This window comes from Dasypus novemcinctus, chromosome 3 (genome assembly GCF_030445035.2).
Source record: "Dasypus novemcinctus isolate mDasNov1 chromosome 3, mDasNov1.1.hap2, whole genome shotgun sequence".
In the NCBI taxonomy this organism is placed as follows: Eukaryota; Metazoa; Chordata; class Mammalia; order Cingulata; family Dasypodidae; genus Dasypus; species Dasypus novemcinctus.
Window position 1 is genome coordinate 38,039,477 of NC_080675.1, and position 144,179 is coordinate 38,183,655.

Consider the following 144,179-nt stretch of genomic DNA (forward strand, 5'->3'; position numbering starts at 1 on the left):
GGGCAAGGGCCCCAGGTAAGTGAGGGAGGGGAATGGGGGGCAGAGAGGAGGGAAACCAGAGATATACATGGAAACAACTTCAGCTCACGAGATACACAAAGCTCTCAGCATGTGCATGTAGGACTGTGGGGAGGACAGGAGAGGGGAGAGGGGTCACTAGAGTAAGTAATTGGAGTGGCAGGACGCAAATATGTGGGCTGTGGGCTATTAACAGACACTAGAACATGTATTTACAGTCAGTGGCTTAAATTAAAGAGAAGAACAGCCACACCTAGCCAAATCTAAGCCCTGAACAAAAGAGTTCAAGGCAATTGCTCTGAGCCTAGCTCACCCAGGTCAGCAAGCAGGCAGCCTTGGGTAGTTGTTACAAGAGCTTTGATACTTGCTCAAGCTGGATGTTGCAATTCTGCCCCCGAGACCCATGCAATAGAGCATGGTGGACTATGGGATGGGATGGGGATGGGATGGGATGAGATGGGATGGAATGGAATGGAATAAAAGAAAGAAGGAGAGAAGGAATGATTAAGAGAGAAACACCAGGTTGCTCACATCAAAACTAGGTATTGTTCAACCCCCTCTGAGGTGTTCTATTCTCACACTACCAGCCTCATGTCTGAATGGGGAAATTGTATATTCCATTTACTATGAAAGAGAAACTCTACTCATTTCATCCTAGAGGTTCAGAAGTGGAGCATGGAAATCTAAATGTCAAGAGATAATAAAAGCAGACTTCCAACCTTGACCCAGGAGGGTGGAGGAGATTGAGTGCCTGTCAGGAATGGTGACGTGAGAGTAGGAATTGAGCCCAAAGCTCAGACTTCTTCAACACTCTCCTTGGATACAAACAGTTGCCCTCAGTCCATCCTCCACGTCTAGAGAGACCAGTCTGGACTAGAAAATCTCTGAGGTGGAAGCTTAGCTGAGTCTGAAGTGGAGAGTTTCACCCTGGAACCCAGCTTGGAGGGCTGAGGCACCCTGCCCAACCTCTGATTTTAGGGTAACAGGGAAGGGGCAGGTTGTGGGATGGGCGGGCTGCCCCCACAGTAACTGGCAGGCTCTGGCTTGGCTGGGGAAGTTTATGAAAAGGTATGAGGCAAGCCACTTCCCCTCTGTGCCGTATTGAGTCCTGAATGAGCCTCTGGAGCTTGCTGAGTTTTGCACAAAGATAAACTGTTTTGGGTAACAGAGATAGCTGAGGTAGGATTCTGACTCCAACACGGACAGCACCTGCTACTGAATGTCTTGGTGCCCTTGTTTTACATGAAGGGTATTTTGTTGTTGTTGTTGAAAATAAAACTTATTATTTTATGTTATTTGTTTTTTGTTTTTATTAAAGTAAATAATCACAAAGAAAGTGACATTTAAAAACATAAGAGGTTCCCATATAACCCACTCCCCCCCTCCACCTCCATCATTTTTGTAAATTGTATTTTTTTGAAGATATATACATCACAAAAAATGTTACTTAAAAAACATGAGGTTCCCGTATACCCCCCACCTCCCCATCCCACTCCTTCCAGACCAACAACCTCCCCCATCATTGTGGCAAACTCATCACACTCAGTGAACACATTTTGGAGCACTGCTGCACCACATGAATAATAGTTTGCCCTGTAGTTCACACTCTCCCCCAGTACATTCAGTGGGTTATGGCAGGATAAATAAAGTCCAGTATCTGACCCTGCAATATCATTTAGGACAACTTCAAGTCCCCAAAATGCCTCCATATCACATCGCTTCTTCCCTTTCCCTGCCCTCAGCAACTACTGTGGCCACTTTCTCCACCTCAGCACTACAATTTCTTCTATTACTAGTGACAATTGTTTTACAGTAGAATATCAGTAAATCCACTCTAATCCATATTTTATTCCTCCATTCTGTGGACCCTGGGATAGTGATGTCCTCTCCACATCTAGATCAAGAGGGGGCTTAGATTCCACATGGATGATGGATGCAATTCTTCTGCTTACAGTTGTAGGCACTCCTGATTCTCTGGTGGTTGACCATCTTCACCTCCCTGTTAGTTGACCTGGGTAAGTCCAAAGAAATAGAGAGTAGGAGTTGCAACTCTGCTGAGGCTCAGGGCCCAGCTGGCACATGGGCATTTCAGAGATTCAAGTCCCCTGAGTATACACCATCCCTAGCGCCAACCACAGGTTCAGTAAAAGTGACAGAAGAGGCATGTGTAGAAAGGTCATATCTGAGTCCAGCTCCATCACACTCAGGAGCACAAATTCCAAAATAAGTCCCTCTGACATGGTGCAGAACTCCAAATCCATCTGCCATGGCCATATACTCTGTGGGTCTCTGTAACATTCAGGAGAACCAGCACCTAGGGTTGTACCTACTTTGGCTTTTTCTGGGGTCCTGTTGAGGTATGCATAAGCACGGCCCCTCTGATGACCTCCCAACTCTTTTTTGAAAACTCTTAGCCATATAAACTCATTTGTCTTTGCCATTTCCCCCTTTTATTCAAGGTCAAAAAGCAGTTTTTAACACACAATCCTATGTGTAGGCTGAGATATTCTGCTGGTCTGAGTTGACCCTTTTATTCAAGGTCTCTTTCTAGTTGCATCACCAGCTAGTGATTGGTAGTAATCCCTCGGCACCAGGAGGCTCATCCCCGGGAGTCATGTCCCATGCTGGCGGGGAGGTAATGCATTTACATGCTGAGTTTGGCTTAGAGAGTGACTACATTTGAGCAACATGGAGGCTCTCAGGAGTTAACTCTTAGGCACCCTGCAGCTCTAGGCCTAGTTCATATTTCAGGCACACAGGCTCATAAGCATAGTTATCAGTATCAAGGGCTCATTGTTGGATCATCCTTCCTTGTTGGTCTTTGCCATTGCACTTGAGTGATTATTGCTGTTCCATTGGGGAATGTGACAGAGCTCCCCTGGGTAGGAACTCAGCACTCCCTCAGTTGACATTTGTAATTGTAACTACTATGAAAATACCCAACATATATCAGAACATTTTCACATCCCCTATATGCATGCACTAGAGAACCCCCTCCCACACATGTGCCCCCCATCAATAACACCCCACACCAGTGTTCCTCCCCTGCCATAGTTGAATCTCTCTGTGGTCTAAAACTTCTTCAACAATGAAGCCTAATATAGTGCCAAATTCAATTAATACAAAATTGAAATATAATGATGGGTTTAAAGTTTAGAAATAGAATATATACTAATTTAGAAATACTAAAATAAAGTAAAAATAAATTGGTGTATTAAAAAAATGAAAAATAGGCAGCAGACTTGGCCCAGTGGTTAGGGTGCCCGTCTACCACATGGGAGATCCGTGGTTCAAACCCCGGGCCTCCTTGACCCATGTGGAGCTGGCCCATGGCAGTGCTGATGCACGCAAGGAGTGCTGTGCCACGCAGGGGTGTCCCCCACATAGGGGAGTCCCACACACAAGGAGTGTGCCCCAGAAGGAGAGCCACCCAGTGCGAAAGAAAGTGCAGCCTGCCCAGGAATGGCCCCACACACACGGAGAGCTGACACAACAAGATGATGCAACAAAAAGAAAAACAGATTCCTGTGCCGCTGACAACAACAGAAGCGGACAAAGAAGACACAGCAAATAGACACAGAGAACAGACAACTGGGGCGGGGAGGGAAGGGGAGAGAAATAAATAAATAAATAAATAAATAAATAAATAAATAAATAAATAAATGGATGAATGAATGAAAGTACAGGCTGTAGCAAGACAAAAAAAATGAAAAATATTATAAAACTTTGTTTTTAATGTTTTGTCTTTCGTCACTGTAATAGGTATTGCCCTGTATATACAGTGGCAAGGCACTTTCTTTCATTTCTCCCTCAGTGTCTACATCTTATCCTTTTTTTCTTTCTTTCTAATTTTTAGTTTTATTCATGAAGGGTATTGAAAGTACATAGTACATAGGATTTGGGTGAAGATTAAGAGGCAAAGCATGTGAAGTGTTTGACATAGGCCTGACACACTGATGTGCCTAAGAAACATTAGTTATTTTTACTCTTATTGCCACCAATTCCTAGTGTGTCCTTTCATAAAGACGAAGCCAGAGGACAGCAGGAGACTTGGTTAGAAAGTTTGGTTTGTTTAACAGAACCATGCTGTGTGAGTTGAACTGTATCCTCCCAAAAGACGCGATGAAGTCCTAATCCCTGGGTTCCAGGAATGTGACTTTATTGGGAAATAGGGTCTCTGAAGATGTGATTAGTTAAGATGAGGCCAGACTGGATTAGGATGGGCCCTAATGCAACATGACTGGTATCATTATAAGAGGAAATTTGGACAGATAGCAGATGCAGGAGAGAAGACAGCCACAAGAAGAGAGGCAGAGGCTGAAATGATGCTGCCACGAGCCAAGGAATGCCAAAGATTGCTACCACTGTCAGAAGCCAGGGGAGAGGCCTGGAATAGGTTCTCTGTAGATCCTTCAAAAGGTGCATGGCCCTGCTGACACTTTGATTTCAGGCTTCTTTGGTGGTCCTTATCTGCTCCACTTTGTTTATTCTTGGGAGGGGATGGGCTGCTTCCTGTTCCCCCATAGACAGCTTACTCAAAGGATTAGAACGAAGTCACAACCTTATGACCTGTTAATTATTGCAAACCTTGTAAGGGGGAAACTCTAACAATACTTATATATGTTTTCACAATTTAAAAAAGAGATTAAAGAGACTGTGGCAATTAAATGCACTACATGATACTGGACTGGATTTAATAATGGAGGACTGTAGCAGTTTTTGTTTATGAATTCCAAAAATAGGTATTGGATTATGTTTGTGAACTGATCTATCCCTCTGGGCATATTAGATTATACTGGATTCAGAGCTTTCACTTTTACTTGATTAAATTATGATTAAGGCTTTGATTGGGCCACTGTCAGTAGGTCATTGGTGGGTGGGGATTCACAGAGAAAACCACATAGCAGAACAGAGATTGGAGTTTTTTGATACTGGAGACCAGGAAGAGAGATAAACCATTTTCCTGATAGTCTACAGCTGACCTTGTGGAGAGACCCAAGAAGCTGAACCCAAAGAGGAATGAGCCCCGGGAGAAAGATGAGACTTATCCCAGCCTACAGCTGATATTGGAAGAAGCTGGGACCATGGAGCCTCATAAAAGGAAGAGGAAGGCTGAACCCTTGCAGACATTGGCAGCTATCTTGTTCCAACATGAGGCAACAGACTTTGGTGAGGGACGTAACTTACCCTTTACGGCCTTGGGGTTGTAAGCTTCTACCCCAAATAAATACCCTTTATAAATGCCAACAGATTTCTGGTATTTTGCATCAGCACCCGTTTGGCTGACTAATACAACGAGAAAATACCCAAAAGGACATTATTGGGACAACTGGAAAAAAATAGAAAAACAGAATATAAACTGAATGCTTTATATCAATTATAAATTTCTTGAACTTGATAACTGTACTTAATGAGGTTATATAAGTGACTATCCTTGTTCGTACATATACATGGAAGTCTTAAGTATTCAAGGAGCATGATGTATGCAACCAACTGTCAAACGTTTAGAAAACTGACAAATAGCTAGGTATATAGAATGGTATACCAAATGCAGCAAAATATTAAAAGTTGTTAAGTCTGGGTATCTGGGTAGTGGATATACTGGAGTTCTGTGTATTGGTTTTGTATTACTTTTACAACTGTCCTGTATGTTTGAAATTAGTTAAAAATAAAAGGTTTTTAAAAAAGAATGTTAGCTACAGGTTTTTCTGAGATGCCTTTATCAGGTTGATGAAGTTCCCTTCAAATTCTAGTTTGCTGACTGCTTTTATAAGAAATGGGTGTTAAATTTAAAAAACAATGACGATGATGACTACCTACCTCCAGAACTTTTTTTGAGGTCCCAAAGAAAGCATATAACCACTCTTGAGACACACTATGTTCCAGGTATTGTTCTTAGTGCTTTCATAAGTTTACAACTTCTGTCATAAAAAATATATTTAAAAAATAATAGGGTGGGTTGGGGGCAAAACACACCAAATGTAAGATAAGGACTATGATTAGTAGTAAGATTTTGAGTGTTCTTTCATAGTTTGTAACAAACGTCTCATGACAATGCAAGGTGTTGGTGGAGGGTTGATATATGGGACCCCTGTATGTTGTTATGAATGTTTGCTTTGTAAGTTCACAACTTTTACTATACACTTAATTGTTCAGGTATGTCCATATATAAATGATATAAAGATAATCATAATCAGATTGGTTAGGGGAAAAGTACTTTGTTTAGTAGTAATTTTTTGACAGTGCTCTTTAATCATTAGTTAAGAAGGTTTAAAAACAATCTAAGTCATTGGTGGTAGGGTGAGATGTCATTGTCATATATGTTTGTTTGATGTTATATATGTTTGTTTTGTAAGTTCACAACTATTATACATTTGTTGTTTATGTATGTTTATGTATGAGTGATATATTTCAATAAATTAAAAAAGAGAAAATTCCTTATTAGGCTGTTTTCAGTTGTGTGACCAGAAAGACCTCTAGGCAGAGGGTCTGAAAATTGGGGTTCAAGCCCCAGCTGAAGTTCAAGCCCTGTGTCTGGGTCTTAGTTTCCACAACAATAAACTGAAAGGGCTCCATCCAGTGACCACTAAAGTTACTTTCAGTACTTAAAATGTAAATCTAGGAAAATAGGTAATTAAAAAAGAAATAAAGTGTCTGCCATATCCCTCATGACCACAGGGTGGCAGCATTGTCCACCATAGTGGGGAAGAGGGTCTCACTGCGCTAAGTCCTTCACTAAGCTGCTTGATCATTGGCTACTGTGAATAGTTTTTACAGACAACTGTGAGAGTAGTTTGTTTTCCAGATCTTATTCGTTTGTTTAAATAACAAAAAACAAAAATCTTTAAATTGATATTGTTTCAGATAAGGAGGCATAAATTTCAAAACCTAAACAGCCAATGAGCTCAAGTTTCAGCTAAATCATACCACTATGATTTAAAGACCTAGGTTTGAAAGGCTGAGGAGTCACACAATAAAAGATGTCTTTGCCAGTGTTAGGTGAGTGAGGCCACAGGTATGCTAAATTCTAAGTTAATTTTAAAAATAAGTAATCACATATCTGTCTGCCTAGAACCAAATTGAGGGATTATTTCTTCCCTCCATGAGTAGAAAGGATAGGAAATGACTGGATTATTTGAATTTCAGGACCTTTTTATTTTCTTGGAAAAGCTGTCGAAGCCTCTGATAAATGAAACAATATTGTAAACAGTGCCTGGGGCACAATAAGCCTTCAATTAATAGTAGTCATCATTATTTTACTAATATTATTACTGTAATTCTTGGGTCCTATTTTCTCCCCCCCACCCCCATCATCTCCCTAACTAACAATAATATTGTCAACTTGAAGTTTATTTCATTATTACAAAAATACAAATGATTTTGTTGTTCTTTATTCCAATTATGAGATATAAAAATATCACGTGCTTATTTTAGCTATATGGAAAATGAAAGGAAGGCAATAAAAATAACCTATACTTCACCCCTCGGCTCAGAAAAAACCTGTTAAGATTTTGATAACCCCCGCATTTGTGATCATATTGTATAAAGGACTTTTAAAACTATTTATTCATCGTGCACATTTCCATGTCATTAATGATAGAAAATACTGAATAGTATAGGACAAAGAAAAAAAAAACACTCTTAGACTGGAGATAATTACTGTTCACATTTTTATATACTTCCTCAATAATATTAATGTATTATAAAGAAGAGATAAAATGGGGGCAAAGGGTTGCCTTTGGGTGGGGCTTTGCGGGTTTGAGGGGGGCTGGGGATGGGCGGAGGGGTAATATTGCCCAAAAAATTGGGGGGAGGGAGGGGCAACATACGAACATAGGAGAGTGTCAGGTATTGGTTGAGAGTAAAATGCTGAGAAAACCGTATCAAAATATAATTAGGAGGGTTACCTGTTTAGGATGCTCAGAGGGGATGGTCTGACGTGGGACGGGCTCCTGGGGAATGTCTGAATGCTCATTTTGCCAGGGTGGGTTGTACCATTGGGTAGAGACCCAAGTAGTGAGAGTGGGGGTGGACCCACATCCTGGGGAGGACTAATGCTATCAAATAGAGGGAACTGTATCTCTTGAGAGAAAGGGTGGCTCCCAGGGTATTAGGGCAGTTGAGCAAGTCAGGCCCTGAACACTGTTGCAAGTATCTCTGGACGTGGCTCCTCGGGAAATGGAGATTGGCTGTCGCTGTGGGCCCCAAGGGGAGGGGAAAATGGATGTTAAATGGATGGAACCAAGGTAAATGTGGGGGCAAGAGAGGAGTTTCGTGAGAGTACACAAGGATGGATATAAAACATGTAATATTACACCAAAAACATATAGGGGACGACAGACTATAATGTAAACCATAATGTAAAACATAGGATAACTAAAAAATTTAGAAAATCGTATATCCTAAAGTATGGACCACAATGTAAGCACAGATGTCACCTTGTTTGAAAGCTATTGTCTTGGAGTCTGTACATCAGTTTCAGTAAATATGATATGAATAAGTTAAAAGATTATCGCTGTGGAAGGGAAAAGGTTTTATGGTGGATGTGTGGGAGTACTGTATATTGTATATATGAATTACTGTGATCTAGGGCTCTTGTGGAGAGAAGCTCAATAATTAGGAAAAAAGAAAAAAAAAAAGATAGGATGTAGAATTTTTCCAAATCAATATGTATTCTATATCTAACCTTTAAACTCATCGCTATATTCCATTTTACTAGTAAGGGAACCTGACATTATATCGGGCTTCACTTTTCAGGAAGTTTTGGATCACAAAGTGGTTCAAAAATGGCAGCGGAGGACTACTGGTATGGGATGTTATTGACAGGTGATATATGGTTGACAGGGAGCTATACAGGGCATATGTCCAGGGTGCATGGAAATGTTTGGATATACTCATAGTGGAAACAATTAAAAACAACAGCTGGGGGGGGTAGGGGGTACTGGGTTACTGGCCGGGGGGTGCTCTGTCGTGGTTCCTAGGGGAACAGCAGCAGTCCCCCAGGTGCAATGGTAAGGACCAGGAAGGAATGAGGGTCCAACAGTGAGCCCCTGATACTAATGACTATGCTTGTGAGCCTATACACCTGAAATAAGAACAAGGCCTAGAGCAGCACTGTGCCTAGGAGTTCCCTCCTGACAGCCTCCATGTTACTCAAATGTGGCCAGTCTTGAAGCCAAACTCAGCATGTAAATGCAATGCCTTCCCCCCAGCGTGGGACATGACACCCGGGGATGAGCCTCCCTGGCACCGAGGGATCACTACCAAGTACCAGCTGATGATGCAACTAGAAAATGACCTTGAATTAAAGGTTCAACGTGTAATATTTTTACAAAATCAATAAAAAAATAAATAAATAAAAATAAAAAAAATAAAGGTTCAACGTGGACCAGCAGAATATCCCTGCCTACATATAATAACAGGAGTTAAAAATGCTGTTTGACCTAAAGTAAGGGGGAAATGGAAAGGACAAATGAGTTTATATGGCTATGAGTCTCTAAAAAAGAGTCTGGAGGTTGTCAGAAGGATTGCCCTTATGCACACCTGAGCAGAGTCTCAGAGACAGATAAAGTAGAAACAACCCCATGTATTGGTTCTTTTGAGAGCTAAAGAGACCCACAGGTTCTATGGTCATGGCAGATGGAGTTCATTGCCATGTCAGTTGGCCCTTCTTTGGAGCTGGTGTTTCTGTGTGATGGAGCTGGACTCAGATGTGACCTTTTTTCACAAGCCTTTCATGCTACTTTACTGGAATTGTAGTTGGTGCTGGGGCTTAAGATATATCTAGGGGATTTGAATCTCTGGACTGACAATATGATAGCCAGGCCCTGACCTCAACAGACTTCAGCTCCTATACTCTGATTTATTGGACTATTCCACTCAGCTAACATGGAGTTGAAGAAGGTCAAACACCACATCAGGGAGCCTAGAGTGCCTACAACTGAAAGCAGGAGGATTGCATCCAATATCCATGTGGAATCTAAACCCCCTCTTGACATAGATGTGGAATGGACACAACCAAGCCAAGGTCCACAGGAAGGAGGAATACAGTAAGGATCAGAGTGGACTTAATGATATTCTATTCATGAACTATTTTGGTTAATAATCGAGAAAATGTGGCATTGGTGTGGAAAAAGTGGCCATGGTGGCTGCTGGGTGCGGGGAAGGGGAGGAAAAGAAGAGATGTGGAGGCATTCTCAGGACTTGGAATTGTCCTGGGTGGTGCCCCAGGGACAATTGCCAGATGTTGTATGTCCTCCCATGGCCCACTGGATGGAACATGGGAAAGTGTGGGCTATGGTGTGGAACACGGGACATGGGGTGCAGCGATGCCTGGAGATGTACTCACCAGACGCAATGGATGTGACATGATGATGCGGGAGAGTGTTATTGGGGGGGAGTGGTGGGGTGGGGGCGGTGGGGGCGAATGGGGACCTCATATTTTTTTAATGTAATATCTTTTAAAGAAATGAATAAATTGAGTAGAATTTGAAAGAAAAAAAGGAAAAAAATATTAATGTATTATATTTCCACAAAAGTAGGAATACATCACATATGTAATTCTTTCTCTTGATTTATCAAATTTATTTTAAAATTATTTAAAAATTATAACAGGTCGTTTTTCTTTACTTTATCACTTGATGTGATCATTTTTTCCAGTCATTACATGTTCTTCTAAAACCTCAATTATAGAGCTAATTTTCTCTTTAATGGAATCTCTTTTCTTTTGATTGGACCTATTTGGAGTCCTTTCATGAAAAGTTTAACGAAGCCCTTGCAGACCCATCTCGCTCTGCCACCAGGCTGGATGATGGGATTATGCAGAAATTGTTTGACCTTTTGTCCTGGATTAAAGGCACTGGTCACCGTTAAAATATGACTTGCTCTCCACAGAGGTGTGATATTCTTAACAGTTGCCACAGCTAGTCCTTTTCTGAACCGAGATTTTCATAAGAGATAGAAAGAGAAAGGAAGGAGGGAAGATTTATCATTTTGATGATAAATCAAGTCCCATCCAGCACTAGCTCAGAAGCTTGGAATTAAAGTAGTATTAATTGTAACAATAACATTTACAATTTATTGAGCACCTGTCACATAGTAGGTACTGCCAGGTGCTTTTTACTTCATTTAATCCTCATAACAACCCCTCAAGTGTGGTGGTACTGATCTCTTTTTTTGAATACAATGGAGGCTCAGAGGGGAAAAGTGCCTCTTCGAAAGTCATGGCTATTGGTCAGGGATTTGAATCCCAGTCTGTCTGGTTCCAAAACTGTTCCCTCAGCGCACCACACACCTTCCGAAAACATTTGCCGAAAAGCATATTTAATGCAAACAGAGTTTATGAATCAGGAATGAGGGCTTCTTTCCTGAAATGGTTTAAGGTGAGGGGTGAGAGAGGGAGGCTGATTCTTAGAAAGACTCAGCGTCTGCTAGTGATATTTTAGCATCAAAGTACTGCTTAAAATATTTCCTGAAAGGCTGGAAGACAGGATGATGTTAATTCACTGAAACTTCTAGGCTGAAATAATTTTAAGAAAAAGAATAAAAATAACTATTGCAAGCTAGACAATGCTTGGCATGTATCATACATAATGTAATTTAACCATTCCAGGAGCCCAATGAGATGGTATTATCCCCATTTTCCAGATGAGTGATCTGGGACACAGAGAGGTTAACTCCCTTGACTAACGGCTTACAGCTTTTAAGTATGGTTTGCACAGAATCAGTCAGAATCCAAGTCCCTGTGCTCTTAAACATGAGTCTATGCTGCCAGGTGCCCTCCCCTCCCCTCCCTCCATCCCTCCCTTCCTTCTTTCCCTGTCTTTTTTTTCTTTTAACTAAAAAAAAAATTTATGAGAAAAGTAGTATATTTATAGAAACATCGTGCAGAAAAGACAGATTTCCCATATACCATTATTAACAGCGTGCAATAGGGTCTACATTTGCTATAATTGGTGGAGGAATATTATTATAATTGTATCACTAGCTATAGTCCATGTTTTATATTAGGATTATCTTTTGGGCTGTACAGTGCCTATGGCTGTTATTTTTAAAATTTTTATTTCACTCAGCATGTTTTCGAGGTTCATCCCAAATGTATCTAAGTTTTTTTTTTAAGATTTTTTATTCTTATTTATTCCCCCCCATTTCCCCTGTTGTCTGCTCTTTATGTCCATTTGCTGTGTGCTCTTCTCTGTCTGCTTTGTATTCTCACTAGGTGGCTCCGGGAACAGATACTGGGAACTTCCGGAGTGGGAGAGAGGCGATGACTCTCTTGTGCCACCTCAACTCCCTGTTCTGCTGCATCTTATTTCTCTCCTCTGTGTCTCTTGTTGTGGCATCTTGTTGTGTCAGCCGGCACTCCTGTGCCGGGTGGCTTTCCCGTGCTGAGTGGCTTTCCCCACGCTGGGCGGCATTCCCAAGCAGGGCAGCACTCCTGCGTGGGGAGGCACTCCCACGTGGGCACTCCACACGGGCCAGCTTGCCCTCACCAGGGGACCCTGGGCATTGAACCCTGGGCCTCCTATACGGAAGATGGGAGCCCAGTTAGTTGAGCCACATCCATTTCCCAGTCTTTCTTTCTTAAAGAGAGAAACCCTAGGTTCAACTTCCAGTTAAGAGGACTTTGCAGTTTTCTTGAGAACAATTAGAGGGTTTTTCTGAGGGTAATGGGCAGAAGAAGGAAATATATATTTGTGTGTGTGTGTGTGTGTGTGTGTGTGTATTTACTGGGTGCCAAGCAGCATGCTAAGAGATTTTTCATGTCTTGTTGCATTTAATCCTGTAAACATCCATAAAAAGCAGATTCTATTATTACCCGTATTTAAAAACTGAAGTTTAGGGAAACGGACGTGGCCCAGTGGTTAGGGCGTCCGTCTACCACATGGGAGGTCCGCGGTTCAAGCCCCGGGCCTCCTTGATCCGTGTGCAGCTGGCCCACGCGCAGTGCTGATGCAAGCAGGGAGTGCAGCCCCACGCAGGGGTGTCCCCCGCGTAGGGGAGCCCCACCCACGCGCAAGGAGTGCGCCCCGTAAGGAGAGCCGCCCAGCACGAAAGAAAGTGCAGCCTGCCCAGGAATGGCGCGGCCCACACTTCCCGTGCCACTGACGACAACAGAAGCGGACAAAGAAACAAGACGCAGCAAAATAGACACCAAGAACAGACAACCAGGGGAGGGGGGGAAATTAAATAAATCTTTAAAAAAAAAAAAAAAAACTGAAGTTTAAACAGGTATGTACCTTGCCTGAATACACACAATTTTAAAAGAACAGAGCCAGGATAAACTATGATCTGACTTGCGTCTAGTGCCAACTTGCATCACTGACTGACAATTTTATTCTTGACTTCTGCTATACCTTTCAGTGTGGCAGATTAAATGATTCTTTCTGGGCTGACATTTGTCAAGCCCCTGCTCAAACTAATAGTGGTAAATCCGCAGTAATTCCATCTGACTGTCAATGTCTTTCACAATCTGCCCTTCTTTTATTTAGTCAATTTAATTTCCCATCATCCCCTTTGGGCACTCTCTCCTCTTCTCTGACCAGTACTATTATTGCTACCCATTACATTAATTTCCATTTCCACATCTTCCATGTTCTCCTAACCAAGTTGTATATATCCTTTGAGGCCCACTTTAAGAAACTTCTTGTCCATGAGGCATCCTCTGACTCTTCTAGTCCTCAGTGACGGCAACATTTGATGACTCAGAGCCCTGCTCAAAAACCTTAAGGGATAACCTTTCATCTGCTAAACAAAACTCAGGCTTCTTAGCCTGGTATTCCTGTCAGCCACCCAGTCACAGAACCGCACTGAGAGCCTAGTATGTGCTACTCACGCTTAAGTGCTGGGAGCGCTTTGGAGCACAAAACAGACTGGGTCCCTGCCCCTGTGATGCACACAGTGGACATTAAATAAACGATTACAAATAATCAATTAAATAATTACTAGTGTGAGTCAAGTAATTACAAGGCACTCATCTGGTCTCAACTTATCTTCCCAGGGTTCTTTCTTATCCTTTTATTTCCCACATGGGCCTACTCATGCTTTCCTACCTCCATCGCTGGGCTCACATCCTCCTTCATTTCTTGAACGTGGGCTCTTGCCTGATCCACCCCTACCCTCCCAGGACCAGCTCTGGTTCTTCCTCTTCCCTGAAGCCCTTCCAGACAATGTTAGCTTGAAGGATCTTCTCTCATTTGAATTCCTAACACTCATCCATTCAACACTTAACAGAATGACTTGTTGAAATGTTTGTTGAATGACTCTTCATGAGTCCTAAACACCTGCGATGGTTTTAAAGATTTAAATCACACAGGGAATTAGAGATCCCTTCTGAGAAGGATCAAGATTTTTTCCAAAATTAAAGATAAGCAAAATGACAATAAAAAATAGCCAATTAAAAAAAAAAAAAAGGGGAAACGGACTTTGGCCCAGTGGTTAGGGCGTCCGTCTCCCACATGGGAGGCCCGCGGTTCAAACCCCGGGCCTCCTTGACCTGTGTGGAGCTGGCCCATGCGCAGTGCTGATGCGCGCAAGGAGTGTCATGCCACACAGGGGTGTCCCCCGCGTAGGGGAGCCCCACGCGCAAGGAGTGCACCCATAAGGAGAGCCGCCCAGCGCGAAGGAGGGAGCAGCCTGCCCAGGAATGGCGCCACCCACACTTCCCGTGCCACTGACGACAACAGAAGCGGACAAAGAAACAAGACGCAGCAAAAAGACACAGAAAACAGACAACCGGGGGAGGGGAGGGGAATTAAATAAATAAAAATAAATCTTTAAAAAAAAAAAAAAGCCATATTACTTATAATCCTACTACACAGAGAGATCCACTACCGAAAAGTTTCTATATATCTGCCTCGTGCTTTTTCTTCTGTTTGTGTGGGTGTGTACCTATATTCTGGTTGTAAAATTCCTTTCTCCCCTAAATTAAAATTATATCAAGAAAAATATTTTTTCTTAAGGTCTTTTCAAAACACAAAGCACCTCCACCCCTGCTCTCAGGCTGTCATCTGCTTAAATGAAACCTAGAGGATTTACTCCAAGACTCATCTCTATGTTTTCCAGTTTACTGGTCCTATATACAATAAGAACTTGAACATTATCTTAGGGCATTTACTTCAGAAATAATTTCTCAAGAATTACTTTTGACAGTCTTTGGAACAGCACTGTGCCACATCCTTCTTCATGACTCAAATGTATGGGATGCCTAGGAATAACAGGGTAGCTATATTTGAGTGCAAATCACAGAATACCAGGGCTACAAGGACATAAGACATCTTCCAGGGTACTCCACCCAAACTTTAAGGGCCAGCAGACAGCAGTACAGTGCATTCCAAAATGCCAGGGAGATGCCAGCCTTGCTCATCTTTCTCATTTGCCCAACTGTCTCCAATTTGTCTAATAATAGACCCCAAACAACAATTACACAAAAAGAATACCAGTGAAGCACTAACTCTTGCTAAATAAATGGTGTCTATTCCAACCACTGAAGGAAAGAGGTAATGCAGTTCAGATGACAGAGAGTCAGACCTTTCAGCCCTGTGTTTTGAACTATTAGAGAGCCTTTCCTATTGGAAATCTCCATAAAAATGATAGGATTAAAGCACGGAAGAAATATTAGGGGCTGCTTATCATCTAGGAAAAGGTCAGGGCCTAGCTCATGAGCCAGGGCGTGGACTTTGCACGTATAATCTGCTCGGCGGTTTCTTAATCTGATCACTACAGGGATAGTCATGATTTGAGATGCAGCTCCCCCAGGTGAAAGAAACCCCGGCATGGAGGAAAGATAGATCCTTTCCAGAGAAACCAAGCTTGCTTCAATCTGCAATAGCTTTCTCCGCCTGGCTTGCATCTCTATTAGGGTGGTCTTTCACTTTTCTGACTTCTAAAAACCGACAGTATTGGAATCTCTTCTTAGAGGAGCCCAAGAAAGGGGCGAACTGGGTTCTGTCTTGATAAAGGCGAGAGCGGTAGTTTTAAGACTTCTAAGGAATATACTCCAAAGGAACCTAAGGGAGTTGAATTAGAGACGAAGGGCTACGGGGCTGAGGGTGCGTGGGCAGTGAAGTCCACCCTGGAGAGCGGAAGCTGATGCATCAGAAGGGACTAGAGCAGAGGCAGACCCAAGAGAGGGGAGAATAAACACTAAAAGGGGGCTGGAGAAGAAAGGGCTCTCCCCGGGGTGCAATCCGGCTCGCGTTTTCCCTGCTCACTTTCAAAATCCCCTTTAAGACAAAGAACGCCGGTGCTGCCCAACTGTGCCCCTGCTCCTCAATGGCAAACAAAGGGACCCGCCTATTCGCCTGTCTTTTTGGTCTAAATCAGGGGTTCTTAACCTTTTTTTTGTTCCACAACCCCTTTACCAGTCAACCACGAACCCCTTAGTAAGTTCACACTATACTGTGTATTATTTAATAAATATATCACAGCTACACCAACACGTCCCCACAAGAACAATGTTTTCCTGAGTTTAAATTCAAGCTCAAGACCCCTTATTAAGAACCCCTGGTATAAATGAGGGCCCCGCAATACCTTTTAAGATCTACCGTTTCCTCCTCCCGCACCCAAAGAGGCCCGAGCCTCCGCTGCCGGGAGGTGTGGAAAGCTCCGGGTAAATGGACAGGTGTCATGGACCAATGGTTGCACCTGCGACGGGCCAATGGGAACGAGATCTGGGTCGACCTGGGGTTTGAGAATGAGCGAGCCTGGAAAAAGGGGCGGGAGGGGGGGAGCTGTCGAAGACGCAGAGGGTGGAGAGAAGCGCCGGGCGGCTGGCGAGGCTGTCCCAACCGCAGAGAAAGGAACCTGCGGACCGGTCCGCCGGGCCAATGGGAAGGCGGGCTGGCGCGGGGGGCGGCCCGGGCGCTGGGCAGCCCTGCCCTCTCGGATCCGCAGGGCTGGGGCGGAGCCAGGCCCGCGTCAGGTGGTCCCGGGCGTGCGGGCCGCGCTGGGGGCGGGGCGCGGCGCGGAGACGGGAGCTGCGGGCGGCGGGCGGCGTTGGACACCCGCCGCGCGAGAAGGTACCGGCGACCGAGGTGGCCGAGCCGCCCCTGGGCGCCGGAGCGGGCAAGCGGGGGCTGCGGCCCGCCGCGCCCCGATGCTGCCGTGAGCTCTGCCGCTCGGCGCACCTCGAGCGCCAGCGCGGGCCCGCCGGTGCACCCCGCCCCGCCAGCCGGGCCCTACCTGCGGCCGCCGCCGCCGGGGGAGGGGGTCCCCCCAGCTCTGCCGAGCCGCATGAACAATAGGCAGCGGCGGCTCTTGCGGGCGGCGGCAGCCCCGCACCCTATGGATCGGCCGCTTCATGGAGCCCTCCAGAGCGCTTCTCGGCTGCCTGGCGAGCGCCGCCGGTGTCGCCCCGCCGGGGGAGGATGGAGCGGGGACCGGCGCCGAGGAGGAGGAGGAAGAGGAAGAGGAAGCGGCCACGACGACAGATCCCGGGGAGCTGATCTCCGACGCCCCGCTGCCCTACTGGACCGCGGTGTTCGAGTACGAGGCGGCGGGCGAGGACGAGCTGACCCTGCGGCTGGGCGACGTGGTGGAGGTGCTGTCCAAGGACTCGCAGGTGTCCGGCGACGAGGGCTGGTGGACCGGGCAGCTGAACCAGCGGGTGGGCATCTTCCCCAGCAACTACGTGACCCCGCGCAGCGCTTTCTCCAGCCGGTGTCAGCCTGGCGTCGAGGCCCCCAGTTGCTACCCGCCCATTCAGTGTAAGGCGAAGGAGGGGCGCGCGGGGGGGTTGGGGGGGCGATGATGCAGGCCCGGCTGGTGGTGAGGGGGTCTGTCGGGGAGGCGAGGGAGCTATTCCTGGGGTTAGTTTGGAGGTGGGGGTGGGGTGACTGACCTGGGTGTGGGTGTGTGCGCGCGCCGGTGCTGCAGGGACCATACTGGTGCGCTGGACAAGCTAGAGATTTCGCAGGCCCCGCCTGGGACCTCTGGCGTTTGGGCTTGTTAACCTTCAACTGACCACTTCAGCAGCGGCTTCCGATTTCTCCCCTTCCTGAAGTCCCTGCCTGAGCATCTCCCCCATTTCACCCTCAGTTCCCTGCCCACTCCAGTCTGGAAGGAGTTCAGGCAAGCCAGTGATTTCTGTCATTTCCGTAGCCCCCGAATCAGGGACCTTTGTCGACCACTTCTTCCGTCAGTTCTCCGCCCCCCCCCCCCTTTAAATGCATTTGCTTTGAAGGAGATGGGGGGTGTCTCCCGCTGGGCTGGGCCTTCAAGTCCCGGAAGCCTGCACCAACTCAAGGCCGAAGTGTCTTTGAAATGTCATATTGATTTCTTGGATCCTACTCTTGTATCCCAAAAGTTGTGACTTTAGGAATCTCACTGTTTGAATAATATGCTAGGAAGATAGTGGTAGGTGGAGAACTGATTAGAGAAGGAAGAGTATGCCATTCCTCCTTGAGAGAGCTGGAGTTCAAAGCGCCTCAATTCCAGTCCCTTGACACCCAGGCTGTTCAGACAATACATTTTTTCCCTTTCTCTGCACACTAGATCCTTGCCTATTTTTGGAGCTGGCCAAGTCTCAGGTGAACTGTGCTCAGGGGTCATTTACAAGGCCTTTCCCCCACTGTCCTGGTTTTCATGTTTCTCAGGGTCCCCTGGCCTATCATACCCTGTATATGAAATTTTCTTTGATTTTTCAGAGGAGTTAAATTACCTTTCGAATTACTAAATCAGTTCGTTGGTGTTTTTTGTTTTGTTTTTAGAAGGATGTAACTATCTCTTAGTGCAATTTAGACTATTTTGTGTTGAAGATTTTCATAATTGCTTGCCTATTAAAAAGGTATTGTTAATCATATTTATTAGTTTATTCCATATTTTGTATGCTTTACATCGTAGTTAATTTAAAAAAAAAATCATTACCAAAGACCAACCTTAAACACTGAGTTTTTAAATTTCATTTGTTACAGTTATCTGTTTGAGCCTAACACTGTAACTTACTTTCACCAAACAATTGTGTCACTTTTTCTTTAGAGATTTTTTTTAAACACTAGCACTTCAGATCAGAATTCTAATGGCTTTTTTCTGCTTCTCTTTTTTATTGGGGTTTTGACTGTCAAATTGTTGTTGAAATCTTTAGGTCCTTTATTTCTCTTTCTGTTTTCCTATTTCTGCATGTTGATCTTTGTAATGCCTGGACGTAGCAAAATACTTTAAATTGCTGCCAGGTGCTACATCTTTTTTGGTGATGGTACTGGGAATAAATTCCTCAAGGTGAAGGCTAAGGGTCCTGGCCTTCTGAAATAGAGATGAAGATAAACTTGGTCATATATTGGAAGAACTATGAATGGCCTGGCATGTTAGAAAACACTGGTGTATTTTTAAGCCATCGAGTTTGGAGCTATTTGTTACAGCAGCCCTGGGAAACAAATAGAACAGATATTATTACTAGCATCCCCATTTACAGAGGGGGAAAGCCGAGAAACTAGAGCAAAGTCCAGAGTCAGCACATTTAGCCAGTGAGCTACCTGATCCACTGAAAAGCACAGGGTATTTTAAAAAGTAAGTCAGGTTTCGAGCTGTTTTGTGGGTGAAGCTTTGTCATTTTTCAGGGACAGCTAAAGTCAGAGTAGAAGAGCAATGTGAGAATCATGAACAGAAACTCAATTTCCTTAGTATCTTGGGCTTGGCTCTCAGAGCGGTGAGGTGTGACTGTGACTTTGGCCAGAAGGACGCGTCCATGGCATTTGAAGGTCCTGACAGGTTTTTTAATTTGGTCTCATCAAGAGCTCTAATCTTGACTGGAATTAATTCTTCATAGTTCAGAAAATTTAGTTTCAATCAAAAATGATTTATTGAGTACCTAGTGAGTGATAGATACTATGTTAGGTACTAGGGATAAAGAGATGATAAGATAAGAATATACTCATATATCATATGAGGGAGATTGATGATGTAAGTATATAATTTCAGTGCAATGCTCTGATAAAAATGAACATTGCTGACATATGTGCCTCGGATCTATATGCATTGTCCACCAGTGTAGTTAGTGCCACTCAGAAAGTAAAGGTAACTGGCAGCCTTGTCTCCAAAGACTTCTAATAAAAGCAAGTCACTAACAACTCTTCCTAGAATAATCCTTTTGAACTTCCCATCTGGGGCAGGTGAATAGAGGACACTGAGCCAAGCAATAATACTCAGTTTTAGTTTTCAATATTGATTTTCAAAGGGAAAATTTTTGTTTTCAAGCTTTATTTCAAGTAGAAGACAAAGAAAAAATACAGTAGTGTTATTATAAACCACCTTACATTTATACAGGGCTTTTATACCCTCCATTGTAGACACTAGAGTTTAGCTCTCCATGGAGCTGACAAATATAAATAGCCAGGAGCTTGCTCATCTTCTTTATTTTAGTGAAAGATGAAAAATGTACAGTCCCAAATTTATCATCTCAGGAGATGCAATCCCAGGGATTAAAGAGAAAACAGTTTCCCTTTAAACTGTCTTCAAGCAGGGCACAATTTATTGGTGATTACTAATTGATATTTTTTCTCCCTACATCCACTAGTATATAAGGATGCATTTTCAGATACACTTAAGATTTTTAAATGAGTGAGGTATGTACATACATTTGACCATACCTACCAGAATGTGTCTATATATAGTTTTCAGATAAGAGGGAATACCATCGTGATTCCAAAAAATGAAAGAAAGAAGATTTTGTTCCTGATATTCCTGGAAACCCTTCCACAGAAACTGAAAAATGTACTGCCTGTGACTTGACCTGATTCTTATTTAAAACCAGTTCTTGATGGGAGTGGGGACGGGAAGGAGAGCCCCACATACTCAGCTACAACTGACGATCTTGTTCCGACCCAAAGGGACTTAGCAAGGAAGGAAATAATCTTTTTTTTTTCTTCTTTCTATCCTGGTTCTGTCTTCTGTCTGAAAAGTATATTCTAGACTACTCAATGATTGGTCTATATTTTCTTAATGAAATAGCAAGCTTTTATGTTCTACTGTTGAGAGGGCTTGTTGCTTTGTCTTCCCCACGTAAGTTTTCTGTCACTGTGAAATGCCATCTGAGGAGCTGTCTTTTCAGCACCCTAATCAGAATTCTGTCTTAAATCCTCATGCATTTAAGTAAATGTTTAATACTTAGTCTATGTTCAAAACTATGCTTTGAACTAGAGGAAAGAAAGAAGAGTACAAGAGGAAATAAGACAGTTAATTCCCTTAAGGAGAATTCAATTCTGTTAAGAAAATAAGATGCATAAATATGAATTTGTTAAATAAACATAGATGTTTTCATCAGTGTAAAAGCTAGTTTTAAAAAAAAAGAGACTGCTCTTTCCTCCATGAGCAGGGAGATTCTTAATGTAACTTATGTATTTCTCCAAGAGGTTTCTACTTTCTCTTGAACAAAGGCATATTTTTCTCATTCATAAAGATGAGATCAAGCAAGAATCGGTAATCAGTCACGATTCATTTTAAAATCCAGAAATACCCAACCTATTTTAAGCAGACAGGGATTTAGCATAGGAAATTAGGTGCTTCCGGAAGTGTTGGGAGAGCTGGAAAAAGATGCTCCCAGCTGGACCTCTGGAAATGACTCCCAGAACAACATTGCAGAACTGGCCCACCGGGGAGTTGCTACTTCTGTAACTGGGAAGGTACAGAATCAGGATCTGCCACTGAAGCTTTTGACTTCGGGAAGACACTTTTGTAGCTGCAGTCGAAAGGCTAAGCCACCTTCCTCTCCACATCTATTGAGCTGCTGATTGGGCACTGACATGCTGTTGTGGGAGAACCCCACTTCTCCGCAGCCATGCTTGCCTGGAGAAGCAGCAGGAAAGATAGTTCGCATCTTACATCTGCCTTCCAGATTGTGTGCATCTAATTGGCAGAATCTAATATGTATCTAGAACCCTAACTGTGAAGGTGTCTGGGAAATATAGTTTTTAGCTCTCTAGCCTTATTCTACCAAAGGCATGCTAGAGAAATTTTGGAATGGATGCTAATTGTTAGTCTATCATACCTGCCACTCCATTTATTCTTTAGAAAGACTGTTGGAGGAGGTGATAAACTTTTGAACAGTTGGAACGTTTGCGTCAAGACGAGCTATACTCTTTGTATACCGAAAGCCAGTCCACCTAGTTTTTCCTATGAGTTTCTTTTGTGCAGATTGCCAGTTGTGTTGCAATATAAAAATGACCTGTTAGCTCTAGATAGGATACAAGAACTATAATTAAGCAAAAGCAGATTTTTGAACACTACCACTATCTGAGTGGAGAGTGAAGGAGTCATGGGGCTGGCTGAGGGAGGAAGGGAACAGCCAGCAGTGGGCAGTTCTCTTTTGGTTTTGCCAAAAGTTCCCAAATATATCTTTGCTATCTTATTGTTTTAACAAAGGGTGACGGCTTTCTGTATTTGCTTTACAAAATCCAATAAAATTTTCTTTTGCAGACCCAAGTTTGGTTTATTTTCTATTGTCATAGATTTCTCTTTCTTTTTTTCTCTCCTTTTACTTCAGCTGCCTGTTGCTAATCTACTGAATGTTTGGTGTGATGAGTATGGTGGTGAATAAGGCAGGCACAGTCTCTACCCTTGTAGATTTTGTAATCTAGCAAGTATGTCAGGCCATTGAGCAAGAATTATAACCTGAATGAGCCTTGCAAAATAGAGAATGTTTCGGAAGTGTTTGATGGGGGCCTGACCTCATTTAGTCTGGGGATTAGGAAAAGTTTCTCTATGGAAACAGTATTTAACCTGAGACCTGAGGGATGAGTGTGAGTCAGCCAGGTAAAGACAAGAGAGACTGGAAAGAGAGAGAACAGAGATTCAGGAGAGAAAAATAAAATAGCACTCTACTTATATAGCACTTAGCACCATATGGAGCCCAAGATTTGTAATCACCTGGTAGCTATTATTATCCAGGCATGAAATTCTTTTCAAACAGAGCTAAAGTTATAATCAAGTGCTTCAGGGGGCTGCGCTTCAAGAAAGATGCCCCTAGGCGTTTCCTTCTCTGTATTGTGGTCACTAGGTCCTGGTAGAACCAAGTTTAGAACCCCAGATTTACGCTGGGCTTACGGTCTTCACTGCTGCTGAGGTACAGAGCCCCGAGCTTTCAGGCCTGGCATACCGCAGAGGCCTCTTTGTGGCTCCTTTCACTGCAGGTTCTCTGTCCTCCATGATACTTTCATATGGCAGCCAGAGTTGGTTTCGTTTCTGAATCACAGTCTTCTTGAGTACACAAGACTCTTTAACATGGACAGTATGAGGTGCAAGCCCCACATAATGGCCTTAAAAATATTTCACGACGAGGCTGCCACCAACAAGGCTTTTGAGCCTCATCCTCTACCCTAATGCCTATGACCCAGCCACACAAGACTCCCTGAAGTTTCTAATATACTCAGATTCTCTTGCCGCATGATCTTGCTCATGCCCTTCCCTCTGCCTGAATTGTCCTTCTCTGCCCTGATGGCCTACATTGCTTGATGAGAGCCCTCCCACATATTCTTTTTTTTTTTTTTTAAGGTATCAGGGAGGGGCCAGGGATTGAACCCAGGACATTTTATGTGGGAAGCTGGCACTCAATCACTGAGCCACATTGACTTCCCTGTGTTGGTTTTTCCATTAATTTCCTGGTTGTTCATTTTTGTTTTTTTTTCAGGAGGCACCAGGGACCGAATGGGACCTCCCATGTGGGAGGTGGGGGCTCAACTGATTGAGCCACATCTGCTCCCCCTCCCACTCATTCTTTATGGCTCATTCCATATGTTGCCTTCCCTGAAACTCCTTTCCCCATTCACCCCTGTTCCACTGTGGAAGTCGGTGATTTTCCTAATACTCTGATCAAACCTCTATGAAAGCTCGTCTCATACTATGGTTTGGTTGTTGTGTGTCTGCCTTAGCACCAGATTGTGTGCCTCTCACCACCCAATATATAGTAAAAATTGGGTAAGTCCTATAAAAATGATCTCCTTCAATGTTTCCTTTAGATAAAGTGGTTGGTTGTGGTGTTGTGGAAGTTGAGAGAGGTTCAGTTATTTGCATATAAAAAAGCCAGGACTCAGGAATGATTTTGAGAAGGAAAAATGATGTACTGATGGCCGGCCGGGCTCCGGAGCTTTCTGTGTCAAACCTGGGCCCTGAACAAGAACTTTGAATTCCTTTTATATGGAGAGGAAGGGTCAAATTGTTCTTTGTTTCAGTCCTCAGTAGGCTTGAATTAGCATGTATCGTCCACATCCTGGGAAGCTTTTAGCATGGATCTTATACATTCTAGGTAAGCCTTTAGCACATTTGGTTTGCATTTTTCCTGAATATTTAAAGTTTATAGAGTTTGCATTTGCTAAACTGTTTCCTGGGACTGGAGTCATTGCCATGGTCACCAAGGGCAGAACTGCAGCCTCTTACCGTCCCACACCCACAAGTCACAGACAGCTTAGGTTATCTACAAAGAGGTGAAGAGCCTCCCACCCATAGCCCACATCAGTGGTGCAGGGTTCTGCATGATGTTCCAAGTGGAATTTATTTAATGAATACTTATTGAGTGCCTACTATGGGATAGTCAGTAAAGACAATAAAGTAATCACAGTTCCTGAACTTATGGGTTTACCTTGTAATGGGGGGCGGGTGAGCCAAGTGAACAGACAAATTGCTGTGTTTACCCATCTAGGATGGTTAAATGGTGTTTCCAGAATGTTTTTGACTTCTGTTTTCCTTCTCTTTCTCAGTGTTAGAGATTGATTTTGCGGAGCTAACCCTGGAAGAGATTATCGGCATCGGGGGCTTTGGGAAGGTCTATCGTGCTTTCTGGATAGGGGATGAGGTTGCTGTGAAAGCAGCTCGCCACGACCCTGATGAGGACATCAGCCAGACCATAGAGAATGTTCGCCAAGAGGCCAAGCTCTTCACTATGCTGAAGCATCCCAACATCATTGCCCTTAGAGGAGTGTGTCTGAAGGAACCCAACCTCTGCTTGGTCATGGAGTTTGCTCGTGGAGGGCCTTTGAATAGAGTGTTATCGGGGAAGAGGATTCCCCCAGACATCCTGGTGAACTGGGCTGTGCAGATTGCCAGAGGCATGAACTACTTACATGATGAAGCAATTGTCCCCATCATCCACCGTGACCTTAAGTCCAGCAACAGTGAGTATAAACAGCTGGGGCTGGAGGGGTTAAGAGCAGTTTCAGACTTAGCCTGTGGTTGTAGTTGGAGGCGATTTCAAATGGAATCCTAGTGAATTGTGAAACTCCTTGCTTGAAAGCATTCCATCTTTGAGTTGAGATGTGGGGGTAGAAAGGGTGCCAGGAAAAGCTGGTTTAGGAAGAGAGTAATGAGGCACCTGAGGAGAGGGGAGAATTCTAAGCTCATATTAACAGTCAGATTTGGGAATGTGTAATTCTGATGTATTATGCAGGAAAACATACAGACTTATTTTTCCACTGAGAGAAGCACTTCTGTAATCATGAAAGGGATTTCCCTCTGGGGTGGAATAACAGGTAAAACAACCCTACACCACCTATGAACACCTCAAATTGAGGTACCAATCAGAGAAGAGACTATAAGAAGAGATGTATTTTTTAATTTGTGAAGCAGGCTTAGCTAATGATGTCAATTTGGAGAGCACAACCTGGTTGGGGGTATTACAGACATCCAGGCAGCCTGGGGGTGGGATGACTTAATTGCCGTAACTGCTGGGTGTCTAATAGCAGGGAATTGAGGAGTAACTGTCTATCAAACACCCAGAATTCATAAACTGGTTTGTAAAACAAGTTTTAGACATAATTAAGTGGTGAAGTTGGAGAAACTTCAGTTTCTCACCTTGGCTGAATCAGAAGGGTCTGGGAATGCTTCTTTTGTGTGGTAATTTGTGCTCTTTTCCCTAAACTGAGCAATAGAAAGGATACTGTTGCTTATGGTATATGCCTAACATCACTTTGAGCAACCTTTCCCAGAGAAGGGGACATTTGAGTTGAAGGACTTTGGTGGTGGCCTGGGCCTCAGGGACTTTGCTCTCTCTGGATCCTTTGCTTTGAGCTAAGGAATCCTTCAGACTTGGTTTCATTCTGAGCTATTTCTCTTGACAGTATTGCCAATATATACTTATTTTTTTAAAAGTATTTTTCATTAGAGAAGTTGTAGGTTTACAGAAAATCACTAGAGCTTTCCCTATTAACACTTTGCATTAGTGTTGAAATTTCACTGCAATTGATGGAACATTATTATTGTTATAATTATGCTATTAACTATAGCCCATAGTTTACATTAGGGTTCAGTGCATTGTGCAGTTCTTTTTTTAAAAAAATTTATTTTAGAAATAGATACACACCATAAAATTTCCACTTTTAACCACATTCAAGTATATAATCCAGTAGTGTTAATTGCATTGACTATCTTGTGCTACCATTACCACCATCTATTACCAGAAATTTTCTGTCATTCCAAATGAAAACTCTTATTTCATTTATCTACCCCCCAATCTTTGTTAATTTCTTCCTTAAGCTTGCTTTGGATTTAGTTTGCTTGTCTTTTTATAGATTCTTCTGTTGTGAGGTTAAGTCTCAGATTTGAGACCTTTCTTCTTTTTTAATGTAAGTGGTTAGAGATGTAAATTTCCATCTCAGCACACTGCCTTTGCTGCATCCCACAACTTTTGGTGTGTTGGTTGTGTTTGCATTTTCAATTGCCTCAAGGTATTTCCTAATTTCCCTTATGATTTCTTCTTTGACTTATTGGTTGTTAAAGAGTGCATTGTTGAATTTCCACATATATGTGGATTTTCCGGTGCTCTCTCTCTTATTGACTTGTAGCTTTATTCCATTGTGTTCAGAGATGATACATTGTATGATTTCGATATTTTTTATTTTATTGAGACCTATTTATTGATATAATTTATTGAATTTTTGTGACCTAACATATGATCAGTCCTAGAGAATGATTCATGTGCATTCAAGAAGAATGTGTATTCTGCTTCTGTTGGGTGAAGTGTTCGTTCTATTCATGTCTGTTAGGTCTAATTGTTTTATAGTAGTGTTCAGGTTTCTGTTTCCTTACTGATTTTCTGTCTAGATATTCTCATTATTGAAAATGGTGTATTGAAGTCTCTTACTATGAATATAAAACTATTTCTCCCTTCAAATCTGTCAATCTTTGTTTCATATATTTTGGGGCTCTGCTGTTAAGTGCTTATATAATTATAATTGTTATGTTTTCTTGTTCAGTTGACCCCTTTATCACTATATGTGACCTTTGTCCCTTGTAATAGTTTTTTACTTAAAGTCTATTTAATCTGCTATTAATATAACTACCCCAGCTCTATTTTGGTTACTATTTGCATGGTATATATTTTTTTCCATCCTTTCACTTGCAACCTACTTGAGTCTTTGAATTTAAGGTGAGTTTCTTTTAAACAGTCTGTAGTTGCATCATGCTTTTTATTCATCTGCCAATTTCTGCCCTTTGATGGGAGAGCTCAATCAATTTGCATTTAAACTAACTGTTGATAATGGAGTACTTTCTTATGCTATTTTGCAATTTGGTCTTTATATGTCTTTTACCTTTTTTATTCTTCAATTTCTGTTAATGCCTACTTTCATATGTATTTGGTTTTTGTATTGTATCATTTTGAGCACCATCTCATTTCTGTCTGCATATATTTTTCATGTATTTTCTTTGTGGTTACCATGGAGCTTAAATTTAACATCCGAAATGTATAACAGTCACATTTAATTTGATACCAGCTTAACTTCAGTAGCATGCACATCTACTGTTCATTTACCCCTCTGCCCAACCACCATTTTATTGTGCTTGTTAAAAAATGTATCTTTATATATTGTATGTCCAAAACCATAGACTTATCATTGCTTTTAATGCATTTGCATTTTTGAACTTAAAAGAAGTAAAGGGGAGTTACGTATCAAAAAATACAATATGGTAGTACTGGCATTTATAATGACCCATGTTTACTTTTACTGGTCATCTTTCCCACTTTGATCCACTGCATAGCATCTTTTACTTTCATTTGAAGAACTCCCTTTAGCATTGCTTGTAAGGCTAGTCTAGTGGTAATGGAATCCCTTAGCTTTTGTTTATCTGGAAATGTCTTATTATTTCCCTTGTTTTTTAAAGAAAATCATGTTGGATATAAAATTCATCATTGGCAATTGTTTTCTTGCAACCGTGCCTTCTTGACTCCATGGTTTTGATGAGAAATTGGCACTCAATCTTATTGGTACTCTCTTGTGCAAAACTCATTGGTTTACTCTTACAGCTTTCAAGAGCTCACCCTGTCCTTGGCATTCAACTTGTTTGACTGCTATGTGTCTTCGAGTTTATACTGTTTAGGGTTTGTTGGGCTTCGTGAATATGCATGTTCATGTCTTTTGTTAAATTTGGGAAGTTTTCTGTCATTATTTCTTTGAATATTCCTCTGACCCTTCCTCTCTCTCTCTTCTTCTGGATCTCCCATAATGCCTATGTTGGTATGCTTGATGATGGTCCACAGGTTTCTTAGGTTCTGTGCACTTTTTAAATATCCTTTTTCTTTCTGCTCCTCAAGCTGAGTCATTGAAATTGTCTTGTCTTTGAGATTCTTCTATTCTTTATTCTGCCAGCACTAATCTGCTGTTGAAATACTCTAGGTTATTTTTCATTCAAGTTATTGTGGTCTTCAACTCCAGTATGTCTGTTTGATACTTTTCAAAATGTCTAGCTCTTTATTGAGCAGCTTGTGTATTTCATTCATTGTTTTCCTGATATCCTTCGATTCTTTCTCTTTGTTTTCCATTATTTCCCTGAGAATATTGGGGAATTTTTAGAATGTATTTTAATTAATTAATTTTTAAAAATGTAATCTTTTTTTTCCCTCAAGATTTATTTATTTATTTATTTCTCCCGCCCCCGCCCCAGTTGTCTGTTCTCTGCGTCGTCTTTGTCCGCTTCTGTTGTTGTCAGCAGTGTGGGAATCTGTGTTTCTTTTTGTTGCGTCATTTGTTGTGTCAGCTCTCCGTGTGTGTGACGCCATTCCTGGGCAGGCTGCACTTTCTTTCACACTGGGCGGCTCTCCTTACGGGGCACACTCCTTGTGTGTGGGGCTCCCCTACGTGGGGGACACCCCATGTGGCATTGCACTCCTTGCGTGCATCAGCACTGCGCATGGGCCAACTCCACACAGGTCAAGGAGGCCCGGGGTTTGATCTGCGGACCTCTCATGTGGTAGACGGACACCCTAACCACTGGGCCAAGTCTGTCTCCAGTTACTCAACCCTTTAACTGTTTTCTAGAGTTTTTAGGAAGATGGCTCTGCTGCTTTTTGATAGTTGTTCTAAGGTTCTGTGGGAGAGCAGAAACCTGGAGCATCTTACATCACCATCTTGGCTGACTGTTACACCCAAAATTTTGTTGTTAAATTATGTAAGTAGTGTGTGTTTAGTGTAGAAAAATGAGAAAGTGTAGATAAAATGAAGAGAAAGAGAGCCCATGCTGTTATCTTTTAGAGTGAACAACTATTATATTTAGTATATTCTTCCAGATATTTTTAACTACATAAATTTTATATATATGTATATGTAAATACATATCTAAATAAACTTGCTTTCCAGTGTACTTTTATTTTTTATTTTTAAAAATTTATTCTCCCTCCCTCATTGTTTGCAGTCGCTATCCGCTCTCTGTGTCCATTTGCTGTGTGATCTCTGTGTGTGCTTGTCTTCTCTTTAGAAGGCCCAGGGAACCAAATCTGGAACCTGCCATGTGGGAGAGAGGTGCTCAATCGCTCGAGCCAGGTCAGCTCCCTGGTTTGTTGTGTCTGTCATTGTCTTTCCTCTTTGCGTTTCTTTGTTGCATCATTTGTTGCATCAGCTCTCCGTGCCTGCCCATCACGCCAGTTTGCCTTCTCCAGGAGGCACCAGGAACTGAACCTGGGACTTCCCATGTAGTAGGCGGGAGCCCAATCACTTGAGCCACATCTGCTTCCCTAATGTACTTTTAAATAACCCTTATAGCCCTTATCTCTTCTACTGTACCCTCAATCTTAATTATATAAATATTTATCCTTGCAGGAGTATGGGACATTGCATAGGGACACTGCATACATATTTTTCATGTAATACATATAAAGGATTTAAGTTACCTAAAATACAAACCTGGTTTCTCTTTTCCTTTGCCATGGTCCTGTATCTTTACCCTATCACTATACCCATCCCTGCTACAAAATTATATATTTTAAATGTATTAAATAAATTAAAACTTTTGTTGACCTCTTTTCAAAGTAACAGCTACCTAGAGACTGCTAACGGGGTAAGAAGAAGTAAATGTGTTTTACTATATATATAAGCAAATTGAATTTTGCTATGTATATGAGGTTTTGCCTTTTATGAGATTTGTGTTTTGGAGTCTGGGCTGATGGAAAACTACTTTTCCATGGTTCTGCTATTTGCAGGAGATGGCCAGCACCTGAATGTCATTCTTTTGTCTAGGGCAAAGCCCTGGTTCTTTTTTTGTCAGCAAGTGTATTAGGAATGTCAGTGGGGAGCCTTTTGATACAGTGTATTGTGGCAGGTGTTGGACTTGTATGAGGTGTAAGGAATTATCAAAAGTCCAGTCAGTAACTGCAAAAACTGCAGTAACTAATTTTCTTTCAATTCTGACTCTTAACTCCCTGAAGTTATGCTAGACCCCATAGATTAAGGGCAATCCTCTACAAGGTTGCCCTTATTTCAGAGGCCTAGGCTACTCACACTTCTGACCAGCTGGCTACAAATTCGGGGGTTCCCATCACCTCCTCTTCCGTTTGATAATTTGTTGAATAACTCATAAAACTCACTGAAAGTGGCTATACTTACATAGCTTTTTTTAGAGTAAAAGGATATAAATAAGAAGAAGCCAAAAGGAAAGAGGCATAGGGTAAGTCTGGGAGGTTGTCTCAAAAGCTAACTTTTGTGTCCTCTCTATGTGGAGTCTAGACATGTCACTCTCCTGGTACAGAGATGTATCTTCTCCGTCTTGGAAGCTCATCGAAGCTTTAAGTGTTTATATGGGGTTTTGTGTTTATGTAAGTTCTCCTTACTTAGGCATTTTTGGGGAATCAATGGCCATGTGGTTGAACTCACTCTGCAGCACCCCTCCCTTTCCACAGATTGTGGAGGTGGGCTGACATGATGTGCCTCAGGGCTCCAATTCCCCTAAACATATGGTTGGTCTTTCTGGTGTGTCCAGGCCCCACCCTAAGACTATAGGCATGACTGGTCCATCCTTGCCTACTCTTTAGCATATGAACTCTCAGGTGTGGTCCTGGGTCACCATGAATAACAAAAGATACTCCTACCATAGAAAATTGCATCAATTCAAAAGTTGCCTCCCTAGACATAACTGGGGACAAAGACCAGCCAAGTTTCCATTTTGTACAATAGAGCAATATTTTAAATGTCCCCATCAAGATGATTGATGTCCAGAAAAGTGCATGGTCCATTGAATTGCATGGTTGGTGCTGATGATGAGATGATACCTGCTGTAAAACTCCACAGTGACTTGTGGTGGCCCCAGACATTGGTCTGTGAATAGGTGTTTGACTGGGACAGTATATATTCAAGATGAGCCTTGAAGACACCATCATTCTTATTTCACTGTGGTGTGTGTGTTACTTGAGAATCATTTTAGAAATGTTGGGACACTTTTTGCACGTTGTCTCCAGTTTGGGAGTCTTAACTTTCTTTGTAGTTTGTAGATTGGGAGCACTGACCTTTCCCTTGGTCTTTCAAGACACTTTGAGTTTTGGTCAGTCTTTTGAGAACCTAATACTGGGAATTATATCCGATATTTGACTTTGAACCAGTATAGAAAAGAGTTTGTATATATGGTTTCATCTTATGTCTACCTTCCAAATCATGTGCATCTAATTGGCAGAACCTAATTTGTATTCAGAACCCTTATTTGTATGGGAGTCTGAGAAATGTAGGTTTTAGATTTCTGGTCTTTGTTCTTCCAAAAGGCATGCTAGAAGGATTTTATAATGGATGCTTAATACTTGTTTAAAACCTGTGGCTATAAACATTGATTTATGTGTGTCTGTTCCCATCAAATTGGGGAAAATCAGTTACTTGATTGATAGCCAAGGAGCTAGTGAAAGATGGTCCCTTAGTGGAAAGATTGCCCTTTTGGGTCTAGGCAGATGGATTTGAGGATTTTCTGTTGTAGGTAGCTTGGCTTGAAGGCTTATAGCAGGGAAGGGGACTTGGCCCAGTGGTTAAGGCATCGGTCTACCACATGGGAGGTCCGCGGATCAGACCCCGGGCCTCCTTGACCCGTGTGCAGCTGGCCCATGCGCAGTGCTGATATGCGCAAGGAGTGCCCTGCCATGCAGGGTGTCCCCCGCGTAGGGGAGCCCCACGCACAAGGAGTGCGCCCTGTAAGGAGAGCTGTCCAGTGTGAAAGAAAGTTCAGCCTGCTCAGGAATGGTGCCACACACACGGAGAGTTGACACAACAAATGTCGCAACAAAAAGAAACACAGATTCCCGTGCCGCTGACAACCACAGAAGCAGACGAAGAACAAGCAGCAAATAGACACAGAGAACAGACAACTGGGGAGGGGGAAGGGGAGAGAAATAAATAAATCTTAAAAAAAAAAGGCTTATAGCAGAGCAGCAGTAAGTAGTGGCCATAAAAAGTTAAATTAGTATAAAAATGAGATAATATAAAAAAAGCTTTGGAAAATGAAAAGCGTTACCCGAAGTGAATGTAATGTTTACATTTTAATTTTAATACTGTTAAGTAACTTCTTTCTTTCTCATAGAAAACACAGAAAATCATACAGGAGAAAACAGTTTCTCTCTTTTCATATTTTTCTGTGCTTTTGCACAGAGGAAAGAGCTGACCACTGTTCATAGGTGCTTCCTTTCCCCATTGCTGCCAGGCCTGGCAGGTGGCCTTGCTGCGGGAAGGTGCTCTGGTCATATGAATCATGATGGGCATTCGCAGTCAACCAAGGGCCGCCTTGGAGCTGAGCAAGGGGAGTTGGGGTGTCTCAGTGCCTTGCAGCTGCTTTGATTTACAGGACTTCGCTTGTTCCCGCCCACTTCTCTGAATCGGCCTAGGGCTTTGTCAGAGCTGGCTCAGGATCCGGCCTAAGCAGGTCTATTTGTGTGCCTCTGTGTCCCTACACCAACAGGATCACAGGCAGGCATGTGGTTAACCCCTCAGAGCTCCAGGAATCTCATCTGTACAATGTAGACAAAATAGAAAAGAGCAGCATTGTTTTAAGATGGTATAAAATTCTATGTGAAAATTAGCACTGCATTCAATAAATATGTGTTTAGCATCTTTTCCTGTTTCCAAGGAGTAGCTGGGGAGCAGCTTCTTTCCATTCCTTGTTATTTTAGTATTTAGTTGGTTTCCCATTTTAAAATGGCATGAGTATTCTAGGCAGAACTGAGCTGTCCCTCCCATGGAAATGTGCATATTTATTTCAGCTGAATCTGTGGAAAGGAATCAGAACCCACCAGCCCTTTCTAACTATACATGGGACTCTTGTGCGAATGGCTAATGCCTCTCTGTTCTCTCTGAATCGAACCTTAACTTGGAGTGTTTTCTCCAGAGAAGTACCGCTTTGTCTTGTCTGTTATGGCCTTTGGCCTGATTGCATGGGACAGCTGGCCAGTTTTATGACTCTGCTGGATTCCAGCTGATAATTAAAATGCTTTTGTTCCAGGAGGAAGGCAATAATTACTCTCCCTCATTTCTCCACTTTATCAGTCAGCTGCAGAGGTCAAAGGGAATGTCTTTTTTCACATCCTCCTCTTGACTTCCCCAAAACAACTTAGCATTCTTGTTGCAGTCTTTTTTTTTTTTTAAGATTTTATTTATTTATTTCTCTCCCCTTCCCAACTCCCCCAGCTGTCTGCTGTGTCCATTCGCTGTGGGTTCTTCTGTGACCGTTTCTATCCTTATCAGCGGCACCAGGAATCTGTGTTTCTTTTTGTTGCGTCATCTTGTTGTATCAGCTCTCTGTGAGTGTGCGGTGCCATACCTGGGCAGGCTGCACTTTCTTTCGTTCTGGGTGGCTCTCCTCATGGGGTGCACTCCTTGCGCATGGGGCTTCCCTGCGCGGGGGACACCTTTGTGTGGCACGGCACTCCTTGCGCGCATCAGCACTGCGCATGGGCCAGCTCCACACGGGTCAAGGAGGCCCGGGGTTTGAACCATGGACCTCCCAGGTGGTAGATGGACGCCCTATCCACTGGGCCAAGTTTGCTTCCCTTTTCCTTATCTTTTGATTCATGGTGATAGCGATAAATGTCCCTTCAATTTTCCCCCCAGTATTCATTCTTAGAGATGGGATGAAGAATAATCAGGTTTTATATTTGACTGATGCTTTAGAATTTTGAGTGCTTGTTTTAGACATAATTTTATTTGAAATAGTATCTATGTGAGGTACTGAAGGCAGAGGTGGTGGTATCCCCATCTGATAGTAGAAGAAACTGAGGCTCCGAGAAGTTTAATGCCTTACCCAAGAACATATAGCTAGAGAATGGTAGAGTCTGAACTCAAATTGTGGGCTCTTGAGCATTTGTGTGGTGATCTCTTTGTTCTGCTTTTTGGGAAGGGATTGCAGTTGGAGACCCATCCTTAGCAGTGTTCTGCCAGACAGATGTTGTACCTCTCCAGAGTCTGGGTGTGATGGGCTAGACCTTGACATCAAACCTGGTCTCAGAGACCTTTATGGGGCAGATCATCCCACATCTGGAATTACAGGGAAGGGCTCTGTATTAGTTTGCCAGAGGCTGCCAATGCAACATACCAGAAGTGGGTTGGCTTTTAAGTTTATTAAGGAAAAAACTTACTGTTCTGAGGGTACGAAAATATCCACATCAAGGCATCAGCAGAGTTGCTTTCTCACCAAAATCAGCTACTGGGTGATCCTGGTATCCTGCCATGTGGCAAGGCAACATGGTGGCTCTTCCAGTTTTTCCTGGAGCTCAGGGTGGGAGATCAGGCATCTCTCCCTGAGCCTCATCTCCTTGAGCCTCTCAGGGACTTACCTTTCTGCAGCTATAGGCAAACCTAGAGTCTTCTTTTTCACAGGGCCAGGTCAAAATGGCAGCTTCCTTTCTATGTATGTCTCTCTCTGCATCTTTGTTTATATAAGGCTCCATTAAGAGGGTGGAGACCCAACCTGCCTCACTGACAGTTCAATCAAAAGCGATCTAATCAAATGATCTCATCACAGTCCCTTAACCAAATCTAATTCAATCAAAGGAAGTCACCTCAACAATCTTTTTCTGGAATTCATCAAATTCACAATGCCACAGGCTTCTTTGCCATTCCAACCCAGGGACTCGGGCATCTCCAGAGTTGATGTCCTAAAATACACTAGAGCAAAGAATCAGTTTCTCATTTATCCTTTTCCCATGGTCCCTTTGGAGGCACGATTTGAACCTCAACCGTCATTCTGTAGCCTCAGTTTAGCTCCTTGTTATTGTTTGTCCTGAGCCTAAATTCTTCTGAAGATCTCCAAAAGTGACGCATGGGACTCTTATTTTTGCTTGTGTTTGGGTTTTGGCTTTGATTTTATTTAAACAAGGGAAATAGCTATAAGTTTTAGATAAATCCACAGATGATTATTTCTCGAATTTTTTTTTTAATCCCCAAAAGGAACATAAATGTTAAAAAAGGGTTTGGACACATTATCTGCAGAACCCTGCGTCGCCATTTGATGCCCTGGCTTTCGATGCGGTGTCATCCTAGAGGCATTGCCCTCCTGGGGCATTGCCTTTGCAGCTAAGTTTGTAATTAGATCAGTGTAGCAACTCTAATTCCCCATGGAGGAGAGCATGTTTCGTGGTGCCCACTTATATTTTTAGGTTAATATCATGGAAGACACATTTGACTTTTCTCTGTTCATTCTTGAATTCTCCTATTTGGATTGATTACTGGTGGAACAGCACCCAAATGTTAATGAGTGAAACTTTCCAGCCTTTTCTTTTTCCTGCCTCAGGAAGAGGATGTTCACTTTGCTGCTACTGGCACTTTTGAGATTTTGTGATGTGAGCACTTTCTGGTAGAACTACTTTTTTAAAATGGAATTTTGAACTGAGAAGATGGGAGCCTCTTTGTTTAATGACAATGGGTGGGAGAAGAAAGTAGTATTTGAAAAAGTGTTGCAGTTGACCATTATAAGCCCTCTCGATGCTTGAGAAAAGTAAATAAAGAATCCGACTGATTTTTTATTTACTTTAGGTTGCAGTCTTAAAAAAATTTTTTTTGTTCCCAATTTGACACAGCACTGCCCAGTGTTCTAACATGTGAATTTATGCACATGACTCTAGGTTGCATGAGCTCTGAATTTGGCCATTTTTAGGTTCCTCAAAGCTTTTGGGTGCTTGATTTGATATTTATAAACTGGAGGAGAGGCTGGAGCTGGGAAGGTCACTGATAATGACCTTCCAGGAAGAGTAGGGATGTCCCTGCTCAGGGAAAAAGGATATATTCTAAGACTTTTCTTACATGGAGGATCCCTTGGAGGGCAGGAACTAATGTAGTAAACATTTCCCAGCAAGCTGTGGCTTTGCGCATTATATCTCCCTTTCCAGACAGGAGGGAAGGAAGGAATAGAGGTATGCCAGAAACTGAGGTATGCCTCTTGAGAATTTGTGTGTGGTTTGAATTTGCCTGCCCATAGTGAGATCCTTAACTCTGTTTAATGGGGAATAGGATTTGTAGAGGAGTCTTTGGAAGGAGACTGGGAAGGTGGAGGCACAGGTCTCATCTTAACTATTTCACTGGGCACAGAGGTGGGGGGAGGGAACTAGAAGAGACATCCATGGCATGGGCAGAAAGACACTGAGTCGGAACAAAGTTTGTCTTTGCTTGAGGAGGTGGTTGGGGTTGGTTCCTCTTTGCTCTCCGATGGAGAGATTGAGCAGTGATTCATAGGACACTTTAACCTCTGTTTCCTAGCTTTCTGGGGCTATCAAGGACTTGCGGTTCAACATGGCAACTCCAAGTGTTTGTGTCTTGTGTTTGGGACTTTCTTGTCTTGCAAGGTGATAGAATGAGAGTAGTTTCCATGGTGGGTTGTGCTGCTTCTTCCCCTATCCTCAAATCTTTTCTCCTCTGTGATGCCCTGGGCAAAGTACAGGTCAGTAGAGCCTAGAACATTTGCGTTGTCTGTGGGTTATGCTTCACCAATTTAATCATCCAGCAGGTATTAGTGGGAAATTGATGTGCCCCTTATTGTGTTAATGTTATAGGAAATGAGAAAATATTCTTTCCATGCTCGAGAGCCATGCTATTTAAACACATCACAAACAATCAGAATCATATGACACAATATGAAATAGTGTGCTAAGAGGTACATGAGATGGGCTCTGGAGAAGACTTTGATGGAGAAGTTAGGCTTTAAAGAATGGGTGGGATTCAGAAGGGGCTAGCAGTATGTGGGTAGGCCATAGCAATGACCTTCTAGGAAAAGGGGCCTGCTGTAACTTAGAGCCAAGTGTCTTTTTTTTTTTTTTTAAAGATTTATTTTTATTTTATTTAATTCCCCTCCCCTCCCCGGGTTGTCTGTTTTCTGTGTCTTTTTGCTGCGTCTTGTTTCTTTGTCCGCTTCTTTTGTCGTCAGCGGCACGGGAAGTGTGGGCGGCGCCATTCCTCGGCAGGCTGCTCCCTCCTTTGCGCTGGGCTGCTCTCCTTATGGATGCACTCCTTGCGCGTGGGGCTCCCCTACGCGGGGGACACCCCTGTGTGGCAGGGCACTCCTTGCGTGCATCAGCACTGCGCATGGGCCAGCTCCACACGGGTCAAGGAGGCCCGGGGCTTGAACCGCGGGCCTCCCATGTGGTAGAGGGACGCCCTAACCACTGGGCCAAAGTCCGTTTCCCGAGCCAAGTGTCTTTTTTTTTTTTTTTTTTTCAGACTCAGTATGTTTTGTTTTTTTTTTTTTAATTTTTTTATTTTTTATTGACTTTGTAATAATATTACATTAAAAATATATATGTGAGGTCCCATTCAACCCCACCCCCCCACCCCCCCTCTCCCCCCCCCAACAACACTCGTTCCCATCATCATGACACATCCATTGGATTTGGTAAGTACATCTTTAGGCACCTCTGCACCTCATATACATTGGTTCACATCATGGCCCATACTCTCCTCTATTCCATCAAGTGGGCCCTGTGAGGATTTACAATGTCCGGTGATTACCTCTGAAGCACCATCCAGGGCAGCTCCATGTCCCGAAGACGCCAAGTGTCTTTTGATACTGGGCCTCTGTCCCCTGGGTTTAGAATATTGAACAGGAAGCCATGTTCCAAGGTAATTGAGTCTCCCACATAGCAACCTCTCTTAAGAGACTAGAGAACATGCTATAGTACAGTGTTGCAAGCTCTGAGCCAGGCAGATATGGTTTTGAGCAAGGTCTCAACCTCTGAGCTCATTTCCTTTCCTGTAAAATGGGGTTAATCCTAGTATTTATCCATAACATTGTAATGAGGATTAAATGGAATTATGCATGTAAGGTCTTAGCATAATGCCTGGCACAAAGTAAGTGCCCAGTAAAAGGCAGCTTTTTCTTTTTCAAAAATATTTCTGAGAGCAGATACTGCCCTGGTAGCAGCAGATATGAGGACAGACTCCCAAGTGTGTCACCTGCTGTTTCCATTACAGATGATTTGGAATAAGCTACCTTAAATGAGCCGTTTTATTATGCTCGTGGAGTCTTTGGGTCAGAAATTTGGAAAGGACATTGTAGGAATTGCTTGTCTCTGTTTCTTAATGTCTGAAGCCTCAGCTGGGAAGACTTGAAAGCTGAGGGTGACTCCGCAGATGGAGGAGCAGTCAATGAAGGCTTGGTCATGGGCATGGCTGGTACCTGGGTTAGGATACCTTGAAGATTAGGACTGCTGATGGAGGTGCCACAGGTAGCCCCGCTGTCACTTGGCTGCCTCACAGCTTGGCTTTCTCAGGGCTGTTGGTCTTCTTACATAGTGACTCAAGGCTTCAAGGCACGTGTTCCAGTGAGCAAGGGGAAACCTGTATCAGCTTTTCTGATCTAGCTTAGAAGTCATGTTGTGTCAAGATTCAAGGGGAGGGGCCACAGACCTACCTTTCAATGGGCAGAGTATCACCGTCACATGGGAGAAAAGTGTATAAGATGGGAGATGTTGGGCCCTTTCGGAAAATACAATCTGCTGTGCCTACTCAGAGAACACGGGTGGGAGCTCAAGGATCCAAGGATTTGGGATGTCTTTGCAGCAGTATCACCCCATGCCCACCCGTCAGAAAAGAAGTAAAGATGGTTTTGTTGACAAAACCATCAAGGGTCTGATGTGCTCCCTTTTTTTAAAAATTATTTTCATCTGGTTTGTGGCTAGGGTTCTTAGAGATATGACAGGAATCTGGCAGCTCTGCATAGTCCATTTGAACTTGAAGGGGGAAAAATTCAGGACAGGGTATGTTTGAAAGGCTGTTCTTTAATAAGGAAAGTAGCTGCACAAAAACTGCACTTTTGGTTTTCTGTTTCCTGCTGATGACATCTGTGTCTGGATAAGCTCAGGGCTGGCACCCCGACTGTGTTATCTGGGTTTAATTTGCACAAGATGGCAATGGCTGTAGGCGTCCAAGTTGACCTCTTTTTGAAGTAGTCATATTTTAGGATGTTTGAGGGAGTGCGGTGCCCTGAAAACACATGCTGGAGGTCTGGCCTGGGAGATGGCACTTATTTTCCAGTTTTAATCACAAGAAGGTTGGCCGTCAGAAAACCTTTACTCAGCAGCATGGGAAGGGGTACAACATCCAAGGAAGAGATGAAAGTGAAGTTCTCATGGAAAGCTGGGGATGGTTAAAGGAGTCATTTTCAAGGCAGATGAATGTGCTATGACTACTTGAGTTCAGTCATTTTTGGTCTAAAATATATAAGTTCCTTGTCATGTCCCCTTCTACCCTCCAAACCAACAAAGCAGGAGAAATCCACACCTCACACTGTTGAATCATATGGCAAATGCAGGGACATGTGATGAAGAAAGCTGGTGCTTTGGATTGTTTTTGAAGTACTGTTTTACATGTATACATTATATTTCCCTTATTCCCGTGACATGTGTCATAAGGTAGCCAGCCAGAACTGAGAGTGGCCTGGACCCCTGGACACCCTCAGTGTTTGAACCAAGGCACTAGTATCACAGTCTTGGGAACTAACCAGCCTGTCAGAACCCTGTGCTTACGGTCCAGGTGTCTGTCTGGGGAATGCCTCTCTAGAGCAAGACGTTAGCCAGCCCTGGGAAGCTTATCTTTCCTCCCTGTCTCCTTTGACCTCATTCCCTGAGCTCCTTGCTGCATGTCCTTGGCTGACATCGTGACGTGCAGTGCACTAATATCTAGGACTTGCAGTTTGGTCCCAGATGAATGTAGGACGGAGGTGCGTTAGCAAAGAGTGTCTGGTCTGAGCATGCTGGAATTATGGGGCTGCACTGCGTTCAGACAGTGCCGTGTCAGCTGGTGGGTACAACTGGTGGGAAATGATGGAGCCATGTTCCTAGGTGGTTGTGAGAAGGCTGGAGAGGTTTGGGAAGCTCCAGTCTCCGTTGGAAGAGACGAGTGGATAGATGGTTATTGGCCCAGAGTGCTACCACAAAAAGCCCCTGCCCTCACTAAATGCTCATTCCTTTTCCTAGGATTGATGACATAAGGTACCCAGCTGGAGTGATGACAGAGTGATATCCCAGAAAGTGTTGACTACTTCTCCCTATATGTGTAATAATTATGCCACCTACTTGTCCCATCGTCCCCATCTCCAGTACCTTAGTTCATCTGGACAATTGTAATAGGTTATTTATTATAATAAGTAAAAGTCCTCTATTACTTTTTCAGTGAGTTTGTCACATTGCAACCATGGTTGTTTTTGCTAAAACACAGATCTGATCATACTGCATCATAGTATATTTTAGAGGCTTTAGCTGGGGGCTGGGACTTAGCAAACCTCCAACCCCTTTCCACCCATGGTGGTGATACCTTTTTCTTAGAGAACAGTGTGGATGATGCAGTTAGTCAGGGTGGGCCCTCGTGGTCCTGATCATATCTCTCCATGGGCAAGCCCTGCATCTGAGGGAGAGGCTTGCTGGGGAATGTGACCTTCTGGAAAGGGGCTGATCCCTGTGCTTCAGAATTCTACCCTGCATCCTGACCACTTTTAATAACACCAAGCTTGTCTTGTAGGGGAGACTTTCTGACCCCTTGGCTATGAAGGGAGCAAGGGGAATCTTTCTCTGTGATGTAAGCTTTGCCTCCAATTTGGAGTGGGAAGAATGGTCCTGCCTGGGGCGAATTACCAGTGAGCGGTGTTTCTTCTTTGATTAACTGTGGCTGTTGGTGAACAGTGTAGCTGAGGTCCAGTGGTCTTGCAGTTGACTCTCTTTCGTTTCTGATATATGAGCTTCTCTCTTTCTTCCACCTTTCTGGAGGCTCTTTCTTTTGGGCTGTTCAATAGCTGGGCAGAACACACATTTTAGAAAAGGAAAAAGACAAGTGATGTGAATGGTTGGGGAGAGAAACTGGAGATTCCCTTTTGAAAAGGGTAGTTAGGTCAGTATAAAATTAGAGATGGGTCAAGGAGCAGGGCCTAGAGATGAGTAGAAAATTAAAAATGGGTCAGTCAAGGGTATTTCTATTTTTTTTTCTTTATTTTTTTTAATGTTACATTAAAAAAATATGAGGTCCCCATATACCCCCCACTCTCCTCACCCCCCTCCTCCACCCATAACAACAACCTCCTCCATCATCATGAGGCATTCATTGCATTTGGTGAATACATCTCTGAGCACTGCTGCACCTCATGGTCAATGGTCCACACCATAGCCCACGCTCTCCCACAGTCCACCTAGTGGGCCATGGGAGGACATACAATGTCTGGTAACTGTCCCTGCAGCACCACCCAGGACTTCTCCAACCCTGAAAATGCCCCCACATCACATCTCTTCCTCCACGGCCACTTTCTCCACACCAATGCCACATTTTTTTTCGATTACTAATCACAATAGTTCATGAATAGAATATCAGTAAGTCCACTCTAATCCATTCTTTATTCCTCCATCCTGTGGACCCTAGAATGGCCGTGACCACTCCACATCTATATCAAGAGGGAGCTTAGATTCCACATGGATGCTGGATGCAATTCTTCTGCTTTCAGTTGTAGGCACTCTTGGCTCCCTGGTGTGGTGGTTGACCTTCTTCACCTCCATGTTAGCTGAGTGGGGTAAGTCCAATAAACCCTGCAAGTCTGTTGAGGCTCAGGGCCTGGCTATCACATGGTCAGTCCAGAGATTCGGGTCCCCTGGGTATACATTAAACTCCAGTACCAACTACAGTTCCGGTAAAAGTAACAGGAGAGGCTTGTGGACAAAGATCACATCTGAGTCCAACTCATCACACAGAAACACAAACTCCAAAGTAGGGCCAACTGACATGGCACTGAACTCCATCTGCCATCATCATAGAACCTGTGGGTCTCTGCAGCCCTCAGAAGAACCAATACCTGGAGTTGCATCTATTTTTATCTGTCTCTGGGACTCTGCTCAGGTGTGCATAAGGGCAACCCCTCTGATAACCTCCCGGCTCTTTTTGGAGACTCATAGCTATATAAGTTCATTTGTCCTTTTCATTTCCCCCTTTTATTCAGGTCAAAAAGCATTTTTAACTCCTGGTATTATATGTAGACAGAGATATTCTGCTGGTTCGTGTTGACCCTTTTATTCAAGGTCATTTTCTAGTTACATCATCAGCTGGTACTAGTCGAGGGTATTTCATTGTTCTTATGGCCTACTGTCCAAAGGGCTGAAGAGAATATGAAGTGGAGATCCTGGATTGAGAACCTTTTGTTTTGGGCCCCACTGAACCACTATATTGGTCCTATCTGCTGCTGCTCAACACCAAATACATACATATTTTGAAGGTGAAGATCTAATGGAAATTACAGGACCTCAGGACCCTAAAGTTTCCCTCTGGATTTTAGGTTCTCATTCTCACACTTTCCCTTCTGATTCTCCCCCTGACCTTACCGATGGCAAAGAATCCAGATCCTCCATGTAGAGGGATGTGGCTTAAGGAAGATTAGCGGTATTGAGTTTTCAGAGTGCAGCCTGTACAACTTAAAGCCAAACTCGGAACTTCTAAAATGGTTTTGGGCTTTCAGACCTTCCTTCCCTCCCCGCACCCCTTATTACCCCCCACCGCCAGCTAGCATTGTCTCAGCTATGATGCTTTTAGCACATGTTTATCCTAAATAATGCCAAGGGAGATGCTGCTTGTCAGCAAACTTTCGTTGCTGCACCTTACCAGAGTACTGTGGTTTGATCCTAAGTATCAGGAAGCTTCCAAAGTATTTACAGTCTTAACTTCTAAAGCACTCTCATTTAAATAAAAAGGTTGCCCCTTTCTTAGAAGGATATAGACCAAAATTCAGGTAGACCCAGCTGAGTTGTAGTGGAAAGGACAGTAGACTCAGAAGTAGAATTAACTTTGACTTCTAGTTTCGGTGGCTCTTCTGCCAGTTCTCTTCTGTTTTAACCACAGATTTCCTTCCTTGTCTCTGCCAATGAGAAGTAACCGTGAACTTGGCATAGAAAACTACTGAAGGGAATATACCAACCAAAATGCTAATAATGGTTATATCTGGGTAGTAGGATATGAGTGACAAGTTTTTCTTTATACTCATCTTTATTTTCAAAATAATAAACATGCAGTTTTTTTCATCAGTGGTATGGATGCTTGCTTATACAGGATATAAGCGTAAGTAAAGTTCTTACTCAATTTAGGATATGAGACTGTCCCAAGACAAATAAAATGAAGGTTTAGTGCTCATACACGGTGGCATATGAGAGACCAGCAGACCACAAGACATCTTGGGGTATTGTAGACATATAACTATTCAACATTTGACACCAAAGTTGAGGGAGCAGCTTGGTGTAGTGGATGGAGCATGGGCTTAGAGACCAGAGTAGAATTCAAATCCTGGCTCCTTCTTCTCTTCTTAGACATAGAAATGATAATTAATCTCTGAGCTCCAGTTTTCTCGTCTGTAAAATGAGCATGCAAAGCTGTCATGGGGACTGAATGAGGCAACATTTGAGAAGTTCCTAGTGTAATGCCTAGGATATAGTTGGCATGCTAAAATGGTACCTCCTGCTGCTGCTGCAGTTATCATCATCATTATTATATAACTTAATTTTTTATATTAAAAAAATACAAGTGGTATTGCTGGGTCATATCATAATTCTATGTTTAACTTTTTGAGGAATACCAAATTGTTTTCCACAGTGGTTGCACCATTTATTTTTCATTCCCACCAATAATGCATAAGGTTTCCTATTTCTCTGCGTCCTTGTCAACACTTATTATTTTTCAGTTTTTAGATAATAGCCATAATGGTGGGTGTAAAGTGATATCTCATTGTAGTTTTAATATTTTAAAAATTTCTCCGATGGCTAATGGTATCAAGCATCTTTTCATGTGCTTATTGGCCATTTGTATATCTTCGCTGGAGAAATGTCTATTCAAGGCCTTTGCCCTTTTTTTTTTGGTCATTTTGTTGCTGCTACTCTATCCTTTCTGACCGCTGAATCTTCTTCCTGGCTAGATAGTGATCTGGTGAGGGGGAAGGTATTGGCTTCATTTATATTTGAATACTCAGTGGTTAGCATAGTGCCTTATATATATGGATCTTCTGTATATGTGGGTTTTTCCTTTTTGAGATCTGTCAACAATTATTATGGAACATGACAGCCACTTTACAAAATACACAGCTGAAACATTTTTCAGGTTGATTAGTTTTACAGCAGTTGAGAGAGGCCATTGAAACCTTTGCCTGGATTGTACTGAGATTTTATCGACTGGAATGTTTCTTTAGGTTTAGATTTACAATTATTTAAATTTAATTTGATGTTAATTTTATTTTATGGAAGCACTGGGGACTGAACCCAGGACCTCGTACATGGGAAGCATGCAGTACACCTGCTCCCCTGGATTTACAATTTTGACTCAGTGAATTTCTATTTTGGTGTAAAGAGATTCCTGTAGTAGTGGAATTGCATCTCCTATTAGTTGGATTAAGTTAGCAATGAGAAATAAACACCCAGGATAACAGTGGCTGAAATCATAGAGAAGTTTGTTTCTCTTTTGCATAGAAGTCAGGAGACAGTCCGTGCCTGATATGGTGTCTCTGTACCATGGCCGTCAGAGATCCAGGCTCCTTGTTCACAGCTGAGCCAGCTCATGATCGAGAGGGTAGCTGGACCACCAGCCCTCACATTCATGTTTCAGGCATCACAATGTAGGAAGGGATGAAGAAGGGCCAAAGGCCCTGAGCCCTTTAGGAACTTTAGAAATAGCAGCAGATGACACTTCTTAGTCACTTGGCTACTGCTTGCTGCAAGGGAGACTGGGAAATGTAGTTAATGTTATGAATGGCCAGGTGCCAGTCTTGAAATGGAGATTCTATTCCTATGGGAGGAGGGAAAATAACCCTTGAAGGGCGACTAGCAGTCTGGGTCACAGATTTTAGGCTCTTTTCCTGTTACTAATCCCTGATAGGCCTTCCATGATAGGCTGCCAGGATTGCTAATGTAGCAATTCTTTTCTGCTGTGTTTTCAATTTGTTTTCTTTTTCTCATGAATGTTGCTGACTTTGTCCTTCAGTTTTAACCCTTACTTGGAGATTTCTCTCCCTTTCCCTCTTCTGGAGTTGGAGGTTTGCAGATACCTGCTTGGACGTATGAAGATAGCACATGTGTAGATCCTTTCCTCAGGGGCCATAACCTGCTTCCTTTCTGCATAATGTGCTTCTGGCTGTGGTAATTGAAATCACTGGTTCCCAATGGTGGGCTGCAGACCCCTGTGAAGGGTGCTATTGCAAGGTGTCTTTGAAAGTGCAAATGATTATACTTCTGTTTTTCGGATGCTGTTGTGTTGATGAAATACAAATTCATTTAAAAACTTTGTCTTAGTGGGTACTTAATATGTTATGTTGGTCTAGAGCCCTGATTCTGATTTCATTCATACTTGCCCTGCCTCTTACCACCTGTGGACCAGCTTTTTTGAATTTGTCTTCACATCTGAAAGTGGGTATACTAATGGTACTTATCTTTCAGAATTGTTGAGAAGATTAAATGAAATAGTGGGTATAAATCACTTAGTCCAGTAGATGGCACACACTAATATTTTATTAATATTAATATTCCTAATATTTGATTCATTCAGTTGCTATTGTAAATGGAATTTTTTTCTTGATATCTTTTTCTGATTGTTCATTAGTTGGGTCATGCTTTTTTATCCTATCTGCCAATCTCTGCCTTTGACTGGTGAATTTAATCTATTTACATTTAAAGTCATCACTGATAATGTTGTACATTTTCTTCTGCCATTGTGCTATTTTGTCTGTGTCATACCTTTTTTGACTCTACTTTCTTCCTTTAATGCCTACTTTCATATATATTTGACTTCTTGTGTTGTACCATTTTGAGTCCCTTTCTTTCTGAATATATTTTTTCACATATTTTCTTTGTTGTTACCATGGAGTTAAAATTTAACATCTTCAATCTATAACTATTGTATTTGTACCAACTTATCTTCAATGGCACCTATATACACTGTTCCTCTACTCCTCTGTCCCCCCACATTAATTTGAACTTATTACAAATTATATCTTTGAACATTGTATATCCAAAAACATAGATATGTCATTACTTTTTAATGTGTTCGCATTTTTGCACCTGTAAGAAATGGAGTTAACATACCAAAAAATGCAATTCAGTAGTGCTGGCAACTATAATTGCCATATGGATACTTTTACTAATGTTCTTTATTTCTGTATGATACTTTTCTACTATCTAGTGTCCTTCCCTTTCAGTCTGAAGAACTTACTCCCTTTAGCATTGTTTGTAGGGTAGCTCTAGTGGTAATGGAGTGCCTCAGCTTTTGTTTATCTGGGAATGTCTTAATATCTCTGTCATTTTTTAAAGAAAATCTTGCTGAATATAAAACTTGTCATTGGCAGTTGTTTTCTTTCAGTACTTTAAATATTTTGTCCCACTGCCTTCTTGCTTCCATGGTTTCTGATGATAAATTGACACCTAATTTTATTGCAATATTCTTTTGTACATAACTCATTCTTTTCTCTTGCAGCTTACAGAATGTTCTCTTTATCCCTGGACAATTTGATTACTTTATGTCTTTGGGCATGGTTTTCTTTGAGATTATTCTGTTTGGAGTTTGTTGGCTTCTTGAATATATATGTCCATGTCTTTTGTTAAGTTTTGGAAATTTTCTACCATTATTTTTTTGAATATTCCTTCTGCCATTTCTCTCTCTCTTCTCTCGGGACTCCCATAGTATGTATTTTGGCATGCTTGATATTGTTCCAAAGGTCTCAAATTCTGTTTATTATTATTATTTTCTTTCTGTTCTTCAGCCAGAATAATTTCAGTTGTCTTATTTTTGAGTTTACTTATTCTTCTGCCAGCTCCAGTCTACTCTTGAAACCCTCCAGGGCACTTTTCATTTCATTTGTGTTCTTCAACTCCCATATTTGTGTTTGGTTCCTATGGAGAATCCCAAAGAGAATCCCATATTGTTCATTCATTGTTTTCTTCATAAGCCTTAGTTTTTCCTCCAAGTTTTCCTTTATATCCCTGAGTATAATGAGTGTTATTTTTTTAAAAAAATCTTTGTCCGGTAAGGCTAAAGTGTGGTCTTCTTCATTGATAGTTTCTGGATTTTTATCTTGTTCCTTTGGATGGACCATCATTTCCTGTTTATTTGTTTGTCTTGCAATCTTTTTTTTTCAAGATTTATTTATTCTTCCCCCCAACTCCCACCATTGTCTGCTCTTTGTCCATTTGCTGTGTATTCTTCTGTGTTTGCTTATATTCTCATTAGGCGGCTCCGGGAACCAATCCTGGGACCTTCCAGAGTGGGAGAGAGGCGATCACTCTCTTGTGCCACCTCAGTTTCCGTGTTCTGCTATGTCTTCTTATTTTCTCTCCTCTGTGTCTTTTGTGTCATCTTGCTGTGCCAGCTCTCTGCTTAGGCTGGCCTTCCTGCATGGGCAGCTTTCTCGCGTGAGGCGGCATTCCCACGCAGGGCGGCACTTCTGCACAGGACTGCGCTCCTGCATGGGCCGGCACTCCGCATGGGCCAGCTTGCCCTCATCAGGAGGCCTTGGGCATCGAACCCTGGACCTCCTATATGGTAGTCGGGAGCCTGATTGGTTGAGCTACATCTACTTCCCACAGTCTTTTTTTACACACTGTACATTTTAATATTTTAAAGTGTCAACTCTTTGGTCCCTGAGCTGTTTGCGCCTTAAATTTGTATCCAGCTAGTAATATGGCAGAGATTTTCTTGAATGCCAGGAGCTACTCAAAACAAGCAAATCAAAGCAAAAAGCACCGTTCACAGTCTTTGCGAATTGTCTCTGCTTTGGCTGGTGGTTTCTTTCAAAGTTTAGCCTCCCTGTGAAGAAGAGCATCCTGAGGCACATGCAAAGTGCATGTCCTGTCTGTCTTTTCTGAGCCTGGGTACTATGTAGAATCTGCAAGGTGTGGCAGAGGAAGATCTTTTCCTGGGCCTGTGCTTGCTAGGGGGCTTAGGAATTCCCTTGTTATAGTTTATAGGAGTTTGAGTGAATGCCTCCTCTTTTCCCTTTGAAATAGACTCACCAACTCCTGGGTGCTCTCCTGAGTGACTTAATGCAGGTAGTCCTTTGCCCTGGGCTGCTTCAACTTAATTGATTCTCACACTGTCCCAGCTGTCTGCAAGCAGCTTCTCTGCCTACAGGGCAAACTCTGGGAACCTGGCAGGTTTCCTGATGTAATTGCTTAGACTTCCATCTCATAGACCGGCACTGATATACATGCACCCCAGTATGCGTAGGGGGCCACTCTGCTCCCTTTGGAAAAAGGCCAGGGACCCACAATGGAAGCACAAGCTGGCCCACCCTACATTGTGGAGGGAGTGGGTGAGGGGTCAGCAAAGGTGCCAGGAGTTTCTTTTATGGCTTTTGAAGCTGCCTTTTCTTGATTCAGCACTTGCCCAGTTAATAGAACCCTTTTAACTGATTTCCATAGTTTTGAGGACGGCTGTCTTTAAGATTCCTCTGCCGCCTCTTCCGGAGGAGGGTTGGAACAATAATCACTCTCAGAGCCTGCCCCCAATGATCTGAAATCGTTGATCCAAAGCAGTGATCATGCAGCGACTAGGGAGGCGCACACTCAGGGTCCTGATTGAGAGGGGGAGAGGGAGGAAGACACATCGTGCAGAGCGGAAATGGCTGCTGAAAACAAGCCTGCAGAACGTTTCCCAAAGCGAATTCTGCAGAACTAGCACCTACTATCTTCTCAACACTGTGCCACCTACAGAAGATGATCATGGGAACAGCAAAAGTAGTCATGTCAAAATCATTTTACCAAAAAGGCTGCTTGAATGTCTACTGCAGTGTTCAAGTTTCCCAAAATAGAGGCACACTAATGAGAGATTCTGATGCAGATGACCTTTGGATTTCTTTTTAATAATATATGACCCTTCACCTTTGATCCTCTGACCTTCATTCACTTGGTACCCGTTTCACTTTTAAATTTTGGTATATAAGCTGTAACATTTCGTCTCTCAAAGTGTAACGTGCTGGTTTCCTCAAATAAAGATACCCCCTTTGAGCAATCAATTTGAAAAATGCTGTCTTCATTTTCTGTATTAAAATTCATTTTTTAAAAAGTATGATCTGTGTTTTCATCTTTTAAAAATAAAATGGCAGTGATGAGCAATCAGACCACACAGCTGGAGTTTGGAGGGCTAGGTCTTTATGTCCCACTCTGGCAACAAGGACCACTAGGACCACTAGCTCCAGACCCCACGGCCGCCCATCATGAGGCTGGGGAGAGAAGATGTTAGCTGCTGCAGGGAGGGTGAAACTTACTTATGTTTATCTCAATTTACCAGCCTCTTCCTCCCACTCCACCTTGGATGTTACACAGTGTTCAACTAGACTCTGGAGTTTCAAAATAGTTGATTCAGACAGTTCCTGCCAGTTCAATAATTGTTTTGATAGAGGGACTGATTCCTGGAGCTTTCTACTCTGCCAACTTCCCACATTCCTCTCCTGCAAGGACAGATTTTTAAAGGTTTGGAATCATTGCTGTAACATCTTAGGTGATTCAAATGTAGCCAGCCCTTGAACAAGTATTTTGGGGACCACCGCCTAAACTGATTTAATCAGAAACCTTTGAGGGATGGTTTGCATTCATTCGTTCATTAAAGACCTGTTTACTTACTGAGCACCTATTATGCCTCTTTAGGTATATATAGACATTGAAAGGAAGACCATTGTAGTTTCAGCCATTGCTCTAGCTCTGGCACATAGAAAAAGGTCACGGTACTGAATGTTCTGGCTTTGCCAGGAGTGCATCGGACACTTCCATTCATTTTGGTTTCTTCTTCTGTACCATGAGTGGGAATATCCTAAATCCCCAAGGACCCATTTCTCTCCACTTTCCATAAATTTTCCATCAGGACTTCCCAGCTGCCTTTGCCCACATGGTTGTCGGAAGCATGTCTTTGCTGGTAGTACCAGTGGACTTAGTGAGCTCTGCTGAAAATGCTGAGCTTGGCCAGGGCCTTAGCTGCTGCTGGCGTCTCCCCGCCATCTCCCAGCAGTACCACACCTTTGCTGAGGTGGGGAGTCAAGGAGTCTGGGTGGTGAATTATTTGCCTCATAAGCAAATCTGGCCTCTCTCGGCCTTGCCTAGAGAGATAGAGTGTGCCGAGGGCCAGGGGCCAGGAGAGGCTAGGGCACTGCACGCTGGCAGTGCTCCTGCTGCATGGCAGTGATCCAGGACTCAGGCTCTCTCGTGCAGCTCTTGCTGAGATGGCACAACTGGGAGCTTGCTCTGTGTTAGCAGCTGGCCTGTTGGCACTCTGGGCCCTGGGGTGGAATGGGATCTGTGACCATCTTCCTTCCTCTACTGGAGACAACCTGAAGGAAGCAAATGTCTCAAGTACTGACTCAGGCACCCTAAGGTCCTGGCTCTCTGTCTGGTGAATGTGGATTTTCTTTGGGTTAGATTCATTCTGCCTAAACCATTTTTGCCCCTGGGTTTAGCTGTTCTTCAGCTCAGATGGTGGGTGGAGCTTTCAGGGAATTACTGACTGAGAATGTTGGAGGTGGAGAAACGGGGGCCTGGTGAAGATCGCCCAGGCATGGAGCCAGAGCTCAGACATTCTGGGACTCATCCATTGCATTTTTGTTCTGCCCTGCTGCAGCTCAGAGAATGTTCTTGCTAAGGTAGGAAAGCACCGCACACATGTGCATAGTGGTGGAACTCTGGGCTTTGGCAGGAAAAGGCAGGAGTGTGTGCGTGTGTTTCTGTTGTACCCCCCTAGGACCGTTTTTGCTTATTGGAAGAGATGGAATAAGCAATCGAGGAAAGCTGGACACTTTGTAGTTACTTTTGGATATAGACTATACTAGTTTCCTTCTCCCTAATACAAACAAACAAACAAACAAACAGAAGACAGAATACCAGGCTAAATTGGCAGATTGAACACATACAAGTACTATATTTACCTTTGATTCCTTGGGAACCCAGCTAAAACTGCAATAAACCCACAAGGCTGGCAGAAGAGGAGACGAGCAGTAAAGTTTTGGAAGCTGGAAAATAGCTACCTTTAGGAGATTTGAGAAAGGTAATTCTAAGTTGACAGTTGGGAAAGCAGAAAACCAGTCAATGCGTACAACAGAATTCTAAAAAGCATAGGAACTGCCAGCACCAGGTACCTCTGGAACTGGGGTTAAGGAGAGTGCTAAAATAAAAAGGATTGGGTAAACTTTATGAAATACAGTGGGTCCCATGGATCACTTCATCTTTTATGCCATGCAGCCACATATAGGCCTTCCTTCTGGAAAGGATAAAACAGAGGCTTTCTTGACTGGGGAATACCAAGTTCAGTGGAGGGTATGGGTACTCTTAAAAACTAGAGAGATTAAGTAGCAGTTTATATACTGAAACCTGCCTGGTGAGGCCTCCCCAGCCTTTGTCCTGACTTGATTCCCAGCACACTGCCAGCCAGAACTTTCTTTTCCTAGCAGGAGTTTGGAAGGGCCCCACTGTTTGGGAGCTGATCAACCATAGAGGAATGGCCTCAGATTCTTGTATCTAGGCTTACCAGGATCTCCCTACAGTCAAGCTCAAAGTTGACAAATTCCTCCTACATGCTTTAAGGTTCTAGCCTAATTAACTTACTGATCCCAAACTCTTTTTTTCCCCCAACTTGTAATTATGGAAAACATACATACAAGTAAGGGTGCTTATCACCCAGTTTCAACACTTATCAACTCATGGTCAGTCAGTCATGTTTCTTCTATCACCCTACTCATTCCCCCACCTTTGACTATTCTGAAGCAAATCTCCAACATCAAGTCATTTTATTTATAAATGTTTTAGTGTATTTCTCTAAACATAACCATAGTTTGGTTCTTAATCATCAACAGACAACCAAGATTTCCATACTTTTGAGCAAAAGTACATTAGAGACTAAAGCCTCAATTGTAAAAACAACGGAGAAAACAAAGAAAAACAAAGAACCATTAGTAATACTCTGAGGTAAATGAGAGAAGACATAAAACCCTTATTATAAAGACAGCTGTTAACAGCTACATTTGTGCTTACCACTCAGCTAAAAAATACATATGTATATTCAGAGAACAAAAAAGAGCTTTTAGGGATTAAAACCACGATGGGAAAATGAAAGCCCATTAGAAAGGTTAGGAGATAAGTGAAGATGTCTCCCAGAAAGAAGAACAAAATGAGAAAGGATGGAAAACAGAGGAGAAAAGATAAGAAAATTGAAGAACTAGTCTGGAAAGTCTAATATCTGAAAACCTGGAGTTTCAGAGAGAACAGAAAAAGGAGGAAATTAACAATAAAACAAAACAAAACAAAAACCCTGCAACTAAAGGACAAGAGTGTTTTGATTTGGAAGTCATCACTGAATTCTCAGCAAGGCATGTACCTCTGAGATTTTAGAATACTGGGGATTAATAGAAGAAACTAAAAAATTCTAGAGACATAAAGACATGTCACAATCGGAGGATCAGGAAGCAAAATGGCTCAGGGCTTCTTAACAGCAATGCTGGAAGCAAGAAAATAATGCATGGATGCCTTTAAAATTATGAAGCAAAGTCTCCAGTCACGTTTACCAGCAAGTATGGAGATAGAATATAAATATTTCCTGACATTCCAGGTCTCAAAAAATGCACCTTCCATGCATTTCTTCTAAAGAGATACTTTGGTGGTGCAACACCAAAGCAAGAGAAGAAACCAGTAGAGAGAGTGGGGTACAGGAAGTAGGAAGTTACCACAGCAGAGAGATGAAGGGAAACCTCTAAGGATCACAGAGGGAGACCCCAGGAGAATGGGTACGTTCCAGACATAGAGCGTGGGCGGTTTAGATCCGAGCAGTGTGACTCAGTGTTGTTATCACCAACTTACCTGCTGCCTGTTCCATCTGTTTAATCTGAGGACTGACTACTTGGGGTGACTTGGTCCAGATTCTTATCGCAGCTCTTGGCTGTCTTGATCATGTGCTGAAGTGGCTTCTGCTTGTTTCTTCTTGCCCTGCTGACCCTGTCAGCTTCAGACACTCATTTTACTCCCACAGAAGTTTCACTGAGAACTAGAGGTAGACCAAAGTGAATTTAGAAACAGAAAATACAGAATAGCCCCTTCCCCCAACCATATTCCTGACAGATGTCGAGTACCTGCCCCCTACCCCCCCACCAGATGCCCTTCCTGTGGTCACCCACCTTGTTTTGCAAGACACATTCATGAACTTGCCCACTGAATTTCCCACAAAGGGCTCTCTGGGGTCATGACCGGAGACTGTTAACTTATCCCCTCCTTGGAGGCTACATCTAGCAAAGGCAGTATTTTTCCTGCAGCACACATTTGTGCTTGTCCCTCAGTTTTTCAAAACTAAACAATGTCTTATTGAGGGATATGTATATAAATAGTAAAATCTTAAAGAGAAGTGAAGGAATGAGTAGTAAAGACGTCAAGATTGTGAAATATTTGGGGAGGGACAAATGGAACTTCTACATGACTGGATGGCATTATATGGGTTTTCATTGTATGTTATTTAAGCCATACATATGTGGTTTATGCACTCTTTGATGTGTGTAATGCGTTTGAAGATAAAATTTATTTTTTTAAAGATTTATTTTTTATTTATTTCTCTCCCATTCCCCTCCCCACCCCCACCCCCCAGTTGTTTGCTCTCTGTGTCCATTTGCTGTGTGTTCTTCTGTGACCACTTCTATCCTTATCAGCGGCACCGGGAATCTGTGTTTCTTTTTGTTGCGTCATCCTGTTGTGTCAGTTCTCCGTGTGTGCGGCGCCATTCTTGGGCAGGCTGCACTTTCTTTTGTGCTGGGCGGCTCTCCTTACGGGGCACACTCCTTGCACGTGGGGCTCCCCTACATGGGGGACACCCCTGTGTGGCAGGGCACTCCTTGTGTGCATCAGCACTGCACCTGGGCCAGCTCCACACGGGTCAAGGAGGTCCTGGGTTTGAACCGCGGACCTCCCATTTGGTAGACAGATGCCCTATCCATTGGGCCAAGTCCGCGTCCCATAAACTTTAATTTTTAAAGACCAGACCAAACCAAACTAAACAACCTTCAAAACAGAGTTAGACCAGTTGCTTAATCTAAGAGAGATGGTGCTGAATCATCTGAACCAAAGGAAGGCCTGGGACAGGACCCTTTGTGCCAAGGTGAGCATTTAGCAAATTGGAACCCCTTGAGCTAATGGAGGTAAATAATACATAAGAAATTTTGAAATGATAAATCATTAACCAAAGCTAAATTACCATTAGGATGTAATGGGAAAGTCTCCTTACTTACGCCAAGTTTTGAGAGCCAGGGCTCCTGCCAAAATGACATTAGGTCAGACTCACCGAGCTCTCTGCGGACATCTCCACCCCACTTATCTCTCTAGGAGGTGATGGCCTTGGGGCCGTTTTAAATGGTTGGCAGACATAGCATTAAATAACATGGAATCCCATAGAAAGTCACTCCCTTTTCAATATGTTTCAACCTCTATATATGAGGATCAAGATTCATTTTGGTGCTAGCTTGCCTTTGAAAAAAATTTTTTTTTAACTAGAGAAGTTGTGGCTTTATAGAACAATCATGCATAAAATACAAGATTCCCATACACCCTTCAACTGGAACATTGTTAAAATGGATGATAACACTTTTTTTAAAAACAGTAGTTACCTTTGTTTTAATTGATGAAAGATGATTGAAATAGTGCTATTAACCTTAGTTTACAATAGGTTATTTTTCCCCATATACCACCCTATTATTAACACCTCATATTATTAGTATCTTACATTTGTTATAATAACTATTACTTTCTAACACTTCTCAATCTTTTGTGTCTAGTAGAGAAAGTAAGTCTTAGGTTCAGAAATTTGACCAATAGCAGGATCTACTGAAATTAAATAACATTTATTTTTGTTTCATTTTTAATTGTAGCTACCTAATGTTAGTAGAATATTTGGTTTTTCCATTTACTATAATGAAAAAAATTTTCCCTGTAAGTAATTTTTAAAAAGTCAATTTAGGGACAACCAGTAAGATGGCAGCAGAGTAAGGAACTCCTAGAGGTAGCCCCTGCTACAGAGCAGTTAGTAAACATACAGAGCTATCTGAAGCATCTGTTTGGGGGCTCCAAGAGACCAGAAGAGCATCCTGTAGCATTCTTGAAGGATTGGAAGGAGGAGACTGCCCATCTGCAGAGAAGACTCAGAAGTAGATCTCTCCACACCACGGAGGCCAGTGCCCATCCTCCCCTGGAGGCACAAGCCACCTTGGGAGCTATTCTGCAGCTGGAACTGAAAGCTCCACTTCCTAAAAACAGGGGAGGAAGAGACTATTGGGCACCAACTTTAGCTACTGATGAGTAAATTCGGTGGGCTGAAGTATAATTGTGAGAACAGCTAAAGTTTGAACCTGTCCAAGTTAGAAAGAGGCCAGTAGCCGCCATTTTAACTGCACCTGGCACAAGGGGAAGTGGATGGGACTGAAAATCAGTGCTGATAGGGATTGGCTTCTTTCCATCCAGGCCAGATTGCAGCTATAGCCTAAGCCCCAACTTCACCTCCAGCAGGGAGGAAGCTGGGAGGAACTGCGCCAGCCTCTCTGGGAAACTACTGGCCAAGCTGTGGAGGCTGATGATTATCCTACTCTGGCAGCACAAGCTGCCTCAGGAGCTATTCTGTGGCTGGAATTTGTAGCTCCATTTCCCAAAAAACGGGAGGAAGAGATAATGGGCTACCTATTTTAGCTACTGATTAGTAAATTTGGCTGGATAAAATATAACCTGAAGAAGAGCTAAAGTTTGAACCTGTCCAAGTCAGAAAGAGACCGGTAGCCACCGGTTTGACTCCACCCCCAGCATGAAGGGAAGCTGGGCTGACTGAAAACCACAGTGATGGTAGGAACCGGTTTCTTTCACACAAATTGGCCTGCAGCCCTAGGCAAGACTTAGCCCCACCTATGGCAGGAAGAAAGCTGGTGGCACCTGCACCAACCTCTCTAGGTAACTGCAGATACATTCAGTGGGCACAGACTAAAGAGTCGGAAATCTACCTGGGCAACTGTGGTCATTTTGGACGCACACTGCATAGACTTTTGCCCAAAACTGCAGCTCCATCTCCACCCCAAGCAGGGGAAAAAGGGACATGAAGCTTCATCAGTCTCTCTGGGCAATTACAGTCTAGTCCTGCATGACTTGGATTATACCACATAGCTGTGACTCTGTCCCTACCCCTGGCAAAGGAGAAAGTTGAGAGAAACTTCATCAGTCCCTGGGGCAATGAGGGCAGCTTGAACCTCCATAGTTTATAGCACCAACACATCCTTGGCTTCTACTGCGCAACCAGCAAGGGAGAAAGGGCAGGAAGCCCTAAATTAAAGAGAGAAACTGCCCTCCAAATAAATACTCTAGTAAGCCAACTGCCAAGCCACCAACAAAACATTACAGTTCACACCAAGAAATAGGAAGATATGGCCCAGTTAAAGGAACAAGATAAGCCTCCAGAGGACATAAAAGAGTTGAGCCAACTAATCATAGATTGTTGCAGTTTGACTAATACAGAATTTGGTACTGAGGAGTGAGGAAGTGCTTTTGCACTTACCAAAATGATGGAACAGTTCTATAAATGGGTAAGGGGTATGTTTTGGAGAAATTGTGAGATGCTTGATGGAAAAGGCCCAGATCACTTTGAAGAGACTATTGATAGTAATACGGATGCTAAAGAGACTTTTTATGATGCCTTAGAAGTAAATGATGAAACTATTACTGGAAACTGGAGGAAAGGTGATCTGTGTTTTCAAGTTGCAGAGAACTTACTAAAATTACCTCCTAGTGTTTTATGTAAGGCAGAATTTGAAAATGGTGAGCCTGGGCATTTAGCTGAAGAACTTTCCAAAGTAAACTTGGACAATGCAGCTTGGCTTCTCTTTGCAGTTTATAGCAAAATGCTAGATGAGCAAGATGAGCTGAGAACTGAATTGTTGAGCACAAAGAAAACAGAAACTGATTCTGGAAATTCCAAGCCTCTGAAAATCAAGCTCCCAGATGAAAGTGCCCCATTGGTGGACTTAACTTGGAACTTGTAAATCAGGATTTAAGATGCTGTTACGTTGGAAAGACTTGTGGAAAGTCTTACTGTCTGATGGCTTGGACTCCTGCTTCCTTCATGCTAAACCAGCAGACTTTTTGAGAGAGCTGTATGAACAAAACCACTATCAGCCTGGAATTAAAAGGACATGGAAAGGTGAGATTGAAGGAGAAATAGCTTTAAGAGGAAAACGATGGAAGCTGAGATCTGGAATTTGGACATCACCTTGGGCCAAGAGAGGAACTCTACCCATGTATACGTAGAGGGTGAGTTCACCCCAGGAGTTGAAGAGGGTGGATGTTCCTGTCTGATGTTCTGGGAGAGTTTTGCTGCCCCAGGATACAGAGAGGGTGGAGCACATTCCCCAAGGATTAGGGTGGTTAAGGTCAGCACCCCACAGGTCTGAGATGGGTGGGCTTGTCCCTCAAAGGTTAGAGAATGCCAGGTGCTCAACTGGTTGCTCTGAGAGGGTTGAACCTGTATGCCAAAGGTCAGGGGGAATGTTATCTTTACATCACTGTACAATGGGGGGTTAAGACTTTAACCCAGGGAAGCAGACATGGCTCAACTGATAGAGTGTCCATCTACCATACAGAGGGTCCAGAGTTCGATCCCTTGGACCTCCTGACCTGTGTGGTGAGCTGACCCATGTGCAGTGCTCCTGTGTGCAAGGAGTGCTTTGCCATGCAGGGGCGCCCCCGCGTAAGGGTGCCCCACGTGCAAGGAGTGCACCCCGTAAGGAGAGCTGCGCCATGTAAAAAAAAATGCAGCCCACACAGGAGTGGCACCGCACATACGTAAAGCCGACACAGCAAGATAACGCAACAACAACAACAAAAAACAGTTTCCCAGTGCTGCCGGATAATGCAAGTGGGCACAGAAGAACACACAGCAAATGGACACAGAGAGCAGACAAGGGGGGAAGGAGGGGAGAGAAATAAATAAAATAAATCTTTAAAAAAAAAAAAGATTTTAACCCAAAGATTGGGTAAGGTGTGGCAGTCACCCCAACACTCTTGGAAGGAGAGGTCTGGACCTTGTTCAACACCCAGATGCTTGATGAGGGTGGAACCAAGAAAATGGCTATTGGGCAAGCCTGTGGATAAGGGTGGGTTCCTATAAGGCCCCAAGGAGAAGAAACCTTCTTAAGAATGACTCTCAGGGAAACAGACTTGGCCCAGTGGTTAGGGCATCCGTCTACCACATGGCAGGTCTGCGGTTCAAATCCTGGGCCTCCTTGATCCATGTGCAGCTGGCCCACGCACAGTGCTGATGCGCACAAGGAGTGCCCTGCCACACAGGGGTGTCCCCACATAGGGGAGCCCCATGAGCAAGGAGTGCGCCCTGTAAGGAGAGCCGCCCAGCGTGAAAGAAAGTGCAGCCTGCCCAGGAATGGTGCTGCACACATGGAGAGCTGACACAACAAGATGATGCAACAAAAAGAAAAACAGAAAGAATCCTGTGCCGCTGACGACAACAGAAGTGGATAAAGAAGAAGACGCAGCAAATAGATACAGAGAACAGACAACCGGAGTGGGGAGGAAGGGGAGAAAAATAAATAAATCTTTAAAAAAAAAAAAGAATAACTCTCAGATTTCCAAATCAAACAGAGGATTCCCTACAGGTCCACTGAACTGTAGCAAAACTGTGACTCATGTTTCCCTCCCAGTTGCTCCCTATTGTAATGAAAATGTTTATCTTGTGTCTGTCCATTTGTGTATTGGAAACAGATAAATTGTTTTGTAAGTTTCAGAGGTCTATAGCAAACAGGATTTTGCCCCAAGACAAACTGTATTTCTTTAAATTGATTGTGATATGATTTAGTTCTTGCATTGTAACTGATTTAAGGTTTGTTTTTTTAAAATATTATAATGTCTTTTTGGAATTCAGAGGGTGGAGTGTAGCAGTTTGATATGGTTGTGAACTCCAAAAATAGATATTGGATTATGCTTTTAATCTGATCTGTACCCGGGCATGATTGAGTTATAATTAGGGTATTGATTAGGGCACAGATAAAAGGCATGGCAAAGAACAGAGTTGAGGGTTTCTGATGTTGGAGTTTTGATGTTGGAGTTTGATGCTAAAGACTTAAGCTGGAGCCCCAGGAAGTAAGCTCACAGAGGAAAGAGAAACCAGCCCCAGGAAGAAAGGAACCTTGAACCTAGAGGAAAGCAAGTCCCAGAAACATAGGAACCCAGGAAGCTTGAACCCTCAGAGGTGTTGGCAGCCATTTTGCTCTAAAACATGAAAATAGACTTTGGTGATGGAAGTAACTTATGCTTTATGGCCTGTTATCTGCAAGCCTACCCCAAATAAATACCCTTTATAAAAACCAACCAATTTCTGATATTTTGCATCAGCACCCCTTTGGCTGACTAATACATAGATGTTCAAACAAATCACCTTAATAAATTCAATGAGATGGCTGAAAGGATTAAGGATATGAAAAAGACATTGGATGAACACAAAGAAGAATTTGAAAGCATATATAGAAAAATAGCAGATCTTATGGGAATGAAAAGCTCAATAAATGAAATTAAAAATACATTTGGGCGGCAGACTTGGCCCAGTGGTTAGGGCATCCGTCTACCACATGGGAGGCCTGTGGTTCAAACCCCGGGCCTCCTTGACCCGTGTGGAGTTGGCCCATGCGCAGTGCTGATGCGCGCAAGGAGTGCTGTGCCACGCAGGGGTGTCCCGCGTGGGGGAGCCCCATGCACAAGGAGTGCGCCCATAAGGAGAGCCACCCAGCGCGAAAGAAAGTGCAGCCTGCCCAGTAATGGTGCCGCACACACCGAGAGCTGACACAACAAGATGACTCAATGGAAGAGACACAGATTCTTGTGCCGCTGACAACAACAGAAGTGGCCAAAAGAACGTGCAGTAAATAGACACAGAGAACAGACAACCGGGGTGGGGGGACGGGAAGGGGAGAGAAATAAATAAATAAAATCTTTAAAAAAAAAATACATTGGGACCATACAATAGCAGATTTGAGGAGGCAGAAGAAAAGATTGATGAGCTTGAAGACATGGTTGCTGAAAGTGAACACACAAAAGAACATATGAAGGAAAGAATGGGAAAATTGAACAAGGTCTCAGGGAACTAAATGGCAGCAAGAGACATGCAAACATATGTGTCATGGGTCTCCCAGAAGGAGAAGAGAAGGGAAAAGGAGCAGAAGGAATATTTGAAGAAATAATGGTAGAAAATTTCCCAACCCTATTGAAGGGCACAGATATCCAAGTCCAAGAAGCACAGTATACTCCCTTATGAAGAAATCCAAGTAGACCAAGTCCAAGACGCATACTGATCAGCAAGAGAAAAGCAATACATAACATGCAAGGGATACTCAATAAGATTAAGCGCTTTCTAGCCAGAAACCATGGAGGCAAGAAGACAGTGATATGATATATTTATGATACTACAAGAGAAAAACCTCCAACCAAGAATCTTATATCTGGCAAGATTGTCTTTCAAAAATAGGGCAAGTTTAGACTAATCACAGATAAACAGAAACTGAGAGAATTTCTAATGAAGAGACCAGATTTTCAGGAAATACTAAAGGGTGTGCTAGAGCCTGAAAAGAAAAGACAGGAGATAGAGGCCTGGAAGAGAGTCTAGAAATAAAGATTATATCAATAAAAGTAACTAAAAGTGTCAAAAGAATGGTGAAAATAAAATTTGACAGATAAAAGTCAAATAGTCAGGAATAAACTTAACCAATGATGTAAAGCACTTGTGTTCAGAAAACTACAACTCATTGTTAAAAGAAATTTTAAAGAGGCCTAAATAACTGGAAGAACATTCCATGCTTATAGATTGGAAGACTAAAATAATTAAGATGTCAATTCTACTCAAATTGATAAACAGATTCAATGCAATCCCAGTAAAAATTCCACCAACATTTAAAAAAAAAATTGAAAACACAATTATCAAATTTATTTGGGAGGGTAAGGAGTCCTGAATAGCCAGAAACATCTTAAAAAGGAAAAGTGAACTCTCATCTCCAGACTTTAAATCATATTACCTATCTATAGTGGTAAAAACAGCATAGTACTGGCATAAAGACAGGCACGTAGACCAATGGAAACAAATTGATGGTTCAGAAACAGACCACGTGTACGGTCAAATGATTTTGACTAGCCTGTCAAACCCACACAGTTCAGGCAGAATGGTCTATTCAACAAATGATGCTGAAAAAACTAATATCCATAGCCAAAAAAGAGAAAGAGGACCCCTATCTCATACCTTATCCAAAAATTAACTCAAAATGGATCAAAAACCTGAAAACAAAAGCAAGACCCATAAAGCTTCTAGAAGAAATTGTTGGAAACCATGTTCAAGATCTCGTGGTAGATGGTGGATTCTTATAGAAGATAAGTGGAGGACTGAAATGGACTACTGATGTTTAATGTATGTAGAAGTTTTAATTAGCTTTACTGTAAAAGTGTGGAAATGTGTCGAGTGGATGGTATCACATAGTAAGAGCTTGTTTATAAATGGAGTTGTGGCTGAAGATGGTAGTCTAGGGATGTAAATTCCAATTGACAGAATGCTAGAGAATAATCTAGGAACTGAATAGCACAGTAAACCAAGAGGTGGATCAGAATTGTGGTTGATGGTACAGATGCAAGAGTGTCCTTTTTTAGCTAGGGCAAATGTACATTACTATTGCAGGGTGGTGGGAATGTGGAGAAGCATGGGAAAAAATACAACTAGCGTGACCTATGGACTGTGGTTAGCAGTAATAATGTAATATTCTTGCATCTATGCCAAAGATTTACTGTGCTGATAATGGGGCAATATGGAGGATGTGTGCCAAATGTACACTGTGGGCATAAAAATCAGATGATATTATCTTATCTTTTAACAAATGTTCTACCGCAATGTGGTATGTTGATAGAGGAGTGTTTGGGAGTTCTGCACATGTGCATGATTGTTTTATAAGTTTATGACTTTTCTCTTAAAATTATACTGTAAAACTAATAATAGGGCGGGTTGGGGGAAAAATGCACCAAATATAAGATAATGACTATAATTAGTAGTAAGATTTTGACAATATTCTTTCATAATTTGTAATAAATGTCTCACAACAATGCAAAGGGTTGGTGGGGGCTTGATGTATGGGACCCCTATATGATGTTATGCATGTTTGCTTTGTAAGTTCACAACTTTTACTATAAACTTATTGTTTATGTACGCTCATATATAAATGATATAAATATAATAATAATAGGGTGGGTTGAGGGAAAAATACTTTGGTTAGTAGCAATATTTTGACAATGCTCTTTAATCATTAGTTAAAAACAATGCAAAGTTTGGTGGTAGGGTGAGGTATGAGAGTCCTGTATGATGTTCTATATGTTTATTTTGTATGTTCACAACTATTAATATATACTTACTGTTTATGTATGTTTATGTATGAATGATATGCTTCAGTAATTTTTTTAAAAAGTCAATTTAAAGAAAAATTTGGGGTATATGGTCTATAGGTGGTGTCTTCATCTGGGAAAAATCAAGAATATAGTCCTTTGGATTGCTGAGGTTTGGAAAATCATGATTTTCTTACTGATTGTGTCAGAATGTTGGCGCTTATTAAAACATACCATGTCTTGAACTGATAATCAAATTCTATTATATATCTTTCCATATCGAATGTGGAAGGCCCTTGAAGGCAGAATCTCCAGCTTTCATCCTTCTTTGTGTTTCCCCCGACCCCCACCCAGAGCTAGATATGTTAGTCACATGCTGGGCTATCTAAGTACTTCAAGGACTGATAATACTGGAAAGGTAATACCCCCCCCCCAACCAAACCAAACCAAACCAAAAAACCCCCCAGAAAGAACCAGTAATGACAGGGTGGGGAAGTAGATAGTCTGAGAAGATGCACAGGTATTCCTTCAGTCAAATAAGTAAAGGTTAGTTCTTTCAGAGAGCTAGGTCTTGTGCTTGGTTCCGTTGGGGTTGAGCTGAGGGGAGGGTTCTTGAAGAAAGAGAATGAGGTTTTGCCCTCAAAAATTCATATTGCATCACATTCTAAAGGAAATTATGAGACACACACATGCATGTATATATAAAGCAATTAGGAATGATTAAAAGAAGTATATATAAGTTCAATTGTGTGATACTGGTTTAGGTGCTAAAGGAATAATTCAGGTAAAGGAAGAACAATGAAGACTAGGTAATACATGATAGCTGGAATTGAGATTGGCCTTAATGAACGTGTAGGATTCCTTTCTGTGTCATTTCTGTGCTAACTATAGGTTCAAATAGAAAGGGCAGAAGAGCCATGTGTAGGGACATCACAACTGAATCCAACTGGGGAGCATAAATTCCAAAGTAGGGCCCACTGGCACCAAACTCCTGAGATTGTCTGCCCTACCCATAGTGTCTGGATGTCTCTAGAGCCCTCAGGAGCCCTGCTATTTGGGACACTATTTACTGCGGCAGTCAAAGAGATCCTGCTGAGACTCGCATAGGGGTAACCTCTGGAATGATCTCCCGACTCACTTTAAATCTCTTAGCCATAAAAACTCATTTGTATTTAATATTTCCCCCTTTTGATCAAGGTCTTTTTCCAGGTACATTGCTAGGTGGAACTTGGTAATAATCCTGTGGTGCCAAGGAGGCTCATCCTTAGGAATCACATCCCATGTTGCGGGGGGAGGGGAAGGTAGTGCATTTATTTATATGCTGAGTTTGGCTTAGAGAGAGGCCACATTTGAGCAACAAAGAGCATCTTAGGAAGTAACTCTTAGGCAACATATAATATGAGGCTAGGTTTCAATTTCAAAAGAAAAGGTTCATAAATACAGTCATCAATATAAAAGGCCCATTGCAATGATCCATCCTCCTTCACTAGGCACTTCTCTGTACTCGGGGGATTCTTGCTGTCGCGTTAGAGAATGTAGCAGTGTTTCACTCCAGGATGGGAATTAGATATTCTTTTGGTTATTGCGTGGATTTCCACCCACATGACAGTACCCCATGAACACTTGAACACATTCATATGCCTTATAGGTATGCCCCAGGGGAACCCCTCCCATGCATCCCCTGTCACTGACAACCAACACCAAAGATCCTCCCCTGCCACAGTTGTGACCCTTCTGTGATCCACAACTTCAAAAATGAAACCAACAAAACAACGAAATAAAATTTATAAGAAAATGAAATAATGGGAAGCAGAGATGGCTCAACTGATAGAGCTTCTGCCTACCATGTGGGAAGACCTGGGCTCAATCTCTGGGGCCTTCTGATGAAAAAGAAGAAGAGAAAGTGTGCCCATGCGGCAAACCAGTGCCCATGCGGTGAGCGAGTGCCCCACACAAGTGAGTCACGCAGTGAGATGATGATGCATGAAAAGAGAGACAAGGGCAGAGTCAAGGCGCAGTGCAGCAGAAACCAGGAACTGCAGTGGCGCAGCTGACAGGGAACCTCTCTCCTCATTAGAGGTCTCCAGTATCGAATCCTGGTGAATCGTAGAGGAGAGGAAATGAGAAGAGAAGACAACAGACAGCAAAAACAGCAGGGTGGGGCAGGAATAAATGAATGAATGAATGAATGAACGAATAAATAGATCTTAAAAAAAAAAGATAGTTTTAAAAATAAAAATACAAAAAAAATTGAAATATTTTTTGACATTAAGTCTTTCATCAAGTAAGAGCTGTTGTCTTGTATATACAGTAATATTTTCTTCCGTATATTCCTCCAGTGTCTTATTTTTTTCATTTTATCTTCATAGAAACTTTAAGTTACAGAAAAGTCATGTACAGAATATAGGGAATTCTCATATACCCAACATCCTCTCCCTTTTTGTCTCTCCTCTATTAATAATATATGTGGATGGTACATTTGTTTTAATTGATGTACAAATATTGAAACATTGCTACAAACCATGGTCAATGATTTATATTATGGTTTACATTTTGGACCATACACTTTTATAAGTTTTGGTGAAATTTAAAATGGCCTGTATCCATTATTGCAAGGTCATGCAGAACAATTCTAATGCCCTAAAAATGCCTTATGTTCCATCTATTCTATTCTTCCTCTCCCTTCAGGACCTATCGTAACCACTGAGTTTCACTTTTTGAAGAATAAGATCCATAGTTACTTGAAATAATATTGAAGGTTTGACATATTGTCTGTTTTCTTTCATTAGGCGCTCCCTATGTTCTCGAGAAACTCTTGCCCCTCTATCTGAGAACACAGCAGGACTCTCCAGGAGGGGAGTTTAATATTTTCTGTTCCATACTGCCTTAAAAAAAATTATTGTGGAAATAATATATATGGCCATTTTAACTATTTTAAGTGTATAAGTCAGTATCATTAATTACTTTTACAAAGTTGTGCTACCATAACTACCATCATTACCCAAACTTTTCATCACCTCAAACAGAAACTCTGTACTCATGGAGCAGGAAGTTCCCATTTCTACTCCCCCTCCTCTCTATGAGCCCCTGGTAACCTTGAGTCCACTTTCTGTCTCTATGAATCTTCCCATTCTGAATATTTCAGATAAGGGAAATCATATAATATTTGTCTTTTGGGGTCTGCATATTAGCACAGTGTTCTCAAGGTTCATCCATGTTGTAGCATGTATCAGAACTTTTTACAGGTGAGTAATAGTCCTGTTACAAAATAGTGTATGCATATACCACATTTTGTTTATTCGTTCTTCTGTTAGTGGACCCTGGTGTTGCTTCCACCCCTTGGCTCTTGTGAATAATGGTCCTCTGAGCATTGGTGTACGTGTCTCCTCGAGTCCCTGCTTTCAGTTCTTTTGAGTATGTACCTCAAAGTGGAATTGCCATCTCATGTGGTAATTCTGTGTTTAACTTTTTGGGGAACAGCCAAACTGGTTTCCTCCATATTGACTCTTGTTACAGTCAGTTTAAATTCATTATGTCCAAAACTGGCCTTGGCTTCCTCAGACTGGTTTTTTTCCTCAACCTCTGCACCATTCTCCTTGTCACCCAAGTCTGAAAGGCTGGAGACCTCTCCCTTCTCCACCAGGTCAGTTACCAGGTCTTATCTAGAGTTCAGATGCATCTTTTCTCATCTGTCCCCCCTAACCTGGCCAGGCTCCCATTGACTTAGGAGTCATTGACTGTTCTCAGCATTTTCTCTGAGCGAAAAGTAACTCATGGACTTCATCAGATTTTGGCCAGAAGTAAAGCACAATAATTCCTTACTGCTGCAGCTGTTTGTCAGTGATGGGTTGCTTACCGTGGGCTCCTTACAGTGGTATAGATAAGAAAGTTTCTGTCAATATAACCTTTCTTTTCCATTTAAAAAAGCATGTAGGAATGCATTCTAGGGAGAGAACCATGCTCCACTCTATTTGTGTTTTAAAAAGTAAAGCTTTCATGGGGGAGCAGATATGGCTCAGGCAGTTGGGTGTCCACCTCCCACATGGGAGGTCCCAGGTACAGTTCCCAGTGCCTCCTAAAGAAGATAAGTAAGACAGTGAGCTGACACGGCAAGCTGACACAATGAGAGACACAACAAGCAAGGAGCAGATGTGGCTCAAATGATTGGGTGCCTCCCTCCCACATGGGAGATCTCGTGTTCGGTTCCCAGTGCCTCCTAAAGAAGATGAGTAACAGTGAGCTGACGCAACAAGGAGACACAACGAGACAAAACAGAGCAGATGTGGCTCAAGTGATAGGGTGCCTGTCTCCCACATGGGAGGTCTCAGGTTCGGTTCACAGTGCCTCCTCAAAGAAGATGAGCAGACACAGAGAGTACACAATGAACAAAGAGCAATTAAAAAAATAAGGCTTTTGCAAACTTTGGTGCTTTAATTATTATTAGTAATATATGCTTGGTAGATACCCATATTTTAGGACATTCCTTATTGAGAATCAATAGCTGGGACCCTCTTCCAGAATTACTAGCTGACTCTAGTTGTACCCACTCATCTTTGCTGAGGGCAGAGTTTCCTATCCTAAGTTAGGATACCTGTGGGGGCCTGACCTGTCTGGTAAATGTTTGGGACCAGCTGGGTGTAAGGCAGCAGGGAGTTACGGGTATTAGGTAGAACTGGTATGCACCTGCACTATCTAAAGGCATTCAAATGGAGACAAACTGCCCCTGGACTGGTTCTTGCCCCTTCTCCATCACTCCGCCATCCCTCTTAAGCCATCTGACCAGAATCTAAAGAAATTGTCTTCAGTATGCCATTCTGTTTCTAAAACTCCATTTCCTATAACCAAACCTAAACTATTCTGCCCCCTCTTCCAGCAGAGAATCTGAGATATTTAACCAGTATCATGAAACTGTGACCTTCTTATCCTGCCCCAGCCCCCTGGAGGTTTGTGGTGACAGGACTGAACCCCATTGGATGTGTAAGAGAGATTTCTCTTTGAATCTTTGATTTAAGCAGGTGTTCTTAATTTTTTTTGTTTTGGTCCACAGACCCTTTTGCCAGTCAGGTGAAGTTAATATTTATTGCATACATTTTTTTTTTTTAAAGAAGAGGCTACTTTGTTTTTATTTTATTTTATTTTATTTTTTATTTCTCTTCCCTTCCCCACCCCCTGCCCGCCCAGTTGTCTGCTTTCTGTGTCCATTCACTGTGTGTTCTTCTGTGTCCACTTGTATTCTTGTTAGTGGCACTGGGAATCTGTGTCTCTTTTTCTCTTCTTTGTTGCGTCATCTTGCTGTGTCAGCTCTCCGTGTGTGCGGCCCCACTTCTGGGCAGGCTTTCCTTATGGGGCGCACTCCTTGCGGGTGGCACAGCACTCCTTGTGCACATCAGCACTGTGCATGGGCCAGCTTCACCTCACTGGTCAGGAGGTCCTGGGTTTGAACCTTGGACTTCCCACGTGGTAGGTGTATGCTCTATCCATTGAGCCAAATCTACTTCCTGCATATATTCTTAAGTGAAGGAAATGCTAGATTTCAGTTGGAGGTCAGAGAAAATAAAGATAAGAAGCTGATTTTTTCCCCCAATTCAAGCTCGTGGACTCCCTGAAATCTTTCCATGGATCCCTTGGGGGTCTGTGGACCCCTGGTTAAGAACCCCTGGTTTAAATGTACCTCAGAGAGAAATTGTCAGAAGCTGCCTCTACAAAGGGAGTGGTGGGCTTTTTTAGTATCACTTTCCCAGTAATTTGAATGCCTGCTTGTCTGTTATCTTTGACTGAAAGAGAGAAGACTGAGGCAAAGAGGACCTAGAAAGATTTTTTTTATTAGATAAGGTGGAAAAAAGGATGTTTCTGTTATCGACTTGTTATTTTAACCAGCCCTAGCATTTGGAGACCCAAACCCGTTCAGGGTGCTGGAAGCCCAGAGTGGAGAGAGGTGTGTGTGGGAGGAGGGGGAAATGGGAGGGGAGAGGGCATGGAGAAAGGAAGATTCGTCAATGAATGTTAGAGGTTTACAGTAATTAACAAGCTGTACCTCAGTTTCCCCTGATATACATTGGGAAAAAGGTAAACCCTCTCCCCCCGTGTGGCATTTCCACAGGTTAAACAAAGGAACCCTGTAGAGACAGGCGTAAAGGGAGATAGATATCTTCACCATCTGCATATCAGAGGGAGATGGAAATCTTTACTACCTCTACCTGTGTATCAGAGGCAGAGGGAGACAGAAACATTCACTATTTACAAACCCTTTAAAACCTTACAGATCAAAAGAAATATTTGCTCCTGCAGCATTCCAAGAAGCCATAGACTCCCTCAACCCCTTCCAACTACCTCACTGGGACCCTCAAACCCCTCCCACTAACTATCATTTCCTGGCCTAGGAAAGTTCTGTATAAATTCAAGTCCCGCCCTTCCAGGAGTGGGCTGAAGTCTGTTCTTCAGACCCCCTCTGCTGGGAGAGCTTCTCAATAAATTCTTTGCTTACGGTCAATCAGTCTCCATGTCCCAGTAAGTGCCATATTTCCTCCAACAGTTAGGTTTAAGGAGTGGCTGACACTTTTGTGCCTCCAGCTCTACAGCTGCTTGTAATCCCTCTTTATTGCTGATTTTCTGAGTCATAAAGACTATAATTCAATGGACATTGGCAGGGGCAGGTAAAAAGAACTGCAGAGTGTGGCTTTAGGGACCTGCCAAAGGCCCCTCCCCTAAAATGCCTTCCCTCCAAAAAAACACCCTCATGATACCCAAAGTACCTCTATCACAGCTTCCTTTCTTTAGATATTGGAAGATTTTGAGGTATCGCAGAATCTTCTTAAAATGCAAATACCTCTGAGAGATAAAGGAAAAACCTTCTTAAGGCTTAAGAATTCCTCAGTGGAAGCAAATATAGAACCAACTGAGGATGGGCAAAGCCTATGCAGTAACCCAGCAACAAGGCTCAGAACTAATTTGAGTTTTTTCTTTTTACTGTTTGCCTAGACAGAGCTGGCTGAGTCAACGTTTTTCTAGTTGCTCTTCTATCTTCAGTAGATTCCTTGCTCCACATTCTCCATTTGGACTAGAATGGCAGGGATGAGGAGAAAATCTGTCTTTTCTGCAATCCTGTGTATAGAGCTCTGCAAATTCCAGGTGACTCAGTGTCTGGCAGGAAAGAGGTTGTTCTTGCTTGAGGCCTTTGGAACTGTACCACTTATAAAAATGAAGGCTTGGCTTACTCAAAACCAAGGAATTAGCTAGCTGCCCAGTCAGAGTTACTTGGCTTAGCTTACAGCACTTTATTCTCTTAGTGTTTTTGTTTTAGGAAGATTGGCTCTCATGACTGTCCACTTTTCACTGGGACTGTTATGTGGTGAGGTGTGTCCTCAGCTACTGCCCTGGGGGGCCCAGGATGTTTCCACACTATAGTGCTTTGGTGTTAGAACTTGGGAGACAGGGCCCAGAGTATAAATTGTCCTAGTTCCTCCTTCCTGGGGTGTGTTCACAGAGCACATCATGGATGTGAACACTTGTGTGCCCTCTGGCCTCCCCAATTTGTCGGCCAGTTCACAGTGGGTGAAGGTGAGTTCCTGGATTAAGGGGAAATCTCTCCTCAAAGGACATTCTTAAATTTCTTTTCTAAAAAATCTTATCTGTACAAAATCTTCACCCATTTCAAGTGTACACGTCAATGAAGATATTCTTTTTTAAGAGCTTAGGTAAAGTAACTTGGAGAGATTCATGGAAATGCCCCAGACATTGTCTGAAACCTTGAAAATCTGCCGTGCGCCTCCATTCCTGTGGTCTGTAAGGCGTTGTGGCCGAGAGGAAGTCCACACAGTTGCTCCTCAGAAGGGTCAGCTGTGACCTCACAGCTCTTCTCGATTCAGGATGCCTGGGCTCCAGTCCTGGCTTATTACCATCCTACAGGTCAGAGATAGAAACACATTAAATGACCTTGGGATATTTGTGGCACTGTTTATCAGTTTTCTCATTCGTAAAATGGAGATGGCAATAGTACCCACCTCGTAAGGTTTCAGTAAAGATTAAAAAACATAATGCTTATGAAATACCTGGCCCAAAGCTGGCTATGTTTATGTCTTAAGAAATGATGGCTCCTACTATCAGTTCATGGAGATAATGATGGAGACTGCAGGTAAGTTCAGGAAGCTGGCAGGAGGGCTCCATAGCCCGTGGTTTCCCTGTTGTTAATGCAGCCTCTCTGGTTTCTTCCATATTCTTTTCCTTGCTCAGTATTGATCCTTCAGAAAGTGGAGAACGGAGACCTGAGCAACAAGATTCTGAAGATCACTGACTTTGGCCTTGCTCGGGAATGGCATCGGACCACCAAGATGAGTGCAGCAGGGACGTACGCTTGGATGGCACCTGAGGTGATTCGTGCCTCAATGTTTTCCAAGGGCAGCGATGTATGGAGGTAAGGTCTGGACAGGGTTCTTGTGTCCATTTGGCTGTACCACACTTCAGGATTTGAAAAATTTGAGGTTACATAGAATCCCAGGCACCCCAAATAAATCTAAGTGACCTGCTCTAATCATTCTTTGCTAATTCTCCTGGGGGAAGTTTTGCTAATCATTCTTTGCTAATTCTCCTGGGGGAAGTTTCTTTGCTAATTGTCTGGGGGAAGTTTCTAGTGCTTTCATCTACAAAAATTCCTTCAGTACTGTGGAAGGTACTACCTTTATACAGGCCTTTTGGGGTCAGTGATTGCTTTCTGGGAAAGACCAGTAAATTCCAGGGTAATGTGTATTCCTGTCGCTGGCATGTAGGATGGTAAGTGCACTCCATCACTCCTAGAGATCTTCCCAGGGTCAGCCTAGCTTGCTTAGCAGCAGTACTGGGCTTGGGGAAAGGGATAAACTGAGTATCTTTGCTCTAAGCTCCTGGGCTGATGAGAATTCTTTGTGCCTTTCTTTTTACTTGGGGGGCTGGTTAATTTTCATTTCTTGTTACCCAGTTAATCCGTTAGTTGAGGATCTGTTTGTTTGATAAACATTGATCTAGAAATGGGAAAAGAAGGGTCCCAAGTGTGTACCGAGAACTGGGGACTCACAGACTAGAAATGGCCAATGATCCTCCTACTAAATGTCAGCCCTAGAAGTCACAGGGATATGGATCTAAATAGCCTTGTCCCCTCTGATAGGATGAACAGCTAACTACAGAATATACATTCTTGTGGCTTTGAAACAATAGCATCACCTTGGTAAATAAAAGAAAGAAGTATCGATTATCAGCATTCCAGGCTATGAAGTTGTTGCTTCCTGGTGTTTCGTCTCTGTGTGTATAGTTTAGTAAATTATCTGTAGTATAATGTAATATGAATATATATGATATAAAATATAAAAATACATTTTAATACCAGCTTTATTGAGGTATAATTCACAAACCATAGAGTTCACCCTTTTAAAGCATACAGTGGTTTTTAGCATGTTCACAAAGTTATACGCCTCAGTCACCACGGTCTAATTCCAGAACATTTTTATCACCCAAGAAACCCTATACCTTTTAGCAGTCACTCCTCATTCCTCACTACCTCCTAACCCCTGGCAACATCTATGGCAACACTTCTGTCTCTATGGATATGCCAATTTGGGACCTTTCATATAAATGGTATCATATAATAGGTGGCCTTTTGTGTTTGGCTTCTTTTACTTAGCGTAATGTTTTCAGGGTTCATTCATGTTATAGTTTATATCAGAGCTTCATTCCTTTTTATAGCTTTCATTGTATGGCTACATCTTTTGTTTATCCATTCATCAGTTGATGGACATTTGGGTTATTTCTGTTTTTTTGCTATTAAGTGTAATGCTGCTATGAACATTGTGTACAAGTTTTTGTGCAGATATATGTTTTCAATTCTTCTGGGTATATACTTCATAGTGGAATTGGTGGGACATAGTAACTTTATATTTAACTCTTTGAGGAAATGCCAATTTTTCACAGTGGCTGTACCATTTTACTTTCTTATCAGCAATGTATGATGGTTCTAATTTCTCCACATCCTTGGCAACACTTGTTATTGTCTGTCTTTATTATTAGAGCCATCGTAGTGGTTGTGAAGTGGTATCTCATTGTGTTTTTTGTTTGAATTTCCTAATAACTAGGTGATGTTGAACATCTTTTCCTGTGCATATCAGTCATTTGTATAGCTTTGGAGAAATGTCTATTCAAATCCTTTGCCCATTAAAAGTTTTTTTTTGGGGTCTTTTTATTGTTGTGTTATAATAGCTCTTTATATATTCTGGATGTAAGTCACTTATCAGATATATGATTTATAGATATTTTCTCATTCTGTGGATATCTTTTCACTTTCTTGATGGTGTTCTTTGAATCAGAAAAGCTTTTAATTTTGATGAAGTCCAATTTATTTATTTTTTTTCTTTGCTTGTGCCTTTGGTGTCATACAATGACTGTATGGTCATTAATGTTGTGAAGATTTACTCCTATGTTTTCTCCCAAGAGTTTTATAGTTTTAGCTCTTACAATTAGGTCTTTGGTCCATTTTGAGTTAGTTTTTGTACATGATGTGAGATGGGAGTACAGCTTCATTCTTTTACATGTGGATTTCCAGGTGTACCAGCACCATTTGTTGAAGAGACTTCCTTTCCCCATTGCATGGATTTGGCACCCTTGTTGAAAAGCAGACCATAGATGTGGTCAAAGATATGTGGGTTTATTTCTGGATTCTCAATTCTATTCCTTTGGTCAATATATTTATCTTTATGCCAGTTATCACACTATCTTCATTTCTATAGCTTTGTTGCAAGTTTTGAATTAAGGAAATGTGAGTTCTCCAATATGTTCTTCTTTGGTTTTGGCTATTCTGGGCCAGGATCACTGTCAATTTCTTCAGAAATAGCAGCTGGATTTCAATAAGGGTTGTGTTGAATCTTTACATTAATTTTGGGAGTATTGACATCTTAATGATGTTATGTCTTCTGATCCAGGAACACGGTGTGATGGTTAGGCTAATGTGTCAGTTTAGCCAAGTAGTTGAGTCCAGTTGTTTGCTCAAGCAAGCATTGGACTAATTATAATACAAGGACATTTGTGGGCTTTCGTCATCAATGAGTTTACTGCATAGATGGCTGATTACATCTACAACAACCAGGGAGATTACTGTCAGCAATGAGTGATGCTTTATCCCATCAGTTGAATGCCTTAAAAGGGGAAGTGATTTCCGCAGTCAGGGAGAATTTCCCAACTCTTCTATGGACAGCCAACGTCTCCCGGAAACTCAGCAAGGACTTTCACTGGACTTTCACGGGAGCCCCGGTTTGCAGCCTGCCTGAGAACCTGGACTTATGCATCCCTATGGTCACGTGAGAGACTCTTATAAAATCTCATTCTGTTTACAGATATCTCCTGTTGATTCTATTTCCCAAAAGAACCCTTTATTTAAGTCTTTACTTTCTTTCAGCGATATTTTTTGTAGCTTCTTTATATTGAGTCTTACTTTATCATGCATTAATTACAGGGTGAAGTAGCTAATGTGAGGAAGAGAACTTTCCTCTTTTTAAACTGTCTGACCTGATCTTGTTATGTTGAGCCATAGACTGATATTCAAATTTTTGATCTATAAAACTGGAAATTCTGTATGTTTCAACCTAATACTTTTATTGCTTGGACTTATGCAAATGAGATTAAACAATGTATTAATGAAGCTAAGTTGCTTTTACAAAGAGACCCACAGATAAGGGACTTAAATGAGATAGAAATTTATTTTTCTTTCAAAGAGTAGTCCAGCTAGTCTAGGCCAGCAGGACAGCTCTGCCCCATGCAATCATTCAGGTACCCAGGCTTCTTGCTTCATCATCTATCCCTCAGTGCACCGTACTTGTCTGGGTGGTTAAATCGAGATGGCTGTTACTTCTGTATTCTAGACTTATCCATGGCATTCAGCTTGTCTTAAAAAAAAAAAAAAGATTCATTTTTATTTATTTCTCCCCACCCCCTTGTTGTTTGCACTTGCTGTGCCCGTTCAGGACCTCCAATAGGAGGTGAGAAGGAGGCACCTAATTGCCTGAGCCACCCCTGTTCCTGCTCTGATGTAGCTCTCATTTTGCTTTTCTTCTTGAGTCTAATGTTGTGTCAGCTTGGTGTGCCTACTCGCTGTCTTGCTCATCCTTCTTAGGAGGTACTGGGAACCTCTGCTCCCTGCTTTGTTGTGTCTCTTATCATGTTTTTTTCCTCTTGTGTCTCTTGATGCATCAGCTTGCCACACACCTGCTCATCACACTAGCTCTTTATCTTCTTCAGGAGGCACTGGGAACTGAACCACGGACCTTCCATTGTAGGGGGGAGCCCAATTGCTTGAGCCATATCTGCTTCCCATCCAGCTTGTCTTTAATTTGGAGATGACGCAGCAGGTGTACACATCTCCTCTGCACATATCCCATTGCTTATACTTTGTTTTGTGGGCACACCTAGTTCCAAGGGAAGTAGACAAATGTAGGCCCTAGCTGGACAATTGTTATCCAAACTCAGCTAAAACAGTACAGGGAGAGCGGATGTGAGGGGACAATCAGCCACTTGCCACACTAAACTTTAACTTTCCCTTCTTTTTGGGAAATCATGATGTCTCAGTAACATGGTTATTTTCTACTTCCATATTCCTGCTAGGCTTCTTTCCTGCTAGCCTGGCCCTGGAATCCATCATATTTTATTATCATACACTCTAAGGGTTTCTCTTACTCCAGTGATTTGGACGGAATTGTCTCAGATATCCAGGCACATTCTTAGAGGGAAAAGAGAGCCCAAATACCTCATGTAGGGTCGACTCATGGTGACAGAAATAGTCAGAGAAGGATAAGGCCATTGCAGGGGTGATTTTACGAAGGAAGGGGCAAGGCAGGGTCTTTCACTTTTCCCAACTATCCTGGTACCAAAGACTAACCTCCAGTCTTTCCCTTTAAGCACAGATTCTGAGAGCAGTCTTAAGGAGCCCAGGTAAGAGAAGGGAATAGTTTGGAGGTAAACCCCAAGCCATCAGCTGGCGGATGAAGTATCTTGGAAATTGTTACAGGGTCTGCCAATGAGTCTTTAGTTCAGAATTGTTCCCAGGACTTAAGCCTTCTGACTTAGCTGGGTTGATGAATGTAGTTTGAGAGCATAATTCATTTTACTCCCTTCCAGCTTTCTTAGCTTTTGTGCTGCAAGATTTCCTTCTAGGACACAATTTATTGAACTCTTTAATCTGCTCAAGGCTAGTCATCTGCATGATCTTGCATCTTTGCCAGAGGACAAATTGTGCCCATTGTTATACGTACAGCAATTCACTTACACTACTAACAGTATTTAACACCTACAGATGCTTAAATTGGGCTCCATTTGAAATGCTGTAGATCTTTTATGTCATTTCCTTACAACAATCCCCAAAGTTGGTATTATTATTTCTTTTTTATAGAGGAGAGAACCTAGGCTCATAGAGTTGTCATGGGCTTATGTTCACCCACGTGATAGAGGTAAAGCTGAGACTGGAACTCGATATGGGGTATCTTGAAATTCTGTGCTTGGAGTCATGCCACTATCTCTATACTCCTGATCCTGTACCTTGGGCATCCTCTTCTAGGATGCTGGACCCACTGTGCCTGGAACCCAGCAGGATGTCCCAGAGAGGGTCAAAGCGTATCTAAGAACTTGAGACTGATTTGTCGTTTATTCATCATTCCCAAACTGATTTGTCATTTATTCATCATTCATGAATTAAATGTTTATTGAATGCTTACTCTGCACCGGGTGCTGGGCTAACTTGGAGTCCTCGCCCATCCTCTTCTCCCCTGGAACGCACCCAAGGCTTGGGTCCTCCAGGCCTCTCTTCTTGCCAGGTTCCCAGGGTCAGCTGACTCTGTCTTCCGGCTCTTCAAGCACGGTTCTCAGGGCCTCCTCCACATACTGTGATGGAGGGTAGTATGATAACAGCTGAGATCCTCAACTACATAAATGTCCCTATTTGCTTGTATTGGGACTGCCTGGAGGAGAGTAATTGCGGAGATCTTTCCCTTTGGTCATTCTGGGTGGGGATAGCCATTGGGCATCGTCCCTCATTGCCTTCTTGCCTGTTGTATGTGGGATGAGCATTTTATTAATAATATTAACTTTAAAAAATTACAGTAGAAAAACATTACAGTAGGAAAGAAAAGAAAATATGGATAAAATCACCTAAACTCACACTTAAAGGTAACCTATTCTGGTATGTTTTCACCTGTTCCTGTAGTCATTCACCTATCCTTAAAGTAAAATTCTTTAGGTTTGTAAGCTACTTTTTAAAAAAAAGATTTATTTTATTTATTTCTCCTCCCCACTCATTGTTTGCACTGGCTGTCTGCTCTCTGTGTCCTTTTGTCGTGTGTTCATCCTCTTTTTAAGAGATACCAGGAACCAAATCCAAGACCTCCCATGTGGGAGGGAGGCACCCAGTGGCTTGAGCACCTCCACTCCCCGCTTGTGTCTCTCATTATCTTTCCTTGTTGTATCTCTTTGTTGTGTCAGCTCGCTGTCTTGCTTGTCTTCTTTAGGAGACCCCGGGAACCAAACTTGGGACCTCCGGTGTGGTAGTTGGGCACCCAACTGCTTGAGCCACATCCACTTCCCTGTAAGCTGCTTTTTAATGTAATATAGCACAAACCTATTCCCATGTTAGTATGCATAATGTTATGTCAATAAAGAGATCATCATTTTGAATGAGGGTTCTGTTTAACAACAAGAATAATAATTGTATATTACTTTACAATTTGCAAAGTGCTTTTGCATCTGTTAATTTGACTCATATTACCAAAGATTATTAACCAGCCAGTGTGGTTCCTAGAACGTGTGTTACCAAGTACAGGATTAGAGGTTCCCCACCACACCCCTTTCAAAGGTGACCCTTCCCTGTCAGAGTGAGGTGCCCTGAGTTGACGTCTTAGAGATAAAACAAGTTAATTAAAAACCAAACACACCAAAAACCAGTTCAGGTTCAGCACAGAAGTGGAATTGCTGTGCCTTTGGTCAAGAAGGGTTATTATCCATTTGAATGCTTTTCCTCACTTTGGAAAAATAAAATATCCCCCTCTCCCCCACCTCTGATCCTACCAAATGGTTGAAGGGATTACTGAACCTCTGGGGGTGGTTACTTATCGACAGGACACATTCCTGGAGGGTTTGGGTTTTAGCAGTGAGGATTCCTGGGAAATTACTGGCAGCACTCTGGGAGTCCAGGGTTCCCTTCTGAGGGATGGAACTCAGGCAGTGATTTAGCTGAGCTCACCCTTCCAGGCTGCTTGCAAATGGGCCTCTTGACCTTCCTAAACATGGGAGGGCAACAAAGTAGGCTAAACCTGAGGTAAATCATGTTGATTCCTTATCTCACCTATCCCTGGGGATTAGATCCATCTACCTTGCGTTTCTCCAGTTTTCTTCTTGGATTCTTTTCATGTGAAAGGAATACCAAGTCTTCATTTATATCCCTCCCCTTCAGTTATAAAAATAAAGAGGAACATTGGCAGAGGAAAACTGCGATTTCATCATCTAGAAAAGCAGAGCCTCTTCCCGGAATGCCCCTGTTCCTCAGCAAGGTTACTTACTCTCACCAGACACCCTCATTTCAGACCCTTTCTAAGGGGAAACTAGAGTCGTATTTGCCAGTCATAGCTGGTAATTTCTGGATGCGGGGTAGGAGTTATTGTTTTTTTTTTCCTCGTAACTATTCTGTGAGGTATGCTGTCCTTGTTTTACGGATGAAGAAACAGGTTTATAGAGGTTAACTTGCTTTTCCCAGGTAAGCAGTAAAGTCAGCATTTGCCTCAGTCTGTCTGAATCTTTCTTTTCTGGAGGTAGCATAACCCCTTCTAGAGCAACACTTTTCACATTTCTCTTAGTTGGATGCAGAAAAAAGAAACAAGCCAGATAAAGCAGAGCTGCCCTGGGTGAAGCTGGGAGCGGTTGAGTCCCTGGTTCCTCCTCTTCCACCTAACTTAAGACATCTGCATGGGACACAGGATACCCAGGGCTCATGGCATGGAAACCATCACAGAAAGAATGCAGGAACACAAGCAGGACTCATGTTTGAATCTTTGGAACACACAAGTGTCCTTCCAAGTAGTTAGGAATCAGATGCCCTTGTCTTTGCCTGGATGGAAGAAAGGGGTTCCCTTTCTTTTTTATTCTCCAGGGTGGAGTAGAGCATTAGCCAAGGGAAGGTGACAGTGGATGAGAGTTGGTCTTACCTTGAAATATGGTCAACAGTGTTGAGGGTTCTTAGAGGTCACTTGGCTGAAGCTGCCCAGCGTGACCACGTCTGGGTAAGTCACATTAAAGGGTTGGCAGGGAGCGTCAGAGTCAGAGTGTGATTCTTGATGGTATTCACGGCTAACTCTAGGGCACCGGGGCAGTCTGCAGAACCCTCTGACCATGCACTTTGTTTTAGTTTGCTAAAGGCAGTTAAGCAGTTTACCAGAAATATATTGGCTTTTACAATGGGAATTTATTAACTTATAAGCTCACAGTTCTGAGACTCTAAGATGTCCAAATTAAGGCATCATCAGGAGGTGTTTTCTCCCTGAGCAGCAGCTGTGTGGTGGTGACCACTCATCTCTCCCCTTTCCTTGGGCCTCCTTCCTACATGCACAGTAATGGATTAACCTTAAGGACATGATTTTCTGGGGTCCACAAAAGCATTAAACTGCCACACTCCACCCTCTGGACCGTCAAAGTACATGTTCTTTCCATATGCAGAATGCATTCATTCCATCGCAATATTTTAAGCTTTAAATCATTTCAGTAACAGTATTAAATACAAGTCTTATCAAAATTGGTGGTAGGCATGTCTATCTTGGGACAGAATTCCCCTCCTGCTTGAGACCTGTGAAACTGAAACAAGTTATCTGCTTCCAGTATACAAAGGAGCGACACTCCTAGAATAGACATTCCCATTGCCATAAGGAGAAATTGAAAGGAGAACTGCCAGACGGTTCTGAGAACCTGCAGGGCATACTCCATTAGATTTCTTCTCTCTCTCTCTCTCTTTCCTTTCTTTCTTTCTTGATTTATTTCTCTCCCCTTTCTTCACCACCCCCCCGCCACCCCTTGTCTGCTCCCTGTGTCCATTCATTATATGTTCTTCTGTGTCCACTTGCATTCTCGTCATGCGGCACTGGTAAACTGTCACTTTTTTGTTGCATCATCCAGCTGTGTCATCTCTCCGTGTGTGCGGTGCCACTCTGGGGTGGGCTGCGCTTTTTCTTCACGCAGGGTGGCTCTCCTTGCAGGGTGCACTCCTTGTGCATGGGGCTCCTCTATGCAGAGAGCACTCCTGCATGGCATGGCACTCCTTGTACACAGCAGCACTGCATGTGGGCCAGAACACCACACGGGTCAGGAGGCCCTGGGTATCGAACCCTGGACCTCCTACATGGTAGGCAGATGCTCTATCCTTTGAGCCACATCCACTTCTCCTCCATTAGATTTCAAAGTCTGAGAGTCATCTATGGAACCATGGTTTCTTCTCCTCAGGTGAATGGAATGGCAGCCCTCCCTTCTTGCCCAGCAGCCATGTTCTGGACTCTACCCTCAGGCATCAGGGAAGCTGTCAAACTCTAGGCCCCTCCCTCAGAGAACACTGGAGTGTTCTCTCCCCTCGGGTCTCTGGGACATAGGCTCCACCTCCTTTTAACATTGGCGCGGCAGTCAAACTCTCCTCAATCTCCAGAAAATGTACTCTACCCTCTCTGAAGCCTGGGGTGGCAACACTCTTCCTGAACAATAGGGGGGAAGGCCCACCCTCTCCAAATTCCAGGGAACACTCACACCCTTTCCACACATGGGTGGGTTCACATGCCCGGCTGGAGAAGATGCCTTCAGCCCAGACCTCATCTTCCATGATACTGCCTTTGAAGTCATTTTTCCTTCAGTTTGTTCCTTTTCTGTCCCCTTCAGGCTGACAGTGATTCTGTTCATACAGATCTTGCAGAAAACTTGTTTCACATGCAGGAAACAGGGGTCTAATCTGTCAGATAGTAAGACTTTTCACGGATCCTCCTTAGAAGGCTGAATTTCCAATCCTGACTTACACTGAAATGACTGGTTCTTTCCAAGTTCAGTAAAGTCCTCACATGGAGCAGTAGTCTCTGGGGACTCACTTTCTGGAAGCTCAGAATTGCCCAAACCAATACTTTCTGATTTCTTTGTGCTCAGGAGTTCCATTCACAGCGTATCCCTTTTCTCCTACCTTTTACTATAAGCTGCAAGGAGAAGCCAGGCCACATTTTCCACATTTAATTGGGAATTCTCCTTGGCTAAATTGCCAAACTCATCACTTCCAAATTCAGTCTTCCATCTAGTATCAGGAGTCAATTTTGCCAAGTTCTCCACCACTTTAAAGTAAGGATCACCTTCCTTCCAGTTTGCAGTGACATTCATCGTTTCTGTCTAAGGCCTCATCAGAAGTATCTTTAGCATCCTTATTTCTACCAGCAGTCTCTTCAAAGCAATCTAGGTCTTTTGTGTTATGTAACTCACAATTCTTCCAGAATCTTCCCCTTACCCATTGTAAAAACCCTTTAAGAGAGTGGATGTAGCTCAAGTGGTTGAGCTCCTTCTTCCCATATATGAGGTCCCAGGTTTGATCCCCAGTACCTCCTAAAAACGAACAAATAAAAAAATTAACTCTCATTGGAGAGTGGATGTAACTCAGTGGTTGAGCACCTGCTTCCCATTTATGATGTCTTGGGTTTAATCCCTGGGACCTCCTAAAAATAGTAAAATATAAGCCTTTTAACACTTTTGGTATTTGCATAGTAGCTTGGCACCCTGGTCCTGGTACCAATTTCTGTTTTAGTTTGCTAAAAGCTGCCAAGCAATATGCCAGAAATGGGTTGACTTTTACAATGGGTATTTATTAACTTATAAGCTTACCATTCTGAGGCTACAAAGATTTCCAATTTAAGGTATCATCAGGATATATTTTCTCCCCAAGTTGCAGCTGTGAGTGATCAGGCACATGGCAGCATCAGCTTGTCTGTCCCCTCCCCTCTGGGCCTTGTTGCTTTCAGCTTCTGGCTAAAGTGGCTTCCTCTCAGCTTCTGTGTTCCATTGATTTCAGCTTCTGTCTTTGCAACTTTTTTCTTGATCTGTGAACTTTTTATTCCTCTTTATAAAGGGCTCCAGTGAGAGGATTAAGACCCACCCTGGGTCATGCAATCTAAGCAAAGGCCCTTAGCTGAAGTAATTTAATCAAAAGGTCCTACCTACAATAGGTTTACATGCACAGAAATGGATTAACCTCAAGGACACGATTATCTAGGGTCCACAAAAGCTTCAAACTGCCACACACTCATTCCCACACCCACCTACTCATTAACTATACAAGGGCCTACTCTGTACCAGAGCTTTTGCTAGGCCCTGGAAATGCAAAGGTTAAAAATGGTTATTCCTGCCCTTTAAGAGCTCATAGGTTGGTTAGCATGACAGCTACAACACAATGGAGCCCCAAGCAAGGGTTCAGTAATACCTGGGGATATCAGGGAAGGCTTCTTAAAGCGTCCAGCATGGTTCCCATTAGCTTCAGATTAAAATCCAACTTGTCTGGTAGACCAGGTCCTGCAAGACCTGCAAACAGCTACCAGGCTTTTTTTTTTTTTTTTCCTGTCAAGATACATAGATGAAATGACAGGTTTTAGAGGACTCACTGGGGCAAAGCCATCATCCAAAGAGATGGGTTAGGCCACTCTGAGAGTCTGTTTGCTGCCCATAGGGATATGTGGGGATGCTCTGGCACACTGGTTGGCACATTGTTCTGCTTTGGATCATGCCACACCACATGGGGTTTTTTGAGAACAAGTCCATGATCTTGATTGCTTGCCTTTGTACATGCCAATCCCTCTCTCTGGGGGCACTGCCCTCTTCCTCCTTCCCTAAGGTAACTTCACCTTGAGTTAAGGTTTAGCTCAAGGGCCATCTCCTGCCCCTGGCCTAGTCTGGTTTAGGTGATTCTCCTTTGTATCCTCATAGTATCTCTATCATGACTCATACTCTGAATTCCAATTGTCTTCTGTTCCTCTTACTAATCTCTTTGTGCATAAGGACTGCATGTCTTTTATCCTGTATTCTAGTGTCAGGTATTGAGCTTGAGGTATAGTAAATATTTAGTAGATCTTTCGAATGAATGAATGAATAATGCTGGGAACTTTGAGTTGGATTGTGAAAAATGATTAAGTGTTTACCAAGCAGAGAAATATTAGGAGGGCATTCCAGAGAGAAGGAATTAAGAGTTGGTCTGGAGTTTACCATGGCTTACTCTATGTATGTCCTTAATTTATGCTGCTAAACCTATCTAAAACTTGCTTTCCTTATATGAAAAATAATGATAATATATATCTTGCAGGTTTATTATGGGAATTAAAGATGATATTTGCACAGTGCCTTAGCACCCTGCACGTAGAAGAAGTTACCATGATGATTATATTGCCGGGTTTATTATTATTTTTTTAATTAATATGACCTTTGTTGCTGGTTGCAAACTACTGATAAGTATTATAAGAACTTTGAGCTGAAAAATGAAGAGAGCCACTCTTCTGACTGTTCCTAATCTTATGGTTTCTTATTCTGGCTTATTCTTGGAAAGACTGAACACTCCATGATTTTGCCTGGTTGTGATTGTGAATTTGTAGAATAATTATTCCACTAAGCTTTGTAGTCCCCATTGTTTGGCTCCTGATGTGAAAAAAGACATTCTCTGCGTGGATTTGAAAGGCAGGGAGGGAATGCTGAGGCTCTCCCAGCTGACGTGCTGCTGCTCAGCACTCCCAATATGTTCTCCACCTGTGAAACTTTCCTCTCGAAATAAGATCTCTGTTAAGGACGTGCTCGCATTGATCCAGGTGCAGGAATCTCTTCAACCTAGTGAGCCTTTAAAGACATCTTTTACAGGAGCAAAATCTGTTTGTTTTAGTGGTCAGCTCTATGCTTTTTTGCTAAAAAAAAGAAGTTATCTTGTGTCTAAAGCTGAAGTTTTCTTAAAACAAAATATTTTATTCTTGAGAAGCTGCCTTTCCCCCAGTTTATTATATAAACAGTTACAACAATATGGTTGTGACCTAATTGAGCACTTACTTTGTGCTAATTTCATGACAGCCTTGGGAGACTGGTCATGTTGTTTTTGCTTAAAGATGGGGAATTTGGGAAGTGAATTTGGCTCAACTGATAGAGTGTCCACCTACCACATAGGAGGTCCAGGGTTCAAACCCAAGGCCTTCTGACCCGTGTAGTAAGCTGCCCCACGCACAGTGCTAATGCGTGCAAGAAATGCCATGCCACGCAGGGGTGTCCCCTGCATAGGGGGGCCCCACATGCAAGGATTATGCCCCTCAAGGAGAGTCGCCCTGCATGAAAAAAGTGCAGCCTGCCTAGGAGTGGTGCCGCATACAGGGAGAGCTGATGTAGCAAGTTTACGCAAGAAAAAGAGACACAGTTTCCTGGTGCTGCTGACAAGAATGCAAGTGGACAAAGAACACACAGTAAATGGACACAGAGAGTAGACAATGAGGGGCGGAGGGGGGAAGGGAAGAGGAAAAAAAAAGAATGAATCTTTAAAAAGAAAAAAGATGGGGAATTTGAAGCTTAGAGAGATGCAGTAACTTGCCCAAGGTCACACAGGTAAGGAATGGTGGGATATGGCTTTAAAATCAAGTGCATTTGATTCCAGAGTTTTTGCTTTTAGCTAGTATGCTGTGTAACCTCCCTTTAAAATCATACCAGTACATCTACTGTGTTAGTCTCCCTTTGTGCTGGGGACAATGTGTGATGCTTAGTAAAGTCTCACGAACTTATTTCAGGAAGGTTGTAGTTGTGGTTTATTACATGGCTTTTGTCCTCTTCCTCTCCTTAGCTATGGGGTGCTGCTTTGGGAGCTGCTAACTGGGGAGGTGCCCTTCCGAGGAATTGATGGCTTAGCAGTAGCTTATGGAGTGGCCATGAACAAACTCGCCCTTCCCATTCCATCTACGTGCCCAGAACCTTTTGCCAAACTCATGGAAGGTAAGTGGCCCTTGGCCTGAGCAAAACTAGGGACAGTTTGTTTGCCTTCCTACCATCAATTAGTGAATTTGGGCCCATTGTACAAGATCAGTTACTGAAAAAGGAAATACAGTAGCAGTCCCCCGAGGAGGAATCCTGTGGGCATTTGGAAGAGTTACTTCAAGATGATGTCTACATCCTGCTTCATTGATGTCACAGATGTCCCTATTATCAATCTCCAGTGACTGTAGAAGCTACTTTAGTAACTAAGGCCCATTGTCCAGTACTTCAGTAAATTATTATTTAGTACAAAATAAGCAGATTGAGAACCTTTTATTTCAGAACCTCTGGGTATCTTACAAACAGAAATGAAGAACATCTGAGAAGAAAGGAACTCTAAAAGTCATCTAGTTGCACCATCATTTTGTAAGGGAAGTGCTCCAAAGCCAAGAGAGGTTAAATGGTTAGGTGGTCACCCCACTAGTTAGTGGCAGAGCTGGGATTAGATGGAACTCACTTTTCCTGACTCCCACTCTAGTGCTTTTTAAAAAAATATATATCCTTGCCTTTATTTAATCCCATTGAAATGTGGAAAGGTAACTCATTTATTATGGGAAACTGAGGCCCAAGGAGAAGTTACCATTGTCAGGATTGGAATCATGTAGTAACATGGTAATTTGTGGTAGTAGTACTTTACCCAAGGAAACTCTTTGGGCTTGCTTTTCTTATACTTACTTAATAGAATTGGATGGGTGTTGGATTGCTGCATTTTATTTCCTTTTTCACTCTTGACTTATGGTTGTGATTTTGGCAGCTCACTTTTACTTCCTAAGCCCTATTTGTAGTTTTCTAAATCCAATCTCTGTTTCCAGAAAGAAAAATGAGAGGTCGTTTTCTAGTAAATGAGGTCCCTTAATATCCTAATTGTTATGTTTGCCTCTGTCCGTTCATGCTTTTCCATCTACTCACATGTTCCATTCAGACTGCTGGAATCCCGACCCCCATTCACGTCCATCTTTCACGAATATCCTGGACCAGCTAACTACTATAGAGGAGTCTGGTTTCTTTGAAATGCCCAAGGACTCCTTCCACTGCCTGCAGGATGATTGGAAACATGAGATTCAGGAAATGTTTGACCAACTCAGGGCCAAAGAAAAGGTAAAAAAAAAAAAAAGCATGCATTTAATCAGTGGATCTTCTCCCCTGGGGCTCCGGACTGAGATTGCCTGACTGTCCTGGTTCTTCCTGCCTGATTTGGTATAACAGGGTAGCTCTTTCCTTCCAGGTTTTATGTGGAGAGAGTTCTCTAGGCCTCAGCTGTGATCTGAAATGGTATAGACTTTTTCTTTCTTTGGGGGATGTGGCAAGCATAAGAAGGGAGAGTCGTCAGCCCAAACCACTCCTTATAGTGTATCTATGTAATTGTCTAAACCAGAGGAAGAGCACCATTTATCAGTTACCAGTAGGGTGTCTTACCCTGCCGACTGAAACTACAAGAGGGTTCAGGAAAGGTTTCATGGTTCTACACTGCACAGAAGTTAACTTGATATAGGATGACTCCTATCTTCAGGAGAATAGGTATCAAACATCCTACTGTAGTCCTTGGTATCAGAATCAGATAAAGAATATGAGCTAGAAATATCATGGATCTGAAATGACCATTTTTCATATTTTTTTTATGACAAGGACTCTAAGCCTAAACCAATGGGAAATCTCAGAAACTCCTAGCCAACTGGAGATCTGCCTTTTGGTTTTAGTGACTGTTCCCTAAATGGCCCTTCTCAATTCCCTTGGTGTCTAGCTAGCAGGCAGGTGAAGCTGATCACAAGCAGTTATGTTGCTTCTGCTGCAGGGGCAGGACACAGCTAGGGGCATGAGGGATGTCCATATAGGTGTGGTTAGCCTCCCTTTTACCTTCTTACTCCACACTACGGAAATGTGACAAGCTAATAGCACTGTAGTAATAGTAATAGTCAGCATTATATATGACTTTATGGTTTACCAGTCCTTTTGCTTGAAAGGTGTCATCTGAATCTTATGGCCTCTACCGCTAGTATGTAAGGCAGATGTTATTCTGCTTCCATCTCAGAGCTGAGAGCGGTGACTTGTCTAGCATTGCCTAGCTAATAAGCAAGAAAGCAGAGCCCCAAACCTGGGCCTTCTGTTTCCAAGCCCTATATTCTTTCCAATATTTATTGTTGTTCCCCTAAACAAATTATTTAAAAATCATTTCTGGAGCTGATTTGGAGAGATTTAAACTCAGTTCATACAACATAGCAGTCCTTCACACAATACTGTTTGGCAAGTCAGGGACATTCTCCTGGGGCTGGAGTTGAGCTTATAATGAATCTTTAGGGGCCCACCTAGATGGATTCAAAGAGATTGTTTCTATTCCTAATACTGTTCTAGCTAGAATTAATGATTCTTGGTTACCTTTCTTTTGATTAATGAAATTACTTGCCAGTAAGAAAAATGAAAGTTGGATTTTGTTAGTAAGAAGGTACTAGGAAAAGTCAAACCTTTTCTCACAATAGGTAACTCTTGTACTATCTGCTGTTCTTTAAGCATGTGCTATGTATGCTAGGCACTAAGTAATTTATATGGATTGTCTTAAGGAACCTTACATAATGAGAGCATTGTCTTGTGTAATACAACTCTATAATATAGGTACTGCTAACTCCATATGGCATGTGATACTCAGAGTAACTTGCCCAGGCCACACACAATTCAGGCCTTACCCCCAAACCACTGTGCACTCAGTGCCCCACTTCTGTCTGATGATTCCCCTCTGCCCTACAGGAGCTCCGCACCTGGGAGGAGGAGCTGACGCGGGCTGCGCTCCAGCAGAAGAACCAGGAGGAGCTGCTACGGCGCCGGGAGCAGGAGCTAGCTGAGCGGGAGATTGACATCCTGGAACGGGAGCTCAACATCATCATCCACCAGCTATGCCAGGAGAAGCCCCGAGTGAAGAAACGCAAGGGCAAGTTCAGGAAGAGCCGGCTGAAGCTCAAGGATGGCAACCGCATCAGCCTTCCCTCTGGTCAGTGGCCTGGAGACTGCTGGAAGTGAGAGCAGACAGCCTGGTGGTGGGGTGGGACAAGAGGTTGGTATGGGCTAGGATCCCACCCCAGTGTGTCCCCGTAGTGGGGATTGAGCTTTTGGAAACACGAGACCATGGGTCTCAAGATGGAGCTTTGTTGAAATAGGCCATTCTCTTAGTGGAAGGACACTGGCCTGCTGAAAATCTATACTCTAGGAGCATTACTGAGTGTGACTGAACAAAGAGAGTGAACTGATAGGCAAGCATGGTGCAGGCTGCTGGAAGCATGGCTGTTCACATGGGCACATCTCCCTTTAGGCAAACCTGGAGAAGGAAGCATGTGATTGGAGAAAAACAACAACAACAAGGTGTATATGTGTGAGATGAGAGATTTTGGCTTTGCAAAATAACTCATTTCAAGGTTTCTTTAAATGACTGGTTCTTTGAGTGCAACTGAGATTAGGTTTGATTTATAAGAATTTGATTTACACATAACCTTTTAGAAACACATTGGCTGGAAAAAATGTACAATTATGGTATGTACAGCCTTGGGAAAATGCAAAGAAATGTGAAACTATGAATTAGAATCTTTGCAGTATATTATATACCCTTTGAAGGAGGTGAGTACTCAAATGTGCATTTATGTAGATTAATACGTTCACTTGTGTTCTGATGCATAAGGCCCCAGGAATTAAGCTTATTAGAAGTGTAAGGAAAAATAGTGTAATAGGAACAGTAGTGGATGGTTTTAAGCACTAGGATGATGGCCTAAGTACGGACAAGGGAACTAATTCATTGAAATTCAATGAATGTGTTCATGGCATACATTTACTGATCTTGTGCACATAGTTTTTTTTTCAACAAGCCTGAAGTCTTTAAGCTGCTCTTGAGCATCTAACTGTGTCCAACATATTGCTGTGTACTGAGTATATAGAAATAAAAACTGTAGTTCCCATCTTTGGGGAGATCATAACCTAGAGGGGAGACCTAGTTGCAAACAAGTAGCTGTTTGTTATACCTCTTTGATATATGAGGAAACTCAAACTCAGAAATTCAGAGCTAAACACAAACCCTGGTTTACTGACCTTAAGGTCTACATTCTTTCTGCTATACCATAACTGCCTTTGGAAAACATCAGAATTTGGGCCATTTGCCCCATCTCTCTCACTTCCTTAGGTTATCACCAAGGACTAGTCCTTTTTTTTTTTTTTTTTTAAGATTTTATTTATTTTTTCCCCACCCCCTTGTTGTTTTGCATTTGTTGTCTGCTCTCTGTTCATTCGCTGTGCATTCTTCTCTGTCTGCTTGTCTTCTCTTTAGGTAGCAACAGGAGCCGATCCTGGGATCTTCTGGAGTGGGAGAGAGGCACTTAATCTCTTGCACCACCTCAGCTCCTTGGACTTCTCCATCTCTTATTGTCTCTGTGTCTCTTTTTGTTGTGTCATCTTGCTGCACCAGCTCTCTGCTGGGGCCAGCTTGCTACACGGGCCAGCACTCCGCTCAGGCCAGCTCTCCTGTGCTGGTCAGCACTCTGCTCGGGCTAGCTCACTGCATGGGCCAGCACTCCTGTGTGGCCAGCCCTCCTGGGTGAGCCAGCTCTCCACTTGGGCCAGTTTGCTGCTCAGGCCACCTTGCCTTCACCAGGAGGCCCTGGTACTTGAACCCCGGACCTTCCATATGGTAGACAGGAGCTCAATTGCTTGAGCCACATCCACTTCCCAAGGGCTAGTACTTTTTTTTTTTTTAAAGATTCATTTTTTATTTCTTTCTCTCCCCTTCCCCACCCTGCAACTTACTGCTCTCTGTGTTCATTCACTGTGTGTTCTTCTATGTCCACTTATATTCTTGTCAGTGGCACTGGGAATCTGTGTCTCTTTTTGTTGCGTCATCTTGCTGTGTCAGCTCTCCATGTGTGTGGCCCTGCCTCTGGGCAGGCTGCACTTTTATCTTGCAGGGCAGCTCTTCTTATGGGCACACTCCTTGCGTGTGGAGCTCCCTTACGCGGGGGACACCCCTGTATGGCATGGCACTCCTTGCGCGCATCAGCACTGCTCATGGGCCAGCTTCACCACATGGGTCAAGAGGCCCTGGGTTTGAATCTTGGACCTCCCATGTGGTAGGCGGATGCTCTAGATGTTGAGCCAAATCCACTTCCCAAGGGCTAGTTCTTAATACCTTACTCTGCCCACACTAAGAAGTATCAGTCCCCCTGCTTTGGTGCCTGAGAAAAGGGGGCATTTGATAATAGGTTATATGAAATAGAGAATTTTAATTAAATTTCCTAGAATAAACAACAAGGACTCATCGACTACAAAAACTATTCTAGATATGTAATTCTATGTACCTTAAAAACCTATTTTATAGGGAAGCAGATGTGGCTCAACTGATAGAGTGTCCATCTACCATATTGAGGGTCCAGGGTTTGATTCCACTGAGCTCCTGTCTATCATATGGAATGTCCAGAGTTCGAATACCAGGGCCTCCTGACCCATGTGGGAAGCTGGCCCACGCGCAGTGCTGCTGTGTGCAAAGAGTGCCATGCCATATAGGGGTGCCCCCGCATAGGGAAGCCCCAAGCACAAGGAGAGCCGCCCCATGTGAAAAAGGCGCAGCCCTCCCAGGAGTGGCGCCATGTACACAAGAGCTGACGCAGCAAGATGATGCGACAAAAAAGAGACAATTTTCCAGTTCTTCTGGATAATGCACGTGGACACAGAACACACAGCGAATGGACACAGAGAACAGACAATGGGGGGGTGGGGTGGGGAGAGAAATAAATAAAAAATAAATCTATTTCATATAGACAGCTTTATGAGGACTGTCTAATGAACTGCACTCTGATAATGAATTTCTCAGGTGAACAATGAGCTTTTCAGGAAACTGGGACCTTTTCCCTCAGGCCTGCCAGTTTTCTTAAATTAATTGGATGATGGGAAAATTGAAATGCACATACATATGTTTGTCTTTCTTCAAGCAGATTTCCAGCACAAGTTCACGGTGCAGGCCTCCCCAACCATGGATAAAAGGAAGAGTCTGATCAACAGCCGCTCCAGTCCTCCTGCAAGCCCCACCATCATTCCTCGCCTTCGAGCCATCCAGTGTGAGATTCTTTCCTAAATTAGTTGGGGCCAGAACACACCAGGAACACCTGTCCCCTGTTCTGTCCAGCCACTAACTGGCAGACTTACTCCATCCATAACTTCTGCCACCTGTCCTCAACAATGTGCATATACATGTGCATATATATGCAGACCCTTAGCCTTTCTCCTTGTCTCTCTCCATTCACTTTACTGCTGTCTCTTCTTCCTTTCATCCTTAGTCAGATATCAGGAAAGGGGTTTGTGGGTATCAGCGGTTTCTTCACTGAATTACAAAGTGGTTTGGAAACTGGTATGTGATGTAGATAAAGGTTGGTACCCTGACCTGGAGACTGGGTGTGCTCTCTGCCATTTTTGGGGCATCATTGTTTTTCTCCTGTCCATGCTTGCCAGGGAAGGATTTCTGTAAAGTTTAGGTCCTAAGGAAACTGACCAAATAATTTGTATGGTTGGCTGAATCTGGGCCAATTTTATTTTTATTGCAGTGTAAAAAAGAAAGAAAAGAAAGAAAGAAAGAATAGTTTTCCTAATTTAAAAATAGAGTAATTTCACTACAACAAAGCAGAAGAGAAAAAAAAAAAGCCAAACAAAACCCAGGATTTCTGGCTTTTCTTGAAAAATCAAATCAAATCACTGGGTCTTTTACATGTGGTCACAGTTGGCTAGAACTGATGTATTTTGCCTCAGTCCCCTCAACTTCCTGGTTTATGGTAACTGACTCACTTCACTCGTTTCTGCTCTAAGCCTGGTCCCTGAGGCATTTGGGTTTGGTTTGTTGCTCTAAGGTATCTATATCAGAAGAATATTCCTTCTCTCTTATCTACTGTATTTCTCTAGGCTTGCTCCTTCCCCATCTCCTGCTACTCCTGACTTCCTTCTCCTTAGCCTTGAACTCCTCATTTTCTTTGTTTCCAGACCTTTCTTCCCAAAACTCCTACTGCACTTCCACATCTTCCTTACCCCTTATCATATTCTCTCCCATCTACCTTCTCATCCCCTACTCCCTCCCTCCCCAGCCCAGCCAACAAAACAAGTTGCTTAAGTCAGATCTGTTTGGAACTCTGCTGTCTCGTTGGCTTGAACTTTAGCTTTGCATTGGACTTAGGACAATTGGGAGATTTTTCCACGTACTTTGAGAGTGCTAAATGATTAGCAACTGTGAACTCACTTTCCTGGAAGACTCCACTTGGGTACAGAGTTTTTTGATGAGGTCTGACTTTTCCCACAACTACAAATGTGTATTTTTCTCCAGTGAGATAGAGGCTAATCTGGGGAGGACTTTGTGTGTCTTTTTCCAGATCCCATCCAACCTTTATTATTCACAGTGACGCCAGGTGAAAGCAGCAAAACCTGGGGGCGCAACTCAGTCATTCCTAAGGAGGAAGGTGAGGAAGAGGAGAAGAGGGCCCCAAAGAAGAAGGGACGAACATGGGGGCCAAGTACACTTGGTCAGAAGGAGCTTGCCTCTGGAGATGAAGGGTAAGAGCCAGATGAGGTGAAATTCGTCCTCACTTAAAAATAGGGATACTTTAAAAAATATGTTATTAAACGCCTTTTCCTCTGTTGAGTATTTCAGTGCTTTCTGAGAAATTTCTTGATCTTTATAACAGAGTTTTCCCATCTCCTTATTCCCTGGAACTTCCTAGGACAGAGATCAGTAGACTTTTAGTATTTTAGGCTTTGCAGGCCTTATGGTCTCTCTCAAAAGCATAAACCATGGACAGTACATAAATGAGTGTGCATGCCTATATTCTAGTACAATTTCTTTTATAAAAACAGGCGGTGGGCAGGTTTGGCCCATCAACTGTAGTTTGCCAGCCCTTGGAGGTGCCCCACTCAAAGTGGTGAGGAGCCCAAGCATTAACCAAATGTACAGGTTCTACCTGAGTGCTGTATTCATGCCTGGCTCTTCCACCTAAAAGGTCTGTTCAGAAGAGGGATTACAGGACTCCCTTGCCTGGAGGCTCATCCTGAAGCAGGGACCAGCAGAATAGTTCAGCTTTGGTAGTGCAATAGCATGTAACTCTAGGGCCCCAGTACTTGTTTCAGGTCCCAGCTGTAGCCACAGAAATATAGTAGGTAAGAGAGAAGGAACATTCTTCTGATACAGACACCTTAGTGCAATAGTTGAAACCCAATGCCTCAGGGATCAGGCTTATATCATGTGTGCGCATCCCCCCTGGACAAAGCAAAATACATGCCTTGACACCTGGGATGTGTGAAATTCTCCTAGATCGTCCCAGCTTTTTGCAGACCAGTGACGCATAGCGTGGTAGGGAAGAGCTTAGACCTAGACTGCCTGGGAGTGGATCTTGGCTCCACCATTCCCCCATTGTGATCTTATGCCTCCATTTTCTTATCTACAAAATGGGCATAAAAGTAATCCCCATCTCATGGAGGTTGATGTGAGGATTAAAATATGTCCACGTTTGTGAAATGCGTAGAAGATTGCCTGGCTCCTAAAAAGTCTATGTAAATAGCAGCTCTGGTACTTATTCTCTGTTTCTCAGGCAATTCTGTATCATACCTGAAGAATAGACATGGTGGTTTATACTTGTTCTTGGTGCTAGAGTCTAGAACTTAGATTTCCCTAAGTGTGAAGGTAAGCAGCACACCACCCTACCCTCTGCCCAGGCTGCCCTTTTTAGTGACTTTCCTAAACGCATATATATTAGGCTTTAGATCCCTGCTTTCAGGTGCCTTGAACTGTAACTGGCCTGAATAATCCTTTGAATACTAAGATTTCATGTTCAAAGTCTATTTTTGCCTATGTCAGATTTCAGCTGAAGGTGCAAATAACAATTTGGTTCACAAAGGATGGACTATCTGAAGCCAGGCTTCAGGAACCTTTAGATACTTTTGCGTGGAAAATTTAAATATGTAGAGCAAACCATCTAAGCTATGTATGAAATCAGCGATTGAGCCCCCAGGGGGTGGCAGATTGCTCTCTATATTATGTTCTGTAGGAGCAGGGTTCTGTCCTTTGAACCCTGGGCTGAAATGGGGTTGAGCCCCTTCTGAGAAATTCAGTTATCCTGAACCCCTCGATATTGCTGACATTAGCTTGATTCCAGTAGAATTTTCCAGGAGCCTACAGGTTCCAATAAGTTCTGTGGTTCTGCTTCATTTAAGGGTATTTTCTGCTTTGGTAATAAATTATTAACTTTGGCATTTTCTTCCTCCCTACGTAAATCTGCTCTTATAAACTTTTGAAACAATTCAAAATATATTAACTTTCTCTGATTCTGTTAGAGAAATAAAATCTCAAGTTTTTGAGAACCTCTAGAAGATAATATGTATATTTTTGGTAACTGTTGATGGAATGAAATATGTAATCACAAAAAATTATCTTGGATTCAGTAATGTTAAGTGAATTTGAATCCTGGTAGCATTGTCGTCCTTCTGAAAAATAGTACCTATCTGTAGGAAACATGTCTTGTCTGTAGATACAGCCTGGGCATAGACCCCTTGTAATTATGCTGTGGCTGCTTAGAAACCTTTATCTCACAGATTGAGAAGTCCTGGACCTGTATTAGCTCAAACAGGGCCATCTTGTTAAGATTCCTCCATAGTGTGGGCTTTGCTGACTGGACATGGGGAGGGCGCTGGCATGGTGGCTAGAGCCCAACCTCGAGGCCCCTGGTGTGGGAGAGGCTGAGCTGGATGTGCCCTCTATTGCCTACTGCTGCTTCTCTTTGTTTGTTGAAGATCCCCTCAGAGACGTGAGAAAGCTAATGGTTTGAGCACCCCATCAGAATCTCCACATTTCCACTTGGGGTGAGTGTAATCTTCACACCCTTTAATCACCTGTACTGGTAACAGTCCCTTTCCATTTCCTTGTTCTCATATCATATCCCGTAGAATCAAGCCTCATTATTGCATAGGTCTGTGCCAACTGTTTTATGTTTTATTTGTTTTTTTAAGTAGTACCGCTGTATACTTTGGGAAAATTCCTGTGTTGATCTGACTTTTCCTTGTTCTTTACTTCCCTGGCCACTCCCCTTCTTGGGATTCCCCCAAGCACCCTTAGTTTTAGGGAAATGATACATGATTATTTTTCCTTTGGTCTTTCGCACTGGTTTTGACATTGCTAGTTTGGATTTCCTTGGATCCAGAACTGGACCAGGTAGAAGACCCAGTCTGTGAGTTCCTGCTTATCTCTGACTCTCCGTTTTTGGTTGGAACCAGTGGCAGCTGGAATGTACTTGAATTTGTGGGTATTTCTGACACACTTGAAAGATTTCAGTGGCCAGGGACAAAGTTGGTTCTTCACCCCTCAGGATGGACTGGGTCTCTGGGATGAGTGGGTTTTAATTGAATGGCCCTTTCTAGCCCTAAAAAAGAAGAACCACCCTTGGTTATGATCCTGTTATCTCCAAGGCAATCTGTAGCCCACAGATTCCTTGGTCCTCCCTCTTACTGCCCTTTAGAGAAAAGACCAGTGCCTCTGGGCCTCTGGTTCCCCCATTATATGAGGGTATTTGTTGGATAACCAGTCTATATCCTTGGAAAGTTCCTGGCTTCCTAGTGTGACCTGATTAGAGTTTGAAAAAGAGGTCCTCTTCCCTTCCTCTCCATTCCCAGACAAACGGGAGGGATCATACATATTATATGCTACCCACATAGGTCTGTCCCAAAGTGTACTGGGTTGGTGCAGCTTAGGAGGGCATTTTTTGTTTGATGATTTTATTTGTCTTTGGAAAGTGAATGAATGGCTTTGAATGTTTCCAATGTATGCTATAAGCTTGAAAGGAGAAACTGAGAAATTGTGTGAGTGGAATGGTTTGGCCCACCTCTGCTAGCTCATCTGTCCAGTGCTTGCCTTTCATTGCAGTACTTTTCATGTCATTAATATAGTGTATTCAATGTCCATAGCTTGATTGCCTCTCCCTTAAGATGGGCTCAGGCAAGATCATGGCTGATGGTGGGCAGTCCTTACTCTTTCTGCCTGCTTGCCTGCCTGCCTACCAGCTCTTACCACAGGTCCACAGCAGCATGTGAGGGGACTGGATCACACTACCACTTTTTTTTCCCCTAGAGCACGTGCACCCTGTAAAATTGGTTGCTTGTACACCAAGGCTCTTGGGCTTTGGTATAATTGAGCAATCAGGGAGACACATTTCCAGACCCATGAAGCTGAGGGTAGGTAGAGTAAGGGAAGGATCCAGTTCTAACAGTTTCCCCATTTCCTCTTATTAAGCCTCAAGTCCCTAGTAGATGGATACAAACAGTGGTCGTCTAGTGCTCCCAACCTAGGGAAGGGCACGAGGAGCAGCCCTGCCCTGCCAGGGTTCACCAGCCTTATGGAGATGGGTAAGCATTGTCCTTGTCTTGGTTCTCTCCCTATTCCATCAGAGAATTCTTGGCCAAGTTTCTGGGACCATTTAAAGACCCCTAGGATTACTTCATGGTGGTTGGCTCCTCTTTTATTCAACTCCTGCCCCCCCCCCCAACCCCACCAGTTTGTCCTAGTTTCATTTCATCAAGTCTTCCCAAATAAGTTTCTTTCTACTCCTGCTCTTGGCCTCCTATCCCAAGGGGGTGGTTTCAGTCTCCTTAGGACAGTCCTTGAATCAGGCATTTCCCCTTTCTGGGTTTTCTTAATGTGGAGAGTCAGGAAATTGGGGGATGGTGGTAGAAGGTGCATGCTCTTCCTCTAAGGAACTTTTCCAGCATTGTCCTGTGGTGACTGAATGGGCAAGAAATGTTCTCCAGGCCCTCTATCAGATAGTACTCTTATTTTATTTTATTTTTTATTAGAGAAGTTGTCAGCTTACAAAACAATCATGCATAATGTACAGAATTCCCCTACATCACCCCTCTATCAACACCTTATTAGGTTTTGGAACATTTGTTCCAGATTATAGAAGAACATGATCAGACCACTAACTATGGTCCATAGTGTACACCTGGTACATTTTTTTCCATACACCCCTATTGTTAATATTATGTACTAGTATTGTACCTTTTTTATAGTTCATGAGAGAAGTCATATTTGTACTGTTAACCACAGTCCATCTTCTACCACATCGTTCACTGTGTTATCCATTCCCATCTAATAGAACTCTTACCTCTGTAGGTTTCCAAGCTCCTAATAGTGAGTCCATAGACGAGATTGGCTTTACCCATGTAGGGGATTCTAGTCCTTTGCAGGAGACTGGTCTTAAAACAAGTCTCTAGTCTTTCATTATAGAAATCTAAGGATACTTACAATTTTAAGGTGCAAAAAATCTAGTACTATTTCTGTTCTACCTAATGTTCTAGGAAACTCATACTGCACTTGGACTTCTTATGTCTCCTCCACCCATCTCTGGGGGAAGTGATTCATGAGTAGAAAGGGTAAATCTGCTCAGAGTGCTTTGCTGGAATGGGCCACACTATGTGGCACCCAGTCCCTTCTCCAGAACACCCAGTTCTTTTCCTTAGAGAGGTAGCATGGGTCTCACCTACCTTTTTTGTGTTTTGGGAAGCTTCTCAAAACTTTGGGCCTTTTTTCCATCTTCTGTTGAGGGTTTCTATGGGAAGAAGTAGCAAAATGGCAGTTTCTGTTCTGCCAGTTCTGAGTTGAGAGTGATTTCCCATGTTGGTCACTGCTGAGTGGGGGCGTAGAGTCCTCTTGGTTCAATGCCCAGTTCCTTGTCCCACCCATCACACTACTTGGCCTTTGCTTCTCTGACACGAGCCAGGAGCCTTACTCTTGCGGCTTCATTCTCATTTCCTACTTTCTTTCCACTCTTTTCGTCTTCACAGAGGATGAGGACAGTGAAGGCCCAAGGAGTGGTGAGAGTTGTCTACAGCATTCACCCAACCAGTCCTACCTCTGTATCCCATTTCCTCGTGGAGAGGATGGGGATGGGCCCTGCAGCGATGGAGTCCATGAGGAGCCCACCCCCATTAACTCAGCCACTAGTACCCCTCAGCTGACGCCAACCAATAGCCTCAAGCGGGGTAGTCCCCAGCACCGCCGCTGTGAGGTGGCTCTGCTTGGCTGTGGGGCTGTTCTCGCAGCCACAGGCCTAGGGTTTGACCTGCTGGAAGCCGGCAAGTGCCAGCTGCTTCCCCCAGAGGAGCCTGAGCCACCAGCCCGGGAGGAGAAGAAGCGACGTGAGGGTCTTTTTCAGAGGGCCAGCCGTCCTCGTCGGAGCACCAGCCCCCCATCCCGAAAACTCTTCAAGAAGGAAGAACCCATGCTGTTGCTCGGAGACCCCTCTGCCTCTCTGACGCTGCTCTCTCTCTCCTCCATCTCCGAGTGTAATTCCACCCGCTCCCTGCTGCGCTCCGACAGTGATGAGATCGTGGTGTACGAAATGCCCGTCAGCCCCGTTGAGGCCCCACCCCTGGCCCCATGCACCCACAACCCCCTAGTCAACATCCGAGTGGAGCGCTTCAAACGAGACCCTAACCAATCCCTGACTCCCACCCACGTCACCCTTACAGCCCCCACCCAGCCAAGTGGTCACCGGCGGACGCCTTCTGATGGGGCCCTTAAGCCAGCAGCTCTGCTAGCCAGCAGGAGCCCCTCCAGCAATGGGCTGAGCCCCAGTCCTGGAGCAGGTGAGTCCTGTCCTCTTCCCTTTCATCTATCTCTCCCTTGCCCCTCCCCAGGGAGTGGGCATGTTTACAGGTACCTCGTTGCTTCTTTCCACCTCTGGATTTTCATGAACTCCGTTCTTCCTTCTTACTCGGCCAATCAAGAAATGCTGATCTGGGAGTGTGTGGGTGGGTGGCCAGGGCTGCTTCTCTCTGCCTGTGCCTTAATGGTGTTCCCTGTGATAATGAAGGATGACAGGCAGATTCTAAAAAGAATCTAACCCAGGACCCCTGTGGGACGTTCAGCCTTTGGGTATTGGAGCAGTGCAGGGCTTTTAGGGTGCAGGAAGGGGAGGAGCCTAGCTTTTGGTTATTCCTTGAAGAAGATACTGAGGCTGCTGGGAAGGAATTCTGCACTGCACATAGGAGAGGTGTTTTCTGCCACGTAGCTGGGCTCTCGCCTCTCATTATAACATTAGTACAGACACACTCATAAGGCAGGCTTCCGCCCATTCATCACATCCTGCATCACTCACCCCTTATTCATACCTGACTCTTCAGACATGGGCATGTGTCCATGTAAATTACTGAACATGAGCATACACTTGTCTTCTCCACGTGACACCTGATACACCTGGGCAAACACACTTCCATCCTAGATGTTGCCGATCACAATCTCTTGATCCCTTTAAGACCTAAGTCTGACTTGGAAATTGCCTCTGGTCCAGTAGAAGAGAGAGATGGCAGTCACCTTTTCAGTAAGATTTGACTGTGAGTGTGATTGTATTTCACCATTCAGTTTGTCCCTCCCCACATTAGAGTTGTTTGTTATACTCAGTTTTGTGATCTATTTGGGAATAAAGACACTATATTATTCATCTTTAGTTCTCTAATACCAATCTCTGTTATTGTCACATGTTTCTTAAATGGTCGAATAGTGAATGAATGGACATTTTCTCAAGTCAGGAGTTGGTAAACATTTGTTATACAGGGCCAGATAGTAAACATTAGGCGTTGCAGGGCATACAGTGTCTGTTGTAACTACTCAACCTGCTGCTGTTGTGTGAAAGCAGCCATGGACAATACTTAAACGAATGAGTGTGGATGTGTTCCAATAAAACTTTATTTACAAACACAGGTGCCCAGTCCACTGGTTGTGGTTTGCCGACTTTTACCTTCAGCCATTTCATTATAGATATGATCCTGGATGGCCCGTTCTTATGGCCTAATGCAGGGATCATGGCCTTGTAGTTCACAATTGTATCCCTGGTGCCTCGCAACATACTGCATGGCACACCGTAGGTACTCAATAGATATTTGTTGACCAAATGAAAAGGGATATGGCCAGGTGGCGCGGGAGCAGCATATGTCTTGCCCAGAAGTATGGTACCATCATCTGATGTGTCTCCCTTTATCTCCCTCACCAGGAATGCTGAAAACCCCCAGCCCCAGTCGAGACCCAGGTGAAGTTCCCCGTCTCCCTGACCCCAACGTGGTCTTTCCCCCAACCCCAAGGCGCTGGAACACACAGCAGGACTCTACCTTGGAGAGACCCAAGACCCTGGAGTTCCTGCCGCGACCACGTCCTTCTGCCAACCGGCAACGGCTGGACCCTTGGTGGTTCGTGTCCCCCAGCCATGCCCGTAGCGCCTCCCCGGCCAACAGCTCCAGCACAGAGACGCCCAGCAACTTGGACTCCTGCTTTGCTAGCAGCAGCAGCACTGTGGAGGAGCGGCCTGGACTTCCAGCCCTACTCCCTTTCCAGGCAGGGTCACTGCCCCCAGCTGAGCGGACGCTTCTAGACTTGGACGCAGAGGGGCAGAGTCAGGACAGCACCGTGCCGCTGTGCAGAGCCGAACTGACCACACAAAGGCCTGCCCCTTATGAGATCCAACAAGAGTTCTGGTCTTAGCATGATGAGGATCGGGGGTGGGCAAGGGGGAAGCAGGAGGAGATGGGGGGAGCTGGCTGGTTCAGTCCTTTCTCAGAGTTGGAACCCCTTAGATCCAGCCCTACTTCTTGCACTGATAATGCACTTTGAAGATGGAAGGGATGGAAACAGGGCCACTTCAGAGAATCTCCTGCCCTGTGGGGCCTTTCTACCCATGTCCACTGGAGAGGCTGTGGCCATCAGCTCTGGCTGTGTAGGGGAGGGGTGCGTGCATGTCCCCCACCCTCCACAGTCTTCCTCGCCTTTAGAGTGACCCTGCAGAGTCACTCAGCCAAATCTGTCTGCTGCTCCCTCTCCTCAGCTAGCTGGGTATACCCAGAGCCTGTCCTGGGGTCCCTTGTTAGTCCTGAGTTCAGCCTTCCCACAACACAAGTATTGTATGTTCTATGATTGATTTTGCTCCTCTTCTACTCTCTCCCCCAGCACCCATGAATCAGAATCTTGTTTGGTGTGAGATGCAAGATTTTCTGTGATCTAAGCCCTTCCATGCCAGAGGGCTGAAGGCAAGGTGTCTTTGTGTGGGGACATAGGAGTTGATTGGACCTGGCTTGGCACTACCTACCTGCACTTTCATGAGCCCCATCTATTTATTTGAGCCTACCAATGGTGTGGTGAACTGCCTCAGTGGAAGTGGGGGGATGGGAGGGAATTAGGAAGTTTCAGTAAAGAGGGTTACAGAGTCTGTCTGTCTGTGGTCCTTTTGGAAACACTCAAAGTGGGGCAGAAACCAGCACCTGTTCAAGGTACCCATCTCCCTCCATGGGGTCAGGCCATGATCAGTTCAGGTTCTGATACAAACACGCTCATTCCAAGAATGGTTTCTTATGAGACTCATTCCATGGTGCCAGTTCTGTAGCCAGAGACAAAGATAAAAAAGGTTTGTCCCTTTTGTTGTCTGATCTTTATGTGTTATTCCCTTTCCTTGGCCGTTTCCCTGATCCCTGAAATTAGTGGAATTTAGGTTACACGTTTGGTTGGCAGAGTATCATGGTACTGCACCAGAATAGCATGGGGGTGGGAGTGGGCCCTGGACACTGGGAGTTGGAACTATGGGGTTTCCTTTTCAGCTGGGACATCCATTTTGTGATGCCCTTGAAGTAAAATGGAGCCATTGGTCATGTTGTCTGTGGATGGATGTGGTAAAGATACTTAGTGACCCACTGGTATACAATAGCCTTCAAGTCTCAAGCAGTGAAATTGACCAAGACCCTCTCTTGGGATTGGTCACTGGTTGCCCAACTCTTGGAACATCTCAGCATAGGAACAACATAGAAAGAATAACAGTAGCCAACCCTGACTTTTCTGGAGTTTGTTTCCTTAACTTGAATGTCGTGCTTCTTTGGGAACTTTCTCCTGAGTATCTTTACCTATTTTACTTATTCTGAGGCCTTCTGTATTATGTATAGACAGTTGTCCTTTTGTAAGAATAGCAACTTGCCAGGGAATGGAGTCCTTCGGTCATGCTCCTCTTCCCTCAAGACTTTAAGTGTTGCTCCACTGTCTCTTATCATGGAATTTTGCTCAGGAGATGTTAGTGGCCAATCTGCAGATTCCCTGGGTTTACTGCCTGGATACCAGAATGGGGAGAGTGGTAAAGCTGGCACAGTGGTGAATTTTGTCACTGCTCCTTTGCTGTGACTGTGATGGAAGTCCTCCTCTGGGGATGATAAAAGGGGTGACCTTGGCTTTCAAATTGTTCCTTGCTTTATGAGCCCACTAGTACTTTGGTTCAAGGCCCCTAAGTCCTGGGTGGGGAAGCCCTGATTGGTTTTGTTTTGCACAGAGATGGCATTTCATCTCTCCCCTCTTTGTGTAGCCAAGCCAATATGTAAAAGAATATTTTTGCCCCCATTTCCCCATTTCTCAGCTAGGTGGGGTGAAAAATGTGAATCCTGTCAGTAGTTCCAGGGCACGAATGGTCCATTCTGTGCCCTTCTCTCATGTCCTCTATAACCCTTATCCCTAAGCCGTTAACATCTGTAAACCCTTGGTGCCACTAAATGGCTATCCAGTGGGATGCAGCCCCCTACAGTGTAATCCAAACCATGCTAGCTTTGGACAACACTCAGTGGTACGAGGCGGGGATTTTTCCTTTGCTGATTTTTTCCTTTTTTTATTTTGTTAGGTTGCAGCCATCTCTCTTGGAAGTCCTCAGTATAAACCGAATGGTAACCACCTGCAATTGAGTGAGAAGTTGAACCCCCTTCTTACTCATCCCCTCAAGGGGAAGACATGGAAAGGCTGTGCCTTTGTGAAGGAAAGAATAGTACCTGCAAAATGCTGAAGCAGCCATTCTAAAGATGCTGCTGTGAGCTTCCACAAAGATGGGGGGGCTACTGCCTCTTAAGATCCAGCCAAACCTCCCGGTCTCTAATGGATCTCTGCCTACCACACTGTGTGCAAAGCTGGAGATGGGGTGAGGATCTGTATTTAGCAGGTTTGAGTTGGTTTCTATCCACTCAAGTTTCCTTGCCCTATGGTTGTGGCCTTGAAGATGTGGATGAAGCCATTTCAGTGGCAGAAACTGACCTTTTCCTTCTCCTTTCCCTCTCTTTCCCCAGTAACACTTCTGTTCTGCTCTTGGCAATGTGCTCACTACTAAGAAGACAGTCACAGAAACAGATACTGCTCTCTCCCTCTCTGGGATCCTTCGGCTCCTACCACTAATTCCCAACAGTATTATCCTCTGTTTACCCCTGTGGGGATGGAGGCCACTGTCAGGGGGCTGAGTAGATGTCCACGTTATTCTTTTAAATTATTTCAAGAGGGTTTGGGGGATGCTCTTAACTTGGCCTCCTTTAGCATTCCTAAGGTCTGATAGAAATAAGAATAATAACAATAGTATCTTATATTTAGAAAACTCATAACAGTGCTTATCTTTCCTTCTGATTATAAAACAACATTTTTCTTCTACATTTGATATACTTGCTCATGGAGAAGGAGAGATGCTTAAAGATGAAGTCTAAAGTGAAGAGAAATTTAAAAAGATGTTTGTGCTGATTGCTGAGTCAGGCACCAGGCACTGAGACCTCAACACGTTGGCTCTGTTCCCCATTCTGCTTTTGCAATCTGGCCTTGGGCTTGTGCCTTAGCCTCTCTCAAGTTCCCTTTCTTAAAAAGTGGTCATCACATGCTTTTCTCACAAGGGCAACAGAGGTGTGTGCCAGAGAAGGTCACTGAAGCGCTGTGGCTCCCTGCCAGCTCCAAAGGGAAGCTTTCTTCATCTTTATAGGATGAATAGGTGAAATTGATAAACTGGCTCTCACTACCTTTGCCTCTAGGGGACCTGCCTTTTTGTTTCTGCCCTTGGTTTCTGAAAGAGGAATGATTTGGACTTGGCTTAGCATGACTAATGGGGACTATGCTCAAGCACATGCTCTACCTGCACACGTGGCACCTGGTATTTACACGCATCCTTTCCCAGTTTCCCCACTTAACTCATTAGGCTGTTCATCTTCACCATTTGTGTCTTAGAGGAGGAAATAGGAGATGGGGAGGCTGATGGCAGCATCAGAATGACAGTTTGGTGCCTGGTTTCTCAGGGTCGTTCCCAGTATCTGATTTATTTAGATTCTACTTTTTTGTAAAACACTCCCTCTTCCATTCCCACACTGGAGTCCCCTCTCCCCTCTCTACCCCCACTCCCATATGTTGATGAAGGAGACAGCTCCCTGGGCATTCTAAACCTTCACACTCACTTTTAACAAAGCAAAGAGCAGCAGATCCTGAAGCCTAAGTGGCTGTAAGTGGTACACTACAGGGTTGAAATGTCTGTCCAGCAGGCCCTTCTGTGTTTGCAGAACCTTGACCTCTTCCTCACCTGTGCCTTTGAGTCTGGTGTATGAGCACTCAGTCAGGTAGGTCCGAAACTATCTGAATGCCTCTTGAAGGGTTTGGGGGAAGAAGCAGAGGCTGCCATTTCTGTAGTGCCAGGGTTTTCCTGAAAGGCTCTGCCAGAGGTTGTAGACTTGGGTCAGAGGTGAGAACACCCTGCCATGCCTTGCAATCATAAGATGACAGCGGAGGAGCCGTAGGAGTCTGGTGACCTGAGCTGTCCACCTACTAGAGCTGTGCAAACTTGCAAATATCTCCTCCCACCCCACCCCCGACCTCAGAAACCCAACCATGAACTAGAGATGCGGTGACTGCTTTCCCTTCTAACACTGATAGCCTCACCGTGCTAGATAGCTTCCCTTGTGGAGAAAATACTGTGTGTGGGTATAAATATATATATGGCTGTAGGTCAAAAACTGTCGGCAATTTCGTATGGTTCAACCTGACAGACCACCTGCCTCTCTCCTTGGCTTCAGGGCTGAGGGTTTCTCCTTGTCTTAATATGGTTATCGTTGGGAACATATTCCCAAATACCTCTCTTCTTTCAGACAAATGGGTGTTTTCTGAAATCATGAATTCAAATGAATAAAAATCCACCTAAGAGTAGAAAACCCATGTGCTACTCCCTCAGTCCCCGGCTTGTTCCAGCCTTCCCTCCGGGGAGCTTACCACCTCAGGTGCTGGTGTTGGAAGCATGAGTTGTAAACTGGTGTCCTGTCTAATTAAGGCTAGTTAGCAGGGCAGAGGTGCCTGGTTTCCTAATTGGCCTGATTGGCTGTGCAGGCCAGGTAAGCCTCTCATGACCTCCCCCTCACACTGTTGACTGTTTTCCATTCATGCAGTTGAGATATTGAGGCTCAGGTCCCACCCTCTCCTTGGTCTGTTTCCTGTCTTCCGCCCAGGAGACCTGGCTCAGCGAACCCTGGTGTTTGTTCTTCAGAACCCTGGGCTGCTCCTTGCTCTGGAGCTGGCTGCCCCTGAGATGCCTTCTAGCCAGTAGGCCTGGTGCCTGCTGTTCCTGCTTGGGGCTGTTAGCTCAAGATTGCAGCTAAAATGAGACGAGCCTCAGGGCCCTGTTGGTTAACCAGAGCCTGGCGCTTTTCCACATCTCTCTTTATTTTCCTTGGAAACAGACCCACCTTTCCCCTGACCTATCCACCCTCTGACTGGTCTGACCCACCCCATCCTGCCCATAAATAACCCACAGCAAGACTGGTAGGTGTGGACATGACAACTAGACAGGTGTCTCAGGATGGGACACTGGAACACAATTCTAGGGTTCAACAGCTGTTGTTACTGGGACCTGCAGGGAGGGCCTCCAGGAGCTCTGAACCCAGAAGTCAGAATACTTGCTTTGTACTCCCTGAAGTCCAAGACCAGGTTTCAGAAGTAATGTCTCCCACATTCCTAAAATCCCTTCACACTTATATCCCTGAAAATACCAATTCTGACTTTATTTAAAATTGTGATTTGTTTTTTACATTGAAGTATTTTTTTTTAAAGATTTATTTCTTTTTCTCCCCTCACCCCACCCACCCCAGTTGTCTGTTCTCTGTGTCCATTTGGTGCGTGTTCTTCTTTTTGTCTGCTTCTGTTGTTGTCAGTGGCATGGGAATCTGTTTCTTTTTGTTGCATCATCTTGCTGCGTCAGCTCTCCGTGTGTGCGGCACCATTCCTGGGCAGGCTGCACTTTCTTTGGCACTGGGTGGCTCTCTCTACGGGGCTCACTCCTTGCGCGTGGGGCACCCCTACGCGGGGGGCACCCTTGCGTGGCAGGGCACTCCTTGTGCATCAGCACTGCGCATGGGCCAGCTCCACACGGGTCAAGGAGGCCCGGGGTTTGAACCGCCCTCCCATGTGGTAGATGGACGCCCTATCCACTGGGCCAAGTCTGGTTCCCTACATTGAAGTATTATTTATCTCAATGAATGAGTTTTTTGGCGCCACTTTAAATTTTGCATGGAAAGCGAGTGCCTCACTCACCTCACTCTAGGACTGGCCCTGCCTGCCCTCACCTGGACCTGTGAACAGTTAGGCCTAATTCTTCAGCCAACCTTCCATCTTCCTAGTTCTTATTCTTCCCCTCAGTTCCTGAGTACAGTAATAACTCTCCAGGGGTGTTTGCAACTAAATAGGGATTAGTTGACTTAAAACAATAAAACATCTGGGTTAATTTTCCCCAAGTCTTTAACTTTGGACCTTTACCTTGGGGTTGTCTTTTCCTTGATATTCTCTACTTTCCTTAATGTTCTGTAGCTTCTTTTCAGGCTTTTAGAAGCCCTGAGACTATTTGAGGTATATAGATGTTTGGGGGAGGACGACAAGAGGAGTGGTTCTTGTAGAGAGAATCTTTTAGAGTCTCATCTTATACCTCCTTGGTAAATAAACCTCACTCATTCTCCCCCAGATTTCAGAAAGGAATGCAGGGGAGGCCTTTGTACCACCTTGCATGCCAAGTGCGGTACCCCCAGCTATGTGCCTAGCACACAGTGAGCCTTCAAGAACGTCAGTCATTGACATTGCCTCCACCAGTATCATTTTCACTAGCATTATTCTCGTTCGTCGTTCTGTACTCCCATTTTTTATCTCTACTTCCTGTTCCAGAAGCCATGCTGGCTATGGCTCTTTTCTTCATCATGGTCAAAATGAGTCCTGAGTTTATCCTGAGCCTTGCTATGGAGACTAACAATAGATTATAAGAAACCATTTTATATATATAGAGAGAGACTTACAGTAATTCTGGGAGGTGGAAATTATCTAAGGATATGGAAATTGAGGCTCAGGTGGTTATGTAATTTGCACAAGGTCACACAGCAAGTGCATGGTGTTGCTGATCAGCTTGGCTCCAAAGTCTTCTCTCTTTTTCCTCTGAGCATATCTCTAGGCCACTCTTTAGAAGCCCTGGTATAAAATTGCATAATTTTGGTCCACCTGGATTTTGAGATGACCCCTGTCCAAAGAGGGATTGTGTCGCTTGGCTCACTCACCCTCTGCCTATGTGACTGGAGACCCCAGCAGGACTTGTAGCCTCCCATAAGCTCTGCTGACTTCCTTTCCACTCCCGACTGCTTTCTCCTCCACCATTTCCTCTCCGTGACTTTTCAGGGATTTATACAGTGTTCCTATAGGGGTTGAAGGTGGCACTTCCACAGCTCTTCTCCTAGCACCACTGCTGAAGGCCTGTGGAGCCCTTCTCCTCTTTAGTCCACAATTGCCCCATCAATGCTTTATGCCATAGCTTCAACCCACTCCTACCAGCTCCCGAGTTTGGAAACCTTATCATAGCGAGTGTCTCCCCACTGGGAACATGGAATTAGGCTTTTGCCTTTTGTCATATTGAGTTACATGCCCTGGTCCCCAGTTGTAGGAAAAAAGGGAGGAAATGAACATGTTAACTTTCTGTAATTTCTCTCAGTACCCCTTCTTCACACACACAGACATTTTGTGGTCTAAGATTGTCTTCTGGATGATTAAGGAAAGGAGTTGGAGATGGGTTTAATTTAGTTCTCAGAAAAACTTTCTTTGGGATTTTCCTCCCCCTTAGAGCCTTCGAGTCTAGATAAAGTGACAGTTCACATATGTATTGTTTTGTTCCTCTGCAGTTAGCTACTAGTTTTTCCTTAGACCTTTCATGCTCCAATGCCTTGTCCATGTGTCTTCTCCCTGTGTCCTTGAATACCCTTCTTGCTTTGAGATTTAAGTTATTGTTTCTTGTCAGCAATATTTAAAAATAGAAAAGGCCTGAAGGAAACTTTTCAGGTTCTTTTCTTTGGCTTTTTTTTTTCCTCAAGGTACTGTAAATTAACTAGGGATGCCAAGCAGGCTTGGTTCAATGGCTAAACCTCTTATGGTATTACAGTGTAATGCTGATTGCAGCCTGGCCTCAACGCCAGGGCACACACAGACTTGAATAAAACTGTTATGACAATTACTTCTGGTTTGCCGTGGCACTTTGTAAACTTGATCTTCTCCTTTTTTCTTTTTAATTAACCTAGATGTCCAGGTAACATTTTTCCATATGTAGAAAAATATAGGTATGGAGATAGAAACATACAACAGTTTATGTGCTAGCAAGATATGTGTACCTTTCATGGCATCCTCTCCAAGAGTTTGGTCAATTTTTCATCTTTGCCCAGTCTGCTCTACAAAAGTTACCTGGACTCTGATCAAATCTACCTTGAGGTTTAACAAAAGATCAATATTCCTCACAGCAATGCAAAGTGTTGGTAGAGGGGATGGGTGAGAATCTTCTCTGAAGGGTACTGGAGCTGCAGCCTGACCAAAGGAACCTTTCTCATGTTGTTGAAAGGTCCCTGGCCACATGATTCAGTCTCTTCCCACAATCAGCGCTCACACAAGTCATAGATTTGCACTTTTCAGAACCACTATCAAGTGTGCATTGTGTCCCACTCCCTACCATTAGCCACCCTGACATTCCTGGTAGAGTTGTGAATGGGACTAAGAGGACAAACATGAATGGGGTTGTAGACAAGTAGACAAGATTTGCTGGCTTGTGAGTCGTCGATTCCTTGTGGCCCTGACACACTAAATGACACTTGTCAGCTGGTGACCTCAGGCAAGACACTTAACCTCTCTAGGCCTCTTCTGGAGCAAACTGATCATAAAACAGCCCTTTTGCTCTCACTTTCCATGATTCTGCAGTAGATGGGGCAAGGGTGGAAGCTGACAGGGAGAAGCTCATGTTTGGGGTTATTCTTATGTAAAAAATGGCTTCTGTACTAATATATGTTTAGATAACCTCATGCTTTAGTGCTGTGAGCTTTCATTTTACTCCTTATCCCCTTACTCTAACACCTGTGGAGGGGAGTCTGTGAGGTGGGTTTCTGTGATGGCTACTTTCAGACCAGAGGGGGAATATTGATCTTTTTTAAAATATATTTTTATTGAAGTATTAATACATGGACATGCATAAATACTAAGTGTGTAGTAAAGATTGTGAACTTACAAAGTAAACATATATAACATACAGGGGTCTCATACATCACCCCTCTACCAACACTTTGCATTGCTGTGAGGAATATTGATCTTTTGTTAAACCTCAAGGTAGATTTGATCAGAGTCCAGGTAACTTTTGTAGAGCAGACTGGGCAAAGATGAAAAATTGACCAAACTCTTAGAGAGGATGCCATGAAAGGTACCCATATCTTGCTAGCACATAAACTGTTGTATGTTTCTGGAAAGTACTTTGGCAGTGGGTTATTAGAATTATAATACATAGGCCCAGTAATTCCACTTAGTGATTAAAAACTAGCTACAGTTTTTTGTTTTTTTTTCCTGAGCCAAGCATTGTGCTAAGACTTGACTTATAATTTTTCATTGACAATAATTCAATATCCTTGAGAATGTCTCCCTATCTCCATTTCACAGTTGCAGAAAGTGAGGCAAAGGGAATCAAGTAACATGCCCAAGACCACACAACTAGCAAAGAGTGGAACAGGGATTTGAACCCAGGGTGTCTGATTCTAGCATCTGCACAAGTATGAGAACAAGGCAGATGCAAAGGTTTATTTACAAGTCATCCTCACCGTATTTGCAAGAAGGTTCAAGTGACTGCAAAAGATACAAATGAGATTTTTTTGGTTTACCTCCACCTTCTTCCTCAGCCCGTATAGAATCAGGGAGAATGAGAGTATGAAAGTCCCCTTTACAAATTAGAAACAGTCTAAATGACTGACAGCGGTTAAACTCCATCTCTTTACCAGACGTTTATTGAGCACCTTTCTTCCATGTGTCAGATACCCAGCTGGACACTGGAGATTTATAGCTTATTCAGACAGAACTCGCAGACCGGTGGGAGAGACTGCATTATAAAGAAATTCATTCACTGTAGTGGTCACACTCTGACAGGGAGCTAGGGCAGCAGGAGTTAGCCCTCGCTGGGCTTCACTGGAGACTTTGTAGGGGAGACAGCATTTGCCGTGAGTCCTAAAGGATGGATGGGACAAAAGGAAATAGCAATCTCATAGCAATCAGCCCTTGTAATACCTCACCCTACTTTCCTATCTCTATTTTTATGATACAACCATATGAGATGTTATGTAGCCATTAATATTAGATTTTTCAAAAATTAAGAAAATAGGAAAATGTTTATGATAAGTTAAAAAGCAGGATATAAAAAACAATTTGATCCGAGTTATATCCAAAAAATGCATGTCCTTTTAAAAAAAAAGTACACTTGACAGGCATGGAGAAAAAGCCTGAAAGGCAGTTATTGTTAACTTTGTGGAAGGTGGTGATGTTTAAACAGATTTTTTTTTTCTGAATTTTTCAAAAAATTTTCAATGAATATATGTTGCTTTTACATGCAGCAAAACAAAGATGAAATAAAGTAGTTTGGGGATACTTGCCACAACATCAGTTTCCTCTGCACATGTTGCAGAGGCCCAGGCCATTGGTTCCAAGGCTGCCTTCTTCCCTGAGCAATAGAGCAAGGTGACTCCAGAAGCCCTGCTCTCGGAAGGTAGAACTGGGACCATGTCCAGCCTCCTGGTCCTAAAGGAATCTCTTACTCTTTTCTTATGCATTTGAGAGATGGGGCTAGAAAGTTGTCGCCTTCAAATTGCAAGCAGAACCGACCAAGACACGTGAACAGAGAAAGTCATAAGAAAGGACATACTGTGGAGGTCTCCTAGAGGGCACAGCTGGTTCAAATGTCAGGTCCCAGGCAGGCATATCGCATGTTCTTATGCACAGTGTGCAAGTTTGCAGCACATGCACATGCACACACCCCTCCATGAAAGGAGCTGGGCCACCGGGCCTGATTATACCACACCCTGCTTAGTTGTCCATGGAATGTGCTCCACTCAAGGCCAGGACTGATGTTTTAATCCTCAGTCCCCACCCGATCTAGTCTGACCAGCTCAAGTGGGAGAACATGTTTGGCATGTGGCTGGGGTGGGTGGGTGAAGGGTGGGTGTCACCTGCTGCTCTGCCCCACCCCTTCTCTTACACTGTTCACATTGCTGCCACCCAAACAGGAGGGACTGTTGTGCAGTCTCAGTGAGAGGCACTGGGGATTTCTTTGTGATTGGAAGAGTGGAGAAGGGGAGCATCAGAAGATTAGCCTTAGGAAAAATGCTTATAGAACACAGGTTTGATCATTTCCCACCCCAGTGTTTATAGGAAAAGCTCCCAAATCTTTAGTATAAACTTGAAGGCTCTTCATGATAGCCGTTCCCAGCCTACCTTCCCAAACTCCTGTTACAATTTCCTTGCTCCCAGCTCTTCTCCACTCCTAAGACTCTACACTTACCTGCTTCCTGTAAGATTTGATCTTCCAGGAATGGAGACCTCCAACTTAAGAGTCTGGACACTATCCTCCTTATGAGCTGCGGTTCTTTGGTTACTTACTCAGATATCTGAACAGACTGAACCTAATTCAGTGGCCAAGAAATTAAGTGCTCAAGGTGGAGGGGAGAGAGCAGGGAGAGTCGGGCAAGAGAAAGAGGGAAAGAGAAGAAAGGAAGAGAGGCTGGGATTCTGCTCTCTAGAAGGCCACAGTCTTCCTAGTGAGACCAAATGCCTTGGGACGTCCTCAAGAATCCTTACCAAGCACCATGGGTCCTGAGGGCCATGGTTAACAAGGGGTAGCCAGTTAAAGAAATACTCCCCTTCTTGGTCTGTGCAACCTGAAAAGAAGGATCCATTCATCCCTCTGTTCCTCTAATAAATATTTATTGAGGGACTACACTCTTCTGGGATTCATTGTGACTGGTAAATCCCCGTTCTCTTTGGGACCAGGCAGGTCAATAAACACTCTTACAACAATACGATGAGGTGGGAAAGGGAGGCACTGTAGGTAAAGGAGTGGCATACCCAGTCTAAAGGCATTTACTTTAAAAAGTGAATAGGGGGAAACGGACTTTGGCCCAGTGGTTAGGGCGTCCGTCTACCATATGGGAGGTCGGCGGTTCAAACCCCGGGCCTCCTTGACCCCTGTGGAGCTGGCCATGCGCAGCGCTGATGCGCACAAGGAGTGCCGTGCCACGCAAGGGTGTCCCCCGCGTGGGGGAGCCCCACGCGCAAGGAGTGTACCCGTGAGGAAAGCCACCCAGCGTGAAAAGAAAGAGCAGCCTGCCCAGGAATGGCGCCGCCCACACTTCCCGTGCCGCTGACGACAACAGAAGCGGACAAAGAAACAAGACGCAGCAAATAGACACCAAGAACAGACAACCGGGGGGGGGGGGAAGTGAATAGGACAGAAAATGACTCCTGCCTTTTTGGATTTTACCATCTAATAGGGAAAAATCAAGTAAGGCAACAATTAGGGCACTATGAGAACACATATATATATGCAAACATGCATATGTTTTGTGTATGCGTATATACATGAATGTATATATACATGCAAGTATCTGTACACATGTATATATAAGGGGGGATTGGGAGTGATGTCTAAGTTGAGACCTGAAAGATGACTAAGGGTTAGTCACCTGGGCAGTGGCAGTAATGGGATTTCCAAGTACTGGGAACAGCCCATGTAAGAGGGATTTTAAACCCTCTGCCAGCTTGCTATAGATGAGCCTCTTGCATCCTTCACTTCACAGGGTACTTTGTTCTTGTAGCCTTTTCTTTATGGTGAGAGTTAGGATTAGGTGATAGGTATAAGAGAAAAAGAAAAGACACATTTTTTGCGTAAGTGGGAGGTACCTCCAGTTAGGTTCTACCTGTGCTCTTTAGTCTGCCCTGGATGTGAGGGAAAAAACGTCTCTAAGACTTTTTGTGGGTAATGGAAATGGTTTGCAGGATTAGGAGATGGGTCCTAGGCATGGGGGATTGTTCCTTTGATCCCATCTCTAAAAAAAATGACTTTAAAGTCAGAATATAACAGCCCCTCCCTCCTTCCCACAGCCCATACTGGGAATTTGTCCACTAGAGTAATGGTTTTTGAAGTGTGATCCATAGATCCCTGGGGGTCTGTGAGGCCAATGCTGTTTTCACAGTCATACTAAACTGTTGACTGCATTTTTCACTTTGTTGACATTTGCACTGAGGATACACAAGCAATAGTGGATAGAACTACTGGCTCCTTAGCAAAAGTCATGGAAGTGACAACAAATCATAGAGTGTCCCTTGTGTTCTTTACCACCACATCCTGCCAGGATGATGTCCTTGATGAAACTGTTAATATAACTAATTTTATTAAATCTCAACCCATGTGTACATCTTTGATGTTTTGTGTGGCAAAATGTGAAGTTCACATGAAGGGCTTCTGCCGCATATGGTTGTCTCATGGAAAAGCATGTGCGATTGAGTTGTGAGCTGAACTAACTGCCTTTTTTTTTTTTCATAGAATATCTATTTTACTTGAAATCATGCTGGCCAAGCAAAATATGATTTTTCAGACTTGAGTGTCTGGTAGATATTTCCTTAAAAGTAAACCAAGTGACCTTGTTACTTCAAGGAAACAACTGACAACATTTGTTGCCAATAATAAAATTAAAAATTCCAAGTGAAAATTAGAATTTTGGAAAATTAGTACTGTCATGAGCTGGGCACCTTCCCAATACTTAAGGATTTTTCCAATAAGATTGATAGTGATATTGATATTGTGATTTTAAAAATTTCATATAATGAAATGTGTCACCATTTGGAAGATCTTCCTAATTCACTGAACCAGTATTTTCCAAATGACCAATAAGTGAAGATATAAAATCAAACATGGTAAAATATCCATTCAAAGTCCAAAATAGACTAATGGATTTTAATATAATAAAGTCTGGAAAATTCATGGCTGTGGTTTCATATTTCGTATTCCAACTAACCTTTAAAAAACTTCTCAGGTTTTATAACTTGTTAAGTTTTGGTATAGTATCAAAGAACTATATCCACAACTATCTGAAAAGGCTTTTAAAATATTTCTTTTTCCAACTATATATGGGTATGAGGCCAGACTCCACATATATTCCAACCAAAACAAGATATTGAAATAGATGGAATGCAGATTCAGATAAGAGAACTCGGCTGTCTCCTATTGAGATAGACACTAAAGCAGGGGTTCTTAACCTTTTTTTTCCATGCACCTCTTTGCCAGTCAGGTGAAAACCACAGATCCCTTACTAAGTCCACACTATACTGTGTATTATTTAATAAATATATCACACCCACACCAACATGACCCCACAGTAATAAATGCTTTCTTAAAAATTTAAATTAAAGCTTATGGACCCCTTGTTAAGAATTCCTGCATTAAAGAGATGTGTAAAAATGTAAAATAATGCCACTCTTTATAATTTTTTTTCTTTTGGAAAATATGGCTATTTTTCATTAAAATAAGTTATGTTCAACATGTAATAGGTTTATTGTTATTATTTTAAAATAAATCAATAATAAATGTTTTAAATTTCTAGGTTTTATATTCAACTAGGATAAATACAGTAGATAAAATCCACATACCCAGGAGCTCCTTGGCTCTTTTTTTGAGTAGAGGATTTGAAGCACCACCAGATGGCGCTAGTGAAAAATAAAGAACAGATAATGGCGAGGGGGGGAGGAGGAAAGGAGGGAGGGAGTGAAAATGAAACAGAGGGAGGGGGAAGGGAAAGAGAATATGCAAAAGTGGAATTTGTAGTGCTGAGTTTCACCCTCTGAGATTTCCTAAAAGTGTTATTTGTTGACTCTCTCTCCCTATAGGGGAGAAAGTGGCAGGTCCAGGACTTAATTAGTGGATTTTCACAATCTAAATTAGATAGGCAGATTTATACAAACTAATCTATTGGGTTATATGTATATTTTTTACTTCCAGCAAAAGGCAAGCACTTCCTCGGAGAAGTTCATTGCAGCCGCAGAAACCAAGCAGTTTAAACTGAAAGATTTCAGTCTTTTCCATTTTCGTGTTGCTAATAAGATAGCATTAATCTCATTGGCTTAAAAGTGGAATTTAGTTAGATCCATTCCACTAAGGAATGCATTCTAGAAGGCTTATGGCCTGAGGCTTTTCCCCAAAGGTCCTTGGAAGCCCTAAGTAGGAGGAGCGCGGATAAGAGCAGGAGAAAGGCTACCTTTGAGAGAATGTGAGGACGGAGCTTTGTTGGAGGAACTATAAATGGGCTTTGGGAAAACTTGAAGCCACTTGTTTTTTGTCAAGGGCAGTCTGAAATAGCTGACAACGGATAGAATTCTCTTTCAGAGGTGTTTTTTTTTTTTTTTTTTTTTATCAACAATGCTTCTTAAGAGTCACCAGTAAAAGGAGCTAGAGCCTAACCTTTGGGGCTGGCTCTCTGAATGGACTTTGAATAAACAGGTTTAAGTGCTTCTAGACAAGTCATGTAATGTGTTATGTGTTATCAATGCTTCCTCCCTTCTGGGCTGGGGTTTACATATGTCTTCCCCTGATATTTACTCATTCATTGATTCATTCAACAAACATTTATTGGAAACCTACTGTCTATGTATTAAGCACTATCAGGGCACTGCGTCTACAGGGGAGACTGAAATAGACATGGTTCCTTCTGTAGCTGGATTTTGGCTAGGTTCTTGACTAAGCAACAAGAAATGAATTTCAAGAGTGTGTCAGGTTTGCTAGGCCAGTGATTTTTAAGGAATGGTTGGGAAACAGATGTGACTCAACCAATTGGGCTCCCATCTACCATATAGGAGGTCCAGGGTTTGATGCCCAGGACCTCCTGGTGAGGGCAAGCTAGCCCATGCAGCAAGCTGGCTCATATGGAGTGCTGGCCCACGCAGGAATGCCACCCTGTGCAAGAGTGCTGGCAACATGGAGAGCTGGCGCAGCAAGATGATGCAACAAGAGACATAGAGGAGAGAAAATAAGATGTAGCAGAACAGGGAGTTGAGGTGCTGCAAGAGAGTGATTGCTTCTCTTCCATTCTGGAAGTTCCCAGGATTTGTTCGCAGAGCCGCCTAATGAGAATAAAAGCAGACACAGAAAGCAGACAATGAGGGGCACAGGACGGGGAGGGGAGGGTTAGAAATAAATAAAATAAATTTAAAAAAAAAAAGGAATGGTGAGAAGTGAAATGGGAGAAAATAACAGATCATGGGAAAGTGGATGTGGCTCAAGTGATAGAGCTTCCACCTACCATATGGAAGGACCTGGGTTCAATCTCTGGAGCCTCCTGGTGAAAAAGAAGAAGAGAAAGCATGCCCGCGTGGCAAGCCAGTGTCTGTGCGAGTGCCTGCGTGGTGAGCCAGTGCCCACGCAAGTGAGTCACGCAGCAAGATGATGATGCGTCAAAAGAAAGACAAGGGGAGAGTCAAGGTGAAGCACATCAGAAACCAGGAACTGAGGTGGTGCAGTTTACAGGGAACCTCTCTCCCTATCAGAAGTCTTCAGAATCGAATCTCAGGGAATCCTAGGGAAGAGAAAATGAGAAGAGAAGACAACACAGACAGCAAAAATAGGGCAGGAGGAGGGGAAGGGAGAAAATAAATAAGTATATGAATTTTTAAAAACAAAAAAAAAAGATCATGGGTCCCAGGTAGAGAGGAAGGGTCTGAAAATTGATAAAGAGGACTGATTTACAGAATACAATTTCCTATTATAGGTTATAAATGTCCAGATTTTACTTGCATATTGATCCAGGCAGGGGCAAAGAAGGCCAGAATAGGGTACAAACAGGCACCAGGACAGGGTGAAAGCAAGACAGCAAAAGGCCTTTGTGCTTTTTAATTATTCTGCCCTTGAGTTACAGCTCTTTGCTGTATTGATTGATTGCCCCACCCATCAATCTCCCGGTTGGGCCCAATGATAAGGTCCTTGGGGAATATCCAGGGCTTCTCCGGGCTTCTGGAGGAAATCTTGTTCGAAATGGCAGGATCTCATGAGGGTCTTCCAGCAGCCATCTTGGGGATACCAAATGACACATGGACTTCTTGACAGATTCCAGATCCTTCTATTGATTCCCTATTTTACTAGCCTGCTTTACCTCTCTCATGTGGACTTGTTTGGAAAAAAGTTAATATCAGAAAAACCTAGGCATCTTCATGCTACTCCTCATAGGCTTTTTAAAAAAGTGAATATACAAATTATTTTAACATTCAAATTTCATTAAGATATGTACAATATGGCAATTTTACTGGATTTAACCCTACCTAGGGTATGATCTCTTACTGAGGCTTAGCAACAGGGTCCAGTTCACACCTAAATAATTTATTGAATAAGTACAATACCAAACAAAATGCATTCAAATGCTTTCTAAAAAAATATTAAAGGCCTTTCTAAATTCAGGTGAATGACCAACACAATAAAGGCAAATATGCTAGTTTAACATAATTGGCTGATTTTATACAGCACTTACATTTTTTAGTCCACAAGTATATTATCAAATGATAGAGAATACCTAGTACAACCATTTCTACAGAACTAGGAAATAAATTTCTAAGAAAGAAATCTTTTACAGACCCCATCTTTTATACCCAACTCCAACAGTCTAACTCTAAGGAGGATAAAGCCAATGAATGACTTTCCTCACAAGAGCTCATGACTAAAGTCGCTTTGCTATCAAAATCTGTATTTCTGATCCATAATGAGCATTGAGGCAAGATTAACATATTCCCAAAGAAAGAAGCACAATGCACATTGTGATTGCCTATTCAGCAACAGTGAGCTCTGCATTTAAAACTATCTCATCTCAGGGATTAAATAAGGTCAGTCACATTCATTGGAATTTCCTTCACTGTATGTTATAAAAAGTCTCAATGTCCTGAAGAATCCTCTTGTCTTCTTCAGTACATCATAGACTTTTTTTTAAAAGATCTGTGTTGTTTTCTTTCAAAGATTTATTTATTTATTTATCCCCCCCCCCCCCAGCTTGTTCCATTCTTTGCTGTCTCTTCTTTGTGTTCATTCACTGCATGTTTTTTTTCTGTATCTGCTTGTCTTCCTTTGTTGTGTCATCTTGCTGCACGATGGCCGTCAGCTCTCTGCAGTGCCTGAGCCAGCTTGCCTTCATAAGGAGGTCCTGGGATGCAAACCCAGGGCCTCCCATATGGTAGACGGGAGCCCAACTGATTGAGCCACAGCCGCTTCCCTCATAGGCTTTTATTTACTTATTTTTAACACATTTTTAAAAATTAAAGTTAAGAGATCACACAGAATGTTACATTAAAAAAAATAAGAGGTTCCCATATAACCCACTCCCCACACCCCCATCATTTTTATAAATTATGTATTTTTAAAAATACATACATCACAAAAAACGTTACATTAAAAAAACGTGAGGTTCCCGTATACCCCCCATCTCCCACCCCCTCCTCCCACACCAACAACCTCCCCCATCATTGTGGCACACTCATCGCACTCGGTGAACACATGGATACTTTACCCTGTAGTTCACACTCTCCCCCAGTACATTCGGTGGGTTATGGCAGGATATATAACGCCCAGCATCTGGCCCTGCAATTTCATTTAGGACAACTCCAAGTCCCAAAAATGCCCCCACATCACATTTCTTCTTCCCTCTCCCTGCCCTCAGCAACTACTGTGATCACTTTCTCCACATCAATGCTACACCTTCTTCTATTACTAGTCAAAATAGTTTCTCATAAGCTTTTATTTTTTTTTTTAAGATTTTTTATTTATTTCTCTCTCCTTCCCCGCCCCCCCACCCCGGTTGTCTGTTCTCTGTGTCTATTTGCTGCGTCTTCTTTGTCTGCTTCTGTTGTTGTCAGCGGCACAGGAATCTGTGCTTCTTTTTGTTGTGTCATCTTGTTGTGTCAACTCTCCGTGTGGGCCGCGCCATTCTTGGGCAGGCTGCACTTTCCTTTGTGCTGGGCGGCTCTCTTTACAGGGCAAACTTCTTGTGAGTGGGGTTCCCCTATGCGGGGGACACCCCTACGTGTCAGGGCACTCCTTGCGCGCATCAGCACTGCGCGTGGGCCAGCTCCACACGGGTCAAGGAGGCCCGGGGTTTGAACCGTGGACTTCCCATGTGGTAGACGGATGCCCTAACCACTGGGCCAAGTCCGCTGCCCCTCATAGGCTTTTAAAGTGTTTCAAAATCCACTTGGCTTATTCTCTAGTAAAACATTATCAGTGCTATTGGTCAAACTGAAAGGCAGATTTTCTACATGAAGATGAAAATGAACGTGATACTGATCAAGGCTCAGAGAAAGTGGGTGGAAACGCTGTTTGACCTCCCCTTCTTCCCATCTTTCCTGCCCTTCTTCCTTTCACAAATACTAATTGAGCACCTATTAAGTGACAGATGCTAACAAAGTTGACCAAGACATATTTGATATCTCATCTTGTGGAGCTTACAAGAATGTAAACAACCACCACAACAAAACTATAATTACAAATTATGGTTAGCAAAATGAAGGACCTGAGGGTTGGGAACAAACTTTAGATAAAGATGGTCAGGTAAGGCCAACCTCTGCACTACTGACATTTTGGGATGGACAATTCTTTGTTGTGTAGAACTGTCTTGGGCATTTTAGAATGTTTAGCAGTTTCCCTGGTCTTTACTTAGTAGATACTAGTAGTCCCCACATAATTGTGACAATCAAAAATGTCTCCAGGCATGGCCAAATGTCTTCTGGAGGAAAAAATTTCCCTGGTGGAGATCCTCTGATTTAAGCTGAGACCTGAAAGATGAAGAGCAAGTCAAGAGAAGCTATCTCAGGCTGCCTTTGACAGAAAAACAACGGACTTCAAGTTTTCCCAATGCCCATTGGCACTGAGGCCATGAAAAAGTTTGGATTTTATTCTAAGTACATAGCTATCAACATTTTCAAAGAGGGGCTGACATAATCTACTTTAAATTTTGTAAAGATAATTCAGGTTGTGGAGCAGAGGATGGATTGACTGGAACTAATAAAGAAAGTAATAGCAAAAACCAGCTGTTGCAGTTGTCTACCTGTCACCCAAGAAATGATAGTGGTCTGGATTGGGGTAGTGGGTCTGGAGATGAAGAGAAGAAGATAAATGTTAAAGATTTTTCAACTAGAATATGCAGTTCTTATTGATGGAGTTAATGTAGAAAGTCTACATCAGCCGGGTGAAGTGGTATCATTAGGTCAATGGGTTAAACTTCAAGTTTGACTACATGTCTCTTTGCTGGTAGCTCTCATAAAAATATGTAGTTGGAGGAAAAAATTGCCATATATCTAAGGAGATGGCTGTAAATCATCTTTGGCCATTCTCTATTCATATAAACAGCCTAATTTTAAAATGCTTGGGATGTCAATCTTTTCTATTAACTTTTTAAAGCTATTTATATATGAAGTAACTGATTTCTTTTTCTATAATTATTTTTCCCCAAGTTTCAATAAAATTTTAAGTTGTTTGTAAAAAAAAATACATAGTTAGAGCTGAAGTTTGGTTTGGGATTGTGCACAAGGGAGTGCTTTGGGGTTCTGGGTCATTGTCCCCTGTAGTTCTGGCTGATAGTATATCTTAGGCACTGATTTCTGCTCATAAACCTGGAAAGGCAGAGGCAGCAGAGCTGATTAGTGAATGAATGCATGAAATCTCACTTTCAACTTTCAAAACCACTGATGATCCTCTCAACATCCCCAACTCAGTCAAGAAATCTTGTTTTCCTCCATTGAGAAAAATTCAAGCATAGTTGCCTGGAAGCTAGGTCAATAAGCAGCTAAGCTATTGGTGTGAACAGCACCCAATTTTGGGCCTATTGACTAAAAGTGGGGACAGAGGCTGTTTGGTGAAAAGCATGAAGTGTTACTAGGGAAGTGGGTTAACAACAGGGACAAATTCTAACAAAATATTAGTGGCACAAGTGTGGTCTGTTAGTTAGTTTTTAATTGCATGGAACATAGTTGCCAAGATTTAAAATTGTAGTACTCTAAGCATATAATTGAGCAAGAGGGCTTAGTTGGCAACACTTGGGATACTAAGTTGTTGATGCAGCTTATGATAATGATCTTCTCATATTAAAATTCAAGGGCTGAGTATATGTGTGTCCCTGCCGTATTTGTATATTTTTCCTCTGGGCATCTAAGTTCCATGTTAAAATGGCCAGCATTCTAAGCGGTGTTTTTTTTGTTTTGTTTTGTTTTTTTTTGCTGCCTGTGTGAAAATCCCTGTCTAGAGCTCAGTCTAGACAATGATGAACATCATCAATCACCATCAGCAGCATGCTTAAAAATCCCAGAATTTTAGAGCTGAATGTGAACTTAGCAATTGTCTTCTCATTTTATGTATGACAAATGTGAGGGCCAGAGTTGTGAACTGACTTATGCAAGGTCATTCAGGTGAAGGACAGTGTGAGGAAAAGACCAGGACTGGCATCCAGTGCTGGGTCCTTTCTGGTAGAAGCCTGTGGCCCCTCTTAGCTCTAGAGCCATCTCTTCTTCATCTTTTCTCTCTCTTCTTAACAATGAATTACACTCTCTTCAAAAGACATGCTTGTTTCCTTATTCTTTCTGCCAGAGGTAAGGTGACCCTGCCACAGAGGTTTCGTGGAGAGAGAAAAGGAATGCTATAGTCCATGTAACTAAAATCATTTGTGAAATGAGAGAAGGCAGTTCACTGTTCGAGTCACGAGGGAATCATTTCACCTGGCCAAGGCAACCTACTCAGTGGACCCTAATGGCCTGGAAGAGTTCCCGCCCCTCCTCCTCGTGAGCCACTTCCTCCCTTTGGCTCTGCCTGCACAGGCCCATTACGTTATAAAGACATGGCGTGTGTATCCAGCAATTACCTGAAGTGGGAGCCAGCCCTTACAGGAGGTTCTCTTTGATTTTCCTAGCAATATCCTCAGAGATGCATTGGCAGATGGAGGTCCTCTTCCTATAGGAGGGAAAAGGAGGGAAAAGAAGACACACACTGGTCACTCACTCAAGTGACCCAAGTCAGGAGCCAGTCTCCCAGCCCTCTAGCAACCCCACCTGCACTCTGCCCACTTGGGCATTGCTGCTGCCATAGCAGATAGAGGATTTTAAGGAATCCTTATTTCTCCTTCTCCAATCCAACTAAAGGGGGGGGGGTGTGTGATCCTCAGATCCTCCCTAGTAGAGGTGGGTACAGGTGAAATATGTGAGGATCTTTGGGACCTCACGTGCAAGCGGACACATAAGAACACACAGCACGTGGACACAGACAGCAGACAACAGGGAAGGGGAGAGATATAAAATAATTAAATTTAAAAAAAGCATTTGTTTAAGATGACTACATGTTCTAGATATCATATATGCTCTGACTTCAAATATTCTGACCTACCCCTTTTATAAGTTCTTATGTATACTTATATATATACTTACTGAAACTTATATCTGATTTTTGGTTCGGAAGACAGAGACATTACACTTATTTGGAAATGTAATTCTTCAGGCCCTTCCTGGGATTTGACTTTGAACCACACAAACCCCTCTCTGGAAAGAACAGAATCTAACCATCCACTCACCGCAGCCAGGCATCTGGGGAGGCAATGACAGCGCCAAACAAGAGAGCATGAGCATGGGTTTGAAAATCAGTCCTTGGTTCAAATCCCAGCTCCTTAATTTACGTAGTTTTCTAATTTTACCTCCTACCCTTCCTTCCTGTACTCCCTTTGTTTAAGTGCACTGGCATCTGAGCTGTCCCTCTCTAATACTTGGCTCCTGCCTCAGGGCCTTTGCACTCATCTTCCCTTACTCTGGAATGGGCTTCCCCAGAGACCCACATGCCTACACCCCCACCTTCTTCAGTCCTTTGACCACCTTCCTTAAAACTGTAATCTCGCCTTCCCTCACTTAGCCCTTCCCTTGCTTTGTTTTTCCATAGTACTTAGCACTCTCTAATATATTATATAATTTACATACAGACATACATATATATATTTATACATAGTCTGTGTCTTTTCCCAAATTTCCATGAGGGTTGAGATTTTTGTTCACTCCTCTAATTCCCAGTGTTTAGAAGAGTGTCTGGCCTTTGGTAAAAACTTTATATGAATGAATACATAAATTTGAGCAAGGAATTTACCTCTCTTAGCCTATGTCCTCCCTCTCTTAAAAGGATGGGGTGAGAATTAAATCAGCTGCTGTAGATAAAATAATAGCCAACCTACATCGATAGCTTATTCTGTGCCAGTTTTTAAGGGTTAAATGCTTTACATGGATTATCTCATTTAATTCTCATAACAATTCTACAAGGTATTCTTTTATTTTCATTTCACATACAAGGAACCTGAGGCCTAGAGAAGTTAAGTTTCCTATCCAGGGTCACCCAAAATTCAAATCTAATTAGCGTGAGCTCAGAGCCAGCACACTTAACACCATATTGTGCTGTGCCTGGTGCATCAGTGCAGTGCTCATTCCCTTTTCCACACCTCACGGTGTAGCAGGCACGTGTGGTCTGTCTGCACGTCCTCTTTTGTGACCCTGTCCCTCCCACGGAAACCTAACGTCTTGGGCATCCCCTGTTCTCAGGAGGCAGCGTGGAATAGCAATGAGAGTGGTAGGTTCCTTAGTCAGAGACCTAAGTTTTCTAGCACCTCCTTGGCCACTGGCTTACTGTGTGATCTTAGGCAACCGCTTCCTCTCCCTGGGCCTCGGGCTCTGCTGGCGTAAATTGAGTAGCAAGTCTCTGCCAGTTCTAACAGCCCTTGGGACTGGTGGGTTGTGTGGTGTATGAATCATCTCTGGGGATCCTGCCCTCAGGATGCAGCCCTGACTCTCCTGCTTTTCGCCTGCTGGCTGTCCTCTTCCCAAACCTCTTGAACTTGAATCTCAGGATGCTGGATTTGAGCGGGAGGTTGGAGGGAGCAACATGCACGGAGAGTCCCTAATCTCTTCAGGGGAAAGACCTCAAGGAAAGGAAAGGAAGGTTTGAGAACCCATCCCACCCAACCAGAGACTGAGTCACTGCAGGAAACGGACTTCCTTTGGGGGGCCCACAGGAGAGATGCTCTCAGCTCTCTGGGAGGTTCAGCTTTCTGGAAGCCTCTGCAAAGCATTCAGGAACTGCTTGGTAAAAGGGTATCTGGTTCCAACGGGCTCTTTCCAACTTCTTAGAGGAAGTAATGTCTAAACTGAGGTATGAAAAATGAACGAGAATTAGCCAGAAGAGGGTGGAAAAAGCAGTGCCGTCAGAGTGAAAAGCACATGTAAAAGTGAGGGGGAGTTGAGAGAGCACATAGAACTCTTGGGGAAATTATAATTAATATAATAAAGACTGTAAAGTGTGTGGGCAGAATGGCAGATGAGACTGAATGGAGTAAAAGGGCACAGAGTATGAAGAATTCCTGTGCCAGACCAAAGAAACTGGAATTTTGACTAAGGCTGATGGTAAGTCCTTAACAGGTTTTAATCCAGGGAATGATATCTTTCTATTTATATTTTAGAAAATCACCTTGGTTGAAAGGTAGAGAGTGGATTAGAGGGAGGAATATTAGAAAGGAAGTTGTTTTGTAATCTAAGTGAGATGTGACTTCCCATCAGAGTAAGTTGGTGGAAGTGGGGATAGAAAAGGTTAGGAAGGTAAAACTGGAAGAGATTTTGGGATTGGGTATGATAGCAAGAGAAAGTTTAGTTCCCAGGAAGAAGATGGTAATATACTTCACTGACATAAGGAGCTTAAGAGAAGGAATAGTGTGTGTGTGTGAGTGAGTGTGTTTGGGAGAGTAGTGCATGGTAGGGAAGATGGAGGAGATTAATAAATAATCCAGTTGGGGGAAGAGAATGTGGCTCAAGTGACTGAGCTCCCATCTACCACATGGGAGGTCCCAGATCAGTTCCCAGTGCCTCCTAAAGAAGACGAGCAAGACAGTGAGCTGACATGATGAGCTGCTATGGTGAGCTGACACAACAAGATGATGCAACAAGAGACACAAGGAAGAAAATATAATGAGAGACACAACAAAGCAGGGAGTGGAGGTGGTTCAAGCGATTAGGTGCCTCCCTTCTACATGGGAAGTCCTGGGTTCAGTTCCTGGTGCCTCCTAAAATAAAATAAAAGAAGACAGGCACACATCAAACAGAAACAGCAAATGCAAACAAAGGGAAGGGGCAGTATGTGGGAGAAATAAATAAATAAACTAAATCTTTAAAAAATGATAATAATAATAATCCAATTGGGCCATATCAAGGTGCTGGTAATAGTGGTGGGATATCCAAATTGACTTATTAGTGTTTTTAACGAGTTTTTCAGAAGAGATCTGGGAGAGAGCTATGGCGTATGTGATCAACCATAGACAGAGCTTAAAATGAAGAGAAAAGAATGCCATAAAACACTGACTTTTAAAGGATGTCCATAGGCAGAGTTGCTGACAAGAAGATGGAGAAGGAGTAGTCTGAGAAGTAGGAGGAGAACCAAAAATGACGGTGAAGTCAAAGAAACCAAAGAGAATAGAGTTCTAAGAGGAGGCGAGAAGAGTCCCCAGGTCAGACATTACTGAGAGGTCCTGTGCACAGATGTTAATAGTGTGGTTTTTCTTTCTCTTTCTGTGTCTTTCAATCAAGCAGATAAATATTTCCTGAGCATCTACATTATGCTTTAACTAGGTATTTGAAAAAGTACATGACATGAGCCTGGCACCCAAAGAATGTAAAATTTTTTGAAGAAAAGAAGAAACATAGATTAATAGCTGGCCATCCTAGCCAATGTAACACTCACATTTGAGTAATTAGGTTAATAAAGACTGTACAAGTTTAGAGAGGCATACCCTCACTCTGGGCTGGGATAATCTGGAAAGGCCTCAAGACGAAGGTGGGATTGAACTCAGTCTTGAAATGTGCACAGGATTGGGCTTGGCAGAGAGAAAGGTGAGAGGTAAACCACTATTGGGATACAGGTCTAGCAAAGGGGTGGAGATGAGAATGTGAAAGGTATTGAGGGAGGGCTTGTTGAAAGGGCATTTCCTTGAAAGAATTGTGGACACTGAGGTTATATATACAGGTCAGCACTTCTGCTCTCTTGTCTTTGCTAAGAGAAGGTTTATCTGGGCACCCAGGCAAAGACATTTCCCATTTTTTGTTGTAGTTAGGTAGGGTCCTATGGCTAGCTCTGGCAATGGAATGTGAGCAGAAGTGATGTATACTACTTACAATTGTGCCATCATAAGGAAAGTGTATCCTTCTTTTTCACCCTTGTTTCCTTCATGCTGGCTGGAAGTGCAGACATGTGGTGTTAGGACTTGGAACAGAATTTTAGACCATGAAATGGAAAAGTCTGGATACCATGCAGCTACCACATTGGCCCTGAGCTGCTTTCTCCTGGGCTGTTTACTTCTAAGAGAAACTACCTTGTTTAATCCATTATAATTTTGTATCCTCTAATAACAGCTAAAACGATATTTTAACTAATACAAACAGGATAGAGCTAATTGCGATGGAATCACTAGTTTGTCTTGTGAGACTACCAACGGTTTTAGATGATGAAAGAATGGAGATAGGGAAAGGAACAAATATATACTGAGTTCTTATGATGTTCTAGATATTGTGTTAGCTATGTATTAGAATTATTTTATTTAATTCTCACAATAGCTCTGTAAGGTAAGCGTCACTAGGCCTGTTGGGGAAACTTAGGTTCAAAGAAGTTATGTCACTTGCCCAAGGGAACAGAGCTAGTAGGTGATAGAGCCAGGATTTAAATCTAGGTCAGTGGTTCTTAACTGGGAGCAATTTTGTTCTCCAGGAGACACTTGGTAATGTCTGGAAATAATTTTGTTCTTACAAGTGTGTGTGTGGGGTACTGCTAGGTAGCAGGGATGCCGCTAAGCATTCTACAATGCACGGGACAGCCCCCACAACAAAGAATTACCCAGCCCCAGACGTCAATAGTGCCGAGGTTGAGAAATCCTGAGGTCTGTACAGGAATCCCCTGGGCTTGCCATATACCAAATTGAGGGCAGTGAGGCTGAAGAGGGGCTATGAATACATATAGTAGGAGGATTAGTCATGAAAAAATATTTTAGGAAGTTAAACCTGGAGTGGCTGAAAGGATGGGCTGGAGGTGGCAGAAACAGAAGAAAGACTTTCAGAAGTCACTGACATGTCCTGGGAGAGGCAGGAAGCACCTGGAGGGGTGGGGCAGAGGCAATAAAGTGAAGAGAATTCCAGGGTCAGTGGCACGAACTTGCTGACTGAGAGGATAATAGAAGGTAGGAGAGGCAGGGAAAAGTGAAGACAGAAAAATCAATGATGATCCCTACCCATTTCCTTTTTCTTTTCTCCTCTTGCTTCCCTACTTTTTCTCCCCTCTCCTTCCTTTCCCATCACTCCCGATTCCTCTCTTTTCCCTATACCCCTGGCCACTGTCTCCTCTGCTTCTCTGCCTGTCTTCTCTTTTCTCTAATGGGTATGCTGTTTGCCCCTGAACCCCAGTCCTCATCTGTGGGTTCCTTCAGCTTTGTCGCTGTGTCAAGAACCAGCAAGTTCCGCAGCGACAGCAACAAACTCTTTGCTCTTGCTTCCCTCTCCATTTCCTGTTTGTAGGGTGAAACTTTAACCAGCGTCTCGCATTGTCATAAAGACAGACTCATGGCTCATGAAAGAATCCTGAGGGAATTTCTGACATGCCGGAGGAGGAAGGAAATTTGCTGGTTGTTTTTGTTTGTCTGTTCTTGAGTGTTTTCCAAGGGATGATGGCCTGTTGACAAGGCATCCTGAGGGCCTCCCTCTCCTCACTCCTCACTTGTGCCTATCCTAGCAGCCCACTGCCCACTTCAGGGCCAGGGAACCCACATTACCAGGCAGGCTTCAAGTCCTCCTGGCAGAAGAATTAGTGGTTGTGAACCTGGCGAGTAAGATAGGGAATCAATAGATGGATCTGGAACCTGACAAGAAGTCCACGTGGACATCAGTAACCCCAAGATGACTGCTGGAAGACCACTCCCCACCCCACAAGAGTCTGCTCTTCAGAACAAGATTTTCTCTGGAAGCCAGGAGAAGCCCTGGATATTCCCCAGGAACTTTATCATTGGGCCCTCCTAGGTGATTGATGGGTGGGGTAATCAATCAAAACAGCAAACAGCTGGAACTCCTCCCCTGCCATTAGCAAAGGGGTGGAATATTCAACAGCTCAAAAAGCAGGCACAAGGCCTGAATTCGTTCTCTCCTATTTGGACCCCAATTCTGGCCGCCTTCTCCCCCTGCATGGATCAACTCATGAGTAAAGCCTGGGCATTTATAATTTATAATGGGAAATTGTAGTCTGTAAATCAGCCTGCTTTATCACTTTTCAGCCCCTTCCTCTTTACCCGGGAACCCATGATCTGTTATTTTCTCCCATTTCTCTCCCTCCCTACCTGAACAAATTACTGGCCTAACTCATCTGACGTGCTCTTGAAATTCATTTCTGCAGCACAGTCAAGAACCTAGACAAAATCCGGTCACAGTTGGACTCTATCTCTGCAGACCTGCTCCTCTCTCCCATAGGACCTGGACAGCTCTGGTGAGAGGCCACTGGAATCTAACACCTTTGGAGAAAGTTGGTCAATAGGAAGGCTGCAAAGATGAACTGATTGCTCTCAGGGCTTACTTACAGGGAGGGTCTGCGTATGCCTAGGTTTGCACTGCAGTCTAGGGGTAGGGGTCAGCACCTCCAGGACAATGCTAGTTTCCCAGCTCCTCCCCTCTGGCTCCCCTGATGTCCTATCCATCTCACCACTTCTCTCAATTCAGCCTGTCTGATGTCTCTCCTTCTAGACTCCTACTTCTCAATCTCTTTGTTTCTTTCGTTTTCTTTATTCTTTTCTCCTCACTCCCATCCTACACTACACCATCTTCAATGAGAGCTAAACCTTGGCATATGAAGAGGTAGTCCAAGTTTGTCTTTGGCCCTTTGGCTCCCAGTGTCCCCTTTCTGTACTGGGGCTTTGGGCTACCTGATATCACCCTGACCTCTGGGAAGGCTGAGGGCAGGGTGGGGGCTGGAGATTGAGTTCAACCAAGTAGACAAATAGTCAGTCATACCCACATAAGGAAGACTCAGTAAAAACCCTGGACACAGAAGCCTGGGTGATCTCCCCTGGTTGGCAATACTTCATGTGTACTGCTATCCATCAATGCTGGGAGGGTCACTCATCCCTGAGAATGACAGAAGCCTCACATTTGGAACCATCCCCGACCTTGCTCTGTGTGTTTCTTCCTTTGGCTGGGTCTAATTTGTATCCTTTCTCTATAAATTAAACTGTAATAATAAGTATAGCACTTTCCTGAGTTCTGTGAGTCATTCTAGCAAATTATTGAAACTGTGGGTGGTTTTGGGAACCCCCTGAACTTGCAGTTGGCGTCAAAAGTTTTGGAAAGACTTGGTGCAGAAAGATTGTGCAAAGAGCTGCCTCCCCAATTTCTTCTCCACCTGTCTAATCATAGCCTACTCTTTGGAGAGGATTGGGTATCAGTCACGTGTACTTTGAGCGGTGGCACAATGTTTTGGAACATGCATGCATTCTAGAGTTTAATAGCTTGCGTTGGAATCTGGGTCCTGTTCCTCACAGGAAACTTTGGGTGTGCTGGCAAACTTCTCTTATGTGCCAGTTTCCTCAATCTGTAAATCGGGGCTAACCATCATATATACGTCATGGAGTTTTGAGGACTAAATGAGTAATGCATGTAAACTTTGGGCAGTGCCTGGCACTTAATAAATGTATTATAAAAACTAGTGTCTAGGGAGGCGAATGTGACTCAAGCAATTGGGCTCCTGTCTACCATATGGGAGGTCCAGGGTTCGATTCACCTCCTGGTGAAGGCAAGCTGGCCTTTGCAGTGAGCTGGACTGAAGCAGAGAGCTGGTCCACATGGAGCGCTGGACCGAGCAGAGTGCTGGCCCGCATGGAGAGTTGGTGCAGCAAGATGATGCAACAGAAAGAGACACAGAAGAGAGACAATAAGAGATGCAGCAGACCAGGGAGCTGAGGTGATACAAGAGATTGAGGACCTCTCTCCCACTCTGGAAGGTCCCAGGATCAGTTCCCAGTGCTGCCTAAAGAGGAAGACAAGCAGACAGAGAAGAACGCATTGCGAGCGAATAGACACAGAAAGCAGACAATGGGGGGAGGAGGGAATAAATATAAATAAATCTTAAAAAAAAAAATCAGTATCTTAGTCTGCCAAATGCTGCTGATGCAGAGTACCAGAGAATGTGTTGGCTTGTATAAAAGGAATTTATTTGGGAGTAAAAGCCTACAGTTCCAAGGCTGTGAAGAGTCCAGCTCAAGGTACCATAAGAGGTGTTTTCTCACCAAAGTCAGCTGCCACGTGTTGAAGCAAGATGGCGGGACATCGCTGCCTGGTCTCTCCTTCCCCTCTGAGCTTTCTCTTTCAGGCTCAGCTGCTCCACTTTCTTCCAGATTTCAGCTGCAAGCTGGCATAGTGCTTGTCTCTTAGGGCTTCCTATATCACTCTGTTGGCTGTTCTCCTCTCTTTCCAGCTTCAGCTGTAAGGTATCAGGCAAATGGCTTATCTCTCCCTGGGACCTCAGGGAGAGCCTTTTCCCTTCTGTCACATGGCAGGATAAAAAACAACAGAGTTCTGGGGAATGGGTGTAGCTCAGTGGTTTGAGTGCCTCCTTCCTATATATGAGGTCCCAGGTTCAATCCTTGGTAACTTCTCAGGGGGAAGGGAGGGGGACAGTGACAGAGTTCTCTTTTATTGTGTCTGTCTGTGTGAGTGCATTGGTCTGTTTTATATCAGATCTAGCAAGGGGGTGGGAACTCAACCTGAGACAAGCCTTACTGACATAGTGGAATCAAAAACCCTAAACCAAACTGAGTAGGTAATCTAATCAAAGGCCCCTCATCTGAATTTAATGCAATCAAAGGGTATCACACCCAGAGGAATAGATTAGTTTACAAACATAATCTTTCTCTTTTGGGGATTTATAAAACGATCTTAAACTGCCACAATTAGCTACTACCATCTATACAAATATAAATTGATGGTGATATAGCCCAATCAGGAGCTATTCTGAAGGTAGGAGAGGCCCCCTTCCATGCCATGAGAAGCTGAATCAAGGGCCATCCTGGGGGTGGCCTGATCCTGTCTGCTGCCATCAGAGTGGCCAAGGCCAGCATTGGTGATGGCCAGGAAAGGCTATGCCAAATCGCCAAGTCAGTGCAGTCAGCTTGAGACATGGGAGCCACTGTGCAGAAGAGGTGCACAGTCGAGACAGAGAATTTGAGGCGGGTACCACACAGGCCGAGGGAATGCTACTCCAGCAGTCATTGGCCGGGATGTGAACAGCAGGTCAGCAGCAGACAGGGGAACAGAGAGCAAGGGCTGCTGCAGCAGGCGTTGAGGTCTAGGAACTTCTTCCTAGTGCTCCCTGGTTTGATGGTGGGTGCTGTCTTCCCAAGTGAGGAGCAGGAGAAGGCATGCAGCACCTTTCCTACTGGAGCACCACGCACACCTGCAGCCCCTTTGTGGCCCACGGTGGCCCCATGGATCCCGGCCTGATCAGGGGCCCTGCCTTCCAGATCCCTTCCTCCCTCTTATTGGCTTTCTTTTGTGAAGGGTTGGGAATGTGACTGTGGGGAGTGGGAGTAATCACACCAAAAGGCAGGAAGGAGGGAGACCATTGTTGCAGGTAGGAGGAGAAAAGTTGCAGCCCAGGGGAGAGCTGGCCCCACCCTTCCCCCAGCCCTTCTTTTCAGCTTCAGGCTTCAGAGGGAGCTGGACTGCCTTGAAGCCCATGAATCAGGAACTGGGTGAAGAGTGTTATTTACCGACAAAACCAGTTCTGCTCTGGTTCATCAGGAAGAGTAATACCTGAATCAAAGTTGCCAAGAATCAACTCTTCAGGATTCTTTTTCCGGCACTTTCCGCAGCACTGCCAGGCTAATGAAAGGATCAGGGATATCTGATCCTGGGAGCAACAGGCAAACAGAAAGCCTACAAGGGAATAGTCGGGTGTGCACTTAGTGCTGTGGCCATGCCCAGTGCCTTCATACGGACCCTGGTGGTCTCCCTGGGCTCTGGAAGGAAATGCACCTCCAGGCTCCTAAACAAAACGTTCGTTCGCATGGCTGGGCAGGGCGGCAGCCCCAGTGACTCAGCAGGAAACAAGTTCTGGCAATGCTTGTTCTTCTTTGCAGGAATTTAGCAGAGGAATATTGGAGGCTAGTGTGAGTGGCTGGGCCTGTTCCCTTCTTCACTCTCTAATTGCAACTGCCCTGCCCCCCTGCCCCATCATCGATACAACTGGTATATGTTTCAGTGAAAGTACCTTAATATTTTAACAACTTATTTTCACGAACAGGTGTTGGCTGAATGTCATCTCTGCCCAGGTCAAGGGCTCAGACTTGAGCCCTATTGCATAGGAATTTTGGAACTTACCTTTGCCTAGATATTAATATTATAGAACTCCCATTCTTCACCCCCAAATCCCTACGACCGTTCTTTCCCCAACATGAGTTTCAGGAGACTCTTGGAATGTGAAGAGTCCCTCTGCTTTGCCCAGTTTTTTGGTTAAGGTCTCATTTACTAATAGTGGTGTCTCCTTCCTTACCAGCCCGTTCCCCACGATTTCCTTTCATATACCACATGCCACCCAAATGGAATTTCTTGCTAATTTTTTTTTCAAACACACCCTAAAAGTTCCTGACCTCATGCTTTAGCTCATGTGGTTTCCTTTACATGAGGTGTCTTTTCCTCCTTTCTCATTATGTCCAACTCACACCCATCCTCAAAGGCCTTTTCAAAAGCCACCTTTTCCAGCAAGATGACGCAACAAAAAGAAACATAGATTTCCGTGCCGCTGACAACAGAAGCAGACAAAAAGAACACACAGCAAATGGACACAGAGAACAGACAACTGGGGTGGGGGGTGGGGGAAGGGGAGAGGAATAAATAAAAGAAATCTTTAAAAAAAAAAGCCGCCTTCTTCATGAAAGTCTCCAACTATTCTTCTGTTCATGCGGTCACCCCTCGGGCTAAAGAGTGGTTTGCTGGCCCGGCGGGGGAGCGGCCGCGGTAGGCCTAAATCCAAGCCGCTGCCCCCATAATAGGGTGGCTGGTCGAACTCACCGCCACCCCTGAAGGGAGCGCAGCATGGGCACAGAGTGCCTTCGGGTCTCCCCTTCTCGGCGGCCATGCCTCCGCGGCCGCCCCTCCTCCCGGATGGCGCCACATGATGCCTTATGGGGCAACACCCTTCTTCTTCTTTCTCCCTGCGCAGGCGCAGGGCGGAAAATTCCAGTCTGCCTCCCCCCCCCACAGCAGCAACAGCCAGGCGCAAGGCGGGAAACTCAAGTCTGCCCTCTACCCCAGCAACAGCAGCCACCAATCCCTAAACCCTGCCACTTCCCCCGGCAACAGTGACAGCCAATCCCTAACCACCACCCCTCCCCCATCCAGTACCTCCCACTGACCTTTCTCCGGCAACCAATCAGACCAGGGCGTGGCTTCGACCAATCAGCCTTCCCCAGCCCCTATAAAACTGTTGCCTCTCCCTCAATAAAGTTGGACTTGCGTGTTTACCTCGTCTCCGCGGTAGTTCTTCTGCCGTGCGCTCTCCAGTCCTGAGAGCCCCCGACAAGGGCCTGGCCTCCCTTGTCCCCAGTTCGTCGCCTGCTTCTCCGGGCGACCCCCTCGTTGCCGGCTTCGCTGGGCGACCCCGTCAGCCGAACCGCGCAACCTCTGTGAGACCGACCCCTCGTCTGCTGCCGGACCGACCTCTCGTCCCAAGCGGGACCGACCCCTCGTCCCAAGCTGGACCGACCCCTTGTCCGCAGCCAGACCCCACCTCTACCGACCGAGTAAGCCGCCGCATGTTCAGAGATGATCTTGCTCTCCTCCAACACTCCAAAACACTGTATTTCTTAACCTTAGTCATGGCACTTATAATGTCATCACCCTCATCAGTATAGAAATCATGATCATAATTTGGTAGTATTTATTCCAAGTCTACTGTGGGCTATGAAAATACTCTGTGCCTTGCAGTTTCATTACAGAAGACTCTGGGGTCCAGGGAAAGGGGCCTTGGGTGGCTCAGGGCAGTGCCATCTAGCTTGTAAAATAGTTACTTATGTATGCCTTCTTGCTTTCTAGTTTATAATAAATAAGCAAATGGGATTTGGAATCAAACTGACTTGGGCTTGGAGCCTCATTCCACTATTGGCTATAGGACTTTGAGCATGTTACTTAGCCACCCTAAGCCTCGGCTTTCTTGTTAGCAAAACATAGATAATAATTTGGGGAGTTGATTACACAAAATAAAAATAATAACTAATGATTTGGGTTTTTAAAAAGATTTATTTTCCCCCTTCCCCTCCTCCCACCCTGCTGTTTTTGCTGTCTGTATTGTCTTCTCTTCTCATTTTCTCTTCCCTAGGATTCACTGGGATTCGATCCTGGAGACTTCTGATGGGGAGAGAGGTTCCCTGTCAGTTGTGCCACCTCAGTTCCCGGTTTCTGCTGTGCTTCACCATGACTCTCCCCTTGTCTCTCCCTCCCTTCCTCCCTTCCTCCCTTCCTCCCTTCCTCCCTTCCTCCCTTCCTCCCTTCCTCCCTTCCTCCCTTCCTCCCTTCCTCCCTTCCTCCCTTCCTCCCTTCCTCCCTTCCTTCCTTCCTTCCTTCCTCCTCCCCACATTGTCTGCTCTCTGTGTCCATTCACTGTGTGTTCTTCTGTGACTGCTGACACTCTTGGTGGCACCAGGAATCTCTGTCTCTTTTTGTTGTGTCAGCCCTCTGTGTGTACAGTGCCACTCCTTGGTGAGCTGTGTTTTTTTTGCATGGGGTAGCTCAATGTGGGGTGCACTCCTTGCACGGGGGGCTCCCCTACACGGGGGACACCCCTATGTGGCACGGCACTCCTTGCATGAGGCAGCGCAGTGTGGGGGCCAGCTCACCACACAGGCCAGGAGGCTCTGGGTTTGAATTTGGACCTCCCATATGGTAGGTGAATGCTCTATCAGTTGAGCCACATCCGCTTCCCCCCTTATCTCTCTTTTGATATGTCATCAACTTGCTACACAACTAACTTGCACAGAGCACTGGCTCACCATGAGGGCACTCATTTGGACACTGGCTCACTGCATGGGCACGCTTTCTCTTCTTTTTTACCAAGAGGCCCCAGGGATTGAACCCAGGTCCTCCCATATGGTAGGCGGAAGCTCTATCACTTGAGCCACATCCACTTCCCCTATGTTTATTGAATGCTTATTATGTGTTATACTGTGCTCCAAGTACCTTATATATATTACCTTATTTAATAGTTTAAATCCTCACAACAACTCTATGAGCTAAATAATAGTATCTTTACTTTTATAGAGTGGGAAACTATGGCAAAGATGTTTTAAGCCAGAAGGTAGAAAATCCAGAATAAGAACTCTGATTTTAGAATCCATATCTTAAATGTTACCTAACAACAGCATCCCAAGAGTGGATTATGTTTATATAAGACTGGATTATGTTTATATAAGATTTAGCCCAGTAGCTGGTATACATTTCATAAGAGGCAGCTGTTGTTCTTTTCCTCCTTATTACAGAGGCCTGGGGCCTGTGCTCTGCATCTGTTGCCCTGTAGTACCTCATAATAGTCATTGCTAGCATTGCTAGGCACTTTCCATGTGCCAGGGATTGCAGCTAAGTTTCTAGGACTAGCACAGTGAATGAACGAGTGACTGAATAAATGAACAAACCAAAATAGGGGACAAAAGCTTCCTGAACTAGGGCCAAGTCTGCCTGAAAAGAGGACCTATTCTTTCCAGTTTGTTAGCCAGGGACAAGAAAATGTGGCAGAGAGCGCCCCCCACCCCCACCCCAGGGACCTGACTTACGCTCAGCATTCATCGGCACTTTCATTAATGACTCAAAAGATGGAGAGCAGAGTATGCTAATCAAATTGGTGAGACCAGGGAGGCGGGATAGCAGCTGAGCACTTAAGAAGCAAGCTGGAGATGGCAGAAAGTACTTGACAAATTAGAGAAATAAACGCAGTCAATAAACGGAGCTTCAGGAGCTACAGACTTCAAGTGGCTCCAAGGGAGCAGCCACCTCTAATGGATCTGCCCAGAGAGGCCTTTGGCCCACTTTTCTTTGCATTTCACCTGACTCGGCTGCATCTTTGGAGTAAGTCTGCTTGGGAGTACACAGCTCCCTTGATGAGGGCACTGATTTGAGCCAGTAGGCCTCATGAAAGAAATCCCTACTCCAAAGGCTAAACTGTCCCCGTCCTCCTTCCTGGCCTCCCCCCTCATCCTACCTGCTCAGCTGTGCCTCGAGGATAGCAAGGCGACGGCTTCACCTGGTGCTCCAAGGACTCAAGACTCAGTAAAAACATAAATTTAACTCATGCAGTGGGTTGAATTGTGCACCCCCCCAAATATGCTCAAGTCCTAACCCCCCGTACCTGGGAATGTGAGTTTTTTGGAAATAGGGTCTTTGCAGATGAATCAAGTTAAGATGAGGTCATACGGGATTGGTGCCCTTCTAAGAAGGGGAGATCTGGACGCAGAGACAAGGAGACACGTAGAGAGGGAAGTCAGCCATGTGAAGGCAGAGGCAGAAATTGGAGTGATGTAGTTGCAGCCGAGAATTGCTAGCAAGCAGCGGCATTTAGGAAGACGCAAGGAAGAATTTTCTAGAGACTTCAGAGGGAGCACGACCCTGCCGATCCAGATTTCAGACTTCTAGACTACTGACCTGTGGGAGAACAGGTGTCTGATGTTCTAAGCCACCCAGATGATGGTTTGTTATGGCAGCCCTAGGAAGTGAATACAAACAATGATGGCCCATCCCTACCCACCAAAAATGTGCAGCCCTTCTCCACTTCCCATGCATTCTCTTTATTAAGTAACTTCTTATCCCATTCAAGCCTTCCCTGGAGTTTACTCTGACCTTGATTTCCCATAGGAAAGTGTATTGGATATGAAAAGAGGGAAAAGATGATAGCGTGATTTGGTTGGCAATGCGCTACATTTGCCCTGCCAACTTCTGAAATAAAACAAAGTCTGGATGATTTGGGTAGTTACAAATATGTGTGGGCTTTTGAGCCTCATCCTTTTTGAGTTATGTGGCTTCAGGGAAGTTTCTTAACTTCTTTGAGTCAAGCTTCTTTGATTACAAAGAACTGAAAGCCACTTAGTTTATTTTAAATTAAAACAGGGTACTTAATTGGAAGGATAAGAAGGGCCTCATAAAGCCTGATAGGTGGGCATAAAATCTCACAATCTCATAAAATCTCAGCTGGGAGCTGAGGCCTTCAAGGACTAGATTCAAGGATGGGAGAGCAACTGTGGACCAACGCACAGTCTTTCTCTTCCTCCTTTGCCTTCTCTGTTCCTGCTTTTCTCAGCACATCTTATCCTTTCTTCTTTCTCTCTCATTTGACTTTCAGGTTGCACAGGATCAGACACCGATGTGCCATCCACCTTTCTGAAGGGCTTAAGAATGAGGACAAAGTCTCTATGTCCAAATCTACATTTCTAGAAAAAAATAAACTAATGGGCCCCACTGAGATCAGTTTTCTACCCTGGCCCAACCAGTCAGGTTAGCCCAAGGACCGGGAGTGGTATATACTTGGTACTAACATACCAGCATGACCCCACTCTTGTGGGTGGGTGGAAAGTTCTCAGAGAAGGGAAAATAGTGGGAAATCACCTATTAGGTGTTCAATGCAGACTCTAAATTTCAGTTTTCCCACATTAAAAAGGAGATATTACCTACCTTATAGGATTGTTTTAAGGATTCAGGAAAATAATCTGTCCAAAATGTTTAGCATGGTGGCTAATACATAGTAAGTACTGCAACTTGTTGAACAATTGCTCTTATTCAAGGTAGGTTTCATTTGACTTGGTAGAAGGCTCTCTGGGTAGAGAAGGAAGCTAAGAAAGGACAGGCTGAAGGGATGTGAGTATGGGGAAAGACAATGCCAAGGCCTAGAGGGAATGTGTCTCCAGTTATTTGTCTATTGGGGGAGACAAGGTTATAAACAATTGGGAATGAGGATCCAAAATTTATCACTTTCAGGAAGCTTGACTCCTGATTCCAAGCTGGGGGGTAGATCAGTGCTACCATGTCAATGCTCAAGCACCAAGCCATCCTTTCATTTGTTTTTTCACTTAAAAGATATTTGTTGAGTTCCTACTGTGGGTCAGGTTCTGTTCTAGAGAACAGTGCACTCTCACGGTGTTTGCATTTTAGTGGGGGAGGCAGAAAAAGCAAACAAGATATATAAATATAATACAAAATGTGTTATTGTCAAATGTTAAAGGAGAAGAAATCAAGTGGGTAAGAAATATACGAAATGTCAGCCAGGTGGGGTGAGTGTTAACATTTTAAATGGGGTAACCATGGAAGGCCTCACTAAGAAGGACCTTGAAGGAAGTGAGGAGTTAGCCATATTGTTACCTGGGAGAAGAGAATTCTGGAGAGAGGGGGCAGAGAGTGCAAACGCCCTGAGGCGAGGGCTTTAAGATGGGAGCCTGCATGATGAAGGAATCACAGGGGCCAGTGTAGCCAGTGTAGGTGGAGTGTGGTAGCCGGCAAGGTCAAAGCGGTTGCTGGGTACAGACCATGTAGGGCACTATAGTTCCTAGTGAGGACTTTTATGATGTAGGGAGGGAAGTTATGGAGGATTTAAGCAGAGGAATGATATGATTTGAATCATATTTTAACAGTATCACTTTAGAATAGACTTGGGGGGATCAATGACAGAATCAGTGAATCCAGTTAGAAAGTTTTGCAGGGGGAGCTAGAGTTGTTGTTAAGAGTGGAGAGGGAAATGGACTTGGCCCAGTGGTTAGGGCCACATTGGAGGTCCGCGGTTCAAACCCTGGGCCTCCTTGGCCGGTGTGGAGCTGGCCCACACGGTACTGATGCGCTCAAGGAGTGCTCTGCCATACAGGGGTGTCCCCCATGTAGGGAAGCCCCACGCACAAGGAGTGCACCCCGTAAGGAGAGCTGCCCAGCGTGAAACAAAGTGTAGCCTGCCTAAGAATGGCACCACCTACACGGAGAGCTGATACAACAAGATGATGCAACAAAAAGAAACAGAGATTCCTGTGCTGCTGACAACAACAGAAGCAGACAAAGAAGATGATGCAGCAAATAGACACAGAGAACAGACAACCAGGCTGGGGGGGCAGGGGGAGTGGAGAGAAATAAATAAATAAATAAATAAATAAATAAATAAATCTTTAAAAAAAAAGAGTGGAGAGAAGTGCTTGGATTCCAGATATGAAGGAAGAGCTGACAAAATTTGCTTAGCTTAACTATTGCTTTGGTCTGCTAGCTATGATATAAATTCTAATTCCAGGCTCCTAAACACAACTTGGCACATGGTCCTTCTTCCTGCGAGCCAATCTTTCCAAAGCATGTCTCTGCCAAACATCCTCTAGGGCCACCTCCTTTCCATGGAGACCTAAGGCTTAGAGGATTGTTTGTGGCCATAGCTATGGCTACTGGAGTCAGGAAAATCTGAAGGCAAATTCTCAAAGAGGAGGCAGGAGGAATTTTTATTGTGCCTATATACAGCTCTCTTTCAATGTAGTGACCTGACAGTGAAGCCCATAAGTCACCTCTTCCTTCCCTTTTTAGTTTTGAGGGGTAAATTTAGGGATTTTGGGATTGAATTGCCAACTCAGGAAACAAGGTTCCTGGAAGGGCATGAAAAAAACAGTTCCATTAAGAGGTACTGAACTTAGAATCCAAAAGAAATGGATTTGAATTCTGTCTTGTCACCATGACCTCAGTCGCTCTAGAAAGGGGTTTCATAGATGAACTCCTATCAAGCTCTAAGGGTCTGTGAAATTTGGCCAATAAAAACATTTTGTTATCTGAGATATTTCTCTGGGCCTTGGCTTCTTCATAATCATCAACCTTTTAAGCTTAGCTTCCAGTAAATCCAGAGAGATAGGTGAATTACATTTTTTTCAAATGGCATGATGACAGAGAGGATGTCTTTGAGTTAGACTGCCCAGCCAGGGCTGGAGAGCTAACTACTCTCCTGTCAACAGGCCTTACTTGGAGCCTGAGCTGAAGATGTTCATGTCTGAGGCAAGAAGGAATGAGTTAGCAGAGATGACTGGTGAGGGAAGGTGACACCTGCAGAGTTTAGTTTCCTTGTTTCTAGTGGCCTTTGTTCTCATGTTTCTTGTGAGTTGTTCTTTCAGAAAGCAAATGAAACTAGCAGGCTGTGACAAAGGCAAGTGTGAGTTTTACTTGTGAGGAAATGGGTCCATTTATTTTTTTGGATGCTGGCAGGTCACCCTTTCCTCATCAGCTCTGGTTTGGGGCAGCAATCTTACAGGAGAGGCTAGTGATAGAAAAATTGAGCTCTGTTAGCTTTGGGTGAGAGAATCCTGTTCTGTAGCAACAGAGGACCTGTCAGCTCTCTTGAAATCAGCCCAGAAACTGCTCCTTCAAGCCACGGATGTGAAAGCCCAAATCCTCCTGTTGATCTTCCTGAACTGGTCCCCATGACCTGAAAGATGATATTTGCTGAACCATCCCTGAAAGAGTGACAGTGATTTGGAAGTTACTTTGGGAGTTATGAGAAGAGAAGGCACACATCATGTAGTTGATTTTTCCCAAATGAGATTCAGTGACCAAACCATTTTCAGAATTGTAGCTCCAGAATTGCAGCTCACTTTTCTGCGTTGGGGTGTAAAAGCTGTGATGCATAGGATACAAGGAAATGGGCAAAATGCAGTTAGAGCAGGAAAGACCACGGAAAGGCTGGGTATTCTTTAGAGCACATTTAGGGCACTGGTCTTCCCTTGCCTTTAACTTTGTGAAGATATAGGTGGCACAGAAATAGCTCTAGCTATTCAAGTTTTTTCTTGCCCCTGATATTCCTCTGGCTATTGATTGCTGAGAGCCAAGAGGGTTATGTACACTTAGTATTTGCCTATCATCAAGGATGCAAAAGGGAGCATCATATGGTCTCTGGCCTTGAAGAACTCAAAGTCTAATGCAAGATGTCCAATATTTCATGGAATATCCAGAGAGTACTTAAAAGTTTTAAATCAGATTGAACCAGGTTATAGCTTTGCTACCTGTTCTTAGAATAAGCTGGTTCTTATCCAGGTCACTGGGCAAACTATTTGTATACAACAACCTTTTGCTGTTCTAGCAAGATCCAACACAATGTTATACTGGTTAGGAAGATCTGGTTCAAACATTTAAAGCACTCTTATCCCACATTGGAATTTTGCTTCTGAATGCCCAGTCTAATATATCCATCTTGCTCTTTTTTTTTCTTTTCACAATTATGCTAATATTTTATCACTTCAAAAGCACTTTACATGGGAAGCAGATGTGGTTAAGCCATTGAGCTCCTGCCTACCACATGGAAGGTCCTGGTTCCCTTTCAGGTGCCTCCTGGAGAAGAGGAGCAAGACAGCAAGATGGAGTGACTGGCTGGAGTGGCGAGCTGATCAACAAGATGATACAAGAAGGAGACACAAGAGGAAACGCAATGAGAGAGATAACAAAAGCAGGGAGTAGAGGTGGCTTAAGGGATTGAATGCCCCTTTCCCACATGGGCGGTCCCAGGTTCAGTTCCTGGTGCTTTCTAAAGAGAAGACAAGTGACACAGAGAGCACACAGTGAATGGATACAGAGAGCACAGAGCGAACACAAACAATGGGGGAAGGGGCGGGATAAATAAATAAAATCTTTTTTTAAAAAAGCGCTTTACAAAAGTAAGTAAGTATGACTTCCAATAGGGATGGTATACCTGGACTTGGCACTAAACTCACAGATTGAGTTTTGCAAGAAAAAACAGGCTTTCAGTTAAACAACAATTTTGTAACCAAAACTTTAATCCTAAGGATTCTCATACAACACATTACAAATGACAGTATGAAAAAAATCTTGCACAGTAACTCAAAGGCAGCTTCACAGTGTACCCTTCAACTAGCAGGCCATTGATTATCTCGAATAGTCTCAAATTTCCAAATAAAGGCTGTTATTAAACAGCTAGGTATTCATACACAGCAATCACAAAAGGAATTTATGACCTAAAGCAAAGGTAATTAATTTTCTTGAAATAGATTCTATACCAACTAGGCAATTCTGTCCAGTGTGAAGACTAGTTGGATTTTTAAAAACCTCTGATCTAATTTAATGGTACAACTTCTATTTTTCACCAACTGGTTTGTGTCATAGCACCTTTTAAAGACTGCTTATTCACCTACAATTGCATACTATATCCCAAGTATGGACAAAACTAAAAACCCAAATTTTTGCCAGTTTTGTTACCATAGTAGTAAAACATTATACTTTAGAGAGGCAGGATTTAGAGGTTTATCATCAGTCTATGCAAGACTAAAAACTCAAAGGAATTCAGTTTTGCTTAAGGGAATATTGTAAAGTAACAAATTCTTGATATGCCTCACATGATCAATTTCAAACTACAGAGAATTACATCTTCATGTGTGTTTACTGTTACAAGAGAAAACAAACAAATTCAAACAGCTGGAACATCTTAAAAAAGCACCAAGCTTATGAAGTCTCAAACAAAACTTGAATTTTCTGTACGTATGCCCATCAAATGAAGTTATTTTCTGTACACCACTCCTCCTGCAAACTGCTCTTCTATTTCCTTTCATTTGACCTAGAATGACTAGGAAATGATCTAGGGAAGGACCGGGACAGCTTGTGATTTCTTTCCCAAGACAGTGATGTTTCTCGTCTCCTATCTCTAGAAAGAGATCTTTCCAGGTGCCGAAGAAGCTCCTCCTTGGAGATCTGCGGGAAAGTGGAGAACTCCTTCCACAATAATCATCTCAAGGGCGACGATCCCAAGAGGGAGGAGAGTTTTGATTATGACTTATTTTTTCACAATTTGACGGTTCCACTCTTATATGGGAGCCACAGAGTGTTCTTCTGTCTAGTTCTCCAACAGCATCAGCTGCATCTTGGGAATCTTCAAATTCAACGAAAACAAAGCCAGGAGGGTTTCTAGCTACCCACAGACTTTGGAGTGGTCCGTCATAGCCAAAACCTGCTCCAACTCAGTCTTTTTTTTTTTTTTTTTTAATATAAATTAACCACCTTATTGAATATCAATAAATGGTACATATAACTATACAAAATATTTCCTTAGTATGAAACGTTGTTTGCAATATAAATACCAGGGTACCTTAAAAAATGTAAATATCTTCCTTCCAGGTCCACCTTTCTGGCCACCAAAATAGTTCTGGGAGACACAACAGTCAGGCTGAATAGCCCCTACTTGGGCCTCTAACAAGTGACAGCAGTTATTCACAATTCCTTTTGAGAAGTTGTTAAATTGCCCATGAAACAGGTGCCCCTATGATAAACAGGAGACATTTCAGGGTCTAGACACATCTTGGTGTCTGGCAACCACCCCAAGAGGCCCCCTGGATACACCTGGGGGTGGGATGGGATGGGTGGATTGTCACATGGTTCGTCACAGCTTGTGGAGGGGTGACCTGAGACTTCCTTGGTGGAGGATGAAGGAGTGGGTTGGGAGCTTCCTAGTCTGTTGACTTTTGTCCTATAGCTCAAAGCAGCAGTATCCAAACAGCTCTGGATACACAGACCTGACACAGGAGGGCGAACAACTCAGGCAGGGACTGCCAGGGGCCTCTCTTGCAAGCTGCCCTCCCAGCAGCCAGAAATGTCCACAGAAAGGCCTTTCTCTGTGCCACCAAGCACCCAGAGCAGAGATGCGAGAACTGGAACATGGTGCTTGCCTGGGTCATGTGGCTGGCGACGATGCTGCCAGAGTGGGGAGCTCAGAAGGGGAGGCAGTGAGAAGGATGCAGGACTCCTTCCTTCTTTCTGACACTGGGGGAGGATGCTGGGGAAGAGGGAGTCTGGAGAGGTGAAGGCAGGTTGGGG

At 43.5% G+C, this 144,179-nt stretch overlaps 1 protein-coding gene and 2 pseudogenes across 2 annotated transcripts; 1 reads left to right on the forward strand and 2 right to left on the reverse strand.

Annotated features, from left to right (window-relative positions):
* Positions 1–17,080: 17,080 nt before the first annotated feature.
* MAP3K9 (mitogen-activated protein kinase kinase kinase 9) lies at positions 17,081–108,432 on the forward strand. 2 transcript variants are annotated; one of them, XM_004451996.5, is made up of 12 exons: positions 17,081–17,723; positions 24,702–25,115; positions 71,294–71,474; positions 84,921–85,069; positions 86,031–86,206; positions 87,848–88,088; positions 91,066–91,188; positions 92,512–92,665; positions 94,895–94,963; positions 96,387–96,499; positions 97,937–98,740; positions 100,144–108,432. In XM_004451996.5, the coding sequence occupies exons 1-12, from the start codon at positions 17,318–17,320 to the stop codon at positions 100,626–100,628; spliced, it is 3,315 nt and encodes a 1,104-aa protein (XP_004452053.1). In that variant the 5' UTR covers positions 17,081–17,317; the 3' UTR covers positions 100,629–108,432. The 2 variants fall into 2 exon arrangements, with proteins under 2 accessions (XP_004452053.1, XP_004452054.1); XM_004451997.5 differs by lacking the exon at positions 94,895–94,963 and having other exon boundaries at positions 17,236–17,723.
* Positions 108,433–142,907: 34,475 nt separating this feature from the next.
* LOC139437634 (serine/arginine-rich splicing factor 3 pseudogene) overlaps positions 142,908–144,179 on the reverse strand; it is a 5,076-nt pseudogene continuing 3,804 nt past the window's right edge.
* LOC101437500 (zinc finger protein SNAI1 pseudogene) overlaps positions 144,037–144,179 on the reverse strand; it is an 817-nt pseudogene continuing 674 nt past the window's right edge.

Bases quoted from the DNA above. Each gene is read 5' to 3' on its own strand.
- MAP3K9 (XM_004451996.5), top strand. From the start codon at position 17,318: ATGGAGCCCTCCAGAGCGCTTCTCGGCTGCCTGGCGAGCGCCGCCGGT. The intron at 86,207-87,847 runs GTAAAAAAAAAA...TCTGCCCTACAG, and splicing joins AACTCAGGGCCAAAGAAAAG to GAGCTCCGCACCTGGGAGGA. The intron at 96,500-97,936 runs GTAAGCATTGTC...TCGTCTTCACAG, and splicing joins CACCAGCCTTATGGAGATGG to AGGATGAGGACAGTGAAGGC.